Raw genomic sequence first — 115,036 nt, forward strand, 5'->3', positions numbered from 1 at the left:
CCCTCCGTAGTCTCTGTTCCCATGCAACTCATCCCAAATCTTCCTTCTTTCTCTCCCGCCTGTCCCCTCAGTCCCAAGCCCAAGCATCGCTGAGTCTTTCCTCTTTTGAATCTTCCTTTTCTATGGAACCATCCGACCTCTCCCCTCCTCCCCAGGCTGCTTATCACCAGGCCGAGCTAGGTCCCAATTTTTCCTCAGCCTCTGCTCCCCAACCCTATAATCCTTTTATCACCCCTTCTCCTCACACCCAGTCTGGGTCACAGTTTAATTCCACGACTAACCCTCCCCCACCTGCCCAGCAATTTCCTCTTAAAAAGGTGACTGGAGCTAAAGGCATAGTCAAGGTTAACGCTCCTTTTTCTTTATCTGATCTCTCCCAAATCAGTTAGTGTTTAGGCTCTTTTTAATCAAATATAAAATCCCAGCCCAGTTCCTGGCTCGTTGGGCAGCAACCCTGAGACGCTTTACAGCCCTAGACCCTAAAAGGTCAAAAGGCCGTCTTATTCTCAATATACGTTTTATTACCCAATCTGCTCCTGACATTAAATAAAACTCCAAAAATTAAGTTCCAGCCCTCAAACCCCACAACAGGACTTAAGTAACCTTGCCTTCAAGGTGTATAGTAATAGACAAAAGGCAGCCAAGTAGCAACGTATTTCTGAGTTGCAATTCCTTGCCTCCACTGTGATACAAACCCCAGCCACATCTCCAGCACACAAGAACTTCGAAACACCTGAACAACAGTGGCCAGGTGTTCCTCCAGGAGCTTGCCAGAAATATGGCCACTGGGCCAAGGAATGCCCACAGACCAGGATTCCTCCTAAGCTGTGTCCCATCTGTGTGGGACCCCACTGGAAATTAGACTGTCCAACTCACCCAGCAGCCACTCCTAGAGCCCTTGGAACTCTGGCCCAAAGCTCTCTGACTGACTCCTTTCCAGATCTTCCCGGCTTAGCTGCTGAAGACTGACACTGCCTGATCGCCTCGGAAGCCTACAGGACCATTAAAGACACCGAGCTTTAGGTAACTCTAACAGTGGAGGGTAAGTCCTTCCCCTTCTTAATCAATATGGAGGCTACCCACTCCACATTACCTTCTTTTCAAGGGCCTGTTTCCCTTGCTTCCATAACTGTTGTGGGTATTGATGGCCAGGCTTCTAAACCCCTTAAAACTCCCCAACTCTGGTGCCAACTTGGACAATATTCTTTTATGCACTCCTTTTCAGTTATCCCAACCTGTCCAGTTCCCTTATTAGGTCTAGGCATTTTAACTAAATTAGCTGCTTCCCTGACTATTCCAAGGCTACAGCCACACCTCATTGCCGCCCTTTTCCCCAGTTCAAAGCCTCCTTCACATCCTCCCCTTGTATCTCCCCACCTTAATCCACAAGTATAGTACAACTCTACTCTCTCCTTGGTGACTGATCATACACCCCTTACCATCCCATTAAAACCAAATCACCCTTACCCCACTCAATGCCAATATTCCATCCCACAGCATGCTTTAAAAGGATTAAAGCCTGTTATCCCTCGCCTGTTACAGCATGGCCTTTTAAAGCCTATAAACTCTCCTTACAATTCCCCCATTTTACCTGTTCAAAAACCAGACAAGCCTTACAGGTTAGTTCAGGATCTGTGCCTTATCAACCAAATTGTTTTGCCTATCTACCCTGTAGTGTCAAACCCATATACTCTCCTATCCTCAATACCTCCCTCCACAACCCATTATTCTGTTCTGGATCTCAAACATGCTTTCTTTACTATTCCTTTGCACCCTTTATCCCAGCCTCTCTTCACTTTCACTTGGACTGACCCTGACACCCATCAGGCTCAGCAAATTACCTGGGCTGTACTGCCTCAAGGCTTCACAGACAGCCCCCATTACTTCAGTGAAGCCCAGATTTCTTCCTCATCTGTTACCTATCTCGGCATAATTCTCATGAAAACACAAGTGCTCTCCTGCTGATCATGTCCAGCTAATCTCCCAAACCCAAATCCCTTCTACAAAACAACTCCTTTCCTCCCTAGGCATGGTTAGGTACTTCTGCCTAGGTACCTAGGTACCTAGGATACCTAGTTTTACCATCCTGACTAAACCATTATATAAACTCACAAAAGCAAACCTAGCTGACCCCACAGAGCCTAAATCCTAGCTGACCCCACAGAGAATAAATCCTTTCCCCACTCCCCTTTCTGTTCCTTAAAAACAGCCCTAAAAGCTGCTCCCACACTAGATCTCCCTAACTCATCCCAACCTTTTTCATTACACACAGCCGAAGTGCAGGGCTGTGTGGTTGCAATTCTTACACAAGGACCAGGACCACGCCCTATAGCCTTTCTGTCCAAACAACTTGACCTTACTCTTTTAGCCTAGCCCTCATGTCTGCGTGCAGTGGCTGCCACTGTTTTAATACTTTTAGAGGCCCTCAAAATCACAAACTATGCTCAACTCACTCTGTACATTTATCATAACTTCCAAAATCTATTTTCTTCCTCCCACCTGATGCATATACTTTCTGCTCCCCGGCTCCTTCAGCTGTACTCACTCTTTGTTAAGTCTCCCACAATTACCATTGTTCCGGACTTCAATCCAGCCTCCCACATTATTCCTGATACCACACCTGACCCCCATGACTGTATCTTTCTGATCCACCTGACATTCACTCCATTTCCCCATATTTCCTTCTTTCCTGTTCCTCACCCTGAACACACTTGGTTTATTGATGGCAGTTCCACTGGGCCTAATCGCCACTCACCAGCAAAGGCAGGTTATGCTATAGTATCTTCCACACCTATCATTGAGGCTACCACTCTGCCCCCTCCACTACCTCTCAGCAAGCTGAACTATTGCCTTAACTCAGGCCCTCACTCTTGCAAAGGGACTACACATCAATATTTATACTGACTCTAAATATGTCTTCCATATCCTGCACCACCATGCTCTTATATGGGCTGAAAGAGGTTTCCTCTCTATGCAAGGGTCCTCCATCATTAATGCCTCTTTAATAAAAATGCTTCTCAAAACTGCTTTACTTCCAAAGGAAGCTGGAGTCATTCGTTGCAAAGGCCATCAAAAGGCATCAGATCCCATGGCTCAGGACAATGCTTATGCTGATAAGTTAGCTAAAAAAGCAGCTAGCATTCCAACTTCTATCCCTCACGGCAGTTTTCCTCCTTCTTATCTGGCCACTCCCACCTACTCCCCGACTAAAACTTCCACCTATCAATCTCTTCCCACACAAGGCAAATAGTTCTTAGACCATGGAAAATATCTCCTTCCAGCCTCACAGGCCCATTCTATCCTGTCATCATTTCATAACCTCTTCCATGTAAGTTACAAGCTGCTAGCCCACCTCTTAGAAGCTCTCATTTCCTTTCCATTGTGGAAATCTGTCCTTAAGGAAATCACTTCTCAGTGTTCCATCTGCTATTCTACTACTCCTCAGGGATTGTTCAGGCCCCCCCCCCCCTTCCCTACACATCAAACTCAGGGATTTGCCCCTGCTCAGGACTGGCAAATTGACTTTACTCACATGCCTCGAGTCAGGAAACTAAAATACCTCTTGGTCTGGGTAGACACTTTCACTGGATGGGTAGAGGCCTTTCCCACAGGGTCTGAGAAGGCCACTGCAGTCATTTCTTCCCTTCTGTCAGATATAATTCCTCGGTTTGGCCTTCCTACCTCTATACAGTCTGATAACGGACCAGCCTTTATTAGTCAACTCACCCAAGCAGTTTCTCAGGCTCTTGGTATTCAGTGAACTAATGGTCTTTTAAAACCACACCTCACCAAGCTCAGCCACCAACTTAAAAAGGACTGGACAATACTTTTAACACTTTCCCTCCTGAGAATTTGGGCCTGTCCTTGGAATGCTACAGGGTACAGCCCATTTGAGCTCCTGTGTAGACCCTCCTTTTTCTTAGGGCCCAGTCTCATTCCAGACACCAGGTCAATTTGGACTGTGCCCCAAAAAACTTGTCATCTCTACTATCTTCTGTCTAGTCATACTCCTATTCACCATTCTCAACTACTTATAAATGCCCTGCCCTTGTTTACACTGCCAGTTTACACTGTTTCTCCAAGCCATCACAGCTGATATCTCCTGGTGCTATCCCCAAACCGCCACTCTCAACTCTTAAATAAATAATCTTTGCTGGCAGGGCTATGCTGAATTTCCTTAGGCACTCTCTAATTGGATGTCCTAGGTCCCCCCAATTCTTAGTCCTTTAATACCTGTTTTTCTCCTTCTCTTATTCCGTTTAGTTTTTCAATTCATACAAAACTATATCCAGGCCATCACCAATAATTCTATATGACAAATGCTCCTTCTAACAACCCCACAATATCACCCCTTACCACAAAATCTTCCTTCAGCTTAATCTCTCCCACTCTAGGTTCCCATCCCACCCCTAATCCCACTCAAAGCAGCTCTGAGAAACATCGCCCATTATCTCTCCATACCATCCCCCCAAATTTTTGCTGCCCCAACACTTTACCACTGTTTCATTTTATTTTTCTTATTAATATAAGAAGACACTGATAATGGATTAATATCCATAATATATAGTAAACTCCTAAAACTCAACACCAAAAAAGGAAACAACACAATTCAGCAATGTTCAAAGGACTTGAATATACATTGAATCTCCCAAGATTTACAGATGGCCAATAAGCACATGAAACGATGCCCAATATCACTGATCATTAGGGAACCGCAAAGAAAAACTACCATGCGATACCACCTCCCACCGATTAGAATGGCTGCTATTAAAAAAAAAAAAAAAAGAAACCACAGAAAACAACAAGTGTTAGTGAGGATATGGAGAAATAGGAACCCTTGTGCACTGCTGCTGGGAATGTAAAATGGCACAGCTGCTATGGAAAACAGTATGAAACTTCCTCAAGAAAATTAAAAATAGAATTACCATATGATTCAGCAATTCCACTTCTGGATATATATCCAAAAGAATTGAAAGCAAGGTCTTGAAGAGATCTTTGCACACCCATGTTCATAGCAGCATGATTCTCAATAGCCCAAAGGTGGAAGCAATCCCAATGTCCATTGACAGATGAATGGATGCACACATATATACATATTTATTAATTTGTTAGTGCCACCATAACCAAATATCACAAACTGGGTGGCTTAAACAACAGAAATTTATTCTCTTACAGCTGCGCATGCTACAAGTCCAAGATCAAGGTGTGGCAGGGTTGGGTTATCTGAGGCCTTTCTCCGTGGCTGGCAGGGGACTGCCTTCCTGCCATGCCCTTCCATTCATCCCTTCTCTGTGTAAGTGCCTCCCTGGTGTCTCTTCCTCTTCCTATAGAGACAGTAGTCCTATTAGGTTAGGGCTCTACACTTATGACTTCATGTAACCCTAATTACCTCTTTAAAGGCCCTATTTCCAAATGTAGTTATATTGGGGGTTAATTAAGGCTTCTACACTTGGGTAAGGGCACAATTCAATCTATAACAACTTGTAATAGAATATCATTCAGCCTTAAGAGGAAGGAAGTCTGTTACATGCAACAATATGGATTAACTTTGAGGACATTATCACCAAGTCTACACCACAGACTCCCATCATTTGATTTTTAAAAACTGTTGTTCCCTCTCCTGCCAGCCAGAGCACCCACCCCTTCTGCCTGCATCTTCCTGTCACATACCTCTGAGCCTTTGTACACTGCTATTTTCTCTCCTGGAATGTCTTCTCTTCGCTCCCCTCATCAGAGCGAATCTTATTCACCCTTCTAAGCCCAGCCAAAGTGCTGTCTTTGAAGTTCCTATTCCTGAAGTAGAGCTCATGTATCTTCTGTGTTCCTCCAGTTCTTTGTACAACATGCTAGATCACAACTCTCTCTCTTTCAGCCTCCTCCACCAAACCGTAAGCTCTCAAAGGCACAGAGTCTCTCCTCTCTCCTCATTCATGCCTTGTACAATGACCATACATGGTAGATACCAATGTTTGTTGAGTGAATGCAGGCGCAGGTAGGCAAACAATGGTAAGGGAATTAAGACTAGCATGGCTCAATCATATTTGGTTACCTTGTCCATTCAAAGTGTGGTGGCAAAGTGTGGTACGTGTATCAATAGTGGCCCACAGAATGACTTTAGGTAGCACCTGGATGAACCCATTTTTACATAGTTATGTAACCGCCCAATTTGTTAATTTTGCCTGCTGGTCAGGCAGAGCTGACTTATCAAGATGGGGGAATTGCATTAGAGTAAGAGTTTAATTCAAGAAGAGCCAGCTGAATGGGAGACTGGAATTTTATTACTCAAATCAGTCTCCCTGAAAATGTGGAGACTAGGGTTTTTCAAGGATAGTTTGGCAGGCCAGAGAATGGGTGCTGTTGATTGGTTGGGGATGCCATCATAGGGGTGTGGAAAGTGATCCTCCTGCATGCTCAGTCTGCTTCTGAGTGGGACCACCGGACCCCTTGGTAGGTCCAGGTGGAGTCATCTGTCATCAGAAATGAAAAAACCTGAAAAGACATCTTAAGAGGCTAATCTTATGTTCTACAAGAGTGATTTATCTGCAGGAATAATTGGGAAAGTTGCAAATCTTGTGAACCCCAGCATAATGACTGGTAATCCTTTACATGTTAGCAGAATTCAGGCTCATGTCATCCTCCTGACCTGGTGGTCTTTCATTAGCTTTACAAAAGTGGTAGAGTTTCGGGGAAGGGATATTACCATTTGAAATATAAACTAAATGTCTCCCAGAGTTAACTTGGACCAGGCCCAGGAATAATTAGGGCAGTTTGGAGGTTAAAGGCAAGATGGAAGTGAGTTAGATCAGATCTCATTCACTGTCATAATTTTCTCACTGTTATAATTTTTCCAAAGGTGGTTTCAGTTATAAGCTCACATTAACGTGTTCTAGAAAAGATATAACTACGTCTGAAACCTGCAATTTCATGGATCTCATTGCTTCTTGAAGGAAATAAAGATATTTTACTCCAAAATCTATTTCTTTGACATATTTTGAAATGGCTGCCACAGAGCCAACAGACAGAAGTGGCTTGCAAAGCTGTCTTTTGTGGGGGAAATTTGCATCTGTAGAGAATCTCCATGGATGCAGCCAGGCCTTCCTTTTCTAGGCCTTTCCTGGATCTATGGGAGATTGAGAGTCTGACCCTTTAAATGTCAGAAAAGGGACATTTACCATATATTCTCTTTAGGGCTGCCACCCAAGAGGCTTACGCTACATAACGAGACCCCCTTTGGTAGCCAGGCCCTTTCCTCTCCCCTTCTCATAACCTGCCTTGGCACTAAACTTGATCTACCAACCTAACCTGTTTTGGGCCATGCTCTGAGCATGCATTATTTCTATAACCTCGAGATGGTATGCAAGCTTTGGAACCTAACCAGGGAATTACATCATCATTCTCAAGGCTCCTGTGTATACACATTACACACATTTGTCTGCCTTTTGTGAGTTGATTTTTCAGCAGAACTTCAGAGGGTCAAGGGGAAAGCTCTTCCTTGGCCCTCAGTTCTCATGAGGCTAAGTAAGAAGAAGTCAATTTAACTAAAACCGAGTAAGTAATCCTACAGGTGGCTCACAGGCATGGCAAAAATCTGAAATGTTGGAAGAAGGAGAAACATGGGGCTAGTCTTTAGTCTCATTTTTAGGCAGAAGTATAGACTGATGTTCCCAATGACATTTGGAGAATGGTATTTTCCATGATTCATTCTACTTTTCAATCTTCACTAGCAGGAAGCGGTGGCGTGAGCTGGGGAGGGGAAGTAAAGGCGTCCTTAATCGTGTCTCCACCTGCCTTCCAAGATGCTGCCTTCGATTTTGTTTTGAGTAAGGGATGATGAGCCATCCTCTTAGAGAGCATCAGCTCATTCCTTTCATAGCCAAGCTCATCAGCATTTCTGGTGATTGTGTATTGTGGTATCTGCAAACAAGTGATGTATATTCTGCAGGCTTTTCAACCAGGATATTTGTAAGATACATGTTAAAAAGATGGGTCTTGGTTTGCTTCCAAGTCACAAAAATGTGAATCCTCTTTAAAAATGGTATTTGCACCTAAAGCTGACCTATGGAATGGAGTGGAGGTGGGCAGGTGGCAACCAGGAGGTGGCAAGGGGAGGAAGAGCCAGATGGGGGGAGGTGGTAGTAGTATTTTTTATATTACAGGAAGATGTTTTGCCTTACAAAAGGATTAATCACAGGGTTCCTTTTAAGCAGAAAGTTTCATGCATTTTAAAAGATGATTTGATTTACAAGAAACTTTTCAGGAACACAGCTGCTGGGCAAAGCAAGCTATTTACACTGACTTGAAATCCATTTTATGAGCCAGGAGTCTGGGGTGTCAGGGGGAGTGATAAAACTCCTTTAGGTTTTAATTGACAAGTGATATTGACTAGCACAGTTAGGAGCCCAGGTATTGGGCCTGGTCCAGCGTGTTCCCATAGTAAATATGCGTGAATGTGCTGAGTGCTTGAGTATTGATTCATTTATGTACCTGTTTGGCTGTTGCTGTGAAAGGCTTTGTATTTTGCAGCTTTGGAGCCAAGCTGCCTTTCACAGAAGGCTGTGTTAGAATGTACTAGATTGTTCAGCATGAATCATCTGGCTCGATGGCCTATGGGGAGGGAGCTTGGCCTCGTACATCACTGCAAGACAGAGACTCAAAGACATCTGTGGAGGGGAAGCACACAGGGGGTTAGGGAGCCACAGGAATGAGGAGATGAGATCTTTTTCTCAAAAACAAGCCTTAGGGTTGCTTTAAAGCCCCCTTTTCCCTTTTATTCAGACTGCTAATAGCTACCTCCCTCCCAATTGTCCCACCCCATTGAGTCTTTATTATCTCCTCTCTCTTGCAGAAATTCCACAGGAGCCCCAGGGTCCTTAAGTGATTCCCCATTTCCCTGCTCCCTGCTGCAGAGACACAATAACAAAGCATCAGGTTGAGAGCCTCCAGAAAGAGAGACCCTCCTACTGCTGAGCCTCAAATCTCCACCAGGCAAAGAAAACAACAACAGGCTTTTGTGCCACAGGTTCTAAGACCCACCCTGAACACCATCCTTGAGCCAGCAAAGTAAGGGTATCATACATAGAAAAGAGCTGCTTTTCCTCATAGGGTAAAGATGTTAGAAGCTCAATCATTGCCAATGGCAGATGTTTACTGAGTGTCAGAAAGAGAGGTGGGCATTTTTTGGGCATTGTAGTAGTGGAGTAGTACCCCCACTGAGTCCAAGCCCAGGGAGGGCACCGTGTCTGAGAGGCTGAAGAAAAGACCCAGAGACAGTGAGCAAGACATAAGTTTTATTGGGGAACTTAAACATACAGGGAGTCCAGGAGTGGCTGGATGAATGGGGTAACCACTATGGTTTGTAAAAAGCACCCAGTTAATATAGCAATCTTTGCTTAGCAACCTCCACCTGGCCACCTCTTCCTGGCGACCTCTACCTGGCCACCTCCACCTAGCTCAAAACAAAGAGCCTTGGTTCCCTGCACATGCTGTTCCAAGAAATGGGCCAGGGGTTCACCTATGCTCCATAGATAAGGAGTAAACCTCTGGGTTGGCAGCTCCCAGATTCCTTAGTTCAGAGCTCAGAACCAACATTCTTGGACTACAGGATCATTCTCAGCTATACCTGAGTTATTGTCAGGCACACCTGTCATATGGTAGTTTGCACATAAGGAAAAAAACCCATGGAGATGGACTTTGGGTAGCTTACAATCTAAAAGGAGAGAAGGACAGAAGAGCATGCCTGTTACTGTGCCTAGAGGACTGTGGAACTGCTCTGATGACACCTGCTTCCCCTCCTTGGCCCATGTGACTTCCTTTCACCCAATGACACATGAAAAGCCTGATACGTTGTGTGCTTTGCTGGGCTTTCTCCTTTCCTTCCGGCAATGTCCAGGGGCTCTGTTCACTGGGCCCTGGAAGAGAACAACAAAGAGGACAGTGTCAATAGCGATGCAGGCACAAAGCCCCCAGCTCATCTGTGGTTCCTATATCATGTAAGCAAGAGATAAACCTCTGTAGTTTTAAGCCCCAAGATTTTAGTGATGTTTGCTACCACAGCATACATTAGCCCCTGACTGATAAATTTCGGATCAGTTCTGAGTTGCTGCAGAGATTAACCTTAAATTGATCTTAGCTGACCAATGTTAACTTATCTTCATTTTAGAGTATCTGAAAAATACTTAGAAAATCAATATAAAAACATAGAATTTGGGGGAATGAAAGGACCTTCGAAATTTGTCCAACCTAGGCATTCTACTATTGACATTCTGCTGTATTTTCTTGTTCACATACGTCTCCACCTGTCATCCCTCTGTCCTTCCATTAATCTACCTTGGATTGTGCATTTCAAATATGTTCCCACTGTAGCATTTAAAAATGATTATAATTAATATTACTGATTTTGGCCGGGGTTAGACAGTTGTTACTTACTGTTGATTTCATTAGTTGTAAAGCTCAAATGAGGTGAGTATTTGAAAAGTTAAAAACAGCTCTCAAATATGATTATCTGATGAGTGTTTATTGAGAATGTTAGTGACTGGCACAGTTTTTTGTAAGAGCTTGAGTCTGGACACAAAGATCAGTCACTGTCCTTGGATTGGACGTATATGGGCACTTCACTTTAGTGGCAAAGTTTAGGTTTCATTTTACCGATAACAGTAATTTTAATATAGCTGTCCAGATCACCAGTGACAATCATTATAATAGACATATTCACAGACACAAGGGTTCATGGACCTCGGCACAGTTGCTTGTGCCTGTGGGAAAATCACTTGAGCTCGGGAGTTGGAGGCTGCAGGGAGCTATGATCATGCCACTGCACTCCAGCCGGGGCGACAGAGTGAGACCCTGTTCCCCTGCACCCGCCCCCCGCCAAAAAAAAAAAAAAAAACCACAAAACTCTTTAATTTGCCTCTTAGTTCTCTCCAGACCTCCAAGGCATTTAATCATAAGTTGTAGAGTAGATACATACTTTCTAGAACAGCTGTACTCACACACACAATCTCCCATTAGCATGAATACAGCTAACATGACGTGCAACAGAGACGGAAAAATGTAGTTTTGAAAAAGATGACATGGGATGGAGTGAGCTCTCCCCTGCTCTGAGTCCTCAAATGCCTTTTGTGCTTTTAGAACCAGTTTTGGGGAAGTGAGGAGAAAAACTCTCTCTGCCAGGGCTGAAGAGCACAGGCAGCCTCAGAACCAAGGGGCAGAAGAGATGTCATGCTGGTCGGTAGTATCCATGGCAACTCGAGTGTCTGGTGGAGTTAATCACCCTGTTTTTCAGATCTCTGCTGCTCTCCTTTGATAGGGGAAAAGGGCCGGGCTTGGCTCCTTTTTCATTTTTATGAATGCCCCAGTTGATGCATCGTGTCAGAGGCACCAGACCCTTCTGACTCAATGGGACGAGTCAGGCCTGAATGGGACTGGGCATCTGTGAGGGCTTTGGGCAGCCTGTGGGGTTTCCCACGAGACACAGAGCAGTGTTTGCTGCAGACAGCCTCCTCCTAACAGAAAGAAAACTATCTCCTCTTGCTAAACCTCAAATCAAGTTTGCCTTGGTGTTGCCGCATCTCCTCACCCCATCTTCCTTTCTTGGCATCTAAGTTGATGGCCATGAAATGCTCTGAGAGGTTTAGGCTCTGGGGTTGGACGATCTATACTGAAATTCCAGCTTGGCTGCTCAAAACTTATTTATTCTTCTTGTACTCAGTTTCCTCACCTCTGAAAATACATTTTTTTCATTAAACACTTTTTTTTGGAGAGGTAGGGTCTTGCTATGTTGCCCAGGCTGGTCTCAAACTCCTGGCCTCAAGTGATCCTCCTTCCTGGACCTCCCCAAATGCTAGGATTATAGTTGTGAACCACCATGCCCTGCCCAGTTTCCTCATCTCTAAAAATCACAGGAGTGCCAACCGGTTAAGACAAGCTGTGTTTAGAACGGCACCTGGGGTGTGTTTTAATGGTGCTGCACGTGCTGCTGCTAAGGGGCTCACTGAGGGCTGAGGCATGCCTGTGGTGGGGGGTGGCGAGGGCAGGGCTATGATCAATGCTGAGTGGTAGGTGAGGTTGACATAGGAAGATGAACCGATGATTCCGTGACTGGAAATAGCTCAAGCTTATCAATTCCTCCCTAATTCTGCCCCAGCCTGCAAACCCCGCTCATTTTCCAGGCTTCCCCATCTCAGCAAATGACATAAATTGGGCTTCTGCTGTGATTATAGTTCTAGGCACTTGGATCAGTTAACGGAACAGTCAAAACATCCTTACCTCCATGAAGCTAGAAGGGGAAGACAAGAAGAAAAACATAGCAAACAAGTAACGTACATAGGATTGTCAATGTTCTCCAGGCAAGGGCCGCCAGGAGCACAGGTGCCGCTGCACACTGCAATGACTGCAATGAGGGAGGCAGACTCAGGTCCCCTGGTATGTGATCTCCTTCACTGCAACAGTGAGACCCTGTCGTCTCCACCCCACCCCCCACCCCGCCCCCAAAAAAACAACCCAGCTGCGTATGTGTTCCTGGTGGGTTTTGGCTAGAGGGCATGGACAATATGTTAGGAGATAAGGGTTATAGAAAAAGCAAAGCAAGATACAAAAAAGGGGGGGATTAGGAGTACCGTGGGGAGCAATTTTGAGTAAAAAGTAGGTGGTCATCGTAAGTCTCCCTGGGAAGGTAAAATCTGAGCAAAGATGTAAAGGTGATGAGGGAAGAAGAGAGCATTCCTTCTAGAGGCTCAGCCAGGGTGGAGCTGAATGGAGTCTTCCTACCTGGTGCAGTAAAGCCAAACGTCCACACTCAGGGTTTGCAGTGAGAGAAAGAGGGGCATTCATTTGCAGGACGCCAAGCAAGGATAATCAGGCAGCTCACACTTAAGACCTGACCTCTCTGATGGCTTGCATGCAAGGGTTTTTTCAGGCAGGGAAAAATTTCAGGAAAGCAGAAGTTACAGGTAAAATCATAAATCAGCACATGGGGGTTACACATTGGTGTGGCCTAAAAAGGTGGGATATCTGAAGTCATGGGGCTAAAAGGTCATAGGTGGGTTCAGACTCTGATTTGTGATTGGTTAAGGAAGCGAAGTTTTTTCTAAAATCTTGGGGTCGGCAGAAAGGAATGGTAAGATCTGATCCGTGGGCGTGACTTCCTCCAGGCCCCTCAGGAAGAAATTGAGAACAAAGATCAGGTGGTCAGAGCTTTGTCTTGGTTTCCCCTGGTCTGAGGTCTGTGTGCCAGTGGATCCATTTGGTGGGGATCTATCTGCATTTCTCCTCACTTCTCAGGTGGCTCCTTTACTCCTCAAGGCTAGCTGGGTGCCTGGACTCTCCCGTGAAGGAACTAAATATTTTTCCTTTATTTTCATACTTGGGCAGTGAGGGTGGGGGTGAGGGGTGCAGCAGACCCTAAGAGGGGTCCCTGTTCCATCTCAGCCCTAAGTGGGAAACCTGTCATTCCAGGAACAGCCAGGCCACTGTGGCTGGGGTCATCTCATTTAGTGGGGTGGTGAGTGGGGTTGCCTGAAATGAGCAGGGAGGTAATGGCCGGGTCACTCGGGGCCTTGTGAAAACTTCGGCTTTTATGCAGAGGTAAACAGGGAGCCATTGAAGGGTGCTGAGCAGAGGCGCGGTGTGATCCGATTGACGTTTTAACAGGATTGCTTTGCCTACAGAGTTGAGATAAACTGTGGTGGGCCAAAGGACCAGCTGGGAGGTTACTGCATGGAACCTCCTGTCTCTCTTCATTTCCTCCCCCTCACAGCTGCCCAGGGCCCTCGGAATGAAAACCAACCCCCTTCACGCGGTAGGTGAGGTCCCGCCTGACTTGGCCCCGTCTAAGCCCACGCTCTTCTTTGTCCTCCTTTCTCTCCTGTCCCCAAGGCACGTTGTTCGTGCAGCCACACTGAATTTGTTTTGTAAACACATGGAGATGGCACATCCTCCCGGAACTCCCAAATCCAATATTATCCCTGGGACATGCTGCCATCCTTCCGAAAACACCGCGGCCACCTTTCCATTGTGTGGTATATGGTCACTTATTCTCTTCACTTCCCCAACCCCAGCACACAAACGCACACACACACACACAACCCCAGCACACACACCTCCAAGACACACACACAACCCCAACACACACACACCTCCAACGTACACACACAACCCCAACACACACACCTCCAACACACACACACACCTCCAATGCACATACACAAACACAACACACACAACCCCAACACACACCTCCAACGCGCACACACACAACCCCAACACACGCACCTCCAACGCACACACACCTCCAACCCGCACCCGCATAAACAACTCCAACACACACACACCTCCAATGCACACACACAATCCCAACACACACACCTCCAACGCACATACACAATCCCAACACACACAACCCCAACACACGCACACCTCCAACGTGCACACGCACAACCCCAACACACACACCTCCAACACACACACCTCCAATGCACACACACACAACCCTGACACACACACCTCCAACGCACACACACAACCCCAACACACACACACCTCCAATGCACACACACACAACCCCAACACACGCACCTCCAGTGCACACATGCACAACCCCAACACACACACACAACCCCAACACTTGCACCTCCAACGCACACAATCCCAACACACACACCTCCAACACACACACACCACCCCAACGCACACACCCCTCCAATGCACACACACACAACCCCAATACACATGCACCCCCAACACACACACATAGAATCCCAACACACACACACACTCAGTACACACACACCACCTTAACGTACACATGCCTCCAGTACACACACATGCACAGCCCCAACACATACACACAACTCCAACACACACACACCTCCAACACACACATACATCCAGCACACACACAACCCCAACACACGCAATCTCGACACACACACCCCAAAACACACACAACCTCAACACAAACCCAACACACACACACCACACACATACCCAACACACACACACACAACCATAACACACATACACATCCCAACACACAGCACATACACCACACAGAATCCCAACATACACACAAACAAGCCCAGCACAATCTCAACACACACATACCCAGCACACACACACTACACACATGCACACCCCCAACAGAATTCCAACACACACACACCCAGCACACACATACCCAGCACACACACATCCAACACACACACACAACCCCAACATACACACACACAGAATTTCAACACAGACACACACACACACCCCTGACTGTAACTCTCTACAGTCTGCCTTGTTGAGTGTTGTAACTTAGTGCCAAGCACTATGCCTGGGGTAAAATAGATGCTCACTAATTATTTTTAACTAATGAATGCATACAAGGCACCAGGCCAGCACTTTACACACTATTTCTAAATTTCACAAAAAACTTGGGAGACTTGTACATGATCCTTATGCTACAAAGGATGAGATGGATGCTGAGAGGCCTTGTCTGCAGTCAGTCATCAACCTCTGTGAGCTTCAGGCTCTTCCTTGGAGAGTCAGGATAGGGATGTCAACCTTCAAAGTGGGGCTGGAGGAAGCACCAGATGTGCTGGGCACATGGTTGTTTCTTCCCTGCCCTCCCTTCGTGTACCTTACTGGCCCCAGCCCAAGGAGGGCAACACAGAACTCTGGGACCCAGAATCAGCTGGGGACAAGCCCCTGTTCTGAGAGGAGGCTGGCTCAGGAGCAGCCAGGGTGGCAGGTGTTAAAGATGGTGGGAGGAGCAGCGAGAGGCCCTGACCCCTGCAGGATGGGTCAAGATGCCCACCAGGATGGTGGAGGATACAATCACATTCATGGGGAGCACGAGGTATGCCTGAGTCTGGAGCACAGCTTCCCAGCCCCAGGCCCACTTGGAGGTCCCTAGGGCCCAGTGGGCACTAGTGCACCTCTGGACCCATGAGCTCCTGTGTGTGTGTGTGCGCGTGTTCAGAGGACCCAGTGGGCTGGTGAGGCCGCTGCAGAATCCAGTCCAGCTGGTCTTTTATCTTGCCTGTTCTCCATTATGTGACCTCCTGACATACTGCCTCTGCGGGCAGGGCTCCCCAAACACTAGGTGGACATTCTGCCTGTAGCTTTCCCCATGCTCATCCCTCACCTTGGCAAATCCCTTCCCCACAGTGCTCCACTCTACCAATAATAATCCACCCTACGTGTGAAGAAACTTTGATATTTAAAACCCTACTCCTCCTTTAAGGCTGGGGCCTCTTTCTCATTTCCCCTTCTCCACCCAGGGGAGCTCATTGCTCCTCTCTCTGCATGCTCATCGCCTCTTTTTTGTGCTGTTTCACACTGCATTTGTGCTGCTCACTCAGCAGGTAAAGTCAATGAGTAAGGCAGCCTTGGTGTAAGGCAATAAGGAATGAAAGGGACTAGGGCAAACCGGAGAGCACACGCCCCACCCCAAAGCAACAGCCAGTCATCTTGTCAGTTCCTACTGACCTTTGCCATGTAAGAATCTGGCCTCAATGCTGCCACATTTGATATATTTAGAAGAAACCGGAAACATGGCTTTGAATGTGAAATACTAGTCCTATCTTTTCAGTATTGGCAACAAATCCAATTCAGAAAAAAATATAGGGACCAAGCAAACTTGGTCTGTGACCCCCTTTTTATTTTTATCTTACCTAGATGGTAGACTTTTTGAGAGTGAGTCAAACAGGTAGGGCAGAAGTTGCAAATGGTGACTTATTCCTCTTTGGAAAGGTTCTACTACCCAGAATTACCAGATGAGCCATGTGTCTCTCAAGAGACCAGGGTCCTACTATTTATTACCAGGTGGGTTTCCAGAAGGGGTCCATATGGGGCTTGAGGAAGCTAGTGCCTGGAGTGCTGAAATGCCCCAGGAATCTTCCAGTCATAACCTGTGACTGCACAGAGCAGTGCCTAATTAATGTCTATGGAATGAATGCACATTTTATGAGACAGCTCACTTATTCTGCAGCTGCAGGGAGATGGGCCATTTTGGCACTCTGACAGGGAGTCCTGGAGAACTGAGCCAAAATTTTAGTTTCTCCATTTGGGGGATGTGAACTTGGGCAAGTTATTTAACGTCTCTAATCCTGTTCCATCACTTGAAAAATGGGGATAGTAAATAGATATCTTTCATTTTGTTGTGAGATGAGCGATAATATAGTTAAAGACTTGGCACATAGTAGTCAATAACAGCTATTAACATGGGGATCGTGTAAGGATATACCCCTAGCCACAGAGGTTGGGTCCTGGATAGGCATGAGACACGGGTAGGGCCACTCAGAGACATGGCCATCCTTTGCTAAGATTTTTGCTGGAAATATTAGTAAAGCAAACCTCACTCTCCTGGGGAGGCTAAACTGGTAAGATGTAGGTAAGATGTTAAGATGTAGGTAATAAAATCGTTATATATACACACACATATATATATGTCCAGCTATACATATATATATATGTCCAGCTATATATATATATGTCAGCTATATATATATATATATATGCGTATATATATATATGCGAGCTCAACAGAGTGAGATGGGGTCTCCCTTTGTTGCCCAGACTGGAGTACAGTGGTGCGATCATAGCTCACTGCAACCTGGAATGCCTGGGCTCAAGGCATTCTCCCATCTGCACCTCCTGAGTAGCTGGCACTACAGGCACACATCACCCATGACTGGCTAATTTATTTTTGTAGAGACAGGGTCTGGCCATCTTGCCCAGGCTGGTCTCAAACTCATGGCTCAAGCCATCCTTCCACCTTGGTCTCCCAAAGTGCTAGGATTATAGGCGTGAACCCCCGCAGCTGGCTGGAAATATTTTTTTGACATTTGGATCCTGCTGTGCCCGAAGCTGAACTACCCCCAAGTGTTTCTATCATGGGAATAGTATGTCTTCTTTCATCCTTAGGTCAATTTCAGGTGGGTTTCTGTCATCTGTACCCAAGAGTCTTGACCACTATAAACCTCTCTAAAGGGAAACAGGGGACCAGTGAAGTACAATGAGTTGTTTCTAAATGCCTATACATGGTGGGGATTTGGAGGAGTGATTTCTGTGTCAGCCAGAGGTCTGCATCTGTACAGCTGATAATTTATGGATGGAATACAGTGGCTTTCAAAAGATTCCTATTTATCTCATGTGGAGGGTTAACTGTATGATAGTACCGCCTTCCTGGTCACAACAAGGAAGCAGAGGCAGGGGAAACAGTGTGTTTGTGGAAGCTTGAAGTGAAATTGTTTTTTACAAATTCCTGACTCCAAGACCTTAGGAAGCAGGAGCGTCTCTGTTTTACAAGATTGATATCAAAACCAGAAACAACAAAGGAGCTATGACAATTTGGCAATAAGGTTTGGCAGCCACCTGCTGCCCTTGGCATCTCAGATCACTCTGAAGGACCTGACTCAAGGTAGATGGGTGTCCTTGTCTGTCCTTAGTTGCTCTGATTCCTGATCAGCATGCAGAGTTTCACAAGCCATGACTCAAAGTCAGCCACGAGGGCACAGCAGCCATAACCCTAGCGTCTAGCACCTGGTACAAACCGATGGCATCTCCCAGGCATTTCTAAACCATTTTCACGTGCCTCTACTCTCAGGCCATCTCCACACCACCCTGTGTTCTGCCAAAGGGAGCTAAAATGAGCCCTGTTTTACCAAACCACTCAAGCACGGCTGACACAGTGTGTTGCTGCAGAGGATTGGGGTGGGTGGGAGTAGGGACAGTGCAGAGAGAAAGAAAGGAGTGCATGCTACATCTCTCCCTCTCCAAGAGGACTTGGCAGAAAGCCCATGCATGTTTCAGGCTTGTTTTGACAGTTCCATGACAGGAGTCTTAGGGCTGTAGCTGTAGAAAGCCCAAGAAACACATTTTTGTTATCCCATCAAAATCTTCCCGGGGAGCTACATTGTTGGGGCAAGTTATGTGTCATCACTGGCATCAAAAGAGAAAAAGAAATGAATGATCTGGCTCAGGTGCCAAGGCTCTCGTCCTGAGGAGGGAAATGACATTTATTGAGCCCCTGCAATAGCAACAACAAATTATTATTATTGGGCACTTTGCACGTGCCAGGCACTGGGATAAAACACAGGCATGGACTCAGCAATCCCGATGACTGTCCTTGGATACAGGCTGTGCTAATTATCCCCCTTTTAAAGACCAGGCAATGGAGGCGCAGAGGGGCCAGGTGATGTGCCCGAGGCTGCATGGCAGTAAGTGGCGAAGGTGGGATTTGAACTGGTTTGCCTCTCCCAGAGTCCAAATCCTTCCTTGCAACGCAGAGCTGCTCTGACTGTAAGGAGTGTGGGGTCTCTCCTCAGAGTCCCAGATACTCAGGATCTCATTTAATCTTCGCAACAACCCTGAGGCATAGGGGTTTTTAGATCTGGTTTACAGATGAAGAAACTGAGGTCCAGGGGGGCTTAGTGATGCCCAAAGCCACACCTCCAGAAGCAGCAGGATCTGCAGGCACAGCTGGGTGTCCTGGCCCTGGGTCAAGCGACTTTCCTACTGACTTCCACCCACAAGGGCTGCATGATGGTTAATACTGAGTAACAACTTGATCAGATTGAAGGATGCAAAGTATTGTTTCTGGGTGTGTCTTTGAGGGTGTTGCCAAAGGAGATTAATATTCGAGTCAGTGGGCTAGGGAAGGCAGACCCACCCTTAATCTGGTGGGCACAATCTAATCAGCTGCCAACGAATATAAAGCAGGCAGAAAAATGTGAAAAGGCGAGACTGGCTTAGCCTCCAGCCCATATCTTTCTCCCGTGCTGGATGCTTCCTGCCCTCGAACATCAGCCTCCAAGTTCTTCAGTTTTGGGACTCTGACTGGCTCTCCTTGCTCTTCAAGCATGCAGATGGCCTATTGTGGGACCTTGTGATCATGTAAGTTAATACTTGATAAACTCCCTTATATATATGGATATATCCATATATGGATATATATATGGATATATCCATATATGGATATATCCATATATGGATATATATATGGATATATATGGATATATATGCATATATATCCACACACATATATATGTGTGTGTGTATATATATGCGTATATATCCACACACATATATGTGTGTATATATATGATTATATATGTGTATATATACATACATATACATATGGATGTATATGTATATATGGATATGTATATACGTGTCATCACCGGCATATGTATATACATATACACATATGTATATACATATATGTATGTATGTATATATGGATGTATACATATATATGGATATATCCTATTAGTTCTGTCCCTCTAGGGAACCCTGACTAACACAGGCAGCCAAAAGGACCAGCTGAATTTATATATAGACAATCAGGAAGTCTGTATTTTTTCTTTTTCTGTCTGATTTTGATCCTTTTCTTAGTGCAGAAAGGTATAGCAGGCTCTTTTGTAGTCATGGTGTGCTGAGAAGGGCACTCTCTCAGTTGGGGGCTTTGCTTTCAAGCAATGGTAGCACATTTGAGCTAAACTGAGTAAGAGGGATTCATTGGAAGGATATGGGCTTTATTATTTTTTTCATTTAACAACCATTTACTGAGCACCTAATATGTGCCAGGCACAATTCCAGGTGCTGAGATACTTCAGAGAACAAAACAAAGATCCTTGTGCATGTAGAACTTGGTTTCTTGTTCAGCAAGGGGGAGGGGAAGGGGAAGTGTGGGTGGACAGACAGTAAACAATAAAGAAAAAGCAAGTACAGCAGGTCCTCAGATAATGTAGTTTCATTATAACATTGATAAGAAAAAGAAATCAGTTCCAGGCCGGGGCCCCTATCTTTGTGGAGTCTTCCACATTCTTTCCATTTCTGCATGGGTTTTCTCTGGGCACTCTGTTTCCTACCACATTCATAAGCTGTGCACATGGGATTCACTGGCGTGTCTAAATGGCCCCAGTCGAAATGAGTGTGTGTGGGGGTGAGTGTGCCCTGCGATGGGATGATGTCCTGTCCACAGTGGGTGCCTGCCTTGTGCCCTGAGCTGCTGGGATGAGCTCTGGCCACCTGCGACTCTGAACTGGAATAAGTGAGTTGGGAAATGAATAAATGAATGAATGAATGAATGCAAATTATTGTAAAATAAAAATTGTGTAAGGTCAATGATAATCCCACAAATGCATGACTCTAAATGATGTGGCATGAATGTGTTCCATGAGCGTGCCATATTTGTGATTATTTGTGAACTTTGTGGTGGCTGGAGGTGCTCCTGAGACATTTGCTTTGCAAACATTTATTCCCTGGTTTAACCCACTATGACTATGACCACTGGGACTCACTGATTCACCAAAAATTGGGTAAATAGAATGAATAGGATCTAGTATTTGGTAGTACAAAAGGGCAACTATAGTTAATAATTAATTAACTATAGTTAATAATAATTTATGGTATATTTAAAAATAACTAAAAGAGTGGGCTTGGGATATTCCTAACACCAAGAAATGGTAAATATCTGAGGTAATGGATACTCCAGTTACTCAGATCTGATCAGTAGGCATTGCATGCCTGCATCAAAACATCATGTGTCCCATAAATATGTACAACTCATATGCAGCCGTAATCCAAAAATTAAAAATTGGGTAAATAATGATCGTATTTGTTTTTGTTAATCATTCTTAAATGGATGTATAGATCACATTTATTTCAATGTTTAATATCAGAAGTGTTTTGGGTCCTTATTTAGGAGACTGGTGATGTTTCTGTGACCAGAAATATGCTGTAGGAACATCACTCTTGTTTATATCAATTAGCCTATGGTAAAAATGGTTTCATTATATGTCATTTCGCCTAAAAGTTGCAGTTTCCAAGAACCTATGGATAGTGTTAAGTGGGGAATTACTGTAAGCTATTGGGATATGTGAGAAAAACAAAAGCTGAGCAAAGGCAAAGGTATTAGGAGTGCCCGAGTGGTTGGACAGCCATCCAGGGAAGGGGAGACCTGAGTTGGTGAGGGGTTAGCCATGGGGTCTCTGGGTGAAGAGCTGTCAGCCAGAGCTCCCGAAGGCAGACACATGCTGGTGTGTTCTAGAAGCAGTAAGAAGGCCAATGTGCTGGTGCAGATTGAACTGGGAGAGTGGCAACAGGCCAGGTCAGAGAGGCAGAAAGGGGCCTGATATCACATGGCCCCTGAGGGCTGTGGCAGGCACTTTCAGTCTTACTCTGAATCAAATGAGGTGCCTGCAGGGTCTGAATGGAGGACTGACATGCTCTCATTTTCTTTTTTGAGACCGAGTCTCACTCCGTCACCCAGGCTGGAGTGCAGTGGCGCGATCTTGGCTCGCTGGAGTGCAGTGGTGCAATCTCAGCTCACTGCAGCTTCTGCCTCCCAGGCTCAAGTTATTCTCCTGCCTCAGCCTCCCGAGTAGCTGGCATTACAGGTGCACACCACCACATCTGCCTAATTTTTGTATTTTTAGTAGAGACGGGGTTTCACCATATTGCCCATGCTGGTCCCCAACTCCTGACCTCAAGTGATCCGCCTGCCCTGGCCTCCCAAAGTGCTGGGATTACAGGTGTGAGCCACCATGTCCAGCAGGCATGCTCTGATTTTTGTTTTGGAAGACACACTCTTGTTTCTGGGGGGAGCAGACAGTAGGAAGTGATGGAAGAACCAGGAGGTAAATCCTGCAGGAGGTGATGGTGGCTGCGAGGTGAGAGAAGTTGGGTCCTGAATCGATTTTGAAGGGAGAGTCCACAGAATTTCCTGGCAGGTTGCATGTAGAACGTGAAAGCCCGAGTCAGGTGATTCCAAGGTTTCTGTCCGAGTAACTGCAAGAACAGAGTTGCCATCTGCTGATGGGGATGGCTGTGGCTAGAACAAGTTTGCAAGAGAGACCAGGGGTTAGATTAGGAGTTCGGGTGCCTGCTAAATATTTAAGTGGAGATGTCAAACAGGTCTTTGGAATGAGTCAAGGTGGAGACAGAAGCCTGGGTGGGAGCTATATTAGTTCACAGAATCAAAGGTAATTAGGAGGAAATAAATAACCCTACTGATTTTGGAAAGGACAGGAACCACAGCAATTTCTCAGTAGGAAGAACATCAGGGATTTTCCCCAAAGGAAAATCAGAATGTTCTGAGCAAAATAAGGGGGAAATGAGACAGGGCACAAGAAATAACCAGAGGCGTCCACTGCAGGGTCCTGTCCCGGGCGCTTCTGACACTTCTTTCCAGGTCTTCCTGCTGTTGCCAAAATGAGGGTAAGTGATGTTCCTGACAGCCTGCGTTCCCATCTGCCTAGAAAAATCTCTATGGCTAGGTGAAGAGTGATGGCACGTTTAGCCTATCTTATTAAACACTGCTTATCTACTAAAGGCAGTCAGCAGCATGTTTAATCAAAGTCAGGGCAGATGTGGTTTGCAGCATCCAAAAGTCATTTTTCATCCTGTTCTCTCTCCCTTAGAGAAGAACAACCTCCTGCCCTTGCCCTGAATCCTGAGGAAGGTGATGCACTCACAACAAGGGCATCCCAGTCCTGGGGAAGGGCAGGAAGGACCCACCCTCATCAGTCCCTGACAACTCCCACCCTTGTCCTTGGTCACCTTGGAAATGAAAAGGTAGGTGGGGAAACTAGAATAGAAGTCCAAGAAAGTCTGTAGTGATCTCATTTCTACACAGATGGGGAGTGGGGTCATTTAAGCCAAAGAAGAATCAAATCACTGCTTTTCCCATCTTGGCACTTCCCACTAGAGATCATCCAGTGTTGAATGGACAGGTTTCATTTTTCTTGGGTTTTCAAGAGGTGATAGCTTTTTACTCTGGAAAAAAAGTTGTCCATGAGTCTGTGATCCTGTGTCTTCCATTCCTGCCCAGAAATGTCTGAGGAAATAAACTGTATCCTGCTGTTATGGGCTGTCCCCCCAAATTCATCTGTTGAAGTCCTAACCCCAGGTATCTCAGAATGTGACTGTATTTAAAGATAGGGTCTTTAAAGAGGTAGTTAAGTTAAAATAAAGTCATTAGAGTGGCTCCTAATCCAACACGACTGGTTCCTCACAAGAGAAGGAAATTTGGACACAGACATGTATGAGACAGGACTATGTGAAGACCCAGGGAGAAGGTGGCTATCTACAGAGCCAAGGACAGAGGTGTCAGAAGCCAACACTGTCCACACCTTGATCTCAGGCTTCCAGCCTCCAGAACCGTGAAAAAATAAATTTCTGTTGTTAAGCCACTCAGTCTGTGGTAGTTTATTATGGCAGCCCCTGACTTGAGTGAAAGATTCTTTTAACCAAACTCTAAAGTTTAACTATTTTATTTTGCCTTTTCTTATCAGAGGTGAAAAGGAAGGGCAAAGATTTCAAATGGAGTCGTGAAATGAAGGGCACCCTTCATATCCAATTGTATTGGAAAGGAGAGGAAGGAAGGGCTTCCTTCCTCGAATTATTAGCAAACACTTGTGACTTAATGTTTAGAAAGTGTTTTCAAGATAATTTTATCTTAATAGGCTAACTGCAGAAAATATTTATAGATATTCCCTGAGTGGGCAAGCCTGTGGGACATCTTTGGCAGTATTTAGACACCTCTGCAGCTTCACAGCAATGCTTCATTTTCTTCTGACAGTTGCCTCATCCACTTTTCTTTAGGAAATGTTTGCCAAGGGAAAAAAATTCTTCCTCCTGAAACTAAATGATTTAGTGTCCGGGAAGCCAGCCAATTAAATGTGGCTCCAAGAATATATTTAACCTTGAAAATGTTTTCATTTCAAACAGAAATGCAGCCCTAGGGCAAGAGGGTAACTTAATGCCCCTGGGAATGCTGTGCTGGTCTATATACCTTGCTCATTCATTCATTCAATGAATATTTATTGAGTTCTTACCATGTATTATACCAGGCACTGTGTCAGGTGAGCAGTATTCAATGCCAGCTGACATGAAGTCTACTGGGAAAAGATAGACCACTGAACAGACAATTAGAATCTGCTGTGATAGGTGCTGTGCTAGAGACAGACACAGGGGCTGGGAGATTAGGGTCCTTGGAGGAAGTGGCATCTCAGCTGACTGTGAAGACTCGCAGAAGTTAGCAAGTTAATGGGGAACGGGAGATCATGGCAAACAAGGATGTGCAAACAAGGAGCACAGCTCAGGGGACTCAATATGGAGCAGTAGGGCCAAGCGTGGCATTGCTTGGTAAGTCCAGTCCCATTCAGGAAGCCTATTGGTGAGTATTTCAAGTCCAAGGCCAAGTCTGAATTTCCAGTAAGCAGCCTCATGTACCTAAGGGAATAGCTGAGGCACTTATTTCCCTTTCTTCCAATTTTGTGAAGTCTTCCTTCCCTCTAGTCATTTTCTGTTTAGACCCGAGGTTCTTTGTTGTTTTCACTGTGCTGCTTTAGGTACAAACAGCTGCAAGTCACCATACACGCAGGATCAGTAATTGAGTCTATCTCAGAAAGATATACTTTCTCAAGATGGATGTGAGTTTCACTTCATTGTCTTCTGTTCATCCTTCACTTTGCAAGATTCATAAAAAAGGATGTTCCTTGCCAAGGAACTGCCTATTGTTAAGAATTCTCATCCTTTTCCTTCTTCCTTTCTCTGCCCGAGGCAGCTTCCTCTGAAAGTGTGAGCACAAAGGAAAATGGGCATTTTTCTGCCTGACTCAGAGGCTGTGGGTTTTATTCCTAACATTCAAAAGAACCGTGCACAGCGGGGCTCCCGAGAGTCAGCCATGGCTTTCCAAAAGCATCCAAGGGTAGAGGTACTGTGTGTTAATATTAATAGGCTATAGTTGGCTCTCTAGAGGAATTTTCAAAGGGCTCATTTTCCTGCCTCCTTTCTTCTCCCTAGACCGCATTGCTTTTTTAAAGTTTGGATTGCTTAAAGCAAATATAGAAAAAGCAAATTTGTTTCTGGGAGGATAGTTTGCCTTTCTTGAATCTTTCAAGTCCTCCTGCATAGGTGTTGCCACCAAGGCAAGCTTCAGCATTTCTTTTCTCTTCTCATTCTCTGTAGGAAGAGTCTGAGTGTGCAAGGGCTGGTAGAGCCAAGAAGTCAGTCTGTGCTTTTAAAGAGGAAGACAGGGCATTTTCCCTCAATGTCCTTTTGCAAAGTGGAAGGAGAGTGCCACTCCCACTCTTGAGGCATAGATTTGATGTGGAAGACCTTTCAGAAATATGCAAGTATCTGCTGTTGGGGCCCTAATATTTGTGAGAATGCTGTGTGTGAATTGTTTATATTTTGATTCTTCTAAATTACTTAAGCCTAGAATATAGCTAATATGATGTGGTAAAATAAATCACAAAGGTACAAAGATTTCTTTGAAAAAATTTAGATTGTTAAGAGATTTCTGTAGGGCAAGGCTCTTAGAGGACATCTAAATTGTACAAGATTGTCTCCACTTCCTGGAAGATAAGCATAGACATTCAACAAGTATTTATTGAACACCTATTTTGTGTAATAGTTTGCAGGTGATTTGATTGCCTACCTAGAAAATCCAAGAGAATAAACCAAATAACTATTAATTCTGCTGAGTTTAATAATGTAGTAAAATATGAAAGTCACAAGTACAAATTGTTAGTTATCCTATATATCATTAATAACCAATTAGAAGACATAAAGGGGAAAGGCTCCATTCACAATAGCAAGAACAAACTTAATAAGATGCAAAAGACCTATGTAAAAGCAATACTAAAATTTGCTGATGGACATAAAAGATCTAAACAAGTAGAGATATATACTATATTCTTAGGTAATCTCATTAATTCTTTCCAATTAAACTATAAATTCTCAATTTTAAAATCTCAATTAAAACCACAGTAGGAAACTTAAACTATTCTGTCTATTGTAGAAGTTGAGCATCCCTAATCAAAAAATCTGAAATCCAAAATGCCCCAAAATCTAAAAATTTTTTAGCACTGACATGATAACAGAAGTGGAAAATCCCACACCTGACCTCATGTGATGAGTCACAGTCAAAACTTTGTTTCATGCACAAAATTATTAAAAATATTATATAAAATTACCTTCAGGCTATGTGTGTAAGGTGTATGGAACATAAGTGAATTTTATGTTGAGACTTGGGTCCCATGCCCAAGATATCCCATTATGTATATGCAAATATTCCAAAATCTGAAAAAAAAAATCGCAACACTCTGGTCCCAAGCATTTTGGATAAGGGATACTCAACCTGTATATGTGGAAGACATAAATGTCCAAATGGAGCCAAAAAACAATTTGAAGTGGCTTGCCATATAAGATAGCTAAATTGATGTTACAAGCCATTTTAAATAAATGCCATAGAGGCACCACAAATCAAAACCAATGGGAGGTGGCCAAAGTGGTACTCAGAGGAAAATATATAGCTTTAAGTGCATACAATGGAAAGCAGAGACATATTGAAAATTAATGAGCTCATCTTCAACACAGAAAACTAGAAAAGGTAACAAAACAAACCAAAGAAAGTAAAAAGGCTAAATAAAGTTAATAAAAATGTATGTTAATAAAGTAGAAAATAAACTCATTAAATTTGATTGATAAAATCAAATTGACTAGAGTTTACGAAAAGACTTGAGAAGACCAATAATCATGCAAGCAATTGAAGAGGCAATCAAAGATATAACCCTAGAAATTATTCATTCCTTAATGGTTTTATAGAACTCACTTATTAAATTAACCCTAGATCCAGTAATTTAATAAGTGAGTTCTATAAAGCCATTAAGGAATGGATAATTTCCATATTGTAAACATTATCTACCTACCTACTTACACATACACATACAATTTCTGGATTGTAGAAAATGATTAAAAGGCTCTAACCTATTGTATGAGTTTTTAATAATATTACTAAAATATGTCATGTAATATTACATAATATTACAAAGAAAGAGATATGTCAATATCCCTCATGAACATAAATGCAGAAAGTCTGAGTTGGAGATGTTGACTGGGAGAAATCAACACGGGAATGGTAACAGAACCCGTCCCTCTACAAAATTAAGGATTGAATTAAAGGAATGTTACATCATCACCAAGTATGGTTTATGCTGGCTCAGGATATCTCATTAACTCATTAAAAAATAAACACAATGTGATTATTTAAATCAATTCAGGAAAATAATGATTTACAAAATTAACACCTATTCCTTATTTTTAAAATGTCTTAGCTATGAATAGAAGGGAAATTCTCAGCTTGATAAATGTATACATTAGAAGTCACTAACATGCATCCTACTATTGGTGATATCAGAGGATTTCCAATAAAATTAGGAACAAGGTCAAGATGTCCAGTAACACTGTGGCTATTCACAGTGGAAGGAGGGATGGAAAGTCAGGAGCAGGTGTGGGAGGTAAGAAGGTAAACTAGACAGAACCTATTGGATGTAGAGCTAAGCGGGGAACTAAGTAACTCCAGGAGGAGGCCAAGCTTCCTGGCCTTGGCACTGGCAAGGTTTGGGGCAGAAGTTGTTACTGAGATCGGGAGCACAGTAAGAACATGTGTAAGGGGTCTAAGAAGGTCAATATTGGACATGCTGACATGTGGACTTTGAGAGCCCCATTGAAGCATCCTGGAGCTGCAGAGAAGTCTGAGTTGGAGCTGTAAAATCAGGAGGTCAGCACAAAGATGATAAAGACAGCCATAGGAGGTGCTGAGATGGCCCAGAGAAGCAGAGGAACAAGGTACTGCACTCCACGCTCCAGCTAGAGTGAACAGTGAGTCTGTTCCAAGCCTACTGGCTCCTCTCTCATCTCAGTGCATTTACTTCTTCCATTGGAACTCCCCACAATCCTCTGCCCCCCATCCCACTCTCTCGGCCAACTCTTACTCATCCTTCATGACTCAGCTTAGTTATCAACACCTCCTTCTCACATCAACCCCTGTAAGGCTAGATCCCACTCTCTGTGCTCTCAGAGGGTCAGCAGTCCGACACAAAAAGTCAGGGTTCTGCTATAATGCTAATATAACAGAAAACTGACAATCTCAGTGTCTCACAACAACAAATATTTTATTTTTTTGCCCATCATGGGGCACTAGCTGGGGCAGCTCTGCTGCAGGCTGCAGCTGATGAGGTCTGTTCCTCGTGTCTCTCATTCTAGGATGTGCTTCCATTCTAGGACATGCTCTTATTTTTGCAGGTGGTGGAAGTGCAAGAGGCCAAGCCTAGCTGTAAGCACATAGAAAGCCTCTGCTTTGTCACATCTGCTCACATTCTGTTGATCAAAGCAAGGAACCTGGCCAAGCTCAAAGTCAGCGGGGCAGGAAAGCAGACTCCATAGTACAGATTCACAAGGCAGAGGTCATGGGCATGCAATTTCATCATAGGAAGGAAGTGAAGAATTGGGGACAACAATCCAACCCACTCCACTGCTGAGTACCACCTCTGAGTGTCAGGCTTTATGGCCTTGGCCTAGTTGCTTGTCTTCCCACTAGGTTCTCAGTGCCTTCAGGACAGGACCCTGGCCAACTTACTTATTATGGTATCTCCAGTTATGACCACAGTGCCTGCTCTAGTGAGTCATGGTGATCCATATACATCTACTGAATGAAAAATTGGATGTGAGGGGTCTCAGAGCCAAGATGGAAGAGTGTTTCAGAAAAACAGGGAGTGATCAACACCCGAAGGACCTCAAGACTGGAGAGTACTGTTCAGATTGAATAACTTGATGTTCATTGTTAACCCTGGAAAATACAGCTTCAGGGAAGTGCCGGGGCTGGGGAGTCAGAAGTCAGACTGCAGTGGGATGGGCAGTGAATGAGTGGTGAGGAAGTACAGGTGGTGAGTGAAGACCACTTTTCCAACTCTTAGGGAATAGGTTATAAGTAATGTATGGTAAAGGAGGGATTTTAAAGATAAGAGAGATTCAAACGTGTTTACAGGCTCAAGGGAACAGGCAAGTAAAGAGGGTACATTAGTCTGTTTTGTGTTGCTATGAAGGAATACCTGAGACTGGGTAATTTATAAAGAGGTTTATGTGCCTCACAGCTCTGTAGCCTGTACAAGCATAAAACCATCATCTGCTCAGCTTCTGGTGATACTTCGGGAAGCTTTTACTCATGGCGGAAGGCTCGGGGGAGTAGGCGTGTCACATGGTGAGAGAGGGAGCAAGAGAGAGGCCAGGCTCTTTTAAACAAACAACTTTCACACGAACTAATAGAGCAAGAACTCACTCATTACCACCAGGGTAGCACCAAATCATTCATAAGGGATCCACCCCTATGACCCCAACACCTCCTGCCAGGCCCCACCTCCAACATTGGAAGTCATATTTCAACATGAAATTTGGAGAGGACAAACGTTCAAACTATATCAGAGGGAGACATTGAATATACTTGCGAGAGAGAGGATAACTGAGAGGGAGGTACGTTAGGTAGTGCAGCAGGGATGAAATGCAGCATAGGCAGGTGTGTGTGCGTGTGTGTGTTTGTGAGCATTTGTCATGTTTGGGCTGTTAAGCATCCACCCAGCCCTCCTCGTCAGAGGAAATCCCCACTGAGTGTGGTCTTGCGAGGAGGCAGTGCCTGGCTACTAGCTATGGGAGCTGAGGGGCTGTGCTTTCCTCTTCTGTCCCCTGGTAGCAACATACCAGCTTGTGACTTGAGCTCAGTCAGTCAAACACTCTCAACAGACTTTGAACACACCAATGGATAGTCAGTCAGGGCTCTTTCACGGTAGTGGTGGGTGCGCCCCACAGAAAACTCCTATGCTCCCTCTTTTTGGTCTTCAGAGGTCACTGTGTTGCCCTAGTTTCACACTTCCTCTTGGTTCTATGAGTCTTCAGTCCCCTTCCAGTGTGTTTTGTTTCTCTGTTTTGTTGTTGTTGTTGCTGCTATTTGGTGTTTTTGCTTATTGCTTGTTTTTTGTTATTCTATGGATGACAGAGTCTAGCTGATGGAGGATGGGGTCAACAAGCCAGGACAGGATGATGCCAGGCTCTCACTCCTGGCATCCCAGTCAATCTGTGCCATGTGGAGATGAACAGATTAACTGTACCCATAGAAAAGCTGCCATGTTTTCTGAATGTTGGTCATTGCTATAGCACCTTCCCAATGTTTTCCATGTCCACACAACAGCACCTTACATGGAGCTGCATTATGTGCTACTGCCTAATATTTTATTCCAGTTGACTAGATTTTTATTTAAAGACATCGATTTAAAAATCACCATTTCAAATGAAAACCCAGAATAATTTGCTTTAGTTAAAAAATATATACATATATAGAAAACAAAATAATGTTAAGTAAGTTCTGGACGAATACTATTACATGATGAGGGTTCTCATCCAAAGCTCTTTGTTAAAAGGGGAGATTAGCAAATGTTGTGGTTGTTAAAGACATGTTACTCCCAAGCTGAGACTTTCTTCTTGATTTAATCGGACACACTGAAGCAGAAGCAGAAGCAGAAGGGAGTGACTTTCTCATTTTGTGATTTAATGTTATTTAAGACTGAGTCAGCTCACCCTTAAATCATCTCAAATGTCAATGGGGCGCATTTCCTGCCATCTCTAGGCAGGGTGCAGCGATATGGGGCAGAGCATGGAAATTGCCAAAGGGAGGCACCAGAACATTTATGCTATTGGAGTTTCAGGGAAGGTTTTATGGAAGTGGGACTTGAATTCTGAAATACACACAGGAGAGCAGAGGCCATTTCAGTCATGGGAAACATAAAAATAAGGAGGTGAAAGTAAACAGCGGGGATATAGGATGATATAGACCAGCTAGGCTAGAGGGCAGAGGTTGGACACAAGCTCAGAAAGGGTCCTATCCCTTCCCCCTGACCATGGGTCTTCCCCAACTTTACCCTTTGTGGGCAGTGCCTTTGCTTTGCCATCACCTGTTATATCTTGTGTCTTTAGCCTGTCCTTGTCCCTGGGATGGGAGCCATGCATGGCCAGTTGTGAATTATTGTGCAGTAGCCATTGTTTCCTATTGACTTGCTATGAGACGGGGTGGGTCTGGGTGTCCTGCTGGGTACTCTACTGGCTTCTATGCCAGTGCTTAGCCGACTCCACCAATTGGGTTGGCACAGCAGGTACCAAACTCTTGTGAATCAGATGCCATGCTTTTTGCCATTGCCATGTTAGACATATGCTACTCCTTAATAATTACTCAATAATGAAAGCAACTCATTGTTTAAAGGTGTAAATAAATTGACTTTAAAAAGACATTTCATATTACTATCATAAATGCAAATCCAGCATCAGTTGCTGTAAACATGAGACAATACTTTAAAATAAATGCATAACTATCAAAATAATGCTTTTCAAGTACCATATAAAATACCTGCTGATATTTTACCTCACTGCAAGAAAACACTAGGCTAGAGAAATGAAGCAGGTCCATTTTTGGTAGAAAGGGGAAAATCTTAGAGCCTCAGAGCTGGATGGAGCCCCAGTAAATGTCTAGGTCATGGATTGCAAGCTGTTTCCCCCCACCAATAATGGTCATCCTTCCTCTCTCTTTCTCTCTGTCTCTTTTTTTTTTTTTTTCCCTGGGAACGATGCATAAAGTAGCAAAACGTAGGGCTGAACCCTTTAATGGGCTATCTGTTTCTCTGGAGAAACCCAAAGAAACCCATTCTGCAAACCTCAACCTTCATCCCTTCCTCCCTCTTGTGCCATGCTTGCCCCCATACACAGAGAAGTAGCATCAGTGCCCTCCACCACCCACATCAGCAGCTAGGGGGAGACAGAAGCAAGTCAATGGCCAAGGAGTGGAGGGTGGGCTGGGAGAGTTCACTTAGCTTTGTGACACCAGTGCACCCCCACATTGGATAGCACCCAAGGCCCTCATCAAACATTGAGTGCCATGCTTGTTGAAGCCTGCGAATAATACCCCACGAGCCGCCAACTTCCTTTCCGAGGCACATCTGCCTGGACCTCTGTTCTGTTTGGTGCCAAGGCACTAGGGAGGCTTTAAGGAGCAGGCCGTTGCCTTTCTCTACATGTGCTTCAGGCCTGTCTTACCCTCCCCATGGTCTCCGTCATACTCCTTTCCTGAATATCATTTCTTTCCCTTTCTCCTGCACACAAAAGCTCAACACGGAGTTCCTTCTGTGAGCCTAACCTTTTGCTTCCCGCACTTGGCTGGCTCAAACGCCACTTGCAAAAATGGTAATCTCAGCAGGGCTGAGCTCAGTTCCTGCTGCCCCTTTCCAAGTTTTTGTTTCATTGCAGAGCTCTAAACCAGTGTCTCCCTCTGTGCTTGGGAGTAAGAGCAGCATCAGACCATTGCAAATCTACTGGATTGGCTGATACTCATTGACTGGATGGAGATTTCAGAGGCAAACCTAGGCTTCTCCAGAGGAAAGTAAGACTTCAATCCCAGTCCTGCCATTTCCTATGAAACCACTTGTAATCTTGGGTTTCTCTTCGTTGTAAAGAAAAGAAACGATCTGAATTTCCAAGCTTGGAGTATTGTGGTGAGGACCAATCAGGGAACGCGCATGAGAGTGCCTTGTAAACCTGCCCTGCTGCAGCAATGAGGGCATGGCTTCTGCCAGGCACCTGTAAGCCCTTCCTAAGGGAGTTGAGCAGTTCCCTTAGGGAAAATGTCTTAAATGTTGACTGAATTCTCCCCTCTTCCCAGATCTCCAAATGCCAGTAACTGATTTTGTGGAGGTGGTAGGTAAAGAAATGTTTATGCAAATTGGGCCCTGATTAGATGCAAAAAAAAAAAAATGTTGACTGCTTTTCGAGGGTGTTCATTGTTATCTGAGAGTTTTGTTTGCACATGAGATGCATACAATGTGATTCACATCATTGGCCTCACCCTGTCTTATTTGCCTTAATGTAATTGTCTGTTCAGATCCACTGATGGTGAAAATTACATTTGTCCTTATCAGTGGAGATACTCTAAAAATGAGAAGTTCAAAGAAGGCAGAGGCTTTAATACAGAGAAAATGTGTTTATTTTCTTAGCTCCTTTGAAACAGTTTTATCCCCTGGAATGGGGTAATTTCTTTGCAGAACAACAAAATGGATGGCTCATGGTAACCTCTCATCAGGGAAGGTGCTAAAAAAAAAGTGGCCTGATTCAGAACATCATCAGTTCAACAGTGTGTGCTTGAGTAACCTTGGAAGATTTGGAGATTTTCTGAGAAATCCACAATGTGTGCTTGAATGCAAAGGTCATTCCAAGCTCTTCCTATACTGAAATGCTCATGCTAGGAATTGTCCCTCAGCTGGGGAGAATATATAGGAAGACAGAGTTTAGATGTGGAGGAAAAGAGTGAAGTTTTCACCTAGTGGAACAGATTCTTTTTTTTGGTCAAAGTTTATTATTGAAACTCCCTATCTATAGGATTTTTTCAGGTCGGAGTGCAGGGGCACGATCATGGCTCACTGTAGCCTCAATCTCCTGGGCTTAAGTGATCCTCCCACCTCAGCCTCCTAAGTAGCTGGACTACAGGGATGTGCCACCATACCCAGCTCATTAAACAATTTTTTTTGTAGATACAGGATCTCACTATGTTGACCAGGCTTGTCTTGAACTCCTGGGCTCAAGTGATCCTCCTGCCTTAGCCTCCCAATGTGCTGGGATGACAGGCGTGAGCCACCATACCCAGCCTCGGATTTATAAGGTTTTTGTATTTTTTTCTGTCCAGTACAAAATGTTTGGTTACATGCTCCCTTTCAACCTTATTTACCTTCATGAGGCTGTAGCTTTATGTGGAGTCTTCGGCTATCGGATAAGTATAGGTTTCCCAGACTACATAAAATAAAAATAATAGCTAGCATTCTTTGGGGGTCCATACGCCAGACACTGTGTTAAAGGCCCAACACATATCATGCCATTTAATCCTCAAAACATCCCTCTGAGCTGGGCTCTATTGCTATTATCCCCCGTGTTTTGAAGAGGGTAAATAACTTTACCCCAGGTGACACAGCTGGTGATTGGGGAGCTGGGACTTGAGCCCAGGTGTGTCCCTGCCTCTATGGCAGTGATCTAATTAACAACGAGGCCAGAACTTCCTGAGCATATGGTGTGGATCAGGCTCACCCAGGAAAGGTTTTGGAAATACAGCAGGTCCTTAAATAATGTCATTTTGTTCAATGCCATTTTGTTATAATGTTGATAAGGAAAAGAAATGGATTCCCGTCAGGGGCCACTGTTTGTGTGGAGTCTGCAAGTTCTTCCAATACCTGTGTGATTTTTTCTGGATACTCTGGTTTCCTTCCACATCCCAGTCGTGCATGGGAGGCTCACTAGTGCGTCTCCTTGTCCCATTTGGAGTGAGTGCGGGTGTGTGTGCTTTGCCATGGGATGGCATCTTAGCCAGGTCAGTTCCTTCCTTGTGCTCTGAGCTGCTGGGATGGGCTCCTGAAATCCTTAACTGGAATAATTGGGTAAATAATTATCTTACTTGTTTTTAATTAATCTTTCTTAATGTATGGATAGTTCACATTTATTTCAGTGTTTAATATCAGAAGCGTTTTGGGTTTTTTTCTAGAGGTTTGGTGATGTTTCTGTGACCAGAAACATATGAGCTTAACTCTTACTTCTATCAATTAGCCTATGGTAAAATCGGTTTCGTTATATATTGTTTTGCTTAAAGTTGCAGCATCCAAGAACATATTGGCGACGTGAAGTGAGGATTTGCTGTACAGTGAAATAATGATGAAGTGTCGCTGGAGGCGAAGCCTGGGAGTCTGTGCTCTGAGATGGTCCTGCCCAGCTTTGGTTAAGACCATGCCCCGGGCCATGCAGGCTGGCATTCCATAAACTTGCCTGGCTCCCAGAATAACCCAGAGGCATTTGCTGTAATACATAATACGTAGGTTCCTAGGCTCCACTTCAGAGCTCCTGAGTCAGAAAAACCCCAAAAGCACCCGGGACATTTATTTGAATAAAGCACCTGTCTAAGGCACTTACCCAAGGACCATTCATCCAAAGGTGCTCAGCACAAATATATTGAATAAACTAGACCATTCATATGGAAGGTCACTTTTGAATTTGTTGTGGAAAGTGCTTTGGACTAAGACCTGGCTTCCCCTTCTGTTCTGCCCTAATCTGCTGAGCAGCCTCTGGCAAGTCACTTCCTCTATTTGGACCTCAGTTTTCCCACTGGTAAAATGAGAATGGCTGAGGTGACCCTTTCTGGCTCTCACGCCTTTGAATAGCATGAATATTTATTGAGTGCACCTTTATAAGAAACATCCAAACACAGGGCTGCAGGCTTTGATTTGGATCTCCCAGCACTAATGTTTGAGGCAAAACACCTTAATTTGCTGTGAAACAGTGAATCTTTGTGGACAGGAGTCCTTTTTGTCTAACGATTGATAAAGCAGGCATCTCCTCCTTCTGGGTAAACACTGAAGACATTACCTAACCACTTCATCCTGTGTGATCCCAAGATGCAATTGTTCCCCTCCACATGGGAAAGGCCAAAGGGACAGACAAGGCAAGTAATAAACATGTCTTAACTTGAAGAGTCCTTCAGTTTCCCAACTCCTTCCACACCTGTGGCCTCATCTGACTTCAACACACATCTGTAAGGTGGGCAAGTCAGGAGCGTTACCCTCATCTGGTCAAGGAGGCACCCCAGCTCTTTCAAGTCAAGCTGGAGCTGCATTCTCAACTTCTCCAATGTGGGTATGTGTTCCCCTGAAGAAGTTGTTTGTGAATGAGAGAACGGAGCTTGTTGGTTCACCCTCAGCACCTAGAACCATGCCCGGCATTCAGCACTAGTAATTACCTGCTGAATGAATGAATGAGTCTGGTCCTCATTCCCTGATTATGACCTCTCAGGAAGTTTAAAGAGGTGCAAAGTGGTCTGTGGGTGTTTAGAGAATCACTTTTATTGCCACAGTCATTTTTATTGTTCTCATGTCTACCGTTAAACTCTACATTTTAGGATGCTGTTGAAAGGCTGTTGAGAACAGAATTTCCTAGTGTGAAAGTTATTAGAGAAATAAGATCAAATGGCTGCTATTCACCCTTGAGAAATTTCTATCTCTGTATGGTAGGTGGGAAAAGAGGGGGAAAACATTGTCTCTCTAGAGGCCCTGATCTAAGGCAGCCACTTCTGATAAGGCTCACCTGAAAGAGGTGGCATCATCATAAAACTATCAGGTGGATCGTCAGAAAAGATGACAGCTGGGAGACCCTAGTATCACAAACTAGCTGTGATGCCTTCAGCAAAGTCCTTCACCTTGAATTCTACCTCTCGGGTGGGACAACTCTGAGATGTGTTCTCTGCAGTAACCTCACTCAGAAAATGAGTTCTTCCCTGGGATGTGATGAAGGGCTTGTGAGGTGGCAGCTGGAAGGCCCTTTCAAGAAAGGAACAAGTGCATTACCAACACTGAGCAATGGCATCAGGATCTCTTATATCAGAAGCTACAAACCGGGACCAGCACATGAGCTTGTGTAACCTGCAGTATTTAAAAATTTTTCAATTTGCTACCAAGACATTTGAAAATCTAGGGATTTCTAATACAATTTAGATTTATAGTTTCTCTCGAATAATGGGTCCACATTCTTGCATGGCCAACAATTGGTTGAAGCCAAGTAGCTTCTTCAGCTTCTCACTGACAGAGGCTATCACCTTTCTCCCAGTAGAGAAACAGTTTTCTGCACCCATGGCAGGCACTGTTGGTGCCTAGCCCTCCTCCCCTGGCACCTCCAATCTCCATGCACACCAGCCAGGTGGCTTCTGACTGCAATTCCCTCTACTTCTTTCCCTGGGAGGTTTCTTTGGACAGCTGAGTATTCTCAGCCTAACTGCAGGATGGACCAGAAACGTCAAGGAGCTGCCCCTGGGATCAAGCCTCAAGATGTGATGGATGGGAGGTGGTGAAGAAGTACCTGGACTCTGAGGCACACTCTACATTGTCCCCTGGAGGTCCTGAGCAGGGTTGAACCCTAAATGCCTCCAGCAAGAGCCTACTCATGAACATGCTGTGTTGGCTTCCCTTTCCTCCTGGTTTCCTGGAATCGCCTACCAAATAAGCAACTTGCACTTAAATAGTTGCCTCAGGGTTTGCTTCTGGGGACCCCAACCTAAGACAGTAAGCTGGACTCCTTTCAAAAAGGAAAATGAAAAAAAGACCTTGCAGCTGACCTTGCCCTGCCTAGCATTTTCTATTCTAGTGCCCTATGAGATGACATTTCAGCTGATACTAGAGATGACAGGTGACAAACCACTCTTTCCAGTGCAGAGGTGGCCTTGGGCATCACTGAATTGCATGTGGCTTGTCTTCAGGGTTCTTGTACCTTGAAATTATCTCTCTTAATTCCCAGGTTCTCAGAAGGCAGTCACATCTGGACAGCGTTCCTTGACTACGCATCAATATTCCATCATGTCGTTGCCGGCTGTGAGGAGAAAAGTGACCTCCTAAACAAATCTGTGCACGTGTAAATGACAGCTGCTGGTTTGAATCTGTTTCTTCTCCCACCACTTCCTCTTCTGATCAAAGAGCCCACCTTTTCATTTGGAGGAACCATTTCTCAACTGGCCTCATTCTGTGAGGTTTAGAGGTAGGAATTGAACTTAGCTCTGTCTAGAGCCAAATCTACTCCAAAAGTGTTCTTAACCACTACTGTGGGGTGGCTGACAGTACAGGCTCTGGAGTGAGATCTGCCACAGTTCAAATCTCAGCCATACCTCATACTAGCTAGGAGGCTGGGGTAAATGCCGCTCACCTTTCTAGCCTTAATTCCTTTATCTCTCTCATGAGCTTATTGTGAGAATTTAAAAGATATAATAACCAGAAAGCACTTAGTATAGTTCTTGGCTCATTAAAGTGCTCAACAAATAATAACTATTAATGTTTAAATTATTAAGACTCTAGTTGGCTGAAGAAAAGTGATAGGAAAGCTGGAGGCTCTGGTCTTTACTCTGGAAGCTTCTAGAGAACTCAGACTTTGGTTATTTCTCTCCTGTCCCTGAGTCCTACCCACATTGTAAGAGTGAGTGAGTGAGTGATGATGGTGTGTTTGTAGAATTCACAAACCCATTGAATATTCTTCCTGAAGCTTAGCTAAGTGAGCTCCCTGCCAGGAACTTATGTGTGGACAGCCACGAATTGTGGCATCAAATAATGTTTAATTTCACTTCTTCCTAAATATTACTGAATTCCATTCCCAGTAACTTTCCCTTTTGAAGTTCTCTTTTTGAGGCAGTTCAAGTGGAAAAAGAAATAACCTAGAAGCAAGTAAAACAACCTTATTCAAAAACAACAAAAATCCTTCAGGTAAGTGCAAGGAACTGGGCCCTTTTGTGTTTTTTTGTGTAAATTATTTAGTATACTGATTATCCAACATGTCCTTTATTATTTTAGAGACCGCTTCTTCCATCCCCTAAGGAGAGTGTTTTTAGCTCCATGGAGCATGAATTTTTTCACTTATCTAGTGATTATTAGGTATAAAAATCCTTTTTGGTAAGAGATTCCACTTTTAATGGTCTCTTCAATGAGCAGTTTTCTGTAAATATTGTATAAGTCTATTCAGGGAAAAAGAATGCCTTTGCCTCTGGATTCTTTATAACTCCACTCTGATGAGGGCATCTGCTGAATCCCAGCTTGTGGATCCGCGAGGTTGATGTGGACTCTAGTTCTGGAATCCTCTTCTGTTTGGACTTCCTTTTTCCTTTTTATTTTTTTTGCTTTGATGGCATTTGCATTTCTACATGGCCCTGGAGCCAGACTGTGACACTTGGTAGCTGTGTGACCTTAAACAAGATATTTAACTTATCTCATGCTCATTTTCCTTATCTATAGTCTGAAGATAATATCAGCATCTACTTTTTAAGGCTTCAGTACAGATTAAATAAATATCACAGCACTTACCATGTGCTGGGCACTGCACTGTACTGCCCAGCACATGGTTAGTACTTCATATATCAGCTCATCATCATCACTGTCGTCATCATCGTCGTCATCATCGTTGTCGTCATCATCAATGTCATCATCACCACCATTGTCATCATCATCATCATTGTTGTTGTCATCATAATCATCAAGGTCATCATCATCATCAAGGTCATCATCATCATGCAAGTGGTTTCTTTACTTTCAACATACACAGGCTGCCAAGGGGATAGCCCTAAATATAATTGCCCTCATACAGAATCTCTCTCTGACAACCCAAGGCCCAGCAGGCTGACTTCATTAGTCTGCTCACCTATAAAAGGGGTAATAATAGTATCTACTTCACAGTGTCATGAGGATTAGATGAGTTAATAAATGTAAGGTGATTAACATAGTGCCTCACACATAATGGGTATTCAATAAACAATAAGTCTTGTTGGAGTTCTTGCTTGCAGCTTAGCTCTTTGAGGGCTAAATATGCAAAGCAAAAACCCAATAAATTTATTTTCTCATTCTTAAAGAAATATTGAGTGCCTTCTGTGTGCCTGGCACTGTTCTAGCCTCAGGCAAAGATAAAGTAGTCATAGTGAGTATGACTAGCAAGTGACAAGGTTCTCACCCCATTTACTCTCATGGGAGATGACTGACAACTACTATATAGCTATGTTGTATAATAATATATGCTAATGGAAAAAAATAAAGCATAAACATAGCAAGGGAAGAGGGAATAAAGAGAGTCAGAATAGGAGATGGGGTTGTTAAAATAGATAGAATGGGCATGGTGGCTCATGCTTATAATCCCAACACTTTGGGAGGCCGAGATGGGAGGATTGCTTGAGTCTAGGAGTTCGAGACCAGCCTGGGCAACATAGTGAGACCCCCCCCATCTCTATAAAAAATTTTTTAAAAATAGCCAGGGATGGTGACATGTGCCTGTGTAGTCCCAACTACTCAGGAGATAGAGGTAGGAGAATTTCTTGAGCCCAGGAAGTAGAGGTTGCAAGTGAGCCATGATTGCGTCATTGCACTCCACCCTGGGAAACATAGCAAGACCTGTCTCAAAAAAAAAAGAAAACTCATTAGCAAACTCCCCGAGCCACCCGTTGGCCAGGACATTCACCTTTAGAGGACATAACACTTCCCAATCGAGCTTCCCATGTAGTTCAGAGAGTAGACAACTGCAGTCTCTAAACTACTGATACGGCACATCAGCTAATTAAATTACTGCACACTGCTGATTGCAAGGCTAAAGCCAGTGGAGTGATTTGTTATTATCCTCTTGAAGAACAATCGATGGGCAAAATATTATTAGATTTGATTTTTCTAAAAGCTGGGAGTAAAGGTATTTAATTAAGATTGTGTCAAAGCTTGGCTCTGGTTTTCCCCTTTGGCCCTTTTCTTTTTCATTTCAACTATGAAAGTGTTCCTCTTAGAAAAATGTGAAGAAACTAGTTTATCTCCATTATTGCCAAAGTACAAGTTGTATTTTGTCAACTTACTCCCAATCCATATTTTAAGTTGCTATCAGGGCTCTTTGTGCAGGAAAAATCTAATCCAATACAACCCATGCTAGAGTGTGGTTGAGCTTCATTTCATGCCGAGAATCCCAAGGAGGGACTATAGTCTGGGTAGAGACTTTGGCTATAGCTCTCCATTTATTCATTCAACTCACTCATTCACTATGAATTAATTCAGCTCCTCATTTGTGCAAGATACTGTGTTAGCAGCAGAGCATACAATTGAAGAAAAGACAAAATTTTGATGTTTCTTCCTCAAAACCCTTGAACAAACAATGGGAGACTATCTGTAAAAGAGAAATGACTTGATGCCACCAAATTTTATTTGTTTCTCCCTAGGAATGGCCCCTCTTTCCCACTTGTTCAAAAGTAATCTGTCCTTTAAACTCTTGCTTGGTTGAGGACTCTTCCATGAGGCCTTCCCTGAATACTCCATTTCTTACTTGGAATTCCCCACCCCCATATTTTTCCAACTGAGTTTCCTTTGAACAATCTGTGCCATATAATTTTTAATCAAATGTGTATTGTTATTTCTATTTTGTCTTATTTCCAAATTAGATTGCAACTTTTTTGAGGGCATGGACAACATCTTCTCCTTCTTTGCCTCAAAACATCTACCTCGTTTAAAATAATCCATTATATGAAAAAGATACTTGCACATGCATGTCTATAGCAGCAAAATTTGCAATTGCAAAAACGTGGAACCAACCCAAATGCCCATCAATCAATGAGAAAGAAACTGTGATATATATATATATGAATGAATGATGGAATACTACTCAGCCATAAAAAGGAATGAATTAATGGCATTCACAGTGACCTGAATGAGACTGGAGACTATTATTCTAAGTGAAGTAACTCAGGAATGGAAAACCAAACATCATATGTTCTCACTAATAAGTGGGAGATAAGCCATGAGGATGCAAAGGCATAAGATTGACACAATGGACTTTGGGGACTCAGGGAGAAAGGGTGGGAAGGGGATGAGGGATAAAAGACTACAAATAAGGTGCAGTATATACTGCTCGGGGGATAGGTGCACCAAAATCTCACAAATCCCCACTAAACAACTTACTCATGTAACCAAACACCACCTGTTCCCCAATAACCTATGGAAATAAAAAAATTAAAAAAAACAAAAAACAGAAACAAAAATCCATCTACTTCCTTGATCTCTTGCATAGAACAGGCAGCCATTTAATTGGAAATGAGCAAACTTGTTGCTGATGTTCCTCAGATGATTTGGTTTGACTCCAAGAGACTATTCACATCCACCATCCATTCATCCATCTATCCACCATTCATCTTATCCATTTCTTCATTCACCCACCATTCATCCCTCTGTTCACCATCCAGCCAGCCATCTATCACCCATTCATCTATCCCTCTACCATCCATTCCTTCCTTCATTCACCCAGTAAAAGTTCAATTGTGGGAAAACCTATAGTTTTTAAATCCTTTTATTTTATGACTGATATTAATTGCTATATCCAAAATGTCAAGAGAGAATCAGCACAGAAAGTGAATGTTAGAAATGGAATCAGATGCAGATGACTGGTCTTGGTATCTGCCATTTCCTCCCACCCAGATGCCCTTTGTTCTTAGAAGCCAAAGACAGTCATCTTAGAAACTTTCGGGCAACAGAATTCGTGCAGCCTTTGGAACTAAGAATTACTAGTCTCTACTTTCTAATGGTTTAGTAGTCAATGGACATATATAATTTAAGCCATTTAATTTGCTTTCACATGTGATGTTTTAGAAGCAAACAATTTGTGCTAATACAATTGTTATATTAAAAATCTTACTAATTTAAGCTTTCTAAGAATACAAATGTACAGCTTATAACTGTTCTGTTACCATTAGTCACACACAAGAGAACATGACACAAGGTAGGTATTGTGTCTCTTGGAAAGAAAAACAGCTTGAAAAAACAAAAGCTTGCATATCAATTCCCTGCCAGCCAAAGGGAGTGAGTCCTGTAAAGCATCCAAGATAAAAGGAAGATGGGAGAGAAGGAGACAGAGACAGAGGAGGTGGGAAGGTGAGAGAAAGGGGAAGGAGTGAAGGAGAAGACTTTCTGAATGGTAAAGGAAACAGAAGGGAAGAGAAAGAGAAAGAAAGAAACCTCTGAGGAGGAGGGAGTGTGCTGTGATCTCATGAGGGAGACCTGATCTGCTGGCTGGGAGGAAGAATCCCACTGAGCTGAGCCAGCTCCTTTTGGCTGCCTTGCCTTCTCTGCATCATCATTCAATTCACACCTGGGCCTCTTGGCCGGTGGGCTCTCTTTCACTGCTTTCCCCATAAAACCATCTAATCCTCTTTCTCCCTCTCTGAGACTCTTTCCTCAGAATCAAGCTTGCAATCCTCTGCTGCTTCACAAAACACAAGTCCTGCAGCATCCAAACACAATTAATTGACTTAATGCCTTCATCCACGGCCAAGCAGGTCTGGATAATAAAAGAGCCATAAATAAGCAACGTGGCTATCAAACGCACAGAAAATAGGACCATTGGCATTTACTGGTAGAAGCTGTTGGCTTGAATTGCATCAACAATGACTCCAGATCTTCCTTCTAAAATAAAATAAGAAAATGATCCATTTGTTGTTTGGGAAGAGAATTCTATTCATATATTTATTTGGGAGGAAAAAGAAGATGTTGGTGGTTTAAGACCAGAAGCCAAAAAGAAAAAAAAAGCCCGGTTTTATTCTTGAAAGATCTGATTACCAGCCTTTGCAATGTTTCAGGAAAATATTTCCGGACACACTGATAATTTGCATGAGTTTGAGAGGTGTTTTTGCAGCTTTTCCAAAACAGAAAAGAAATAAAAAGAGAGGATGGTTTGTTATTCCAAGAGGTAGAAATGCAAAAGGAGTCAGAATATCTTGAAAAAGAAGAAAATGTTTTGGCTTTCTGGCTTGTTGCTGTGTAATTATTTTACAATATTTCAAATGACTACTTTGCTAAATTTTCTTTTCCTATAGCAGCTTGAGATAAACATGTGAAAGTGATTGTTCTGACTCTTGTTCCCCAATTCATGTTTATTTATTTATTTTGCTAAATATAACTGTATTTAGAGAAAACCCAGGATTCTCTTTGAAGTTCCAGCCAGAACCTTAAAGCCTCTGAAAAGGCATCAAGGGAAAAACAAAAACAAAAACAAAAACAAAACTCAGCCTTGGTGATGGCCACACCCAAAATGATGCCTACCTTCTCTCTTCCCAGAAAAAAAAGTTTATTTGGATAAAGCTCTTAAGCTATTTCTTTCTTGTTCTAGTGAGAACCTGTAGCTAGTCCTCCTTAAACTCCCTTTCTCCTAAGCCAAATGGATAGACACCTGTAAAAAGTAGAGTCAAATAGCAACAACTCTGGAACTGAGACAGGAATCCTAGATCTGATTTGCTGTGTGATCTTGGATAAGATAGTTAACCTCTCTGTGCCATAATTTCCTCATCTACAAAATAAGGATTATAAATGTACATACTCCGTAGAGCTCACTGAGTGTTCACAAAAAACCCACCTACTTACAAAAAGTCACTTATTAGTTATGTACCTGGCATATAACTAATACTTGATAAATGCTAACAATTATTGGTTTCCTATATGCAGCCTCCTACCTCTAAATGCAATACCTCTTCTAGGATACAGATTTTGTAGTAAACTCTGTAAATTTCCTATTTCCAAAGTTGTTTATATTTTTAAATTATTCACATTAGGAATATTTTGTTTATTTTCACATCACAATTTTTTTTGCAGCCATTGCTTGAGAACCAATTTATTCTTGATCATCTTTTTTGATGTAATGCTTATCAGTAATCCCTGAAGAAATCTAATTTAAAAAAAAGCTTCAACATCTATAGCTGTCTATGTTGGATTTATTTGCATTAGCTATTTAGATGAGTCTCTCTAGCTTGGCATTTGTCACCTTTTGTTTAACTTTTTTCTTCCCAGGAGATCAACATCTTTGCATCCTTCTATCGGTACTTTGAATCTTGTATTTCACTTGAATGCCCAGCCCCGCGTCAGCGATGAGATATTGATTTCTTCTTGTTGTCATTTAACATTCTCATGGAGACCCTGGCAGACCAATTTACAAATGATTGCTAAAGTGCTTTGGCAAATCGTGGTGTTTTTGACAGAGAAAGAAAAATACAGACTATGAAAATTTTGTACCTTTCAATGGGGTTCACTTAATGCCATGCAGCCTTTCTCCTCATGAGCATTTTTGGTCACCACTAAAGATCCGGTTTGGCTTCTTTGATCCTGCGATGCACAGGGCTCCCTCCTCCAGGCAGGATGTCTCATCTCTGGACTTTGTGGACTGGGGTTGATTCTTTCACGCCCAGGGGGCCTCACCTCCGGGCCTGCACCTTTCTTAGAGGTTAGTCTTTGCCTGAGCAGGCACACTTGTTCTGAAACCACCACCATGGGGTTAATTTGCAGATCCTCAACCCACCGGGCAGACTCCACTTTCTGACCCCATCTGTCAGACGCTGAAATTCATGGTCCTTCCCAGGGCAGAAGCCACGAGCCACAGAGCAAAGCTGCCATCACTTTGTATATTTCAGGGTTATTTATTAGGCCTTGGCTTGGAAGTCTAGCCAGGAGGTTTTCACTCAGGGTCTGTTTGCCTTACGCAGTCTGTCTCTGAAGTGCAATTTGGAGATACAGAGACGTCAGGGTAATTTTCCATCCTCTGGTGACAGTGTTATTATCGAGAAGGAAGGATGAGGGCCGCTTGCTGTGCTAATGACTGCTTCTCATTTCATAGGCTCCAGGAGACCCAGGCTGTAAACGACTGCACATAGTCAGGTTCCCCCAGAGCCTCACATGGAGTTCCTCGCCCTGGGGAAGTGATGTTAATGGTTTTCTTTGCAAATCCCTCTCCCACCCACTTTCCTGACAGGATTATAGAATCCCTGTGTCTAGACACCCTGGGAGCTCTGAGGATTTCCTGAGCCTGTTTTCACTCACTCATTGTGATATCTCCTATGGAGGCTGAGTCAACACCCAGTATTGTGAGTTTTGGGGGCGTAAAGGAGATGTTAGGATCATAACCTAAAAGTCCCTGCCTCCCACCCGCAGCCCCCTCCCTGACCCTGTGACCCATCACGCTAGCCTTCTGCACCCTTTGATTCTGTGCTTTTCAGAGCCCCGAGAAAGCTCCGAGCCTAGAATGCTGCTCCTTTCCCCCCTTCATCTCCTCAATGTCCACCCATCCTCTGTCACCAGTCATCAGAGAAGCCTCTGTGCCTCCACCCCAGAAGAGGTCAGGCTGGAAAGCTCTTAGAACCTCTAGTTTGCTTCCTTCAGTGCCTTTCTTCTATTTCATATTTGCGTGAGAATGTGCCTGGCCTCTTCCACCCGAGGAACCTGAGAGGCTCCTGTGAGCCAGGGCAGGCTTGAGGCTCTGCTCACCAGCGCATTCAGCAGGGAGGAGAGGCTGGCACATGCAAGTTCCTTTCTTTAGTCATCTTTATTGTATGAATGGCTGCGAGGGAGTAGCCTTGGGGTATTCAGTGGGGAGCTGTGAGTCAGTAGAGGGGTATATAATAGGTACTCACCTGAAAATGGTCTTTTGTCTTTCAGTTTACCCCTGGGAAAGGGTGAAAAAAAGGAGCTGCTACATGGTTACTTGAGTGTAGGAAGGAGAACAGGCATAGGATCCATTCACGTTTACTCTTCTTGACGTGATATATGCATGTGAATAGCCTTTAGGAGCAAACTCAACACTCAGCTAAATTGTAGTGCATGTCATTTCCAACAGACCCTTGGACTATTAGAAAGGGCAAGATGATTGTCTGTTTCAGCATTGACATGTGTGTGCACACAGAACTCTTTATGTAGAAGAGATAATGTATCAAGTGGGGTAAAAATGGAATCACTGAAAAAAAATTATGTTTTTCCATGGAAGGGTAATTATTGCCCAAAATAGAGCACAGATCAAAACATCTTAATTCTTTGCCATTCTCTTTTGGATTGTAAAAATCCCTGTACTCTCCATATTTGCCATGTCAATGACCCAAACGCCCAGGCATTGCAGGAATGTGGCAGAGTTTGAGTTGAGTCTTACGTGTTCATTTAGAAAATACTTACCAGGCAGTGGCCACGTGCTGGGTACTCTGATCATGTTTCAGGGTCATGCAAGACACAGTTCCTGTCCTCAGATGGCATGGGGTGATGTGAAGAGCCTGGGGTTTGGAATCACACCACTTTAAATTGGAATTACAAATCTACCATTTACCAGCAGCATAAACTGGGACAAGATGTTTAATCTCCCTCATTCCCACTTCCTACATCTGTAAAGTGAGGTTAATGCTGCTTATCTCATAAGATAGTTTTGAAGACTAAATAAGACACAACCATGTATAAAGAAAGTCAGATCGCCGCATGCCCTCAGTCAAAACCCTTCAAAGGGTTGTTATGAAATTGGGAATAGAGTTTGAAATTCTTTGTGCTGCTACACGATCTGACCTTTGTCTGCCTCTCTGTCCATCTGTCTGGTTTTTGCTGCCTTGCTCTGTGTGCTCCCAGTGTGCTGGCCTCCTCCCTGCATCTCCAGCCTCCCAAGCATCTTCCTGCCTCAGGACCTTTGTGCTGGCTGCTTCCTCTGGCTGGAACAGTTTTGCTTCCAATAATCACAAGCCTTTTGCTCACATTAATCAAGTCTCTCCTCCAGAGGCATCTCCGCAAGAGTTCTTTCCTGCCCTCCAGCCTGAAATATCTCCCATCACTCCGAATTCTTTAACCTACTTTCTTTCTCTTCATAGCCATAATTCCTGTCTGACGTTACGTGATATGTCTATTTGCTTCCTGTCTGTCTGAAAACTCTGATGAAGGCTGGGCATGGTGGCTTGTACCTGTAATCCCAGCACTTTGAGAGGTCAAGGAGGGAGGATCATTTGAGGACAGGCGTTTTGAGACCAGTCTGGACACCATAAAGAAACCTCATCTCTATGAAAAAAAAAAAAAGGCGAGACATGCGATCGTGCCTGTAGTCCCAGCTACTCGGGAGGCTGAGATGGGAGGATCATTTGAGCCTAAGAGTTTGAGGCTGCAGTGATCCATGATTGCTCTACTGCACTCCAGTCTGGGTGACCCTGTCTTAAAAACAAACAAACAACAACAACAAAACTCCATGATAACAGGAGTTATTATTTTTCCATTGCTGTCTCCCCAGTTCCTGGAACAGTGCCTGGTACCCAAGTATTTCCTGAATGAATAAATGATGAAGATTTCCTTGCCGAGTGCTTGGAGTATAGTAGGAACTCAATTAATATCAGTTCTCTTGCTTCACATTTCTCAGCAAGGAGCTTAAACTTTAGAGCTGAAGATAAGACAGTGTGAGATGGATTTTTTTTTTGGATTTAGTTAAGCCACATGGATCTTTTTATATCCCAATAACGACACAGTGCAGAGCCTAAGAGAAAGTGAATTTTCACTTTATGTTTTAACCAATTTGTTCCACATAAAGTATGTCTGGGGTGATAAGAGCAAGAGTTAGAAAAAAAATAAAGCACTAGAACAATTCATGGAATTTGCTTATTAGTTCTTGTCCTCTCTAGCAGGGCTTGCCTTGAAAGAAGGAGCTGACTAGAGAGAAAGAGCTACATTGACTCTGCAGGAGTAAACGCCACAATTAAAAGTTTCCTTTAATGAGTCCTGTGTGAATCTCCCTATTGAAAGATGCATGAATGGAAGCTATTTCTGTCCCTTGCTTTATGAATGAATTGTATGGAGATGTTTCTTTGCTATAGTGAAAGGCATCCCACATAGAGCACATGCTTCGTGTCTGCACCTCGCTAATTGACTCATGAGTTTATGGAGTGCCGATTATGTGCCCGGGGTGGTGGGTGGAGAATGGGGAACTGGGGAAGAAACACCTTGGCAGCTGCTCTGAGAGTGCATTAGGGGAACCTGGATCAGATACGAAGGGGATAAGTTAGGGAAGACTTGTCAGAAAGTATGTTTGAGCTGAGATTTCAAAATTAATAGACATTAACTCGGCAGAGGGTGGTATTGGGACAGTGGTTCAGAATGAAAGGCATTCTAGGCAGAGGAAAATTTGAGAAAGTGGATCCTGGGTTCATAACCTGTCTCTTCCACTGTGGAGACCCATCTCTCTCTGTGCCTCAGTGTCTCCAAACGTAATAAGAAGGGTTGGATTAAATGGTTTTTGAAAAGTTTTATCCAGATGGGAATTCTGTTTGATCATACAGGGCACTATTTTCCTTTTCCTCTACCTTCCTGTGCCCTTCCTTTCCTACTATGTGCATTTTCCCTTTCCTTCCTTCTTTGACCCTTCTTTCCCCCCTCCCTTTTATTTTTAGTTATGTGGCCAATCACCAAGGGCAACAGGGAATATTATTTAATGTCTTTGAGAACACTTTGGGCAGAAGGAGTGGCAGATTGCTTCATTAACATTTATTCTCAAATTTGAATAGGGAGAATAAAAATTTTAGAGACAGAATAGTAAGTGGGCACACTAAATCTTAGGGTGGTAGAAAGGAAAATTGAGTTCCATAGTAACAACATTTGGGTAAAGAGGAGATTCTTTTATTGGGTGAATAATCACTCTGTAATTAATCACTCAGTATAATCATTAACACTGCAAAGGGGTTCAGAGTATGCAACCCCCAAATATGCCACTTGAGCATGAAGATTATTTTGAGCTGAAGGCAATTCAAAAACAGCAGATGCAAACAAAGCTCTCTATCCTCCTCCGTTCTGCCTACATGCAGGGCATAAATTTCCATTTGTGAAGGTGTCCCCCTCATTTCTCCCATACCGAAAATAGAAGACTCTTATCATGGGAGATGGCACTGACTTGAATCTGCACAAACAAACCTTACTGAAATAATCCTTTTCTTCCTTTAGTTTCCCTGTATAATGACCTTTCCATAATTTACCACCCCTAAAAACCCAAACTCTTTTCCTTTGTCCAGTCACTTCTCCACACATTTATCACTCTTTGTTAAAATGGTATGTAAGCTCTCAGGCCTAACTACATCTTTGGATTATCACTTCCTTTTCTATGAGAGGTACCTATAAACATAAAAATATTAATATCAATATAATCCACATACTTTTTCTCTTGCTAATCTGTCTTTTGTTAGTTTAATGTGCGTGGTCTCAGTTATTGAGCCTAACTATAACTAGTTGAACTATTCCTATATTACCCATAGAATTATCACAACAAGTATCAATTAATAACCCCAATTTGTAGGTGGGAAAACTGAGGCTCTAAGAGGATACTCAGCTAGCAAGTAGTAGAACCAGGCTGGGATTCCTGGTAGCCAGCCCTCAGAGTTCATGTATCTTCACCTCACATTGGCTGACCCTAGATCTGCTGCATGCTGACTATGTGACCTTGGCTTAGCTGCATTTTCTCTGGGCCTCGGTTTCCCCAACTGATCTCTGCATTGCTTTCATTAGTGCTTTCTGATTTGGTCACAAACCCCTGTTCTTTCCCTGCATCTGAAGTCACCATTAGACAAAGGAGGAGAAAACAGCAGGAGACTTGTGAGCTCTGTGGCAAATACTTTGAACTCATTCATTCAAGGACTGGAAATGTATTTAACCCAAGGGCAAAGTAAAGGACAGGATGAGTTTTGGTATACTAGAATAGATAGAGAAGAGAGTAAATTTGGAGTGCATGACAATTTCTTGAGTGGCAAAGAGAATAATAAAAATCAGATGTTGCAGTGGGGAAAAGAAACCTCCCATTCCATCTGGGCCGGATTTACACTTGGGGAGTAATTTTGGCAGGGGTAGAGCCTTGGTTTGTTAAATATTAAACAAAAAATATTAATAATCTGGCTCCTTCTTCATGTCTGTCTCTGATGGTACAACAACTCCTAATTCGCTTTACCTCTTCATTCTCTCTTAGTTAGGCTGATATTTCATTCTAGCAGAATTTATTTTGTAGCCAGTGGTAAGCCTCCAAAAGGTTTGCCAAAAGCTAGACTTGTAAGAACTCTTCCTCCTTTCCCTGAGAATTTCACGAGAGGGGGATGGGACAGAGAACAAGAGACTCTGAAATATTTCTTGGCCATAACAGCAGAAATACCACATAGCCCTTCTCTCCCCTTTGCCTTGGTCTTCCCCCATGAAAAAGAACATGCTATCAAAAAGAGAAGACAGGCAGGTGGACCAGATTCGAGGGTATAATTGTGCATATAAAATCCAAATATTCCAGGGCTGGCTTCTCAGAGGAAGGAGAAATACACTGCATTACCCTGAAGACCTACAAGATCAAAGTGAGGGAGTAAAGGAGGTAATGCGAAGTGTCTAAATTGCTTGAAGAAACAAAGGCATAAGAAAGATCACTAGGAGAACAGATATGAAAGATAATGAAGTTTAGCTTGAATTATGGTGTAAGAGTGTGGCTAAAAGTTTCTGAAAGCGTGAGATTAGGGCAGCATAAATAAGCTATAAAGACATTAGTGCCTGTCTTACTTATTTCTCGTCCATATTTAAAATACACCAACCTCCTCCATTGTTTCATCGAGCACCATTTATAAAATGGGGACAGCACACCCAGAGAGTTCACTGTCCCTCCGGATGTAATTTTACTGAATTCGCAGTCACATTTTGTTTTCCATTTCTTATAGAAATGCTTGAAAAAAATCCCTAAACAAAGAAATACTTAGCTGACATTTTAAAACACAAACTGTATGCCAAATAAAAGGGCAAGTTGTTAGAAGCTCTTTAGTAAATGATTACGCTTTAAAGGTCTAAATGTACACACTCATTTTCAAGTACATTTTATAAAATAATTTACTCCCAGTCTGTTCTGAATAGTCGTACAAAAATGGTTCATAAGCATAATAAATCTTTCACATACCATCTTTTTGCATGCTGTTCTTGAAAGTCTCAATTTGAAGATTATACTTAATGGAATTGTCTGTCGATTTCAATCATTATCATCTGGGGCAGATGGTTCTTTGATTGTGCATTTAATATGCAGGAAAATACTGTGCTGCTTCTGCTTTGGAGTTAGCCTTCCGACAATTCACATTGTGAAGGGTACCTTTTTGCTTAGAGAATTGTTTCTTTTAAACACCAGACTTTATGTATCATTACAAATAAATATATTCAGAGATGAATTTTCATCATTAATTTGTTCACCTCATGTATTCACATTTGAAATGGAGCTCATTTGGGATTTATTACATAAATGATGAATTTGAGAGGAATACATGCCAAGCTGCCATGGAAGCTGGAAGCACCAAGGCAGCTGATGGCTCATGAGGACAAGTTTGTCTAAAGCAGGGCCAAATGCACAGGGCCTGAGTTCAAGAAGCCATATCATTCCTCGGGCCTTGCTCTTGGAATAATGGATTTTCTCTGAGAAGGTAGTGTCCCCAATGGTTAACTTTTTGGCATAACCCCCCAGCTCTTGTGGAATGAGTTTTTCTCTCGAAATTCTGCCTATATCATTATTTCCATCTTAATCTACCATGTCTCCAGGATGAGTGGAAGAAAAGGAGCATAGAGAATATAGGTCATAAAGCTCACTTGTGATGGGCACTAGGTCAGATAGAAGGATTCAGTGAAGAAATTTTTCTAACATCTTAATATGCCCTGAGCATCAACTAACACAGCCACTACTGTACACATCAGTGCCCCCTTCTCCCTGGGGGATTCGTTCCAAGACCCTCAGTAGTGGATGCCTGAAACCACAGCTAGAACTACCAAGGTAGCTGATGAATAATTGCACAGGCCGGGCGTGGTGTCTGACGCCTGTAATCCCAGACCTCTGGGAGGCCAATGTGGGGTGGGTGGATCACCTGGGGTCAGGAGTTTGAGACCAGCCTGGCCAACATGATGAAACCCCGTCTCTACTAAAAAATACGAAAATTAGTGGGGCGTGGTGGCACTTGCCTGTAATCCTAGCTACTCGGGAGGCTGAGGCTGGAGAATAGCTTGAACCTTGGAGGTGGAGGTTGCAGTGAGCTGAGATTGCGCCACTGCATTCCAGCCTGGGTGACAGAGTGAGACTCTATCTCAAATAATAATAATAATAATTGTACAAAAATAGTTCATAAGCACAATAAATCTTTAACATACTGTCTTCTTGCATGCTATTCCTGAAAACCTCAATTTGAAGATTACACTTAATGGAATAATCTGTCAATTTCAATCATTATCATCTGGGGCACGGGATAGTACTGAACCCTACATATCTTATGTTTTTCCCATACAATCACATTGTATAAGGTGGGTAGCTTACATGGTGTGGATATGCTGGACAAAGGGATGGTACTTATCCCAGGTGGGGCTGAGTGGCATGGTGCTAGATTTTATCACGCTACCCAGAACACTGAGCAATTTGAAACTGATGAATTGTTTATATCTGAAATTTGCCATTTAATATTTTCAGACTGTGGCTGAGCATGGGTTACTGTGGAAAGCGAAATCACAGATAAAGGGGCACTACTGTCTATCCGTATAAGCAGATAAAAGTGTATAATATCATTTGTGAAGCTTGTGTAACTCTATGACATAGTAGCAAAAACATAGGTTTTGGAATCATAGGACTCAGGTTTGGATTTTAATTCCTCCTCCTGGAAAGGAGTGTCGAGTTAAGGCAAAGTGGGTGGCTGTGGTAGCTGTGTGACCCCAGGCAATTCACTTAGCCTCTCAGCCTTAGGTTTCCCAGTTATGAAAATGAAAATAATAGTATGCCTACCTCATAGGACAGTTGTGATGACATACTACCAGCAGAGCAGGTAGCCTATTTGTGATTATTAATACATTTAGCAATTATTTACACACTGCTAAAAACTTGTGCTTGCCCAGAGCTTGTGCTGCATAGCTCCAGCACAAGGAGCCCTCCCTTGTCCACCTATTTACCTATGGGCCATCGGCCACCTGGCAGTGGGGAGGGGAGTATGGGGGAACCGTCTGCCGAGGCCCTGACCAACAGAAACTGTGATTCTCTAACTATCGTGTGAGTCCAGAAGAAAGCAGCATTTGATTCACAAAAATTAAATTTGCATGCGATGTTTTCCTATTGCATGAAACCACCTGCACAGTGTTCATCTGAGTAGCAACGCCCTGTGTGTGAACCACACATTATGTCGCAGATGCATCTTCATTAGCGACCAGAGTGGTATTCAAAATGGGTAAATTAGATCATTTAATATCGCTGCTCTTACCACCGGAAAAAATGAAATTGAGGTATTTTTTCCCCATTAGAGTTAATAAGACTTCAAAGGCTAGATTTTCATTAGGAAGGCAAAAGCATTCTTATAAATCCTGTCTCTCTGAAGAAGAGCTGAAGATGAAGAAGCCAGAAACCTGGGGCCACTGTCACTATCTTCCCACAGTGAGACTGTGACACTGTGGACTCAGCTTTTTTGCTCTTTAGGAATCACAGCCCAGAAGGACTTTTCTCATACCTCTCCTCTGAAATGCAATTGAGAGCTCACTTCCTCCAGGAAGCCTCTTGGTTTATCCACCCGGGTCACAGCTCTGTGACCCTACTTCCTCAGGCCACTTTGGAACTCAGCATCCAGTTTTTCCCCATAAGCAGAGCCTAAGGCAAGACTTGGTGGAGGAAGGGCTTTATCTGGGAATTGATCCCAGGGAGCAGATGTGAGAGGCTGGGGAGAGGGAGACAGGGATGAGAAGAAACCTCTGTAAGGATGCAACACTGAGGCTACTGCTGTGGGCCCTAGGGCCTGGATCCCACTGCTCTGGGGAAGCCTGCAGAAGGCCTCGAAGGGCAGTCTGCCTGAAGCACGGAGGGAAGAAGCAATGGCTTTCGCAACACCTCCATTGGTTGTAGGTTTCCTGTGGGAACATTAACCTCACATTCAAGGGTGACACATAGGTTCAGAGGTAGTGGAATCCTAGGACATTAGAGAAGACCCTGGGGCAGAAAGAAAAGTCTATGAGTGCTTGAGGTGAGATCCAGCCAGCAAGAGGCAAATAACTGGGGCTGGGCAATAGGAAGAGGGGCACCTGAGCCACCTGCCACATAGTAATTGTCAACTCAAAAGAGGTAAAAGACCAGACTGCAATCCAATATAAGAAGGTGTTTATTGGAGTCTTAAGAACTGCAATTTGGAAGACACAGATATGGCTAGAAGCCAACTTGTGTTCTGAAGAGAGGGAAGGGAGTATGGTTTTTTGTTTTGTTTTGTTTTTTGACAAAGTCTCACTGTGTTGCCCAGTTAGCACTTCTGCCTAACTGTATGTTTGTAACCATTGGCCAGTCTCTCTTCATATCCTCTGCCCCCGACATTTTTCCCAGCCTCTGGTATCTATTATTCTACTTTTCACCTCCACGATATCAACATTTTTAGCTCCCACATGTGAGTTAGAACATGAAAATTTGTCGGGAGGTCAGGAGAGATGGCTACGTGGAGGTGTGAATAATCTGGGCTTTCCCGGTGGGGATTGGTAGGTGCAGAGGCTGGGAAATAGGGTGAGCAACCATCCTGGTTTCCTGGGACTGAGGGGCTGCCCAGGACACAGGACTTTCCATGTGAAAACCAGGGAAGTCCTAAGCAAACTGAGATGAGTTGGTCACTGTACTGGGAAAGCTAAACTGGATTCGGAGAAAAACAGGCTCTGCATATAGTGGTAAAAGGTTTGGTGCCGATTCAGAGAAGGACTGTGTGGTAGATAGAGCTCCCTCTCCCCTCTCCCCTCTCCCCTCTCCCCTCCCCCCTCTCCCCTCTCCCCTCTTTCCACGGTCTCCCTCTGATGCCGAGCCGAAGCTGGACGGTACTGCTGCCATCTCAGCTCACTGCAACCTCCCTGCCCGATTCTCCTGCCTCAGCCTGCCGAGTGCCTGCGATTGCAGGCGTGCGCCGCCACGCCTGACTGGTTTTCGTATTTTTTTGGTGGAGACGGGGTTTCGATGTGTCGGCTGGGCTGGTCTCCAGCTCCTAACCGCGAGTGATCCGCCAGCCTCGGCCTCCCGAGGTGCCGGGATTGCAGACGGAGTCTCGTTAACTCAGTGCTCAATGGCACCCAGGCTGGAGTGCAGTGGCGTGATCTCGGCTCGCTACAACCACCTCCCAGCCGCCTGCCTTGGCCTCCCTAAGTGCCGAGATTGCAGCCTCTGCCTGGCAGCCACCCCGTCTGGGAAGTGAGGAGCGTCTCCGCCTGACTGCCCATCGTCTGGGATGTGAGGAGCCCCTCTGCCTGGCTGCCCAGTCTGGAAAGTGAGGAGCGTCTCTGCCCGGCCGCCATCCCATCTAGGAAGTGAGGAGCGCCTCTTCCCGGCCGCCATCACATCTGGGAAGTGAGGAGCGTCTCTGCCCGGCCGCCCATCGTCTGAGATGTGGGGAGCACCTCTGCCCTGCCACCCCGTCCGGGATGTGAGGAGTGTCTCTGCCCGGCCGCCCTGTCTGAGAAGTAAGGAGACCCTCTGCCTGGCAACCGCCCCGTCTGAGAAGTGAGGAGCCCCTCCGCCCGGCAGCCACCCCGTCTGAGAAGTGAGGAGCGTCCTCCCTCCTCGTCTGGGAGGGAGGTGGGGGGGTCAGCCCCCCGCCCGGCCAGCCGCCCCGTCCGGGAGGTGAGGGGCACCTCTGCCCGGCTGCCCCTACCGGGAAGTGAGGAGCCCCTCTGCCCGGCCAGCCGCCTCGTCCGGGAGGGAGGTGGGGGGGTCAGCCCCCCGCCTGGCCAGCCGCCCCGTCCGGGAGGCGAGGGGTGCCTCTGCCCGGCCGCCCCTACTGGGAAGTGAGGAGCCCCTCTGCCCGGCCAGCCGCCCCGTCCAGGAGGGAGGTGGGGGGGTCAGCCCCCCTCCCGGCCAGCCGCCCCATCCGGGAGGGAGGTGGGGGGGTCAGCCCCCCGCCCGGCCAGCCGCCCCGTCCGGGAGGGAGGTGGGGGGATCAGCCCCCTGCCCGGCCAGCCGCCCTGTCCAGGAGGTGGGGGGGGGGGCGCCTCTGCCCGGCCGCCCCTACTGGGAAGTGAGGAGCCCCTCTGCCCGGCCAGCCGCTCTGTCTGGGAGGGAGGTGGGGGGGTCAGCCCCCGGCCTGGCCAGCCGCCCCGTCCGGGAGGGAGGTGGGGGGGTTAGCCCCCCGCCTGGCCAGCCGCCCCATCCGGGAGGTGAGGGGCGCCTCTGCCCGGCCGCCCCTTCTGGGAAGTGAGGAGCCCCTCTGCCCGGCCAGCCGCCCCATCCGGGAGGGAGGTGGGGGGGTCAGCCCCCCGCCCGGCCAGCCGCCCCGTCCGGGAGGGAGGTGGGGGGTCAGCCCCCCGCCCGGCCAGCCGCCCCGTCCGGGAGGGAGGTGGGGGGGTCAGCCCCCCGCCCGGCCAGCCGCCCCGTCCGGGAGGGAGGTGGGGGGGTCAGCCCCCCGCCCGGCCAGCCGCCCCATCCGGGAGGGAGGTGGGGGGGTCAGCCCCCCGCCCGGCCAGCCGCCCTGTCCAGGAGGTGAGGGGCGCCTCTGCCCGGCCGCCCCTACCGGGAAGTGAGGAGCCCCTCTGCCCGGCCAGCCGCCCCCTCCGGGAGGGAGGTGGGGGGGTCAGCCCCCCGCCGGGCCAGCCGCCCCGTCGGGGAAGTGAGGGGCGCCTCTGCCCGGCTGCCCCTACTGGGAAGTGAGGAGCCCCTCTGCCCGGCCAGCCGCCCCGTCCGGGAGGGAGGTGGGGGGATCAGCCCCCTGCCCGGCCAGCCGCCCTGTCCAGGAGGTGGGGGGGGGGCGCCTCTGCCCGGCCGCCCCTACTGGGAAGTGAGGAGCCCCTCTGCCCGGCCAGCCGCTCTGTCTGGGAGGGAGGTGGGGGGGGTCAGCCCCCCGCCGGGCCAGCCACCCCGTCCAGGAGGTGAGGGGCGCTTCTGCCCGGCCGCCCCTACTGGGAAGTGAGGAGCTCCTCTGCCCAGCCACCCCCCCATCTGGGAGGTGTACTCAACAGCTCATTGAGAACGGGCCATGAAGACAATGGCGGTTTTGTGGAATAGAAAGGGGGGAAAGGTGGGGAAAAGATTGAGAAATCGGATGGTTGCTGTGTCTGTGTAGAAAGAGGTAGACATGGGAGACTTTTCATTTTGTTCTGTACTAAGAAAAATTCTTCTGCCTTGGGATCCTGTTGATCTGTGACCTTACCCCCAACCCTGTGCTCTCTGAAACATGTGCTGTATCCACTCAGGGTTGAATGGATTAAGGGCGGTGCAAGATGTGCTTTGTTAAACAGATGCTTGAAGGCAGCATGTTCGTTAAGAGTCATCACCACTCCTTAATCTCAAGTACCCAGGGACACAAACACTGCGGAAGGCCGCAGGGTCCTCTGCCTAGGAAAACCAGAGAACTTTGTTCACTTGTTTATCTGCTGACCTTCCCTCCACTATTGTCCTGTGACCCTGCCAAATCCCCCTCTGCGAGAAACACCCAAGAATGATCAATAAAAAAGAAAAAAAAAAAAAAAAGAACATGAAAATTTGTCATTCTGTGTCTGGCTTATGTTACTTAATATAATGACCCCCAGTTCTATTCATGTTGCTGCAAATGACATGATTTTCTTCTATTTTATGGATGAATTGTATTTAATTGTGTAGGTATACCAGGTTTTCTTTATTCATTTCTCTGCTGATGGATATTTAAATTGATTCCACAGCTTTACTATTGTGAGTAGTGCTGTAATAAATACTTGAGTGCAGACACTAAAATGGAAGATGGCTGAATAAGAACAGCTCCAGTCTGCAGCTCCCAGCATGATCAATGCAGAAGACGGGTGATTTCTGCATTTCCAACTGAGGTACCTGGTTCATCTCACTGGGACTGGTTGGACAGTGGGTGCAGCCCATGGAGGGCTAGCGGAAGCAGGGTGGGGCGTCGCCTCACTGGGGAAGCACAACAGGTCAGGGAATTCCCTTTCCTAGCCAAGGGAAGCCATGACAGACTGCCTGGAAAAATGGGGCACTCCTGCCCAAATACTGCACTTTTCCCAAGGTCTTAGCAACCAGCAGACAAGATGATTCTCTCCTGTGCCTGACTCTGCTGGTCCCAAGCCCATGGAGTCCTGCTCACTGCTAGTGCAGCAGTCTGAGATTGATCTGTGAGGCAGCAGCCTGGCTGGGGGAGGGGCGTCTGCCATTGCTGAGGCTTGAGTAGGTAAATAAAGTGTCTGGGAAGCTCGAACTGGGTGCAGCCCACTGCAGCTCCACAAGGCCTACTGCCTCTAGACTCCACCTCTGTGGGCGGGGCATAGCTGAACAAAAGGCAGCAGACAACTTCTGCAGACTTAAACGTCTCTGTCTGACAGCTCTGAAGAGAGCAGTGGTTCTCCCAGCACAGTGTTTGCACACTGAGAACAGACAGACTGCCTCCTCAAGTGGGTCCCTGACTCCTGTGTAGCCTAACTGGGAGACACCTCCCAGTAGGGGCCAACAGACACCTCATATAGGTGGCCACCCCACTGGGACGAAGCTTCCAGAGGAAGGATCAGGCAGCAATATTTGCTGTTCTGGGATATTTGCTGTTCTGCAGCCTCTGCTGGTGATACCCAGGCAAACAGGGCCTGGAGTGGAACTCCAGCAAACTCCAACAGACCTGCAGCTGACGGACCTGACTGTTAGAAGGAAAACTAACAAAGAGAAAGGAATAGCATCAACATCAACAAAAAGGTCATCTACACCAAAACACCATTGGTAGGTCACCAACATCAAAGACCAAAGGTAGATAAAAACACAAACATGAGGAGAAACCAGAGCAGAAAAGCTGAAAATTCTAAAAATAAGAACGCCTCTTATCCTCCAAAGGAATGCAGCTCCTTACCAGCAACGGAACAAAGCTGGAAAGAGAATGACTTTGACAAGTTGACAGAAGTAGGCTTCAGAAGGTTGGTAATAACAAAATTCCCCAAGCTAAAGGAGCATGTTCAAACCCACTGCAAGGAAGCTAAAAACCTTGAAAAAAGGTCAGACAAATGGCTAACTAGAATAAACAGTGTAGAGAAGACCTTAAATGATCTGATGCAGCTGAAAACCGTGGCATGAGAACTACGTGATGCATGCACAAGTTTCAATAGCCGATTCAATCAAGTGGAACAAAGGGTATCAGCGATTGAAGATCAAATTAATAAAATAAAGTGAGAAGACAAGGTTGGAGAAAAAAGAGTAAAAAGAAAAGAACAAAGCCTCCAAGAAATATGGGACTATGTGAAAAGACCAAATCTACATTTGATTGGTGTACCTGAAAGTGATGGGGAGAATGGAACCAAGTTGGAAAACCCTCTGCAGGATATTATCCAAGAGAGCTTCCCCAACCTAGCAAGGCAAGTCAACATTCAAATTCAGGAAATACAGAGAACACTACAAAGATACTCCTCGAGAAGAGCAACCCCAAGACATCTAATTGTCTGATTCACTAAGGTTGAAATGAAGGAAAAATTGTTAAGGGCAGCCAGAGAGAAAGGTTGGGTTACCCACAAAGGAAAGCCCATCTGACTAACAGCGGATCTGTCAGCAGAAATCCTACAAGCCAGAAGAGAGTGGGGGCCAATATTCAACATTCTTAAAGGAAAGAATTTTCAACCCAGAATTTCATATCCAGCCAAACTAAGCTTCATAAGTGAAGGAGAAATAAAATCCTTTACAGACAAGTAAATGCTGAGAGATTTTGTCACCACCAGGCCTGCCCTAAAAGAGCTCCTGAAGGAAGCACTAAACATGGAAAGAAACAACTGGTACCAGCCACTGCAAAAACATGCCAAATTGTAAAGACCATCAATGCTAGGAAGAAACTGCATCAATTAACAGGCAAAATAACCAGCAAACATCATAATGACAGAATCAAATTCACACAAAACAGTATTAACCTTAAGTGTAAATGGGCTAAATGCTCCAATTAAAAGACACACTGGCAAACAGGATAAAGAGTCAAGACCCATCAGTGTGCTGTATTCAAGAGACCCATCTCACATGCAGAGACACACATAGGCTCAAAATAAAGGGATGGAGGAAGATCTACCAAGGAAATGGAAAGCAGAGAAAAGCAGGGGTTGCAATCCTAGTCTCTGAAAAAATAGACTTTAAACCAACAAAGATCAAAAGAGACAAAGAAGGCCATTACATAATGGTAAAGGGATCAATTCTACAAGAAGAGGTAACTATCCTAAATATATATGCACCCAATACAGGAGCACCCAGATTCATAAAGCAAGTCCTTAGAGACCTACAAAGAGACTTAGACACCCACACAATAATAATGGGAGACTTTAACACCCCACATCAGTATTAGACAGATCAATGAGACAGAAGGTTAGCAAGGATATCCAGGACCTGAACTCACCTCTGCAACAAGCAGACCTAATAGACATCTACAGAACTATACACCCCGGATCAACAGAATATACACGTTTCTCAGCACCACATCGCACTTATTCTAAAATTGACCACATAATTGGAAGTAAAACACTCCTCAGCAAATGTAAAAGAACAGAAATCACAACAAACTCTCAGTCCACAGTGCAATCAAATTAGAACTCTGTATTAAGAAACTCACTCAAAACCACACAACTACATGGAAACTGAACAACCTGCTTCTGAATAACTACTGGGTACATAACGAAATGAAGGCAGAAATAAAGATGTTCTTTGAAACCAATGAGAACAAAGACACAATATACCAGAATCTCTGGGACACATTTAAAGCAGTGTGTAGAGAGAAATTTGTAGCACTAAATGTCCACAAGAGAAAGCAGGAAAGATCTAAAATCAACACCTTAACATCACAATTAAAAGAACTAGAGAAGCAAGAGCAAACACATTCAAAAGCTAGCAGAAGGCAAAAAATAACTAAGATCAGAGCAGAACAGAAAGAGACAGAGACATAAAAAACCCATCAAAAAAATCCATGAATCCAGGAGCTGGTTTTTTGAAAAGATCAACAAAACTGATAGACCACTAACAATACTAATAAAGGAAAAAGAGAAAAGAATCAAATAGATGCAATAAAAAATGGTAGGGCCAGGCACGGTGGCTCACATCTGTAATCCCAGCACTTTGGGAGGCTGAAGTGGGCGGATCATGAGGTCAGGAGATCGAGACCATCCTGGCTAACATGGTGAAACCCCGTCTCTACTAAAAATACAAAATATTAGCTGTAGTCCCACCTACTCGGGAGGCTGAGGCAGGAGAATGGTGTGAACCCAGGAGGCGCAGCTTGCAGTGAGCCGAGATCATGCCACTGCACTCCAGCCTGGGCAACAGAGTGAGACTCCATCTCAAAAAAAAAAAATGATAAAGGGGATATAATCACCAATCCCACAGAAATACAAACTACCATCAGAGAATACTATAAACACCTCTACGCAAATAAACTAGAAAATCTAGAAGAAATGGATAAATTTGTGGATATATACACCCTCCCAAGACTAAACCAGGAAGAAGTTGAATCTCTGAATAGACCAATAACAGGCTCTGAAATTGAGGCAATAATTAATAGCCTACCAACCAAAAAAAGTCCAGGACCAGATGGATTCACAGCTGAATTCTACCAGGGGTACAAAGAGGAGCTGGTACCATTCCTTCTGAAACTATTTCAATCAATAGAAAAAGAGAAATCCTCCCTAACTCATTTTATGAGGCCAGCATCATCCTGATACCAAAGCCTGGCAGAGACACAACAAAAGGACAATTTTAGACCAATATCCCTGATGAATATCTATGCAAAAATCCTCAATAAAATACTGGCAAACTGAATCCTGCAGCATATCAAAAAGCTTGTCCACCACGATCAAGTTGGCTTCATCCCTGGGATGGAAGGCTGGTTCAACATACGCAAATCAATAAACGGAATCCATCACATAAACAGAACCAAAGACAAAAACCACATGATTATCTCAACAGATGCAGTAAAGGCCTTTGACAAAATTCAACAGCCCTTCATGGTAAAAACTGTCAATAAAATAGGTATTGATGGAACATATCTCAAAATAATAAGAGCTATTTATGACAAACCCACAGCCAACATAATACTGAGTGGGCAAAAACTGAAAGCATTCCCTTTGAAAACCAGCACAAGACAAGGATGCTCTCTGTCACCACTCCTTTTCAACATAGTGTTGGAAGTTCTGGCCAGGGCAATCAGGTAAGAGAAAGAAATAAAGGGTATTCAGTTAGGAAAAGAGGAAGTCAAATTGTCACTGTTTGCAGATAACATGATTGTATATTTAGAAAACCCTATTGTCTCAGCCCAATATCTCCCTAAGCTGATAAGCAACTTCAGCAAAGTCTCAGGATACAAAATCAATGTGCAAAAATCACAAGCATTCCTATACACCATTAACAGACAAACACAGAGCCAAATCATGAGTGAACTTCCATTCACAATTGCTACAAAGAGAATAAAGTACCTAGGAATCCAACTTACAAGGGATGTGAAGGACCTCTTCAAGGAGAACTACAAACCACTGCTCAATGAAATAAAAGAGGACACAAACAAATGGAAGAACATTCCATGTTCATGGATAGGTAAGAATCAATATCATGAAAATGGCCATACTGCCCAAAGTAATTTAGAGTTTCAATGCCATCCTATTCAAGCTACTAGCGACTTTTTTCAAAGAATTGGAAAAAGCTACTTTAAAGTTCATATGGAACCAAAAAAGAGCCTGCATAGCCAAGACAATCCTAAGCAAAAAGAACAAACCATCGCATTACCTGACTTCAAACTATACTAAAAGGCTACAGTAACCAAAACAGCATGGTACTGGTACCAAAACAGATATAAAGTCCAATAGAACAGAACAGAGGCCTCAGAAATAACACCATACATCTAAAACAATCTGATCTTTGACAAACCTGACAAAAAAAAAGAAATGGGGTTAGGATTTCCTATTTAATAAATGGTGCTGGGAAAACTGGCTCGCCATGGGAAGAAAGCTGAAACTGGATCCCTTCCTTACACCTTATACAAAAATTAATTCAAGATGGATTAAAGACTTACATGTTAGACCTAAAACCATAAAAACCCAGAAGAAAACCTAGGCAATACCATTCAGGACATAGGCATGGGCAAGGACTTCATGACTAAAACACCAAGAGCAATGGCAACAAAAGCCAAAATAGATAAATGGAATCTAATCAAACTAAAGAGCTTCTGCACAGCAAAAGAAACTACTGTCAGCATGAACAGGCAACCTACAGAATGGGAGAAAATTTTTGCAATCTACCCATCTGACAAAGGGCTAATATCCAGAATCTACAAAGAACTCAGACAAATTTACAAGAAAAAAAACAAACAACCCCATCAAAAAGTGGACAAAGGATATGAACAGACACTTCTCAAAAGAAGACATCTATGCAGCCAACATACACATGAAAAAATGCTCATCATCACTGGTCATCAGAGAAATGCAAATCAAAACCACAATGAGATGCCATCTCATTGTGGCAGTTAGAATGGCAATCATTAAAAAGTCAGGAAACAACAGATGCTGGAGAGGATGTGGAGAAATAGGAACACTTTTACACTGTTGGTGGGACTGTAAACTAGTTCAACCATTGTGGAAGTTGGTGTGGCGATTCCTCAGGGATCTAGAACTAGAAATACCATTTGACCCAGCCATCCCATTACTGGGTATATACCCAAAGAATTACAAATCATGTTACTATAAAGACACACACATATGTATGTTTATTGCGGCACTATTCACAATAGCAAAGACTTGGAAACAACCCAAATGTCCAATAATGATAGACTGGATTAAGAAAATGTGGCACATATACACCATGGAATACTATGCAGCCATAAAAACAGATGAGTTCATGTTCTTTGTAGGGACATGGATGAAGCTGGAAACCATCATTCTGAGCAAACTATTGCAAGGGCAGAAAACCGAACACTGCATGTTCTTACTCATAGGTGGGAACTGAACAATGAGATCACTTAGACACAGGACGGGGAACATCACACACTGGTGCCTGCTGGGGGGTGGGTGTTGGGGGAGGGATGGCATTAGAAGAAATACCTAATGTAAATTATGAGTTGATGGGTGCAGCAAACCAACATGGCCCATGTATACCTATGTATCAAACCTGCACGTTGTGCACATGTACCCTAGAACTTAAAGTATAATTAAATCAATAAAAAGTAAAAAGTAAATAAATGAGTGCAGGTATCCCTTTAATATGCTGAATTCTTTTTCCTTTGGATAGATACACAGTGGTAGGACTGTAGGATTGTATGGTAGTTCTGTTTTTAGCTTTTTTTTTTTTTTAGAAATCTCCACACTGTTTCCTGTAGTGGCTATATTGATTTACATTCCCACCAACAGTGGACAAGGGTTTCCCTTTCTCCACGTCCAAACCAGCAAGCAAGGTACATTCTTATTCTAGAAAAAGTGGTCACGGAAAAGACGGCATTGAATAGAGTTAGGGAATAAGCCGAGAGAAGAGCGGTAGTGGTGAGGGGCTTGGGGAGGCGATGAGAGCACTCAGGATGGAGATGCAGACAGAGTGGTGGTGCTGCCGTGGGAGGAAGGCCTGTGTGTTTGAGCAGAAGAAGTCCAGCGTGACTGAGGCTGAGTGAGCAAGGGTGAGAGTTGGGGAACCAAGACCACAGAGGTGGCAGGGGGAGGTTGTGCAGTCCTATGAAGGGAGGTTGGGTCTTCTTCCTTCTGGGAGTGAAAGCTGTTGGCAGGCAGTAATGTGAGATGGTTGAGTTTTTCAATAAGAGTTTTAAAAATCAAGACTGTACTGAATACTTTTCATATTCAGAATTTTCCTTATAACTACCCTATGAGGTTTTAGGGACAGGGAAGGAATGCAGTTTCTCTAAGCTCATACAATTATGCAGACAGGATTTGAACTCAGGGACTCTGGCTCCAGAGCCCTAGATTTTATGTTATTTGCCTTTAGTGCCCTAAAGTTGTTTCTCTAGGACTATACCCTGGATCCCTCCAAGACAGCACAGTCTTCCATGTCAGAGGTATTCTTTTACTGTCTTTCTACCTCCCAAAGCAACCAGCGATGCTCACATTTGCTGTTACCTAAGTGATGCGGCTGGCCTGGGTGGGTGCACAGCCTAGGGACAGAGAGGCATAGGTGCTGGTGGAACACTGCGGTGACATTTTGTCCTGCCTTAATCACTGCACTGGGGGCAGACTTTTCTGAAGGGGCATGCCTTTCTGCTTCAGTGTGTCCAGATCATGCCTGCTTAGTGGGGAGGGCAGTCTGCCTGGAAGATTCTGAGGCCCCAGAGCACATCCATGTAATGGCTGAGTGAGAGACATAGGCAGAAGGAGGAAGTAGGAGGGACTGACGTTTTCCAGTTTTTCTATCTATAAAAGTAAATTCAAACGGCTCCCACAATTTGATTTAAGCCAATATTCTGACCTATTTGTGCCCTCTTTCATCCTGTGTCTGAAAAGGAAAGTGTTAAGTATTTTTCTGCATTTGCAAAAAATTTCTTTGACCAGCAAGGACATTGGGTCAGCTTACCCTTTAAAGGTGGCAACTCCAATTTAGAAGATTTAAGTTTGGGAAAATGTGCGCTTACTAAGAGCCCAGGAGCAGAGTCATAAAGAACTCGCCCATCCGTTCTGCAAGCAGTAGTTTATGTGGGTTCATTCCAGAACCTTTCAAAGGCTGTGAAAAAGGCAGGAGTGACTCTGCCATTCACTGAGAGTGCAGGATCAGCCTCAGGGGCTGACCTGAGCAGCTTGCTCCACCCCTGCTTTGAGGAAGGACAGCACCTGGTCAGAGAGGTGTCTTGCTCAAGGTACAAAACAGGTAACAGGTAAAGCGCTCCAGAAAAGCTCGTTAATCAGGGCTTCAGTGTCCGAGTTGCCATAGCTTGGTGATTTCAGAGGTCAGCCATGGGGAGGGCCACAGTCAATTAGAGTGAAAGGCCAGAGGCCAGGTCAGCTTCCCTGTGATCTGGGTCCTAGCATTGTGGAGGGCAGTGGATGGATTTTACTTGCTGATTTTCGAAACACCAATAGCAGACTTCCTTGACCCATGCTTAACACCAGTCTCACCTGGCGTTATTAGCAATGCAATGCCACAGGAAAGAAATTCTAACTGAAAACATGAATAACCTCCAGGAGGGTTGAAATAAGGTAGTCGAGAGTAACTTCCTTTGTGATTTGTTTGGTGTCCAGGAGAAGAATCATGATAATACTCAAATTTACCTGAAAACCTCCATCAGCATGACGGTTCCTCAGCTGAGTGGACTATGGAACTGACCCGAGAGACATTTCGATCTCCTTAATATCTGGTGTAAGCTACTGTGGCTTGAGTTGTATGTGGCTTTCCTAGATCTTAGGGTGCAGAAGTAAGTATGCCGTCATGAGCTGGGGTCAAATCAGGACACCTGAAGTTTTCCCTGAATCGTATCAGAGTCTCAGCAGTTGCCATTAGTAACGACAGTCAATATTTTCTGCACACTCGTGTGCCAGGCCCTGTGCTGAGTGCTTGTCAGACTTTCTCACATCAATCTTTGCAGTAATTCCATGAAGTAGGTTTGGATCTTTAGCCCTGTTTTACAGGTGAGGAAACAGAGGCACAAATTCACTGGATCAAGTCTGCCCTGGTAGGTGGAGGCAGAGCTGGGATTTGACTGCAAGAGTCAAGATTCCAGAGCACACTCTTTCGAACCCCAGGAAGAATTCCCTCTCCCAGGCAGGCACATACATGACCTAAAGGAATGTTGGCCTGAGGGACACTGGCATTGAGTCATGCCTGCCTGGGGTCTGGAAAATGACCAGAGTGCCAAGGGGTCTGGAAAATGCCTGGGGTAGAGATTGCAGTAGCTACACTCAGACTCCTCAGGCCAGAGAAGTTGACAACAATGCCACATGCACAATCTGCTTTCCCAGCTGCCGTGGTTATGAACAGAAATGCTACAAATTCCAACCTGTTTGAACGTGGACTGGAGTTTAGGGAGGGCTGGTGACTTGTCTTTGACTCACTGAATCCCTCTCAGCACTTTTTTGACAATCATATTTTCTGTCTTTACTGTCTCTGAGGCTTGGGCTTTCCATTTGTTTCTTTTATTTATTTATTTATTTCTAGAGATGGGGGTCTCACTATATTGCCCAGGCTGGCCTTGAACTCCTAGGCTCAAGCGATCTTCCTGCCTCAGCCTCACACCTGGGATTACAGGTGTGAGCTACCACCACCCCTGGCATTTTTGTTTTTTGAATGGGTTTTTCTTTTTTCTTTTTTTTTTTTTCTTTTTTGGCAGAGTCTAGCTCTGTTGCCCAGGCTGGAGTGCAGTGGTGCGATTTCGGCTCACTGCAACCACCCACCTCCCAGGTTCAAGTGATTTTCCTGCTTCAGCTTCCTGAGTAGCTGGGATTAAAGGCGCTCACCACCATGCCCAGCTAATTTTAGAGCGGGTTTTTCTCGAAACACTTTCTGTACCCATTCATTACATTTGTTTTGGGAAAGGAAATAAACAAACCAGTGGTGGATGGAGGGCAGTGGGAAAGTGAATAATCCGGCTAATAGTGAACTAACCAAGGTCAAGCTGCTTGGAATCAGAGGAAGATGACTCCTGCCTCCTCCTCCCAAAAACTCAAGTCAAGAGTTGATTCTAATCCTCTGCAGAATCTGTCCTTCAAGTCAGACCTGCTTTGGAGGAACAGAAGGGCCTAGATAATTTCTTAACATTTGAGAAAAATTATAATTTGATAAAGACATTTTATATTCCTGGTGGCAGCAGTTCATCTGTAGAAATGATTTGAGGTCTGGGGGAAAATAGCTATGTTGAAAAAAGAGTTGCTGAGACACTGAAAAGGACAACGTGAACAAAACTTAATTAGGAGTACAGGCTAATGGAATGGAAAGGGAGGCAGGATAAGTTCATTTTATTAATAATAAACCTGAACTTAGGGAAGGGAGAGCAGATGGAAAGAAAGGAACGCGTAATGCGTTGTTTCACTTCCTCTGAATAAAGTGTGGTGTGCTGAAATGTAACAAGATTATCCATCTGCTTTTGTCTAAATAAATTCAGGGTTTTCACAAATGTAGTGAATTTTCAGCTTGTAATTTGCTGTCTCCGGTGAGCGCGGTGCTGAGAAGACCCGTGATGCTCTCTTTGAAGCCCATTTGCGGCATGCCCCAGGCCTGGGACCTCCATTAAGCACCAGGGCCTCGCCAAGCACCGGTGAGAACGCTGGAGTCGTGGGGCTCTCAGCCTGGGTGGGATGCTCCATCACGGCAGCTGCCCGGGGGCTGCATGGCACAGGGTAGTGGAGAAGGAGAGTGGTCTGGATTTAAGGGATGGGGCTGGAGCTGCAGGATGGCTCTCTTTATTTGCACACTTTCGAGTAAGATGAAAAGCTCCTCGCACCTCATTCACCACTCATTTACTTCTATGCCTGTATTCACAAAGTTTTCTCTACCAGAAATTCCATCTCTCCTCTACTTCTCCCCCCTAAATTCTATAGTTTTTAAAACTCACTTATTTCCAAGTGCCTTCTTCAATGGCGTTGGAACACACAGATTTATTTCTCATATCTTGGAACTGTTGCTCTGTTACTTGGTGAATTCAACGGTTCAAGCAGTTATTTAATTCCCTGCTTTGCTTCTTCACCTTCTATGTGTGTATGTTTTTAGTTTTGAATATGACTGTAAGTTCCTCCTCTTTCCTTCCTTTGACAGATATTTGTTGAGTACCTTCCATTTGCTAAATACTGTGCTTTGAAGGCACTGGGAATTCAATTATGAGCAAAGTAGATATGGTCCTTGACCTCATGGAGCTTGAGGGCAAATGAAGAAGACATTCACCTAAATAAATAGATAATTGCAAAATTTAATACATCAAATTTAAGTCAATATTATTGAGATATAATTACATACAATAAAATTCACACATATGAAGTCTATAGGTCAATGACTTTTGACAAATGCCACCATTTATGTAACCAACATCCTAATTAAGATATAGAACATTTCCATCATTTCCATCTCTCCAAAAGCTTCCTCATATGCCTTCCCAGTCAATCTCCCCGTATCTAAATCCTACTATCTGCTTACCACCTCTGATTATTTTTGCCTACTTTAGAATTTCATATAAATGGAATAATACAGCATACATTGTTTTGTGTATGTTTTCTTTCCCTCAGCCAAATGTCTCTGAGATTCCCCCATGTTGCTGTGTGTAGCATGACCTGTTCCTTTATATGGCTGAGTATGTACATAAGGGTGTACCACAATTTGTTTATCAATTCACCTGTTGATGGACATTTGGGTTGTTTACAGTTTTTGTCAATTTTTAATAAAACTTCTGTATACATTTGTGTTCAAGTCTTTTTGTGCCATATATTTTTCTTGAAAAAATACTTAGGAGAGGAATGGCCAGGTTATATAGAAAGTACATGTTTAAGTTTATAAGAAACTGTTGGGGTTTCTCAAGGTTTCCATCATTTTTATACTCCTACCAGCATCACATGAAAATTCCAGTTGCTCTATGTCCTTGCCAACATTTGATGTTTTTATTCTTCATTAGTCATTCCAATGGAAGTGAAATAATTATTTCATTGTGGCTTAAATTTTCATTTCCCTGATAACTAATGATATTGCATATATTTTCATGTAGTTATTGGCTTTTCAATATTATCTTTCATGGGGTATCTGTTCAATCCAGCAATATTTTTTTTTTTTGAGATACAGTCTCACTCTGTTGCCCAGGCTGGAGTACAGTGGCGCAATCTTGGCTCACTGCAAGCTCCTGGGACTACAGGTGCCCGCCACTATGCCTGGCTAATTTTTTGCATTTTTAGTAGAGACGGGGTTTCACTGTGTTAGCCAGGATGGTCTCGATCTCCTGATCTCATGATCTGCCTGCCTCAGCCTCCCAAAGTGCTGGGATTACAGGCATGAGCCACCACGCCCAGCCCAATCCAGCAATATGTTTAAAACATAATGCCTCATAACAAGGTGTGGCTATCCCAGGAATGCAAGGCTGGTTTTATATTCTACAATCAAGCACTGTCATTCACTATGTTAATTAAACCAAGGAAGGCAACTACAAGGTTATTTTAATAGATGCATAAAAAGCACTTGATAAAACTCAACATCAATTTATGATTAAAAAACTCTCATCAATCTTGGGGATAACTTATATTTTTAAAATATTGAGTCTTCCAATCTTATTAGCATTATATATCTCTTCATTTTTAGATCTTAGATTTCTTTAAGAAACGTTTTATAGTTTTTATTGTACAAGTCTTGTACATATTTTGTCAAATTTATCCCTAAGTGTTTCACATTTGCTATGCTACTGTTAGTTGTGTTATTAATCTAAATTTTCAATTTTGTTCTTTAAATAACAAAGTTGGAAGACTCAACTATGTGACTTGAATACTTACTATAAAATTGCAGTGATTAAGACAATGTGACATTAGTATAAAGACAGTGTCAGTGAAACAGAATAGAGTCTAGGAAAAAACCCTACACATCTATGGTCAATTGAGTTTTGACAAAGAAGTCAAGGAAATTCAATGAGAAAAGTATAGTCTTTTCAACAAATTGTGCTGAAATTTGGGACAACTGGAAAAAACAAAATTTTACACTATAACCAAAAATGAATTACAAATGTATCATAGACTTCAACACAAGAGATAAAGTTATAAAGATTTTTCATGAAAACATAAGAGAAAGCTTCATGACATTGAGGTAGACAAAGGTTTTTTGGAGATGCTCTGCTTTTACATAAAGTAAGTTTTTAAAAACTTGACAAATTGGATTTCATCACAATTAAAAGGTGATTCCAAGAAGGCTGAATAGGAACAGCTCCAGTCTACAGCTCCCAGCGTGAGTGAGGCAGAAGACGGGTGATTTCTGCATTTCCAACTGAGGTACTGGGTTCATCTCACTGGGGCTTGTTGGACAGTGGGTGTAGCGCACCGAGCATGAGCTGAAGCAACGCGAGGCATTGCCTCACTCAGGAAGTGCAAGGGGTCAGGGAATTCCCTTTCCCAGCCAAGCGAAGCTGTGACAGATGGCACCTGGAAAATCGGGTCACTCCCACCCAATACTGCACTTTTCCAATGGTCTTAGCAAACAGCACACCAGGAAATTATATCCCACGCCTGGCTCGGAGGGTCCCATGCCCATGGACCGTAGCTTAGTGCTGGCACAGCAGTCTGAGATTGAACTGCAAGGCGGCAGCAAGGCTTGGGGAGGGGCACCCACCATTGCTGAGGCTTGAGTAGGTAAAGCGGCCAGGAAGCTCAAACTGGGTGGAGCCCACCACAGCTCAAGGAGGCCTCCCTGCCTCTGTAGACACCACCTCCAGGGGCAGGGCATAGCAAAACAATAGGCAGCAGAAACCTCTGCAGACTTAAATGTCCCTGTCTGACAGCTTTGAAGAGAGTAGTGGTTCTCCCAGCACACAGTTGGAGATCTGAGAACGGACAGACTGCCTCCTCAAGTGGGTCCCTGACCCCCAAGTAGCCTAACTGGGAGGCACCCCCAAGTAGGGGCGGACTGACACCTCACACGGCCAGGTACCCCTCTGAGATGAAACTTCCAGAGGAACAATCAGGCAGCAACATTTGCTGTTCAGCAATATTGGCTGTTCTGCAGCCTCCACTGCTGATACCCAGGCAAACAGGGTCTGGAGTGGACCTCCAACAAACTCCAACAGACCTGCAGCTGAGGGTCCTGACTGTTAGAAGGAAAACTAACAAACAGAAAGGACATCCACACCAAAAACCCATCTGTACATCACCATCATCAAAGACCAAAGGTAGATAAAACCACAAAGATGGGGAAAAAACAGAGCAGAAAAGCTGAAAATTGTAAAAATCAGAGTGCCTCTTCCCCTCCAAAGGAATGCAGCTCCTCACCAGCAACGAAACAAAGCTGGACAGAGAATGACTTTGACGAGTTGAGAGAAGAAGGCTTCAGACGATCAAACTTCTCCGAGCTAAAGGAGGAAGTTCGAACCCATCACAAAGAAGCTAAAAACCTTGAAAAAAGATTAGACAAATGGCTAATTAGAATAACCAGTGTAGAGAAGTCCTTAAATGACCTGATGGAGCTGAAAACCATGGCATGAGAACTATGTGATGAATGCACAAGCTTAAGCAGCTGATTTGATTAACTGGAAGAAAGGGTATCAGTGATTGAAGATCAAATGAATGAAATGAAGCAAGAAGAGAAATTCAGAGAAAAAAGAGTAAAAAGAAATGAACAAAGCCTCCAAGAAATATGGGACTATGTGAAAAGACCAAATCTACGTCTGATTGGTGTACCTGAAAGTGACAGGGAGAATGGAACCAAGTTGGAAAACACTCTGCAGGATATTATCCAGGAGAACTTCCCCAACCTAGCAAGGCAGGCCAACATTGAAATTCAAGAAATATAGAGAATGCCACAAAGATACTCCTCGAGAAGAGCAACTCCAAGACACATAATTGTCAGATTCACCAAAGTTGAAATGAAGGAAAAAATGTTAAGGGCAGCCAGAGAGAAAGGTCGGGTTACCCTCAAAGGGAAGCCCATCAGACTAACAGCGGATCTCTTGGCAGAAACTCTACAAGCCAGAAGAGAGTGGGGGCCAATATTCAACATTCTTAAAGAAAATAATTTTCAACTCAGAATTTCATATCCAGCCAAACTAAGCTTCATAAGTGAAAGAGAAAAAAAATAATTTACAGACAAGCAAATGCTGAAAGATTTTGTCACCACCAGGTCTGCCCTAAAAGAGCTCCTGAAGGAAGCACTAAACATGGAAAGGAACAACTGATACCAGCCACTGCAAAAACATGCCAAATTGTAAAGACCATCAATGCTAGGAAGAAACTGCATCAACTAATGAGCAAAATAACCAGCTAACATCATAATGACAGGATCAAAGTCACACATAACAATATTAACATTAAATGTAAATGGGCTAAATGCTCCAATTAAAAGACACAGACTAGCAAATTGGATAAAGAGTCAAGACCCATCAGTGTGCTGTATTCAGGAAACCCATCTCACAGGCAGAGACACACATAGGCTCAAAATAAAGGGATGGAGGAAGATCTACCAAGCAAATGGAAAACAAAAAAAGGCAGGGGTTGCAATCCTAGTCTCTGATAAAACAGGCTTTAAACCAAAAAAGATCAAAAGAGACAAGGCCATTACATAACAGTAAAGGAATCAATGCAACAAGAAGAGCTAACTATCCTACATATATATGCACCCAATACAGGAGCACCCAGATTCATAAAGCAAGTCCTTAGAGACCTACACAGAGACTTAGACTCCCACACAATAATGGGAGACTTTAACACCCCACTGTCAACATTAGACAGATCAATGAGACAGAAGGTTAACAAGGATATCCAGGAATTTAACTCAGCTTTACACCAAGCAGACTTAATAGACATCTACAGAACTCTCCACTCCAAATCAACAGAATATACATTCTTCTCAGCACCACATCGCACTTATTCCAAAATTGACCACATAGTTGTAAGTAAAGCACTCCTTAGCAAAAGTAAAAGAAAAGAAATTATAACAAACTGTCTCTCAGACTACAGTGCAATCAAACTAGAACTTAGGATTAAGAAACTCACGCAAAACCACTCAACTACATGGAAACTGAAGAACTTGTTCCTAAATGACTGCTGGGTAAATAATGAAATGAAGGCAGAAATAAAGATGTTTTTTGAAACCAATGAGAACAAAGACACAATACACCAGAATCTCTGGGACACATTTAAAGCAGTGTGTAGAGGGAAATTTATAGCACTAAATGCCCACAAGAGAAAGCAGGAAAGATCTAAAATTCACACCCTAACATCACAATTAAAAGAACTAGGGAAGCAAGAGCAAACACATTCAAAAGCTAGCAGACGGCAAAAAATAACTAAGATCAGAGCAGAACTGAAGGAGACAGAGACACAAAAAACCCTTCAAAAAATCAATGAATCCAGGAGCTGGTTTTTTGAAAAGATCAACAAAATTGATAGACCGCTAGCAAGACTAATAAAGAGAGAAGAATCAAATAGACTCAATAAAAAATGATAAAGAGGATATCACCACCCATCCCACAGAAATACAAACTACCATCAGAGAATACTATAAACATCTCTACGCAAATAAACTAGAAAATCTAGAAGAAATGGATAAATTCCTGGACACATACACCCTCCCAAGACTAAACCAGGAAGAAATTGAATCTCTGAATAGACCAATAACAGGCTCTGAAATTGAGGCAATAATTAATAGCTTACCAACCAAAAAAAGTCCAGGACCAGACAGATTCACAGCCGAATTCTACCAGAGGTACAAGGAGGAGCTGGTACCATTCCTTCTGAAACTATTCCAATCAATAGAAAAAGAGGGAATCCTCCCTAACTCACTTTATGAGGCCAGCATAATCCTGATACCAAAGCCTGGCAGAGACACAACAAAAAAAGAGAATTTTAGACCAATATCCTTGATGAACATTGATGCAAAAACCCTCAATAAAATACTGGCAAACTGAATCCAGCAGCACATCAAAAAGCTTATCAACCATGATCCAGTGGGCTTCATCCCTGGGATGCAAGGCTGGTTCAACATATGCAAATCAGTAAACGTAATCCAGCATATAAACAGAACCAAAGACAAAAACCACATGATTATCTCAATAGATGCAGAAAAGGCCTTTGACAAAATTCAACAACACTTCATGCTAAAAACTCTCAATAAATTAGGTATTGATGGAACATATCTTGAAATAATAAGAGCTATCTATGACAAACCCACAGCCAATATCATACTGAATGGGCAAAAACTGAAAGCATTCCCTTTGAAAACTGGCAGAAGACAGGGATGCCCTCTCACAGCACTCCTATTCAACATAGTGTTGGAAGTTCTGGCCAGGGCAATTAGGCAGGAGAAGGAAATAAAGGGTATTCAATTAGGAAAAGAGGAAGTCAAATTGTCCCTGTTTGCAGATGACATGACTGTATATCTAGAAAACCCCATCATCTCAGCCCAAAATCTCCTTAAGGCAATAAGCAACTTCAGCAAAGTCTCAGGATACAAAATCAATGTGCAAAAATCACAAGCATTCTTGTACACCAATAACAAACAAACAGAGAGCCAAATCAAGGGTGAACTCCCATTCGCAATGGCTTCAAAGAGAATAAAATACCTAGGAATCCAACTTACAAGGGATGTGAAGGACCTCTTCAAGGAGAACTGCAAACCACTGCTGAACAAAATGAAAGAGGACGCAAACAAATGGAAGAACATTCCATGCTCATGGATAGGAAGAATCAGTATTGTGAAAATGGCTATACTGCCCAAGGTAATTTATAGATTCAGTGCTATCAAGCTACCAATGAATTTCTTCACAGAATTGGAAAAAACCACTTTAAAGTTCATATGGAACCAAAAAAGAGCCCTCATTGCCAAGTCAATCCTAAGCCAAAAGAACAAAGCTGGAGGCATCACGCTACCTGACTTCAAACTATACTACAAGGCTACAGGAACCAAAACAGCATGGTACTGGTTCCAAAATAGAGATATAGACCAATAGAACAGAACAGAGGCCTCAGAAATAATACCACACATCTACAACCATCTGATATTTGACAAACCCGACAAAAACAAGCAATGGGGAAAGGATTCCCTATTTAATAAATGGTGCTGGGAAAACTGGCTAGCCATATGTAGAAATCTGAAACTGGATCCCGTCCTTACACTTTATACAAAAATTAATTCAAGGTGGATTAAAGACTTAAATATTAGACCTGAAACCATAAACACCCTAGAAGAAAACCTAGGCAATACCATTCAGGACATAGGCATGGGCAAGGACTTCATGTCTAAAACACGAAAAGCAATGGCAACAAAAGCTAAAATTGACAAATGGGATCTAATTAAACTAAAGAGCTTCTGCACTGCAAAAGAAACGACCATCAGCATCAACAGGCAACCTACAGAATGGGAGAAAATTTTCGTAATCTACTCATCTGACAAAGGACTAATATTCAGAATCTACAAAGAACTCAAAGAAATTTACAAGATAAAAAACAACCCCATGAAAGAGTGGGCAAAGGATATGAACAGATACTTCTCAAAAGAAGACATTTATGCAGCCAAAAGACACATGAAAAAATGCTCATCATCACTGGCCATCAGAGAAATGCAAATCAAAACCACAATGAGATACCATCTCACACCAGTTAGAATGGCGATCATTAAAAAGTCAGGAAACAACAGGTGCTGGAGAGGATGTGGAGAAATAGGAACACTTTTACACTGTTGGTGGGACTGTAAGCTAGTTCAACCATTGTGGAAGACAGTGTGGTGATTCCTCAAGGATCTAGAACTAGAAACACCATTTGACCCAGCCATCCCATTACTGGGTATATACCCAAAGGATTATAAATCATGCTGCTATAAAGTCACATGCACACATATGTTTATTGCGGCACTATTCACAATAGCAAAGACTTGGAAACAACCCAAATGTCCACCAATGATAGACTGGATTAAGAAAATGTGGCACATATACACTATGGAATACTATGCAGCCATAAAAAAGGATGAGTTAATGTCATTTGTAGGGACACGGATGAAGCTGGAAACCATCATTCTCAGCAAACTATCGCAAGGACAAAAAAACCAAACACTGCATGTTCTCACCCATAGGTGGGAATTGAACAATGAGAACACTTAGACACAGGAAGGGGAACATCACACACCAGGGCCTGTTTGGGATGGGGGGAGGGGGGAGGGATAGCATTAGGATATATACCTAATGTAAATGACGGGTTAATGGGTGCAGCATACCAACATGGCACATGTATACATATGTAACAAACCTGCAGGTTGTGCACATGTACCCTAGAACTTAAAGTATAATTAAAAAAAAAATCTGCCCCCTCAACAACAACAGCAGCAATAACGATACAACAAAAAAACACCATTAAGAATTTAAAAGGGCACGTCACAGACTGGGAGAAAACGTATGGAAAATATATATAAAGCATACTTGGCAAAGGAGTTGCATCCAGAATATATAAGAAATATATATACACACACACTCAATAAGAAGGAGATACAGCTCAATAAAAAGTGTAAAAACGGCAAATTATTTGAACAAACACTATATAGGAATGACCAAAAATCACATGAAAAGATGCTCAATATCATTAGTCTTCAGGGAAATGCGAATTAAAACTCCAGTGAGATACCTCTTACATCCACCAGAATGTGCTACAAATAAAAAAAATCCCAGGGGTTGGTGAACTGTAGAACAACAAAGTAGTGCAACCACATTGGCAAATGGACAAATTTTGTAAAGTTAAACATGCACTTACAATATGACCCAGAAATTCCAGTCTCAGACTATTACCCAAGAGAAAGGAAAACATACTTCCTCACGAACAGTTGTATACAAATGTTCATAGCAGCTTTATTTATAATAGACCAAACTGGAAACAATCCAAATGTCTCTCACCCAACGAATGGATAAACAAAGTGTAATTCATCCATATTATGGAACATACAAAGCCATAAAAAGGGACAAAAACTGATACACACAACATGGATGAACTTCACAGACATTTGCTTAGTGAAAAATGCAGACATGAAAGACTATATGTGACATGGTTTCATTTATATGAAACTATAAAAAAGGGAACTCTAACATACAGTGACAGAAACAGATCAGTGATTTTCCAGGGCTGTGGGTTGGGGAGGAGTTAACTGCAAAAAGTCAAAAGGAAAATTTCTGGGGTGACCTTAATGTCCTATATTTTGATTGTGTTGGTTATGTGGGTGTATACCTTTGTCAAAGTTATTGATCTGAGCACTTAAAATGTATGCAATCTTTTGAATGTGCATTATGCCTCAATAAAGTTGAACAAAACACCCGCAAACAGGCATGGACCCACCAGAGATGATTGTCTATGCACAACTCCTCTCTTTCCCTCTACTGTTTTCCCAGTGAGAAAATGGAATCAGCACAGGCGTGTGTCCTTTTGGAGATTCTATTCATCCTGTGGGAGCATGTTAGAAACTTGCTGGGGTGCTAGTGATTTAGTTCTGCATTATGCTGCAGAAAATTAAATAAGAAGTGGATTCCATGTGACACCTGCATTTATTAGCAGAGAAAGAATGGATCTGCTAAGAGTGACACCCCATTGTGTAGATGTCACTTCTGATTGTCAAGTTGCAGAAAACATTCAGGTAAGTCCTCAGCTTGTTAAACCTGAAAGAGCTGTTTACAGGTTTTGTATTTTCCTCATGTGAACTATTAAGCATTCCATTTAATTTGCAAAGGCAGAACAGGTTTTCTTGATGGCTTTGTTCCTTTGGGATGATTGCTGAGAACCAAGTTTAACAGTGCCTATGGATCTGGTCCTTTCTATTAAAGACAGTTTGAGTCTTAAATTGGGGGCATCCAGAGTGCCAAGAGTTGCAGCACATCCAAATTATAATGCTGTGTCCACTCAAACATATCCAGTCATAACTCCTCCAAGAGAGGTCAGAAGAGAGCTCAACATGGCTACCCTTCTTTGTAGCAGATATTCCACTGTGAACAAAACTCTATTTCCCTGACTACACATGCCTTTTTGCCACGGTCAGGGTTAGCACAGCTCTTTGGGCATGCCAGGAAAAGGGAGACAAATCTCACAGAGGAGTGCAGCCACACTGTCAGTGACTGGAGGTTGTATAATATTGCTTCAGTAGAGAAATGGACAGCAGAATAACTCACTAGGAGTACCGGGTCTCTTGGAGTCTAAAATTTTCACCCAAAGCAAATTTTAATGAGCAAAATATTTGATGTTGACTACTGAGGGGTCAACTCTTTGATTTTAGGAGGAGTGCAAGACCTGGAAACAGAGATAACTCAAGGGGATCTGCACTGTAGCTGGGGTTAGGATGCATTGAATGATGTCAGATGAGCCTCTTAGCTCTTCTTATGCAGTTTCCTTCCTTATGAATTAGGTTAAAACCTGATACTGCGAACCAGTTGGCAGCCATTTCTTCATCCTTCAGTTCCCCCAGCTTGAGATTTCTGCCTTTGCTTACCGCCAAGGTGGAAATAAAACCTAAGTACCCCCAAAGAATTCACTCACATAAAGAGTGTAATGAGTGTTGATGAAAAAAAAACCAAACTCTGTCAAATATTTAAAGGGTTTGCTCTGAGCCAGTATGAGTGACCATGGCCTGGGGAACAATCTGATGAGGTTTTGAGAAAGTGTGCCTGAGGCAGTCAGGTTACAGTTTGGTTTTACACATTTTAGGGACACAGAACATACAGGCAAAACAATAAAACAATACTTGTAAGGTATAGATTGGTTTGGCTGGCAAAGGCAGATCATTTTGAAGTGGGAGTGGGGGTGGGGGTAAAGTAGGGGAGTGGGAGGGGTGGGGGGGTGTCATGACTTATAGGTCATAGGTGAAGTCAAAGGTTTTCTGATCAGCAATTGGTTGAAACAGTTAAGCTTTGTCTAAAGATGAAGTCAATGGAAATAAATGCTTGAATTAAGACAAAGGAGGTTGTGGAAGTCAAGGTTCTTACTATGTAGATGAAGCCTCCAGGTAATAAGCTTCAGAGAGAATAGATGGTAAATGTCTCTTTTTGGACCTTAGAAGGTGTCAGACTCCTAGTTAATCTCTCCCCCACAAACGATGGCTTTGCACAGCCATTTAAAAATATATCAAATAAATATATTTTTGTATAAAATATTTTGATTTCCTTCAGGGTCTGCTATCCATCATGTGATGCTATACCAAAGCCAGGTTGGAATTTGGTACCTAACTGCCACGAAGAGTGTTTTGTAAGCCTTATGATCTCTATTTTAATGTTGATGCTGGTCAGTTGTGCCTAAACTCCAAAAAAGGCAGGAGTATAATGAAGTGTGTCTGACCTCCCTTCCTGTCTTGGGCTGGAATTTAGTTTTTCATGTTTCTCTGGGAGCCCTTTGGCCAGGAGGGGTGTCCTTTCAGTCAGTTGGGGAGCTTAGGATTTTATTTTTGGTTTACATGAGCAATGGCAACCTTACTGAAAATCCGGTAAAGAAAAGGAGAAAGGGGTTTCATTGCACTTCCCACATTTAAGGAATATTCCGTAGGGACCATGTTTGAGCAAGGTGAATGTGTGTGTGAGTGTGCACATTCATGAAGAGTGCGTGTGTTTAAGGTTCTTGCTCTTCTTTCCTCTAGTACTCAGAATCCTCACTTCTCTTTCACCTCCTGATATTCCACCCAGGACTTCATAATTCTCTATCCTCTATCAAGCACAGCAATTCTGCCTACCTTTCACCCTATTTTGTATACCCAAACTCATCTGGGAGCTCAGCAAACCAAATGACCTCCAGGCAGCAAGACTCCCTCATTTAGAAGATGGCTTGGTGATCATCCTTTTGTAGTTGGACATGATTTTGTGTTTTCCCCTTGCATGTTGAATAACTTATAAAAAATTTCTGTATTTCATCAATTTGAAGACAGACTTTCTCCCATTTTAACTTCTCTGAAATTAGAATGCAACTTACAATAAAAGACATCTTACAATTGTAAGTGACAGCATTTTTATTTCTTAGCATTTTAGGTTTGATTACATATGGCATTTCCTCCAGCTGAATACGGGACTATTTCTTTCCAAGAGCAATTATGATTGTTATAAACTTATTATGTAAAATTTTCTCTGCCTCAAAGCAAAAAATAACTCATAGCCCATGGAGTTCAAAGGGCTGGTTAACAAATTATATACATAGCTATGTCCATCCCTGCTCCTCTCCCGTTCACTCTAACTCTTACACTGCAAAGGACAGAGACAGTTCGAAATAAGGGGAGGACATTGTCTGTTTGTCTGCATTAAGTAGGATTCCATTCAGGAGGAAGGAGTTATCAGTGGATTTGAGACTTACCTAGTAAAGAGGTGATTCTCAAAGAATCTTCTGGCAAACTTGTTAAAAAGTGTGACACTCAGGGCCGTATTTCTGATCACCCCAGTCACATCTCTGAGGATGGTGCTTTAGAATCTGTGCTGCAAACAGGGGATTTTAATTCGTACGAATGTTTGAACATTAGATTATTACTTTTGGGAAAACCCATCATAGACCAGGCACTTCCATTTAAACTCACTATCATTAAAAATTCTCCAGACTCTTTAAGCACATGCATTAGTCCTATGTTTGCAGTGGGGAAATTGAGGCATAAATAGCTTGAATAACTTCCCACGTCATCACTTAGGAAGTGGTGGAGGCTGAATATGAACTCTATCTGTCTGACTCCAGGGCTTTCCAAACCCCATCTGGTCTGCATTGAACACAAAACATGATTTGTGCAGCCTTTTCAAAACACAATTGGACAAAACCTATTGAAACTTAGCATGCCTATTTCCCTAACTAAGCAATTCTATTTCTAGGAGTTATACTATAGAAATAAGCATAAGCACAATCTCACACACACACACACATACACACACACAGACACACATGAATATTCACTGTAATACTAGTTGTAATGACAAAAAAATCAGAAATAATCCATAGGTCCACCAACAGAGGGGAGTCAAATTATGATACTTTTATACTACGAAATACCATGTAGCATTTAAAAAGATGTGCATCTATATGTGACAATATGGAAAGATCTCTGAGACATATGATTCAATGTAAAAAGTGAATTTAAGTGCAAAAATGTAGAAAAGAATGCCATTTATGTAAAGTTTAAAAAGCCTTTGTATGCTGTGTCATAAATGAAGACATCTTGAGAGGTAAGTGGCACTGGAGGTGGCTGGGGGTGGAAATATGGAGGTGGACATTACTCACAAGTTTGTCTATATTGTGTTAATCTTTAACCACGAGAATTCAAGTGCCATGTAAAATTTAAATGTAAAGAAAAGGCAAACATGTTTAATAAACTGCTTACACACTCCTTTTCAGCCCTGAGGTTAGGTACAGACAGTGGCTGAGGACTGTAGTCTCTGCAGAATAGCACATATAAAGGATCCTTGTTGTTTCTTGTTATGAATTATGTACTCTGCCTAATGGGTAGCTTGTTTTTTTTTCCTTATCCCAAATCAGAACAGTGAAGTATAAAAATATAACTCAGCAAAATCTACAAGTGCAACCTGCATTGGTGAAGTGTTCCTATTAATGGTAATGCCAGGCTTGTTGGAAACTAGTCATATTTCATTTTATGCTTAGTTGCTCCCAAGTTTTAATAAAAAGCCCATAATATTTGTGATTTACCAAGAGAATTTAAGAAAGCTCATCAAAATGTATACGAAAGAACAGTGATGAATTGCATGCAATGAACTGCTACATTCTTCTTGGTATATTAACTAAAAATGACAACTTTACTAAAAATTTCTGTCCCTTGTGTCCTTTTCCTGTTTTGAAAAACCCAAATTGGCTCATAGCAGAATATTTCAATACCTGTGCCATTTGTCTTGAAGAGATCTTTAAAAGATGCCTGTAATTACGGGCTTTGTGCTATAAATCATTTAATTCTCAATAAAGAATAGATTCACTGAGGGAATATTGCAGTAATGTGGCTTGAAGTGTGGGCTGGGCAATTTTTCATGACTTACCCTGGGCAAGGAGATGAAACAAATTTTCATTATTCTCAGCACAAATGACTCATCTTGCACTCCTTGATGGGTAGTTTCACTGGTTTCATTACTTTACCATATGGTCTGGTTGGGTCAGCTCACTAGAGGGAAGCAGGTATATCCACTAACAAGCTGTGTGATCTTGAATGAGTTAAGCATTCACTCTGAATCTCATTTCCTCACTTATAAAATGAAGGAATTGCACAAGATAATCATGCATGTCAATTCTAAAGTTAAGAATTTACATCTTCTTTCATGAAAAGGTCAGTGGGTAATGTCTTTTCCCCTTCCTTAAGTCTGGGCTGGCCTTGGGACTTGATTTAACCAACAGAATGTGGTAGAAGTGACACTGTGCCAATTCTAAGCCTAAGCCTCAGGAGACCTTGCAGACTTTCACGCTGTCTTTGGAACCCTGCTAGCTTCCATGAGAATGAGCCCAGGCTAGTCTGCTGGAGGATGAGAGACAATATGGAGCAGAGATGAACCAACCCAGCATGACCTGCATGAGTGACCTTCAAGACAGAAGACCCATCCTGCTGAGCCCACCTTAAATGGTCAGCCTGCAGAACTGTGTGTTAAATAAGTGGTGGTTGTTTTCAGCCACTGAGATGTTAATTTTGTGTCAATTTAACTGGACTAAGGGATGCCCAGAGAGATGGTAAAATGTTATTTCTGGGTGTGTGTGTGTGAGGCTGTTTCTGGAAGAGATTAGCACTTATATCAGTCGACTGGGTAAAGAATATTGCTCTCACTAATGTGGGTGGGCACCACTCAATCTGTTGAGGGCCCTGGAATTTCCTTTAATATCTAAGTCTAATTCACCATCTGGTGCAGACATTCCCATTATGACTTTCTGTCATTCACCCTGGGCTTACGGAACATCTTATAGATAGCTCATTACTTGTGCACATAGTGTATCTCAAAAGACCTTATATTGTGACCTATATATATATATATATAATATATATTTTATTATATGTTATATATATTTTACATATACATATATGTATATAAATATTAATGTATATGTATTGCATACATATATTATCTATGGTATACATATTTTACATATATAATATATATTATACATATTTTACATGTATATATCTCTTCATCCCTGATTCCTGGCACAGAGTTCCTAAAACCTTACAATTTCCTAAGCAGAGAGGGGTGCTAGCTGCATCTTCTGTTCTAGTATTTGGTCTTTCATTCTGGTTCCTGACATAGAGCTCCCAGTCCTTGGAATTTCCTGAGTGATGGGAACATATTTTGTTATACCGAGGTGACTCCTGGTGGGTTTCTGGTTGAGGGCTGGTCACCAGAAAGACCAAGCCATGATAGAAGCTTGGAACTTTCAGCTCCATCCTCCATCCTCTGGAAAGGAAGAGGGGCTGGAGATTGAGATAATGATCAATCATGCTAATGTGATGCAACCTCCATAAAAGTCCCTGAATGGTGGGGTCCAGTGAGCTTCCACATTGCCGAACATGTAGAAGGCACCTGGAGAAGGCATGGAAGCTCCTCACCCTTCTTATATACCTTACCCTATATATATATATCTCTTCATCTGGCTGTTCATCTGTATCCTCTGTAATATTCTTTATAATAAACTGGCAAACATAAGGAAATGATTTTCTGAATTCTATGAGCTATTCTAGCAAATGATCATTGAACCCAAGGAGGAAGTCATGGGAACCCCAATTTATAACCAGGAGGCCCAGGCTGGTATTTGGCATCCAAAGTGAGGGCCAGTCTTGTGGGACTGGGTCCTCAATCTGTAGAATCTGACTGTAACTCCAGGTAGACAGCATCAGAATTGAACTGAATTCTAGGTCATCCAGCTGGTGTTGGATAATTGGTTAGTGTCAGGGAAAAGCCCCACACATCTGGTCACAGAAGAGTTGTGTTGAGAGTATACAGTAGTAGGAAAAAATGTATTTTTCTTACTCTGTAATTGATTTGATTTTCTATCACATAACCTGCATGTGAGCTGAGAGAGGATCCCCACCTTTGGAGAAGATCTGAGGCAGGGAAGCTGATAGGTTAAGATTCAGCTGGCCTTTGAGGGAAACGTTCATGTGTATGGAACTTTTCTCCGTAACTGCAGCTGAAATCACAGGTGGGCTGAGTGGAAATGATGCCAGGCCACAGAAACCTGCTAGAGTGACCTGCCCAACTCCAGATCTCATACTCTTTGCGCTCTGTTGTGTTATTTTTCTGGGTTTGGGCATAAGCAGTGTCAGGACAGCCTGGACTTTCTAGGCAACCATCCTGTAGCCCATTCCCACAGATTCTTGCCTTGGGGAAGATGTCAAGCCTTAGTGGAGACAATTCAACATTTTCCCCATGCCAGAAATTCTTAAGTTTTAAGAGAGAATTCTGGAAGCTCTGTGTCAGGAATCATGGAAGAAGACCAATATATGTATACATCTCTTATTGTAAATTACAGTATCACACGGGTGCAGCCCAGAAATGCAGGGCATTGATGCCTGGCTTCTCATCCTTTGAAGGGGCAATTCTGAAGCATATTCTACACTGTTTCCTAGAGAGTATCCAGTGGGATTGAGCCTAGCTGCCCACAGCAATGGTCAGCTCAATGATGTGTTTTGTGTTGACTCTTCCTTCTTTTGTATCACTCTTCCCACCCCCTCTCTCTCACTTATTGGGGTCACCTCCACATAAACTACCTGTGCTCAAGTCTTTGTCTCAAGTTGTTTTGGGAACAAACCAATACACTTACTCAACTTTTCTGAGCTTTGATTTTCTCATCAGTAAAAGAAAGATATCTATCTATCTATATCTATCTATCTATATATATCTTTAAGATACATATGCATATACAAGCATATGTGCCTATACACACATATCTATACACATTATATGTGAAACTAAATATCTATCATCTATCAATCATCTTTATCATCTATATCTTTCTACTATCTCTATCATTTATCTATCATCTATCACTATCATCTAGCTATCCCTCTCTATTATCTATCATCTATCTATATCTAGCTAGCTATATTTAGCTGTCTATATGTATCTTCTATCTATCTCTGTCTCTATATTTATCCACCTATCTACCTTTCCATCTATCTATACCTGGCACATTGTAGATGTTCAACCAATAGTAACTAGTCCCCAGCCAGTGACCATTTTTCCCTCAATCTTGACCGCAACCTGCATCTCTCTCTGAGTCTGTGCATCTTTGCTCTTTACCCCCGGAGCTTTGCCTTGTATAAGCAGAGGCACAGTGGGACATGGAAGTTGAGTTAGTAAAGCATGTCTTAGCACTCAGAATTTATCATTTGACCTTCAGCCTTCTGTCTACTATGCCTTGCAAGTTTCATTTATGCGAAGAAGAGGAAGCTTTCCAAAAGGATGCTAGGGGAGCCGCGGCAATGTGCCCAGTTTCACCATGTTGTCCTGACTTTTAGGAAAAAACCTGCTCAACTCTCCAATTAGCAGCCCTGCTGGCAGCCCGGGCAATGGTTCTCAGAAGCCAACAGCAGGAAATCCGAAGAGAAGCCACTGTTTATGTAGCAGAATAAAGGATGCAACTTGTCTGTTTATAACTCATGACCTTGGCAGGTAGAACAGAATTTGTTTTGGCCACATTAATTTAATCTTCTTACTTCTTCTGAATAACTCATGAATCCCAATGTATTTCTTTTGAGAAAATGCTCAGATTTCTTCATTGGAGCAGCCATTTTCTAGGTTTTTAGCATACTGTGAAAGTAACTTCAGGTGTATGAGAGAGAGATGGGTGTGGGGAGACAGAGGAGAATGGTTCATCAGTGACTTTTCACCTCTAGAAACTCTGATCTGTGGTCCTCCTTTCATGATTTCCAAACCATATTTTGGGTACTCTGGAACTTTAATAGTTTTCTGTGCTGTATCAGTATTGTTTGCAGTCTGAATGGGATCTCAGTAGGGAAGTTATTCCAATTTTTATTTCCCCATACTCCAGCTATTCCTTTCCCCAGCCCCAATGCCTAACTCGATTCACCCAGGAGAGGCAGAAAAAGAATGACATGTCTTTTTGTCAGCTATTCTTTCTGCAAGTGGGAGACCGGCTGAATTGCAATTGTCCAGTTCCTGTTGGATGGATATGGTGATATAAGAGAGCCACTTTCCTGCCCTGGGACCTGGATCAAGACAGAGTCTTGAAGGCATAGAGGAAAGGACTTGGTCTCTGCATTAAATATGCCAAGATGGAGGAAATTTATGACTGAATGGGAATCCTGTGCCCTCACTCATTTGGAATGAAAGAATCAGTCCTAAAGTATGAGAGGTCTTACTGACTCACGGCCTGATGTAGGCGCGTGGTTTAAGAATGGAGCACCTCTGACTCTCTGATTTGATCCAAAGCAAGACTCAAATATCAGGCCCTCAGGGTGAATGTAGATGGAAGCTTCCTTCTGACACCTGTATGACAGCATCGTGATCGCATACACCTAGCCTGTCACTCTTGATGGGGCAACCTTGGGTCTGGGAGGCAATAAGGAAACACAATATGAACTCAGATCTCACCACCTGTTACCTGGTGTTGTGGCAATGCTCTGAGCTGCAAGTGTGGAGACCCGGGATGGTGTCCTGAGAGCCTGGCTCGCTTCTGCAAATGCGAACATCCATGCTTGGACATGAGAACAGCTAATGTCCCCTCCAGCTCTACTGTTTTATGAATCTAAGTAGGAGACCGATGAGTCTTCTCTCTCCTGTGGAGAGGGATTTGTGGCAAGAGAGATGGTTAATTTTACCCATCAGGTTGTGTGGCAATGACTCCAATTCACGCCTGCTCTCTGGTGAGCAACATCAACTATCCCTTTTTGATAGCACATGATCCAGATTATGGGTGTTTCAGGTATTCGGTTTCTTCTTGTTCTCTTTTCTTTCTTGATACTATTAGGCCATTTTCAAGCTAAGTGTTAATGGCAGCCTAGTAGCAGAAACATGAGAACGGAGGAAGTTGATGATCTGGGAATTACATTTCCTGTGCAATTAGCCTCTGTAGTAAGCTACTTAAGTTTCAAATTTGCCAGTGGGGGGAACCAGCCTCCCCTAGACAGGGTCATACTATTATATATTGGAACAGGAATGGCTCTCAGGAGATCTGCTAGTACAGCTCCAGACATGAGGCAGTGAGAATATATTCCCATTTCACAGATGAGGAACTGATACTGGATTATGAAGTCAAAAGAATAGAGAAAATGCCTTTTCTTGGACTGCCTCAATAGAAAATATTTCCTTGAAGACAGGGACTCATAGTTAAGAAGCGGTAAAGTAGAAAGATGCGTTGAAAACTGTTTTTCCTGATTTCTGCTACTCACATCAGACACAGCCAAATTCCTGCAAAAGCCTGTAGATTACAGTATTACATAGCTATAAAATCACTCTTTTTTTAATTCATTAAATAATCTTTGAGTGGTTTTTTGTGCCAGGTACTATGCTAGGCACTAGAGATGAGATGGAACAGGGACCCCTCTTATGGGCCTGTCGGGCTCCTCTCTGATCCCCTCAACACAAATTCTAAGCACCTAGATAGCCGGCCAACTAGCAATTTAAAAAGCAAATAAAGAACCCACTAAACAAAAAGAATAATAATGTAAACAATAGCCACCCAAGGAAGCCAGATTCACAAGATGTTTGGTTCCCTATAAAAGCTAAAGATAACATCTGGATATATGTCCCTGAGTTGTTTTTCAGAAACCAGGACCCCCACACCTCCACCAGATGAAAAATTCTGACCACTGACACAAAGACCAGAGATAAGCAAAAACTGAGGACTTAGATTCCGACTACTGTCCTCTGTTGCAATTTCTTTTTGAGAGGCCTGGAGAGTCATGCCCACAGGCCAAACCTTAACATTCCTTTCTGCTTGCCTCAAGGTTTTATACAAAGTCTTACTTCCTTAACCAATTGCAAATAAAAAAAAACTCTAAATCTACCTCTTGTGTCCGGAATTGGTTCCTTCCGTGGGTTCTTGGTCTCGCTGACTTCAAGAATGAAGCCGCGGACCCTCGTGGTGAGTGTTACAGTTCTTAAAGATGGTGTGTCGGGAGTTTGTTCCTTCAGATGTTCAGATGTGTCCCAAGTTTCTTTCTTCTGATGGGTCCTTGGTCTTGCTGACTTCAGGAGTGAAGCTGCAGACCTTCTCAGTGAATGTTACAGCTCTCAAAGATGGCGCGTGCAGAGTTGTTCCTTCCTCCCGGTGGGTTCATGGTCTCGCTGACTTCAGGAATGAAGCCGCAGACTTTCGCAGTGAGTGTTACAGCTCTTAAACGTGGCACACTTCTGGCACGCTTTGCTCCTCCCGGTGGGTTCCTGGTCTCGCTGACTGCAGGAGTGAAGCTGCAGACCTTCGCGGTGAGTGTTACAGTCATAAAGGTAGTGCAGACCCAAAGAATAAGCAGCAGCAAGATTTATTGCTAAGAACAAAGCTTCCACATTGTGGAAAGGCACCTAAGCTGCTTGCTGCTGCTCGCCCAGGTGGTCAGCTTTTATTCTCTTATTTGGCCCCGCCCACGTCCTGCTGACTGGTCCATTTTACAGAGTGTTGATTGGTCCATCTTGCAGAGCGCTGACCGGTCCGTTTTTACAGAGTGCTGATTGGTGAGTTTACAATCCTTTAGCTAGACAGAAAAGTTCTCCAAGTCCCCACCCGACCCAGAAGCCCAGCCAGCTTTACCTCTCACTCTGAACTGTAAGCCCCTGCTTCAAGATATCCTGCCTTTCTAGGCCAAAGCAATATATAATCTCCCTGTATTGATTCATGATTTTGCCTGTAACTTCTATTTTCCTAAAACGTAACTCTGCCTTTAAAAACCCTCCCTTATAATCCATTGAGGAGTTCAGATCGTAAGTGTTAGCTGCCCACTTCTCCTTGCTTAGTACCCTGCAATAAACATCTCAATTTCTCTCACTGCAAATCCTAGTATTGTTGTTTGCCTTTTTCTGCGTGCTGAGTGAGTGGATCCAAGTTTGGTTCGGTAACAGAGATACAATGGTGAACAAAAAATTAGGGTCTCTCTCCTAACCGTGTTAGAGAGATATATATTAAATATCACCAAATAAATATATCACCATTGTGGGTACGATAAATAACACAAAAGAAGAAAAAGAGGATGCAAAAACAGGTTATAATAATAGTCTAATTATTTGGTTTGGGGAGGTAAGAAAGGCCTTTTGGGGGAAGTGATGTTTAAGTTGAAGTCTGAAAGGTGAGTGGGAGTTAGTGAGACAGGGAATGGGGGAAATGTTCAAGGCAGATGGAGCACCTTAAGTCAGGCCCTGAGAGAGCAAAGACCTTGGTTTGTGTGAGGAAATGAGAAGAAGCCCAGTGTGCCTGGAGCTGGTGATGGTGGAGGAAGAGGCAGGCAAGAAGGTTGGAAAAGGAGCTCAGATTTAATCAGGTTGGCCATGTAGACCTCGCAAAGAATTTTGGCTTTATCCAAATGCAATGGGAAGCTTTTGAGGCAGCATTATCCTATGAAAAGTTTCTGTGTTCTGTCATCTGGGCTGTCCTATATTAGCTGCATGACTATTGAACATTTGAAATGTGGCTAGTGCAACGGAGGAACTGAATGTTTAATTTTATTTCATTTTAATTAATTTAAATCTAAATAGTCACACGTGGCTAATGACTACTGCATTAAGCAGCGCAGCTTTGAAAGGTTTTATGGAAGAGAGCTACAAAATTGTATTTTCTTTAAAAAAAAACATTCTGGCTGCAGCTTGGAGAGTGAATTGGAGGGGGTCAGGGGCAGGGGTGGGAGTGGAGTGGCCAGTTAGGAGCTTGGCCTGGAATGGGGGTAGTGGATGTGGGGAAATGTGTATGCACCACAGGCCTCAGTTATGGAGAGAATCTAGAGGGAAGGAGATGACAAGGGAGATCAGGTGGGGTCTGGAATGATGCCCAGGATCTTGGCTTGAGAAACTGGTAGATGAGGGTGCCACCACCCACCATGGCAGGATGGGCAGGAAAGGAGCATATTTGAGAGCTGGGATGGAGGAGAGGAAACATTTAGCTTTGTTGCTGGTGTGGTATACATACTGAGGTGCCACTAGGCAGCTAAATATTGGAGTCTGGAGCTTAGAACACATTCCATGGACACTCTAGGCCTCAAAGACTGAGTATCAAGAGAAGGAGGCTGAACATTACATTGGTCAAGTGTGAAAGAATTTGAGATAAATGGGATGAAGCCTGGAGATAAGTTGAGGTTTTCAATTAACAATGTTCTCATTGCCTGCATTCTTCTATTACAAGCAATTAATGGGATATTAGAGAAACAGTTTATCCTGATGTATCTACTCACACATAACCATTTATTAAATATATAGTTGGGTAATTGCTTTCCAGTGTTTCCTAAGGTGTGGGCCAAACACTATGAGTGGTAGAGGAAATGATTTTAGGTAAACACAAACAAGAAGACATATCATAAGAAAGTTATTCTTTTTAAAAAATTTGTTTCCCCCTTCCAATGACAGAAGAAATTCTGTTTGTTGTAGGAATGTCCTGAACACTGAACACTTGCTAATCTCTATTTCAAACAAGGGGAAAATAGATCTCAAGCCCCCAGCCCTTCTCTTGGTAGGCAACAGAACTAGCTAGTTAAATAAAGTTATTATTTTAAATTTTTTATTTTTTGAGACAGAATCTCGCTCTGTTGCCCAAGCTGGAGTGCAGTGGCGTGATCTCGGCTCACTGCAACCTCCACCTCCCGGGTTCAAGCAATTCTTCTGCCTCAGCCTCCCGAGTAGCTGGGATTACAGACACCCACCACCACACCCGGCTAATTTTTGTATTTTTAGTAGAGACGGGGTTTCACCATGTTTACCAGGCTGGTCTTGAACTCCTGATCTCAGGTGATCTGCCAGCCTCGGCCTCTCAAAGTGCTGGGATTACAGGCGTGAGCCACCCCACCCAGCCATAACATTATTTTTTATTGTATTTATTTTACAGTGAATTTCTTTTTACATACTAAATATAATTATTTTTTATTTTGAAACAACTTCAAGTTTACAGAAAAGTTTAAGCAATTTACAAAATATTTTTCATTGACCATTAGCGGGTAAGTGATATGATGCCCATAACCCCTGAATGGTTGAGTGTGTAATTTCTGCAAACACGAACATTCTCTTCATAACCACAATCAATCATCAAAATATGAGTTACCATTCAAGCCCCAGACCCCATTCACGTTTCACCAGTTATACCACATGTCCTTTATAGCAAAATAATCCAACCCAGCACCACTAGATTTAGTTAGATCTCTTTCGTCTTCTTTAATTTGGAAGAGTTTCTCTTTCTTTGACTTTTATGACCTTGACACTTGTCAAGATCACAGGACAGTTATTTTTAGAATGTCCCACAATTTGCATTTGTCTGATATTTCTTCATGATTACACCAAGATAATGCATCTTTGGCAAAATGTCACAGAAGTTACGCTGTGTTCCTCCCATTGCATCATATGGAATGGCGTACGACATTGATGTGTCCCATTACTTTAATGTTAACTTTGATTACTTGATTAAGGTGGTGTCTGTCAAGTCTCTACACCATAAAAAAGCTACTCTTTTATTCTTTGTAATTTATAAGCATTTTATAGGGAGATACTTTGATACTATGTAAATATCCTGTTCCTCCTTAAATTTTAAGGACTACTTTTAGCATCCATCGATGTTTTTTGGATGAATTAATCATTACTCTTGATAGTTGCCAAACAGTGAATTTCTAATTCTATCATTCCTTCTGCTGGGAGAAAAAGCTTTCTCTTTCTTCCATTTATTTATTTATATCTATGTGGACTCATAGATTCTTATTTTATTCAACTAGTTATAATCTAATACTGTCATTATTTATTTTGATGTTCAAACTGTCCCAGATTTGACCAGTGAGAGCCTTTCCAGTCTGTCTTTTCTCCTTCTCTCAGGTTTCCATCATTCTCTGAGCACTCCTTGCTTTCTGGCACAAGATTCTCCAGGCTCTTCAGCTCCAGCCTTGATACCTGCCACTTCTCCAAAGAATCCTGGTTACTTTTGGTGGAGAATGGTATTTAGAAATTGTAAGAGCTGGATATTAAATGTGCTCATGGCTTTTGGCTCTTTCTCTCTCTCTCTCTCTTTCTCTCTCTCTCTCTCTCCACACACACACACAGACACACACCCACTCTTATAAATACGTATACATATAAACATCTATATTTATTTTTAATTCTAGTTATCTCTCTGCCTATCATGAGTTCATACTGATTCCAACCTAATGCCACAGGTTTCATTCTCATTTCTCTCTTTCCATATTCTTAACTCCTTCTCCAACCACGAGAAACCTGGCTTCCATTAGCATTGTTTTGGAAAAACTCTCCTACTGTGTTTCTCCTCTGCTCTCACACCAGCACAACAACAATCAACAAAGAAAACTTTCATGACTCCCGAATATGTGGGGATTTCTCCCCACCAGCAAGCAAGCTGTTAATTCTGCAGTAGACACCAACTGGGTGTCTTCCAATTCAATTCTGACCCTATCTACCTGGCGATAGTGTCAGATACCACAGGCTGTGGGCTCAGTCCCCAAGACTGCCCCCCTTCCTTCAGGTACCACTCGCAAGTCTGGGCCTACAGAACTTCCGACCAATCAGCTTCAAGTTGAAGTTCCCAGGAACCCCTCTGTGGGTTCAATTAATTTGCTGGAGTGGCTCACAGAACTCTGGGGAACACTTACGTTGACTGGTGTATTAAAAGGATTTAATGAAGAGGTGTATAGGGTGGGGTATGAGAGAAGGGGTGTGGAGATTCCATGTCCTCCTGGGTTCACCACCCTCCAGAAACCTCCCCATGTTCAGTTCTCTGGAAGCTCTCCAACCCTGTCCTCTTGGGTTTCTATGGAGGCTTCATGATGTAGGCATGATTGATTAAACCATTGGCCATTGGTGATCAACTTGACCTTCAGCCCCCCTCCCCTCTTCCCTCCTCAGAAATTGGCAGTTGGGGCTCAAAGTCCCAACCCTCTAATCCTGCCTTGGTCATTCCAGTGACCAGCCCCGCTTGAAGCTATCAGTTAACTTCAACATACAAAAAAACAGCACTTTGGAGAGTTTAGGAGTTGTATGACAGGAAGTGGGGATGAAGACCAAATATATATTTCACAATATCACAAGCTTCAATACATTTACTTTGGGAGCATTTTCCACTATACATGGCCAGTCCCCATAGCGGCCTCAATCACAGATGCCCTTCTTACTGTGCTTGGGCTCTGACACCTGACACTGGGCCATTGCTCCTCTATTCCCATGTGTTTTTGCTTCTCACCCTGCTCAGGCTCCAACACTTCTTGTCAGCTGCTGCTACCCTCACCCCTCAACACACACAGCTGCCCTCCCATCTTGGACCTGACACCCTGTGCTGACTGCTGCCATCCCTCCCCATGGTTGTTCTCTTTACCAAGCTGGGACTCCAACACTCCACACTGGATTACACGGTTGCCCTCTTAGGGTACCCCATGGTCCCTGCTGTTAACTGCCCCTCCCCGACACATGGCTGTGTTTCATTCTTCTCAAGCTTCAACACCTTGCACTGGGGCATTACCACCACTGCCTACCACCCTCATGCACTGACTCTGACATCCCATCCCATGCTGCAGGGATGCCCTTCTTCTTTCACTTGTGACACCTCACATAGGGCTGCCTCAAAACCCACACAGACCTACCTTGCTTGGGCCCACGTGATGGCTTTTGGACTGAATTTTTCAGAAAGAAAGGAAAGAGAGATGAAGAAAAGAGGGCAGGAAGGAATGGAGGGAGGAAGGGAGGAAGAAAGCTATAGTTACTTTCTGTTCTAAAAATGAATAGCTAACATTCATTTTTCACTTACAGAATATATGCTGTTCTTTTTTAAAAATATACTTTATTTTTTAAGAGCAGTTTTAGATACACAGCAAAATTGAGAGGAAGGTATAGAGATATTCAGTATACCCACTGCCTCTGCACATGTAGAGTCTCCCCATTAAAAATATCCTGCACCAGAGTCATACATTTGTTACAATTGATGAACCTTCATTAATACATCATTATCACCCAAAATCCATGGTTTACATTAGGGTTCACTCCTTATCACGTACAGTCCATGGGTTTGAACAAATGTATAATAACATGTATTCACCATTATAGTTCTTATGGAGTCATTTCATTGCTCTCAAAATTCCCTGTCTCTGTCTATTTATCCCTCTCTACCCTCAACCCCAGCAACTGATCCTTTTGTATTTCTGTAGTTTTGCCTTTTCCAGCATATCATATATTTGGAATCATACAGTATGTAGCATTATAAGATTGGCTTCTTTCACTTAGTAATATGCATTTAAATCTCCTTCGTGTCTTTTCATGGCTTGATAGTTCATTTCTTTTTAGACCTTAATAATATTCCATTGTCTGAATGTATCACAGTTTATTTATCCATTCACTTACTGAAAGACATCTTTATTGCTTCTAAGTTTTGGCAACAGATTGTAGAGAATTGGTATAATTTCTTTCTTAAATGTTTGGTAGAGCTCACCAGTGAACTCACGTGGGCCTGGTGCTTTCAGAGTTGGAAGGTTATTAATTAATAGTTTAATTTCTTCAGTAGATATAGGCCTATTCGGAATGTCTATTTCTTCTTTTGTAAGTTTTTGAAGATTATATATTTCAAGGAATTTGTCCATTCATGTAAGATATAAAATTTGTGGGCATAGAGTAATTCATAAAGTTTTTTTATTATCCATGTAATGGCCACAGGATCTGTACTGATGTCTCCTCTTTCACTTCTGATAGTAGTGATTTATGTAATCTCCATTTTTCTTAGCCTAGCTAGAGGCTTATGGACTTAATTAATGTTTTCAAAGAAACAACTTTTGTTTTTTCTTAATTTTCTCTATTGATTTCCTGTTTTCAATTTCATTGATTTCTGCTTTAATTTTTTATATCCTTATTTTGAATATAAGTTTTATTGTTATTGAGATGTAAAACATCCTAAACTCCAGTATCTTTTTTGTTAACAGAGAATATATGAAACTGTTGGACTAATGTTGAAAAATATACTATGCATATTTGAAAGAAAATAACCATTAATTTTTTGTTTTTACAATAGAGACATCTTGGCCAGAAGCAATGCAACAACAAACAAACTTTAAAAGATAAAAAACACTTGAATCTTCATTCAATATTATTGTTAATATTATTTGTCAATTCATATTTATATTATTTGTCAAATTGTATTGCCGATATACAAACATGGCTTAAAACTTGGAAAGAATATATCGCTTGTTTATTTAATCATTGGAAAATTCCTCAGATTATTTTTCTGTGACACAGAAAAGACCAGATATTTGAAACAACAGTTCTTTGCACCCACAAGATTATTGGCACAAAAATGAAGTTGAGGTTTAGGCTGAGGGAGTTGACCATGAGTACCGTGAATTATTTGAACATTGTTTATTTACATGTGATGAAAACTACTAAATAGGCAATAAAGTAATGAATAGTAAAGGCCATCCAAAAAAGTGGGGACAGGAAAGAAGAAAGGAATTTGGAAGAATGGATCAGAGACACTTTCACTATATACCACATATAATTGGATGTTGCAGCAAGAAGTCACACTGATCAACACAGGTTGCATCAGGAGTTTGCAAACCTAACCACATGCCACAAACCTCTTTGGTGGCAGAATTCTAGATACTGCTCCTCAGTGACTGTGCTGACATAGCTTAAAGCAGAAATCTATTTGTGTGCATTTATTTTGTGTAAATCTGAATTTTGAAATATTGTGACACAAAAAAGTGGATTTCTTCCATTCTGATCCTAATGTGAGGTATCAATGCTCTAATTCAGTCCATTTTCCAGAGTGTGAGTCTCAATGCAATAGCACTTTATCAGTTATCTGAGACTGTTACAGAACTACTTTTTCATTATAAATTATATTTTACATTATTAAATTGAAACAAACATATTGTGGAGGTGAGTGAACATATCCATTACTTTTTTTAGATATGACAATATTTTTTAATTTTTTTAGAAGAAAAGAAGAGGTATTCGTATATTGTAACATGGAGACTGAATAGAATTTGAGTAAGGAAAATCCCGTTTATGAGCAAGATCTTTAAAAATGTAACTTTCAAGTAGAAATTCAACAGCAGTTTATTATGGCATGTATTAGAAGTTGATGGAATTAATGGTAGATTATATATATTTTTAAATGCGTTATTGATTAAAAAATATTTAGATTAAGGGGAGACATGTGCATGTGCGTTACATGGGTATATTGCACAATGGTGGGGATTGGACCTCCAGTGTACCCATTACCCAAATGTTGAACACAGTCTTCAATAAGCAGTTTCTCAGTCCTCACTCTCCCTCACCTTATCCCCTCCTGTAGTCCCCAGTGTCTATTATTTTCATTCTTATATCCATGTGTACCCATTGTTTAGCTCCTATTTATAGGTGAGATCATGTGCTATTTGATTTTCTGCTTCTGAGTTAGTTCACTTAGGATAATGGACTCCAGTTCTACCCATGTTGCTGCAAAAGACAATTTTTATTAATTCTTTTATTCTGCTTACTTGAATTTAATTTGCTCTTCTTTTTCTAATTTTCTCACATGGAAGCTTAGATTATTAATTTTGGATCTTTCTTCTTTTCTAATATATGCATTTAGTGCTATAAATTTCCCTTGAAGCACTGCTTTTGCTGCATCCTACACATTTTGATAAGTTGTATTTTTATTTTTATCTTATTCAAAACTTTTAAAAATATCTCTTGAGATTTCTTCTTTTACAAATGTGTTAGAAATGCATTTTTAAATCTCCAAATATTTTGGGATTTTCCAGCTATCTTTCTGTTGATTACTAGTTTAATTCCATTGTGGTCTGAGAGTAGACACTGCATGATTTCTATTCTTTTAAATGTGCACAGGTGTGTTTTATGGTTCAAAATGTGGTCTAACTTGGTAAATTTTCCATGGGAGCTTTAGAAGAATGTGTATTCTGCTGTTGTTGGATTAAGTAGTCTATAGATGTCTATTACATCCAGTTGATTAATTACTTTTTCATTCTTTCCTAGGATTTCCATCTCTCTGCTTACATTGCCCATCTGTTCTTACATGCTGTCTACTTTGTCCATTAGAGCCTTTAGCATATTAATCATAGTTGTTTTAAATTCCCAATCTGCTCATTCTAACATTCCTGCCATATGTGAATCTGGTTCTGATGCTTGCTCTGTCTCTTTAAACTGTGTTTTTTGCCTTTTTGTATGCTTTGTAATTTGTTTTTAGAAATAGGCTCTTGCTCTGTTGCCCAGGCTGGAATGCAGTGGTATGATCACTGCTGACTGCAGCCTCGATCTCCTGGGTTCAAGCAATCTTCCTACTTTAGCCTCTGAGTACCTGTGACTATAGGCATGTGCCAAAATGACTGGCTAATTTTTTAATTTTTTTGTAGAGACAGGGTCTCACTGTGTTGCCTAGGCTGGTATTGAACTCCTGAGCTCAAGTAACACTCCTGCCTCAACCTCCCAAAGTGCTGGGATTACAGGCATGAGCCACTGCACCCAGACTGTAATTTTTTTTTTTCTTGAGAGCCAGGCACGATGTACTGGGTAAAAGGAACTGTATTAATAAAGCCTTTAGTAATGTAATGGTTAAGGTGTAGGGGATAGGAAGCATGCTTTAGTCTTATGATTAGGACTGTTGAGTCCTATGATCAGTCTGTTGGTGAGCTCGTACCCCTGGGTGGTAGGCTTCACAAATGCTTCTCAGGCCCCCTTAACTCCACCCTTAGGTAGGACACACTGGCCAGAGTAGGCTGGAGTTGGGTATTTTTCTTTCCCCAGGTCAGTTAGGTTCGGATAAAATTACAGAAGTATAAATTCTGGTAAACTAGCTTCTCCTAAGGACAGGTCTTGTTAAGAAGAATGCTCTGGCATATTTCAGAGTGATTCATTTTCTCCTTCCTCTGTTGGAAGCACAAGAGGATTTTTCTCCAATATTCACTGTGAGAAACTGATATTGCTGCTGGAGGTGTAAAACATACAAGTGTGGGGGCCCCACACGACTAGGTCCCCCTGGAGGTTTAACTTTCAGACTTGTCTGCAAGGAGCCTCTAGCAATTTTTCATTTACAGTTCAGGTTTTTCTATCCAAGTACTGGATTCTGCTGAGGTTTCGGGTCATGGGTTTCTGCTCCGGGAAGTTTTGGTTGTTTGTATTTACCTGTCTGTCTCTCTAAATGTGGAGGGCAACAGTCTGCCCTCTGGCCTTACTTCTCTTATGGATCTGAGAAGAGTTGTTGATTTTTCAGCTTGCTCAGATTTTGACTTGTTGGGGCAGAGTGTCAGTTTCCAAGTTCCTTACATGCCACATCAGTAGTGGAAAGTCTAAAATATTTTTAAAAATATATTTATTTGTAGGGTTCAACATATGCAAATCAATAAATGGGATTCCCCACATAAACAGAATTAAAAAAAAAACAGTATGATCATCTCATGGATGCAGAAAAAGTATTCAATAGAATTCAACATCCATTCATTATAAAAATTCTCAATAAACTAGGCAGCAAAGGAACATATTTCAAAATAATAAGAGTCATATATGACAAACCCACAGCCAGCATCATACTGAACAAGCAAAAGCTGAAGCTATTCTCCTTCAGAACCAGAACAAAACAAGGATGCCCACTCTCCCCACTCATATTCCACATAGCCCTGGAAGTCCTCGCCAGAGCAATCAAGCAAGAGAAAGGAATAAAGAGCATCCAAATAGGAAAAGAGGAAGTCAAATTATCTGTTTGCTGATGATATGACTTTTTACCTAGAAACTCCAAAGATTCCTCCAAAAGACTCCTAGACCTGAAAAACAACTTCAGCAACATTTCGGGATACAAAATCAATGTGTAAAAATCAGTAGTATCTCTATACATTAATAACATTCAAGCTGAGAGCCAAGTCAAGAATGTGATCCCATTTACAGTAGCCACATACAAAAAGTACCTAAGAATTCATCTAATCAAAGAGATGAATGACCTCTACAAGGAGAACTACAAAACACTGATGAAAGAAATCACAGACAACAGAAATTCCATGCTCATGTATTGAATCAGTATCATTAAAATGTCCATACTGTCAAAAGCAATCTACAGATTCAAAGCAATGAGAAACCATCTCACACCAATCACAATGACCATTATTAAAAAGTCAAAAAACAACAGATGCTGGTGAGGATGCTGAGAAAAAGGAACTCTTACATATTGTTGGAATGTAAATTAATTTAGCCCTTGGGGAAAGCAGTTTGGAGATTCCTCAAAGAGCTAAAAATAGAACTACCATTAAATCCTGCAATCCCATTACTGGCTATGTACCCAAATGAAAAGAAATATTTCTACCCAAAAGACATCTGCACTCATGTGTTTATTGCAGCATTATTCGCAGTAGCAAAGTCATGGATTCAACCCAGGAACCCATCAATGGTGGATTGGATGAAGGAAATATGGTACATATATACCATGGAATAGTATGCAATTATTAAAAAAAGAACAAAATCACGTTCTTTGCAGCAACACGGATGCATCTGGAGGCCATTATCCTAAGTGAATTAATGTGGAAACAGAAAATCAAATAATGGATGTTCTCACTAATAAGTGGGAGCTAAACATTGAATACATTTGGACATAAAGATGACAATAGACATTGGGAATTCCAAAAGGTGGGAGAGAGGAAGTGGGACAAGGGCTGAAACACTATCCATTGGGTACTGTGTTCTCTATTTGGGGGATGGGTTCAATAAATGCCCAAGCCTTAGCATTATACCATACACCCATGAAACACATCTGCACATGGACTCCTGAATCTAAAATTTAAAAAATATATATTTATTTGGATTAAAAAGTGAATCTGAATAAAAGGACAATTTTATGAAATAATAGTACAATTTGTATTCTAATAGTTTAAGTTTGGGAAACTGTGCTGTTGCCCAAAGGGGTTGGGGCAGAAATGATCTCTTCCTTTGTTAACTTCAGCTCTCTGGCCCAGTAACTACTCCACTGTGCGTATGTAGTTTCTTAACCACACAAAGTCCACATGCATATTCCAGTGACCATTTGCACCTGAAACAAAAGGTGTACACAGCAGAGAGCCCCTGCTTTGTCAGCTGTGATTTATGAGCTCCTGTGTTTGGAGGAGCTGCTGCTGCAGGCTGCACTGACTCAGCACCTGAGGGCAGCCTGTCCAAACGTTCTAGCCCCTGAACGCATGTCTATGTACTCCCTGTCCAGACCTGGAACCCCAGGCGTGCTTTGCTTCTCACTACATGCCCATTTCACCCCCAGCATTTCTCTCCTTTCTCCTCCTCAGTTTGGAGAAGATGCCCTCTGCTCCCATCCCAGATAGCCTCCCTATCTCCTCTCAGCCGTGCCAATTTGACCAGCCTCAGGTCTCCCTCTGCACAACTGTGAGGCTTACCTGGGCACCCTATTCACTTCCCTTTTGGCACCTCTTTTCACCACAGCTCCCCTCACTTTGCATGAGTTTGTCCTAGAAGGGTGGGAAAAAAGATGATCAGAAATCAAGACTTCAAGTTGTCCTTGACTGTTACAAATGTGTATGGGTGTGTGTGAATGGGAGCTGTTGTTAAATGAGCAAGTCACTAAACATTCCCAAGTTTAATTCCTTCGAGTGATCCTCTAGACTTCTAGGCTGTCTTGAATCAAATGCCCTTTATCCTATTATCACTCTGATATCTATTCAGGAAACACCTCATTGTACACTTTGAAGAAGGACAGTGCTTATGTCCATCTCTTACCATGGAAGCAGAGGCTCTCAAATCCTTCCTCCACTTTCCCTCCATCCTCCATCCTCCATCCCAGCCAGGAGACAGAAATGTGCTGTAAGTTCAGTCCATCAGCTTCTGTCTTGTCTGACCTTGATGACTGGGAAAAGCTGGGAGACCATCTGGCAGTTGGCTCCCTGCCGGTGGCGGAAGGAAGCATAGGCCAGAGAGGTCCTGTGGCCTGACCCACCCAAGCCTGTTTCTCTGACCTCCTGGTGATTCTTTGAACCTCCAATATCCTTTCATTACATTCCCTTTTTTCCTAAGAGACCAAATATTTCTGCCTTTTTTTTTTTTTTTTTTTTGCAACCAAGAGTCTGATTGACATAGCCTTTGCCTGTAAGAATAATAATATCTACCTCACAGGGATTTTGTGATTATTAAATGAGAAAGCATGAGAGCATGCCAACACTCCTAGCTTGGTGCCTGGAATATGCAAACTGGTTTACAGAAAGCTTAGGATGTGTCAGACCCTGAGATAAGCAATACACAACCTTAGCTCACGGAGTCCCCCAATGAATCTATAGAGAAAGTATTACCATTTTGCCAAGGTGGAAACTAACGCAGGGGGAAGTTAGGTAACTGACAAAGGCCATTCTGTTGTAAGACAGGATTGGGCTTTGTTTCCAGGCCTACCCAATATTAAAAATCTTGATCACCTCTCCTCCTTCTTCATTTCTGTTTCTTCCTGCTCAACTCAGCTTTGAGAACTATCAGTGTGGGTTTGGAAGTGAAATCAAAAGCAGTCGTAGGGGATAGAAACCTAGAATGCAGCCTCTCAGGTAAGGTCCTCAGGCACTACCTCTACTAACTCTGATGGTAACACCTCTGATATGTAGAGTAGGATCGTGTTTGCCTCATTCTCTTACCCTGAGATGTCTCCTGAACATGAGGCCATGAGCTGGGACAAAAGTCAGCCAAGGAGAGCAGCTAGTGTTGCTTTGGGCCTCACAGGCTATGAGCTTCCTGAAAATGTGACTTGCGTGGAGGCTAGGCACAAATGGAAACAGAGAGTGTGGGTTAACTGGAGAAAGATTCCTGCAATGGTTTTGAAGGTTGTTGGGAAATTTCCGTGGGACAGAGTTGCAGAAGAGGAAGGAGTAGGGGGAGGGGGAGTGAGGAGGAGGAGGGTGGGCTGTGTGAGTCTGCATTCTCTGCTTAGTTCCCGCTGACCAGAACAGAAAACTGGCCACGAGAGGCCTCAGCTCCGTTCTGCAACATCCCTGGAGTCTGCGGAAGCCCCTCCAGCAGCTCCAGGGCCCTGAAAATTCTGGTACTTGTGGCATCTGCCTTGGTATCAGCCAGAACTGCAATGAGCTGGCTTACAACCAGCTTTCAAAGGGAGAATTCATAAGCCTAGCCAGCAGGCAACTGAGAGGTGGACCACCTTCAGGCACAATTGGATCCAGGTGCTCAGATAGTGTCTTCAGAACTCTCTTTTTCCCCAGGCTTGGTCTGGCTTTCCTTTGTCGGCTTCTTTCTCAGCAGGATCCGTCATGATGGAAAACACCCCCAGCAGCTCCTGGCCAACCCCCTCCAGCTGAACAATCAGAGGGAAAAGAGAGCACCTCTTTTCCAGTAGTTCCCAGAGCAAGTCCTAGGCCTGATTCTTATTGGTCCAACCTGATTGTGTGCACATCCCTGAGCCAGTTGCCATGGTCAGAGGTATAAACTACCCTTTTGGCCATGCCTGTGAAATGGAGAGGGTGGGATGAGGTCAACTCACACCGTGAGGACTGAGCCTGGAGCAGAATCCATTACAGTCTTCTGGATTTCTGCACCACTGAAGGAAGAGAAGACTAGCCTTCCCGCTCTGCTTCTGCCATCAGCTACCTTGCCCATGCCCAGCTGAACTCTGCTGCAATTTGGAGACAGGGAGAAGGGGCTTTGTTCTGAGGGCAGAAGACCAACATTAGATTTTTGCACGCTGGCCCTTTTGTTTGTTTGTTGTTGTTGTTGTTGTTCTTCTTCTTCTTCTTCTTCTTCTTCCTCTTCTTCTCCTCCTCCTCCTCTTCTTCTTCTTCTTCCTTTCTTCTTCTTCTTTTTCTTCAGAAACAGGGTGTCACTCTGTCACCCAGGTTGGAGTACAGTGGCACTATCCTAGCTCACTGCAAGCTCTGACTCCTGGGCTCAGGAGATCCTCCTGCCTCAGTCTCCGAAGTAGCTGGGACTACAGGCACATGTCACCACACTGGCTAATTAATTTTATTTTTTGTAGAGGTAGGGGTCTTGTTGTGTTGCTCAGGGTGGCCTCAAACTCCTGGTCTTGAGTGATCCTCCTGCCTTGGCCTCCCAGAGTGTTGAGATTACAGACACGAGCCACCACACACGGCCTCATCTGTGCTCTTGAAGCCTCCCCGTGTTTCCTGAGAGCTGTCTTTTTTTTCTCTTTGTATCTCTTTCCCTCTTCCCTGGTGACGTGCACATAGTAGATGCTCAGCAAGAGCTGTTGAATTTGATGATAGAATATTGAGGGAAGAAAGGAAAAGAAGACAGTGTCTGCCAACTGACTTTCAGCCCCTTTTATTCAAAGCAGAGTGGGCACTCCTCTTTCAGTCCTGGAACACTGCATTTTCTTGGACAAGACCATTGTCATGGCCCCTTCCCCACCTGACCCACGTTGCTGGGTGCTGTGGAGTGGAGAGAAGCAGAGGACGGGGGAGGCTGGGTGCTGCTCTGTTCCGTGGAACGCAGAGCAGAGATGATGTGCCCCTCAGGGACGGAGTCAGGTCCCAGGCCCTTCCGCTCCATCTTCCTCAGCAGAGCTCTGGGCTATAGAGCTGGCTGCAAATGTTAATTGGGCACAACTTAACTTCATTTGACTGCATTAGCTCTGCTGTAATAATCCATAAAGCACAGAATGTGCATCAGATGCAAGTTGATTGTGTAAAAGCTATATCTTAATCATATTAATTGAAGTTTCAGATTAGATGGGTTTCCTTTTCAAGCCACATTTTATTACATTTCATTAGCATCATGTTAATAGCAGCACAATAGCAGAAACTCTGGACATTAGAACAATTTTCTGATGGTTCAACTAAATTTTCTGTGCCGTTAACTCGAATGCTAGCCTGGTTAGGCGGGATTTCTCTGCCGGTAGAAATATGCCTTCTTCCTTTGTGTCTGCAAATTCCTGCAGCATCAGACAAACCCAGCCTACAATATTTAGACTGATTTTTACCAACTTAATAGTTTGGCCTCCAGTGAATCTTGGTCTAGAGATGTAGCTGGTCCTGAGCCCAAAACTGTGCCTTCCCCCTGTCTTTCTTCCTCTTTTCCTCACCTACTCCAAAGTGGATTTGAAGTGGCTTATTAAAATATAGATAGCAGGATAAAAGTAAATATGATCAGTGTGTGCAGGGATGCTTGGATTCAAATCCTGACTCCATCACCTCCTCATTGTGTGGCTTCATACAGTGACTTCTCCAAGCCATGTTTCCTGCCTGTGAGATGAGGAGTCCCCTCCCCGCAGGGCTGCTGAGGGCTGAATGTGAAGTTCTTGGGTGGCCTGTGTGGCTGGGATGAGTGGGCATGGGGTGGGAGCCGGGGGTCAGGGGTCAGCATGGGCAGGTTCTTCAGGTCCATGGTAGGACTTGGCTGTTACCCCCAGGGAGATGGAGGCCACTGGGGGCTTGTGGAGTGAGAGGGTGCCCCGGGCTGACATAGGCTGTGAAAAATAACTCTGGTTGTTTTATGGAGGGTGAACTGCAGCAGGGCAAGGGGAAAGCATGGCCAGGGAGGAGGCTGTTGTGATCATGGTGGTAGCTTGGACTAGTGAGGGGGAGGATGGTCAAGGCAGGGTGCATTTTGAAGGGGAAGCCAACAGTGTCTATGAGAGACGGGGTGGGGACGTTGGTGAAAGAGAGGGGCTGAGGGTGGGTGAAGGGATAGGGGAGTGAAAGTGCTCACTCTGTCAGCCTGTGTCATCCTAGAGCCAGTGCTCCCACCCCTCAGTGCCCTGTCTGCTTCCTTACTGAGCAGGCTTGTAGGGCCTCATTGCTTCCCCTTCTGAGGAGCATGGCCCAAGTCACACCGGCTCCCAGGCACTCTCAAATGCGCCGGGCAAGCCAAGCAGACTGATATCTTGGGTTTTCGTATTGGTTTTCCTGTTCTTCAAGGGGCTCCCACATAGGTTACCACTCTCTTCTCTCTACACCAGCCCCATGCATTAGACAGAGCATAAGTTATCTCCTTCCCAGGTAAGCAAAACCACGAGATAAACCACACGTTCAAGGGCAGATGCTCAGTCGTTAGTCTTTGCTACATGAAGTGAGTGAAATAACAACACGGACACTTTGGGACCTAGTGAGGACAGGTGTTAGAGAAATCCAAGATTTTCTGATGGTAGGAAAAGGTTTTTGTAAAATCTGGTAATAAAGTTTAAAAGGTTTAAATCAATATAATTCTTATCTCCCCAATGATCTCTTGATTTGGGGCTAAAATTTTCTAGATAAGAAACAGGGCTGGCCGTGGTGGCTCACATCTGTAATCCCAGCACTTTGGAAGGCCTAGGCAGGAGGGTCACCTGAGGTTAGGAGTTCGAGACCAGCCTCTGGTCAACATGGTAAAACCCCATCTCTACTAAAAAATACAAAAATTAGCCAGGCGTGGTGGCACACAACTGTAATCCCAGCTACTCGGGAGACTAAGGCAGGATAATCGCTTGACCCTGGGAGGTGGAGGTTGCAATGAGCTGAGATTGTGCCACTGCACTCAAGCCTGGGCAACAGAGTGAGACTCTATCTCAAAAAACAAAAACAAAAACAAACAAACAAACAACAACAACGAAAAGCCAGAATGAAACCAGTGTTTGATCTCCTCCTGTAAAACTACATGTGATACGCACCTTTTCTCAGTTAATCCCAGTAAGGACCCAAGAATACATGCTATTATCCCCATTTTACAGCTAAGTTACTGAGGCAATTTTGGCCCCGAAATAGTTTATATTCTATAACAAGCCAGGTGCAGTGTCTCATGTCTCTAATCCCAGCTACTTGGGAGACTCAAGTGGGAGGATTGTTTGAGGTCAAGAGTTCGAGACCAGCCTAAGCAACATAGTGAGACTTGCATCTCTAAAATGATAATGATAAGAATAATTTATATTCTATAAGATGCCTGAGTTTCCACTCAGTCATAAAAGGTGAGCTGAAATCTCAGTTAGACAGGAGGAATAAGTGCAGGAGATCATTCATACAACATGGTGATCACAGTTAATGGTAATGTGTTACATACTTCAGAATTACCAAGAGAGTAGATTTAAGTGTTCTCACCACAGAAAGAAGTATGTGAGGTAATACATATGTTATTAGCTTTATTTAGCCTTTCCACAATATGTGTATGTGTGTGTATATATATAAACATCGTGTTGTAGACCATAAATATATACAATTTTTATCAATTAAAAAAATAGCTGAGCCAGCCAGCAGTTTGTGTACCGTGTGTCATCTACTCAGAAGGGATTTTCATATCAAGGCTTGTGTCTCCAGAAGCCTTCTAATGCGAGCCCTAAATACAAACATCAAAACACATCACCCTCCGGGGAGGCTGCCGCCATCTCAGGATTGCATGTGTAAATGACTCAAGAAAAAAAACACAGCTCTTGGATTTACAATCGAAAGCTGAAGGTTTCGTCTTGGGGAGAGCTGTGCGTCAGGCAACCAGCCAGGGGTGGGAGAGGTGGCCAGTGCTCCCCACGCGGGATCCCAGGAGGACCCTTCTAGGAGCAGTGGGCTGAGCCTGCGGCGGGAATCTGTCCCAATTGTCAAGTCCCTGTATCATCGTTTGTCAACCAAACAGGCTATGTCACAGCAGATTATGCTGGTGTCGAAGAGAACATTCTGGCTGAAAACACGTCTGAGGCTGAAAAATGTTCCTCCTCAAAAAATTGAGTGGTTTTAAGGGAAAAAATGTTCCAGAGGGTTGGTAGGCAGGTGTGGATGTAAATTTTCCCTCCTTTAACGACACAGGGGCAGGTGTCCTTCAGTATTTTGTGTGTCGGCCCCAAGACAGGGACATGCGCTGTGACTCCGTACCAGCAGGACAGACTGGACATCTCAGTGAGGGGTCAGTGGGCCAAAGACAGAAAGGTTAAAGCAGAGATGGAAACTGGTTTCTGCTGGATCAAATGGGGCCCACAGGTGTATGGGTGCTTGTTTGGTTGTTTGGCTGGCTTAGTGTTCAAAAATTATTTACAGCCAGGCACAGTGGCTCACACCTATAATCCCAGCACTTTGGGAGGCCGATCACGAAGTCAGGAGTTTGAGACCGGCCTGGCCAATATGGTGAAACCCCGCCTCTACTAAAAATACAAAAATTAGCCAGGTGTGGTAACGCGTGCCTGTAGTCCCAGATACTTGGGAGGCTGAGGCAGAAGAATCATTTGATCCCAGGAGGCGGAGGTTGCAGTGAGCCGAGATCACGCCACTGCACTCCAGCCTGGGCCTCAGAGTGAGGGTCCATCTCCAAAAAAAAAAAATTATTATTATTATCCAGGTATGGTGGCACATGTCTATAGTCCCAGCTACTCACAAGGCTGAGATAGGAGGATCACTTGAGCCCAGGAGGTTGAGGCTGCAGTGAGCTATGATTGTACCACTGCACTCCAGCCTGGGTGATATACCAAGACCCTGTCTAAAAAAGAAAAAAATATATTTAAATTGTGCACTCAAAAGAAACTGAAAAGAAAAATCCAGATGTTGGCCTTTTCTGGAAAGACTGGAGGATCTGGCAATTTGGGGCTGGTGTTCTAACATTAGGCATTGTCTGCACTGAGCAGTAGCTGCCCACTTTTGGGCAGAGCATGAACTCGCCAGTTTGTTACGCTCTTCACTCATTTAAATTACCTGCCTTGCCCATTTGGTGCTTAAATTTGCAGTCCTGATTCAATGCAGGGTCCTAATCACAAGTTCGTTAAAGGGGCCCCCATCCAGCTCCCCATCCGCTCCCCAGTGACTCCTTCCTCCTCCTCTTTTCCTTCCTGTCTGCTCCTGAGTGAGATAGGACTTAGGGTCAACATTTAAAGAGAAGCCATTTCCTATTTGTTTTGAAGCTGCAGAATCCCCATTCTCCTCCCCCAGTTCCTTCTACCTATTTTGTTCTTCTAATAGCAGGAAAGGGCAGAATTTTAATAATATCTCTCTAGAATGACTTTCTTCATGCATGAATTATTTCTCATTTACAAAGGTTTGGGAGATACTTTTTTCCCCCTTCCCTTCTTGCTGTGGAAAATGATGACTGTTTTCATTGCTAGACACATTACTGTCAGAGCTCATGAAGCTGACGGCCGAGCCCATTTTCCCATGGAGTCCCTCTCCAGCAGCTGGCTCAGCTCATCACATCCCTGAAATAGCTCTTGTCAAGGTATGAACAAGTGTCACAGTCACGGTGACTAATGGCAGGTGACTGCTGTCATGACTCTGCTGGCCTAGAACAAAGGCAGATGAAAGGCCATGGACAGCCAGCTCCCCTCCATTCATCCTTACAACAACCTCTTGGAAGTAGGCATTATTGTCATTATTCTTACAGATGAAGAAGCAGAAGCACAGAGAAGTTGAGCCACTTTCCCAAGGTCACCCAGCAAGTAAATGGAAGAACTAGTACTTAAACTTGGCTCTGCCAACTCCCAACACTTTAACCACCACACTGGGCTGCCATACCTGGGCTTTTTTTTGAGGGGGGTGGGGTGGGATTTCACCCAGAAGCCTGGTTCACATTGAAGAATACAAGATGATTTCTGAGATGTGTGGGTAGCAATGGCAATCCTTCGAAGACTACATACCCCTGAAAGCATTCATGGTTTCGAGTCACTGCAACCTTTATACTGTGCTCAGCAGTTTGCAAACTCCATTGCATTTAATCCTCATAACATTCCTTTGAAGTAAGCGTTGTTCATTCCCACTTTACAGATGCAAAAACTGAGGCTTACAGAGTTTTGTGACTGGCCAAAGATTGAATAGCCCAGAAAGGAAATTGTAACCGAGTCCTGTCTGGCTCCAAGGACCACTGTCCTTTGATATCCTCTTTACTGAGGCCTCCTGGGGGCAATGGTCCCAAAGTGCAGAACTCACATCACCGGATGATGTGAAATCATTTTAGGAAATCATGGACAAACTCTTTTCATTTAATGTCATGCCCTTATTATAATCTTGGCTAGAAAAAAATACTTTATGACTATTATTGCTTAGGTCAAGGCCAAATTTTACTTAAATAAAACATGTGTGTTGATTTTTTAAAGTTTTGTAGATAACTGGAGAGGATACTCATAGATGGCAAGAATTGTCATGATGGTTTGTGGGGCTGGGCATGGTGGCTCACACCTGTAATCCCAGCACTTTGGGAGGCCAAGGCGGGTGGATCATTTGAGGTCAGGAGTTTGAGACCAGCCTGGCTAGCATGGTGAAACTCCATCTCTACTAAAAACACAAAAAAATTAGCCAGGCGTGGTGGCACGCACCTGTAATCCCAGCTACTCAGGAGGCTGAGGCAGGAGAATTGCTTGAACCCAGGAGGCGGAGGTTGCAGTGAGCCGAGATCGCGCCACTGCACTCCAGCCTGGGCAACGGAGTGAGACTCCATTTCAACAAATAAATAAATAAATAAATAAATAAATAAATAAATAAGACAGTTTGTGATGACTAACTTTGGGGAGCACAGAGCATGAAGGAGTCACCGATGACATTAGAGAGTAGGATTTCATGTACTCAGTACCCACACCAGGGAGGCGTGCAGGACAGCCTGGTGGTTGTCTCCCAGTCACTGCACAATTACCTCTTCTCTGAGAACTGCCGCTCCCCGCCCCCAACTTCTTCTGTGCAGTGAGAAGGGCCATGTTCGTGTGGTGCGGCTATGCCCCACAGGCCAGTTGGTTGTCAGTCCATGGTGGCCAATGCCAGCTGGGTTGATTAGTCACTTCCTGTTAGAGACAGACGGAGCTAAGAGATGGAAGAGAGGCCATGTGAACCGGCAACTGGTGGTCCGTCCTGCTACCTTGTAGATAGGAAAGTAGAGCTGGCTGCTCTGTTGGGTGGAAAAAGAATGAAGTAGGCGTGCTGAAGACTCAGAGATGAAGTGCAAACTGGGCCCTGAGCTCCCTACAGTGCTTCACTCCTTGGCTTCTTGCCAGAGCCAACTCCAGAGAGGATCTGTTTGGAGCATAACCTACACAAAGGCAATCTGATTGAGCTTCACTGCTGAACACTCGCCCTTGCCAGCTCACCCCGGCACCTTCCTGCCCTCTCCTGGGTGCTGTTGTAATGCTTGATCACCAGGAGAGACAGCTGGGGCACACGCAGATGCTCCTGCTTCCAGCATGGGCACTTCCAGATGAGACAGGTCTGCTCCGCTTCTCAAAATGGCAATTAGGGCCGGTTGGTGCAGCCCCATCTGGAGGCCCGGAAATCTCAACGTGCACCTGCCAATGCTGTCAGGAGATGTGAAGGCCTCTGCACCTCTGGGGTGTGAGGAAGGGTAGCCTCTGTAATGAGAGGAGGCAGGCTATTACACTGCTTATAACTGCATTTCTGTGCATGGAGTGCCGTTCTGCAGCTGAGCCCTGGATTGCTTTGTACTTGCTCTCTGTGGTCCTCACGCTTGGAAAGGCATTTCTAAGAGGGGTACAGGATACCCTCCCCACCGAGGAACGTGGAGCCCAGTATTAAAGTATTTCTAGAGCATAGGCTCTTTCTTGCCTAAAAGATACTGTGCATGACCCTGCGGGGCTTTCAGTTGGTCCAATTCTTTTTTTTGTAATCAAATTAATTTTATTTTTAGTTTTTATTTAATTTCATTTTTTTTGCAAACTCTTCTTTTAGGTTCGGGGGTACACATGCAGGTTTGTTACATGGGTAAATTGTGTGTCCTGGGGGTTTGGGGTGTAGATTATTTCATCATCCAAGTAATGAGCATAGTACCTGAGAAGTCGTTTTTTGACCCTCACCCTCCTCCACCCTCCACCCTCAAGTCGGTCCCAGTGTCTATTGTTCCCCTCTTTGCTCGTTGTTTAGTCCCCACTTACAAGTGTTTGGTTTTCTGTTCCTGCATGAATTTGCTTAGCATTATGACCTCTAACTCCATCCACGTTGCTGCAAAGGACATAATTTTGAGAGGTGAAGCCGGCTGGGCTTCCGGGTCAGGTGGGGACTTGGAGAACTTTTCTGTCTAGCTGAAGGATTGTACACACACCAATCAGTGCTCTGTGTCTAGCTAAAGGTTTGTAAATGCACCAATCAGCACTCTGTAAAAACACACCAATCAGCGCTCTGTGTCTAGCTAAAGGTTTGTAAATGCACCAATCAGCACTCTGTAAAAACGCACCAATCAACGCTCTGCATCTAGCTAAAGGTTTGTAAACGCACCAATCAGCACTCTGTAAAAACGGACTAATCACTGCTCTGTAAAATGGACCAATTACCAGGATGTGGGTGGGGCCAAATCATGGAATAAAAGCTGGCCACCCGAGCCACAGCGGCAACCCACTTTGGTCCACTTCCAAGGTGTGGAATGTTTGTACTTTTGGTCTTCACAATGAATCTTTCTGCTGCTCACTCTTTGGGTCTGCACTGCCTTTATGAGCTGTAATACTCACTGCGAAGGTCTGCAGCTTTACTCCTGAAGCCAGCGACACCACCAACCCACTGGGAGGAACAGACAACTCTGGACCTGCCACCTTTAAGAGCTTTAACACTCACTGCAAAGGTCTGCGGCTTCATTCCTGAAGTAAACGAGACCACGAACCCACCAGAAGGAAGAAACTCCGGACACATCTGAACATTTGAAGGAACAAACTCCAGACATACAATCTTTAACTGTAACACTCACCACAAGGGTCCGTGGCATCATTCTTGAAGTCGGCGAGACCAAGAACCCACTGGAAGGAACCAATTCCGGACACAATTTTCCTCTTATTTTTAAATTCTTTTTATGCAAACCCTCTATTCTGGTCCAGGTGCTCCCCTTTGGGGCGGAGGATGAACTTGCCAGTTTGTTATGCTCTTCACTCATTTAAATTACCTGGCTAGCCCAGTTGGCACTCAAATTTGCAGTCCTGATTCAATACAGGGTCCCAATCACAAGTTCCACAGCATGCCCTGTCGTTGACGCATCCATGGATGTGTCAGCCTAGGCCTCCTTCTCTCCACCACCATGGAAGTAGATCCTCACAGCCTCTTAGGCATCCCCCTTCCCATAGCATAGCTGATGGGACCATAATACCTTCCAGCCTAACTCTGCTACTAACTAGTGTCTCTGTGAGATGCAGCAGATCCACTGTGCAGTTAGGCTGGAAGGTATTATGAACTGCAGGGCTGTGGGGGTGAGTTGGGGATATCCAGGCTGGACTATGTGTGTGTGGAACAAATGCAGCTGGTCTGAGAGAAGTTGAGCTTGGAGAGAGCAAGAGGTAAGAGGCCATCCGTCCAGGATCTTGCTAACATTCCAGGTCCTTGGTCCTGTCTGTCTTGACAACCTGCCAAGTTTCCTATGTCTTGCATTGCAGGAGATAAATTTATAAGAAGCCTAATTTTTAATTGAGTTATAATTTATATACAATAATTACTCCAATCTTGAGCTGTTTCTGGACGCCGGATGATGCCTGATGAACCACTTCCCCACGTGATGACTGTGCCACAGTCCTCCATTTGTTTACTATGCTGCTCCCAAGCCAGTGGTGCTCTCTTTCCTGTTCTTTGCTTTGTTGAGCCCTTCCCATCCACCATGAAGCCCTCACTGACTTCCCCAGCCCAGAAAGGTCTGCCTGCACTTTGAGCACAGGACTTGACTCTACAGGGAGGCAGTGCAGTTAAACAGGCTGAAGTGAGCTTCTCCTCATGCGAGGTCCGGACTGGGTGCTGGAGACACAAAGACAGACACAAAGACAGACACAGTCCGGCCTCTAGGGGTTCGCCACAGAGGAGACAGCCATGTAAAAACCCCAACCACAATGCAGTGAGACAGGTGCTAAATGAGAGCCTTTCCTGCTGTTCGGGGAGGCCAGAGTCCTCAAGGAAAGATGGAAAACAAGGTAACGTTGGAACTTAAGGATGGATGAAACTTTGCCAGGTACAAAGAGACAAAGAGACCCTGCATGTTTGCTTGCTAAAGAAAAATATATTCAGAAGCTTGTTAAAATGGTAAGGAAGACTTTATTTAAGATTGTTGCAATAGAAGTATCGTAATAGGAGAGAGAGATTGAGCTCAGCTCCAAATACAGCAAGGATAAGTGGGGATTTACAGCCAAGCAGTAGGGTGAGGGGGTCAGGGGATAGAAAATTACTGAGGAGAGACATCAAAGGCAAGGAACTTCTTGCTAAACTGACTGTCTTAGCTTGGACTGCCATAACAAATGCCATAGACCGGATGGCTGAAACAACAGACATTGATTTTCTCACAGTTCCGGAGGCTGGAAGTCTGACATCAGGAAGCCAGCAAGGGCAGGTTCTGGTAAGGGCTTCTCTCCTGGCTTGT

At 43.4% G+C, this 115,036-nt stretch overlaps 2 long non-coding RNA genes across 2 annotated transcripts; one reads left to right on the forward strand and one right to left on the reverse strand.

Annotated features, from left to right (window-relative positions):
- Positions 1–9,272: 9,272 nt before the first annotated feature.
- LOC104002594 (uncharacterized) lies at positions 9,273–46,133 on the reverse strand. The gene is made up of 2 exons (XR_674957.4): positions 45,444–46,133; positions 9,273–9,908 (listed from the first exon to the last, which is right to left on the reverse strand). It is a non-coding gene; the product is annotated as an uncharacterized LOC104002594 (long non-coding RNA).
- LOC745693 (uncharacterized) lies at positions 18,534–70,474 on the forward strand. Its single transcript, XR_674955.3, has 6 exons — positions 18,534–19,881; positions 23,412–23,565; positions 38,188–38,424; positions 39,053–39,140; positions 69,182–69,334; positions 69,832–70,474. It is a non-coding gene; the product is annotated as an uncharacterized LOC745693 (long non-coding RNA).
- The last annotated feature ends 44,562 nt before the right edge of the window (positions 70,475–115,036 follow it).

This window comes from Pan troglodytes, chromosome 18, assembly GCF_028858775.2.
Source record: "Pan troglodytes isolate AG18354 chromosome 18, NHGRI_mPanTro3-v2.0_pri, whole genome shotgun sequence".
Classification (NCBI taxonomy): domain Eukaryota; kingdom Metazoa; phylum Chordata; class Mammalia; order Primates; family Hominidae; genus Pan; species Pan troglodytes.